The sequence below is a fragment of the Mobula birostris genome, chromosome 12, assembly GCF_030028105.1.
Source record: "Mobula birostris isolate sMobBir1 chromosome 12, sMobBir1.hap1, whole genome shotgun sequence".
In the NCBI taxonomy this organism is placed as follows: domain Eukaryota; kingdom Metazoa; phylum Chordata; class Chondrichthyes; order Myliobatiformes; family Myliobatidae; genus Mobula; species Mobula birostris.
This window is the reverse complement of record NC_092381.1, coordinates 111,130,258-111,236,778: the sequence shown is the minus strand read 5'-3', so window position 1 is coordinate 111,236,778 and position 106,521 is coordinate 111,130,258. Positions and strand designations below refer to the sequence as shown.

The 106,521-nt window shown below is 45.9% G+C and overlaps 1 protein-coding gene across 1 annotated transcript; it reads right to left on the bottom strand.

The window, feature by feature from the left end:
* Window positions 1-32,564: 32,564 nt before the first annotated feature.
* ttc9b (tetratricopeptide repeat domain 9B) lies at window positions 32,565-101,540 on the bottom strand. The gene is made up of 3 exons (XM_072274563.1): window positions 101,111-101,540; window positions 36,840-37,022; window positions 32,565-32,659 (listed from the first exon to the last, which is right to left on the bottom strand). Exons 1-3 carry the CDS (start codon window positions 101,538-101,540, stop codon window positions 32,565-32,567), a joined length of 708 nt encoding a protein of 235 aa, XP_072130664.1.
* Window positions 101,541-106,521: the final 4,981 nt, after the last annotated feature.

Below are 106,521 nucleotides of genomic sequence, written 5' to 3'. Positions count from 1 at the left end.
ACAGACTGAAATAAAGGCCAACGACCTTTATTCAACTCCCCCCAGGAGTTTGTTCGTTCGACCTGTAACTGCATGGGTTTCCACTGGGTGCTCCAGTTTCCTCCCACAGTTCAAAGACATAGCAGTCGGTAGATTAATAGGTCACCGTTATCATAATGTGCCGTGTTGTGACATGGGCGATCATTGTCTTCCAATAAGCATGATTGTACTTAGGAAACTTTGTCACATGGTGTGAGCAGAATTATCTGCAGCTTAATGTGAAAAAGACTAAGGAGCTGGTGGTGGACCTGAGGAGAGCTAAGGCACCGGTGACCCCTGTTTCCATCCAGGGGGTCAGTGTGGACATGGTGGAGGATTACAAATACCTGGGGATACGAATTGACAATAAACTGGACTGGTCAAAGAACACTGAGGCTGTCTACAAGAAGGGTCAGAGCCGTCTCTATTTCCTGAGGAGACTGAGGTCCTTTAACATCTGCCGGACGATGCTGAGGATGTTCTACGAGTCTGTGGTGGCCAGTGCTATCATATTTGCTGTTGTGTGCTGGGGCAGCAGGCTGAGGGTAGCAGACACCAACAGAATCAACAAACTCATTCGTAAGGCCACTGATGTTGTGGGGATGGAACTGGACTCTCTGACGGTGGTGTCTGAAAAGAGGATGCTGTCCAATTTGCATGCCATCTTGGTCAATGTCTTCCATCCACTACATAATGTACTGGTTGGGCACAGGAGTACATTCAGCCAGAGACTCATTCCACCGAGATGCAGCACAGAGCGTCATAGGAAGTCATTCCTGCCTGTGGCCATCAAACTTTACAACTCCTGCCTTGGAGGGTCAGAGACCCTGAGCCAATAGGCTGGTCCTGGACTTATTTCCTGGCATAATTTACATATTATTTTTTAATTATTATGGTTTTATTACTATTTAATTATTTATGGTGCAACTGTAATGAAAACCAATTTCCCCCGGGATCAATAAATTATGACTATGACTATGACTATAAACTTTTCTACAGACATTGCCTTGTTCTGGGCAGTGTTTTTACCACAGGTGACCACAGCCATTATCCATACTTTCCAAAAATTGTCTGCCTGTCATTAGTGGTCACATAACCAGGACTTGTGATCTGCACCGGCTGCTCATACGACCATCCACCACCTGCTCAAATGGCTTCACATGACCCTGATCAGGGAGGGGGGCTAAGCAGGTGCTATGCCTTGCCCGAGGGTGACCTGCAGGACAGCAGAGAGAAGGAGCGCCTTACACCTCCTTTGGTAGAGACGTATCTCCACCCCAGCAACCCGCTAATTGATCAATGGGTGTAATTTTGCAGCATGTTGGACCAGAAGGCCCTGTTCCCATGCTGGAGAGACACAAGAGACAGCGGATTCTGAAATCTGGAGTGGTTGGAAGAATTTGGCGGATCGAGCAGATTTTTGTTCAGATTCCAACATCTACATCCTCCTATGTCCCTTCTCGGCCTGCTGAGTTCCTCCAGCAGAGTGTTTCTGGCTGAAATAAAAGCAAGAGTCCGATCCTTGTTTGGACCAAAGTGGGTGACAGCATTATTGATTTATTGAGATACAATAAATAGATATGGCCGTCGAGCCTCGCTGCCCAGCAATCCCCTGATTTAACCCTAGCCTAATCACAGGACAATTTACAATGCCAATTCACCTACTAACTGGTACGTCTTTGGACTGTGGGAGGAAACCAGGGCACCCGGAGAGAACCCACGTGGGAGAACGTAAAACTCCTTACAGGCAGCGGTGGGAATTGAACCTCGGTCGCCTGTACTGTAAAGGGTTGTGCCAACCACTACGCTACCGAGCCGCATATGGAGGGCCTACACCCGGTCCACAGGAGAGAGCTGGTGTTTCTCCTCTCTCCTTCTCCTCTCTTTTCCCATTCCCCATTCTGACTCCATTCATACTCCTTTCCTTCTCCTCAAATGCCCTTCACCTCCCTCTGGTGCCCTTCCTCTTTCTCCCACAGTTCACTCTCTTCTCCTATCAGCTTCCTTCTTCAGCCCATTACCTTTTCTCCCAGTTTCCTACTTCATTCCCCCTCTCCATCCACCTACCTGGTCTCACCTGAAACCTGCCAGCTTGCGGCTCCTTCCCCTGCCCCCACGTTTTATTCCGGTGCCTTCCCCCTCCCTTTCCAGTCCTGATGGAGGGTTCCAGCCCAAAATGTCGACTGTCCATTCATTTCCATAAACGTGGCCTGACCTGCTGAGTTCCTCCAGTAACTTGTGTGTGTGGCTCAAGATTTTGATTTATTTACCCGAGACTGTACCCAAATTGGTATTGAGAGTCAAAAGCCTTGTTTTCTTAAACAAAGTTTTAGTCCAGCTCTGCGTCCCCTCTTGAAGGGGAAGCACACTAACGCCAGCAACCAGATTGATCTGTTCAATTGCTTTAAGTAGCGATCAATTTTTTAGTCACACTTGAAACGTCGTTACTAACTGTACAGACCTTAGCTGCAGTTGTGGTTCTTAGCTGTAGCAGGCTGAAACAGGAGTGATGGTGTATGATGGTACCTTTCAGACCTGCTCACTGGAGTCACCTTTATCGATGCATTAGTGCCTCGAAAATGCAGCATCCGTCATTAAGGACCCCCTGCCATTTTAGTTCACCATCGCAGTCCCATTGTGACCTCTCTCCGATCTCTTACACTGTTGCAACCATGACCAACACAAGCTCAAGGAACAAGAGAAAGATTAAAGATTAGCTTCATTTGTTCAATGTACATTGATATACTTGGGTGGCGGGGTGGAGATACGTCTCTACCAAAGGCGGTGTAAGGTGCTCCCTCCCTCCACTAGTCTTCAGGTCACCCTTGGGCAAGGTGTAGCACCTGCTTAGCTCCACCCCCCCGATTTTTTCTGCATAGCCTTTTTTTATTGCAGACGAATCTCAAGGTTGTATATGGCATACATACTTTGATAATAAATGTACTTTGAACTTTGAACTTTGAACTTTTGCATGTTAGTTGTCCACCCTGTCGGGTGCGGTCTTTCATTGATTCTGTTGTTTTTTTGGATTTACTGTGTATGCCCACAAGAAAATGAATCTCAGGGTTGTATATGGTCATATATATGGTATGTACTTTGAATATTTCAGGTTGTTCAGCAGTTTTTCAAAGAGAGGGACGTTCCGCTTGCCAACAATCTTGCTAGGACACCGTTGACGACAGGACACCACTGTGTGGTTATTACTTTCTGTACTTAATATAATTACTGTTCACTGTGCAATTCACAGACACCATCCTGTTGCAAAAACCCAAGCCGGTTGAGAATTCGTCTTTAGCGTACAAGTCCATTCAAGAGTCGGATGACAGCAAATGAAAGCAGTCCTTGTGCTTGATGGCACGTGCTCTCAGGCAGATGTTTGTATTTGTGCTTGGAGAGCGAGGGAAGGCCAAGAGACGGATATGATCAGCTGATTTATTGATTTAATTATTGAGCTACACAGTGGAACAGACCCTTCCAGCCCACTGAGCCCTGCTGCCCAGCAACCACGCCCCCCCCCCCGAATTAACCCTAGCCTAATCACCAATGACCAATGACCAATGACCAATTAACTTACCGACTGGGAGGAAACCAGAGCACCCGGAGGAAACCCACACAGTCACAAGGAGAACATACAAACTCCTTATGAGGTGGGAATTGAACCCAGGTCACTGGTTCTAACCACCGTGCTACCGTGCTGCCTGGGATGGGAAAGAGCATTCTGAGCATTCTGAGAACCCTAAGGTTATCATGCCAATAAAAATTTTCTGCTTGAACAGAACCATAAAAGGCCCAAAATCCTCAGCACATCGGGTGGCCTGTGGTAGCAGTCAGCAGAATGCTATTGCAGTGTGGGCACGCTATGTTGGCGCTGGAAGTGTGGCATCACTTGTGGGCTGCCCCCAGCACATCCTTGGACTGTGTTGGTTGTTGTAACAAACAGCACATTTCACTCTGTATTTCGATGTACACTTGACAAATAAGGCTCATCTATCTTTTTAAAAATCAGGTTTTTGTACTTCTGTTCAAAGATTCTTCACCGCTTATCAGGAATCTTCTGATAAAAGACCATTATTTCATTCTGTGCCACGTCGTATGACATCATTCATTCTCTGCCGTGTCATAGAACATAGAACATAGAATAGTACAACACAGTACAGGCCCTTCGGCCCACAATGTTGTGCCAACCCTCAAACCCTGCCTCCCATATAAGCCCCCCACCTTAAATTCCTCCATATACCTGTCTAGTAGTCTCTTAAACTTCACTAGGGTATCTGCCTCCACCACTGACTCAGGCAGTGCATTCCACACACCAACCACTCTCTGAGTAAAAAACTTTCCTCTAATATCCCTCTTGAACTTCCCACCCCTTACCTTAAAGCCATGTCCTCTCATATTGAGCAGTGGCGCCCTGGGGAAGAGGCGCTGGCTGTCCACTCTATCTATTCCTCTTATTATCTTGTACACCTCTATCATGTCTCCTCTCATCCTCCTTCTCTCCAAAGAGTAAAGCCCTAGCTCCCTTAATCTCTGATCATAATGCATACTTTCTAAACCAGGCAGCATCCTGGTAAATCTCCTCTGTACCCTTTCCAATGCTTCCACATCCTTCCTATAGTGAGGCGACCAGAACTGGACACAGTACTCCAAGTGTGGCCTAACCAGAGTTTTATAGAGCTGCATCATTACCTCACGACTCTTAAACTCTATCCTTCGACTTATGAAAGCTAACACCCCATAAGCTTTCTTAACTACCCTATCCACCTGTGAGGCAACTTTCAGGGATCTGTGGACATGTACCCCCAGATCCCTCTGCTCCTCCACACTACCAAGTATCCTGCCATTTACTTTGTACTCTGCCTTGGAGTTTGTCCTCCCAAAGTGTACCACCTCACACTTTGTGTTGTTTGACATCATTCATTCTGTGCCATGTTGTAAGACATGGGTGATCATAGTTTCTGACCATGATAGTTCTTGGCAAGTTTTTCTACAGAAGTGGTTTGCCATTGCCTTCTTCTGGGCAGTGTCTTCACAAGACGGGTGACCCGGCCATTATCAATACTCTTCAGAGATTGTCTGCCTGGTGTCAGTGGTCACATAACCAGGATGTGATATGCACTGGCTGCTCATACAACCATCCACCACCTGATCCCATGGGTTCACGTGACCCTGATTGGTGGGGGGGGGGGCGGTGGGGGCTAAGTAGGTGCTACACCTTGCCTAAAGGTGACGCGCAGGCCAGTGAGTAGAGGGAAGAAGCACCTTGTACCTCTTTTGGTAGAGATGTATCTCCACTCCGCCACCCATTGACCTCAACTGTGAGCCCTCATTCTCTCTCCACAGATGCTGCCTGACCCATCTGAGTAATTCTGTTACCAGCCGCTTTCTGCTTTGATGTCAGACTTGCGGCATCTGCAGGTTTTGCAGTGTGTACCTGAAACTGGAGCTGCCTTGGGAGGTCCCGAGATCTACACGTACACCTGGGAGACACCATTTCCACCCAGAAGGTCATGTTTTAGCAGTGAGGATCTGTGCAACCCCGGATATTTCAGAAATATTCACTCTCAGGTTTTCTTCCAAGTTGACAGCATTTTGTAACTATCCAAAAATAGCATCGTTGCTAGGTAACTGACTGCCTGAGGAGCTTGCTTGATTGGTTGGTGTCAGGGCATGCTATTTTCCCAGCTGGTGGCACAACACAGCCAACAACTGTTTAACGGTCCTTAGCCTGTCTGCCGGTATCCATGTCTGACGCTCCTGGGAATCCTGAAAGGTTTCAACTCCACGCAGATGTCTTTAATTTTTATTTATATTACTCAGGGAAGCAGCTGGGAACAGGCCCTACAGGCCTGGTGAGCCGTCCCAACCAGCATCCCACCTGTGTGACCCTAGCCTAATCACGGGACAACTTATAATGACCAATTAACTTACTAACCGGCACTTCCTTGGGATGTGGGAGGAAAGGGGTAGCTGTGGAGGCCAAATCATCGGGTATATTTAAGGCAGAGATTGATAGACTCTTTATTGGTCAGGGCAAGAAGGGATATGGGGCAAAGGCAGGAGATTGGGGCTGAGAGGGAAAATGGATCAGCCATGATGAAATGGCGGAGCAGACTCGATGGGCCAAATGGCCCATTTCTGCTCCTATATCTTATGGAAACCCATGTGTTCACAGGGAGGACGTATAAACTCCTCCAGATTGTGCCGGGACTGAACTCCGGTGCCCTGAGATGGAATAGTGTTGCCGCGCAGTAACTGAAGTGCTCCCGTATGGCCTTGCGGTAACTGGCATGCTCCCGCAGGGCCGCGCAGTGACCGGCTCGTTCCCGCACGGCCACGCAGTAGCTGAAATGCTCCCACGCACGTAGCCCTTGTTGCCATGCTGCTGGAATTGGATGCAGCTAGAAAAAATTTACAAAACATGGAAGGTTTTCTTTGTCGTACTGTATTTCATTACACCCTTCAGTAAATAAATAAAATCCAATGTATGTGAATTTTCAGTTCTCATTCTAAATATTTATAATATGCATATTACAAAATAAAAAAATCTAAAATGCTGCAACACCCACAAAAATGCCGGAGGATCTCAGCAGGTCAGGTAGCATCTGTGGAAAAGCTGTTTACTCTTTTCCATAGATGCTGCCTGACCTGTTGAGATCCTCTGGCATTTTGTGTGTGTGTTGCTTTGGAATTCCAGGATCTGTAGATTTTCTTGTGTCTGTGATCTCAAGTGCTATGCAGTTTTCGGGCCGTGTAAAAATTTCCTGCTCAGAGCAATGGTTGCTCTGCGCAGTTGGGGAAAAAAATAGAGGGAGATTTTCCCATGGTTTTCATGAGAGCTCAGCTTAAGACCTAACTACCTGTGGTTTGAGCTGTTCAAAGCTGAGCTCCACTGGGGGAGAGAAGTCAGAACCCTTGGCGTTCTCATCACATTTGGCGTCCCGGAGCGTTTTACAGTCAACTCTTTCTTGAAGTGTGTACGCAGCTATAACGGTGGCTCATTTCGGATAGATGCCTCCTGCATTGTGATAGTCAGCAAATAATTGATGGTGTTGGCTGGACGTTAATCACTAGCCCCAAGGAAGCATGAGACACTCCCCACCTCTCCTTGACCTCCGCGTCCTGGGGGGGTTTGCGTTGCAAGGAAATGGGCTGAAGGCAGCACAGAGCACAGAGCTGTGTCACCTGTATGCCAGGGCAGGTCAGGATGCACCAGTTCATCAACAAATCAGAACTCACACTCAGTGGCCATTTTATTAGGTACACCGGTGTACCTGTTAATGCAAATATCTCATCAGCCAATCATGTGGCAGCAACTCACTGCATAAAAGCATGCAGACACAGACAAGAGGCTCAATTGTTGTTCAGACCAAACATCAGAATGGGAAAGAGTGTGACCTAAGCGACTTTGACCAAGGAATGTTTGTTGGTGCCAGATGGGGTGGTTTGAATATCACAGAAACTGCTGATCTCCTGGGATTTTCACACACAACGGTCTCAAGAGTTTACAGATAATGGTGTGAAAAACAAAAAAAAAAAATACAGCTAGTAGCTGTTCTGTGGGTGAAAACACCTTGTTAATGAGAGAGGTCAGAGGAGAATGGCCAGACTGCTTCCAGCTGACAGGAAGGCGACAGTAACTCAAATAACCACACGTTACAACAGTGGTGTGCAGAAGAGCATCTCTGAACACACAACACACTAAACCTTGAAGTGGACGGGCTACAGCAGCAGACGATCACACCGGGATGCACTCCTGTACCTAATAAAGTGACCAGTGAGTGTAGAATAGTGCAGCTCAGGAACTGGCCCTTCAGCCCATCTAGTCCGTGCCAAACTGTTACTCTGCCTATCCCATCGACCCACGTCTGTACCACAGCTCTCCATACCCCTGCCATCCATGTACCTCTCCAAACTTCTCAAATGCTGTAATCAAACCCTATCTTCCATGTTATATGTTCTGCATTATTGCAAAAAGACAGAATGTATGGTGATATCCAGAAAGAAGGAGAATCCTATCTGCAGGCTGAAAATAAATGGGGAAGACATAAAACAAGTACAGAACTTTTGCTGCTTAGGAAGCTGGGTGACATCAGATGGCAGGTGTGACATGGACATCAAAAGAAGAATAGGGATGGCAATAGGTACCTTTATGAGAATGAAGAGTATACTGACCAACACTAAACTAGGCATGACAACCCACCTCAGAGTACTGAAATGATATGTTTATCCAGTTATGTTATATGGCTCAGAATGTTGGACAATATCTAGTAAAATGAGGAAACGAATTGAAGCAGCAGAGATGTGGTTTTTGAGGAGGATGCAAAGAATATCATGGATGAAACAAATATCTAAGGAGGACGTCATGAACAGAGCAAGCACAAAAAGAGAAATAATGTATGAGATCATGAAAAGGCAACGTAACTTCATTGGACGTGTGATTAGGAAAGAGGAGTTAGAATGCACAGTAATTATGGGAAAGATTGAAGGGAGAAAGCAGAAGGAAAGCAAAGACAAATAATGATGGAGACAGCAGCCAGAGAACTGGAAATGAATACCAATGAATTGACCCACTTGACCCGAAACAGGAGTGTGTGGGCCATGGCAGTCAAAGCTCAAACTGGGCACAGCACCTGATGATGATGATGATGATTGTTTCTGAGCATTCGAGGACCAGGGGTGTATGGAGTGTCCAGGGAGGGATAGCATCTCTGGTGAAGGGGCAGGTCACTCACCTTTGGTCCTCTCCAGACACACAGCTCTCACCTGTGGCTCCAGGTAGCTGTTTGCTTGTCACGGTGGCCACACCTCAGGTACACCGCTTCATCCCCTGGTGAGTTAGAGACATGCCTGTCTTAGTCAGCTCTGGTGGACTGGACAGGTGAGATCCAACGGCAGGAAGACAGTTCTGCAACACTTCGTAGAGAGCAAAGTGCATGACAAGGCATCATAAACACAAGATATTCTGCAGATTTTGGAAATCCAGAGCAACACACACAAAATGCTGGAGGACACAGCAGGCCAGGCAGCATCTATGGAGATGAATAAACTGCCGACCCTTCTTCGTGACTCTCAGCCCAAAACATCGACTGTTTATTCATTTCCATAGATACTGCCTGACCTGCTGAGTTCCTCCAGCATTTTGTGTGTGTGATGATGAGGTACGGATGTCACAGTCATCCACTGTAACCAAGGAAGACCCCAGTTTGTGACGCTTGTTCGTATCACTCGACCTGGACTTCTGAGGTTCGAGAGAGTGGAACTGCCCCAGTGCCACACATTTCCCACTTTAAAAACTCTCCTGTACAGGTTTCCTGTCATGGTCAGACTTGATGGTCAAACCACCACTCAACTACCTCTTGGCAATTGAGAGTAATTATTTGAAAGCTTCCACCACGGTGGTGCAGATCTCTAGTTGGGTAGCCAGTCCAGAGTTTAACATCCCTCCTTGATATCGTTCTGCCAGAAAAATATGCAGCAGGCAACACTTAACCTAACACAGAGCCTACATATAAACTAGTACAGGATCCGGCTGCAGAGAAATTAAATCCTGCTGCGTGTCTCTAGCTCTGACCTCAGAAGGGATTCGCACGGGGGAATCAACCGCGGAGGGAGTCTGCAGTTTTAAATTCCTGGCCACTGTTGCCTGTAAGGAGTTTGTACGTTCTCCCCGTGACTGCGTGGGTTTCCTCCGGGTGCTCCAGTTTCCTCCCACAGTCCAAAGGCGCACTGGTTGGTCATTGTAAATTGTCCTGTGATCAGGCTAGGGTTAAATCAGTGATTGCTGGGTGGTGTGACTTGAAGGGCCAGAAGGGCCAATTCTGTGCTGTATCTCAATAAATAAATAAATATTTGATTACCTGTTCTTGTGCAATCACAAGAAAGGCATGCTGGCATCTTAAACGCAAACAGCAGGAATTCTGTAGATGCTGGAAATTCAAGCAACACATCAAAGTTGCTGGTGAATGCAGCAGGCCAGGCAGCATCTGTAGGAAGAGGTGCAGTCGACGTTTCAGGCCAAGACCCTTCGTCAGGACTCAAGGGTCTCGGCCTGATACGTCGACTGCACCTCTTCCTACAGGTGCTGCCTGGCCTGCTGCGTTCACCAGCAACTTTGATGTGTGTTGCTTGCATTTTAATTTTCTTCGGAGGCTGAGGAGGTTGAATTTGTCACCGAACCCTCTAACAAAAATTTCTCCAACCCTTAACCTTTCCCACCCACCTGACTCCACCCATCACCTTCTCGCTGTCCTCCTACCCCCACCCCCCACCTTTTTATTCTGGTGTCTTCCCCCTTCCTTCTCAGTCCTGAGGAAGTCTCGGCCCAAAATGTCAGCTGTTTATTCATTTCCATAGATGCTGCCGGACCTGCTGAGCTCCCCCAGCATTTTGTGTGTGAAAGGACGTGCGGGGGATGTTTTAGAAATTCTGAGACGTATGTGATTATCAGTGTGGACTGCAGATTATATCGTCTCCTTCAGTTTTCTGTGTTTTCTTTTGGTGGGTGGGTGACATGTTACTTTTTGGGGAAGGGAGGGATTGGGGATTTGGGGTCCGATGTTCTTGTTTTTCTGAATGGGCAAACTGTTAATTTTTCGTGTTCGAGAGAGGGGGTTAGGGTTTGATGTTTTAGCTGCCATTTTCTGGGTGGGCATCTGTTAATTTTTGTGCAACGGAGGGGTCGAGGGTTTGGGGTTTGCAAATGTTAGGTTTTTTTTTCTTTTTCATGCGGGGAGGGGGTAGTGGCGATGTCTTTTCTTTCAACAATTTCCATGGTTTTTCTATATTTCATGGCTATTCGGAGAAGATGGATCTCAGATTTGTATTCTATGTACTTTGATAAAAAAATGGACCGTTGAACCTTTGAAAATCCCACAGATGTGCTGTTGAAGCTCTCCTGACTGTTTGCATCATGGTCTGGTATGGCAATTCGAATGCCCAGGGATGTGAGAAGCTGCAAAGCTTCGTGAACTCTGATCAATACCACCATTGGCGGTATCTACCACAGGCACTGCCTGAAGAAGGAAACATCCACCATCAGAGATCTCTGCCATCCGAACCATTCCCCGTTCTCTCAGCTACCATTGGGCAGGAGGTACAGAAGCCCGAAGTCTCACACCAGCAGGTTCAAGAACCAACCATTCTGTTCTCAAACCGACCGGTTCAACGGTGGATACTATAGAGAGTGTGCAGAGGAGATTAAGGCATACCTTATAGGTTGAGTGTATTTGGCCTTTTCTCTCTGGAGTGTCAGAGGATGAGAGGTGACCTGATAGAGTTGTTTAAGATGCAGAGAGTCATTGATTGTGTGGATAGTCAGAGGTTTTTCCCCAGGGCTGAAATGGCTAACATGAGGGGGCATAGTTTGAAGGTGCTTGGAAATAGGTACAAGGGGGATGTCAAGGGTAAGTTTTTCACACAGAGAGTGAGAGCGGTGGGCGTGTGGAATGCACTGCAGGCGATGATGGTGGAGATGGATATAACAGGGTCCTTTAAGAGCCTCTTAGATAGGTACATGGAGCTTAGAAGAGTAGAGGGCTATGCACTAAGGAAATTCTAGGCTGTCTCTAGAGTAGGTTACATGGTCAGCACAACATTGTGGGCTAAAGGGCCTGTAATGGGCTGTATATTTCTATGTTCTAACTCTAATCTGGGCCTGCACTCACTGGAATTCAGGAGAATGGGGTGTGGGGGAGGGGGGAATCTCACTGAAACCTATCACATGTTGAAAGGTCTTGATAGAGTGGATATGGAGAGGGTATTTCCTGTGGTGGGAGAGTCTAAGACCAGAGGACATAGGCTCAGAATAGAGGGATGTCCTTTTAGAACAGAGATGAGGAGGAATTTCTTTAGCCAGAGAGTGGTGAGTCTGTGGAAATCGTTGAGTCAGTAGTGAGGAAGGCAAATGCAAAGTTAGCATTCATTTCCAGAGGACTAGAATATAAAAGCAGGGATGTAATGCTGAGGCTTTTTAATACTTTGCTCAGACTGCACTTGGAGTATTGTGGGCAGTTTTGGACCCCTCATCGAAAAAACGATGTGCTGACATTGGAGAGGGTGCAGGAGGGGATTCACGAGAATGTTCTGGCAATGAACAGATTAATGTATGGGGAGACGGTAAACACCCCTAGAGTAAGTACTGGAACCGTACATATTTCACAGCCACCGACATTGAGTTGGGGTTCACTTTGAGAGGCTGGTCTGACGTGATGATGTAATTACCTGAAGTATTTTTACCGTGTTTGGTGTTCCGTGTTTGGAGTACAATAAATAAGTTGTTGGGGTTTTTCTTAAACATAAAACGCCTCATGCTGTTTTTATTTGCGATAACCCAATGTGCCGAGAAAAAAAACAAATTGTGCAAACAATGAACACAAGCAGCTAGCGTTCTGAACTGAAGTCCACAAAGCCAGTCAGTGTGGAACAGGAAGCTGAACCGGCCCAAACTTCACCTCAGGCCCCGAGACCCCGACCTTTTCAATCTGGCCCAGCGCCTAAATCGTCGTCCAAGCATCAGGCCCAGTCACCTCAGGACACTCTGGCTGCCTTGATTCCCGTACCTGAGTGTAGGGTTCTGTCGCTGACTGGAGTTGTTGTCATGTGTGTGGGAGAGAGTCACTGAAAGGGCAGTGACGGGTGAGCGAGCGGGAGTGGGAAGGGCGACCTCTGGCCAGACTCACTGACACAGCGACTGAGAAAAGTGAGCCATCTAGCTCCCGATAGTTGTGCTTTGTGGGCGTGAAATGTTGGCTTCAGAATGTGACACCTGCGGGCTGCCCCCAGCACAAAAGACCATAAGAGCATAAAATATAGGAGCAGAATTAGGCCATTTGGCCCAACAAGTCTGTCCGCCATTTCATCATGGCTGATCCATTTCCCTCTCAGCACCAAATCTCCTACCTTCTCCCCGCATCCCTTCATGCCCTGATTAATCAAGAATCTATCAGCCTCCACCTTCAACATAGCCAATGACTCGACCTCCACAGCTATCTGTGGCAACAAATTCCACAGATTCACCACTCTCTGGCTAAAGAAATTCCTCCTCATCCCCTTTCTAAAAGGACACCCCTCTATTCTGAGGCTGTGTCCTCTGGTCTTAGAATCCCCACCATAGGAAATGCCCTCTTCACATTCACTCTATCGAGACCTTCAATATTTGATAGGTTCCAATGAGGTCACCCCTCATTCTTCTGACCAGTGAGTACAGACCCAGAGCCATCAAACACTCCTATATAACCATATAACATATATCAATTACAGCACGGAAACACCTCAGCCCTTCTGGTCCGTGCCGAACTCTTACTCTCACCTAGTCCCACCAACCTGCACTCAGCCCATAACCTTCCATTCCTTTCCTGTCCATATAGCTATCCAATTTTACTTTAAATGACAATATCGAACCTGCCTCAACCACTTCTGCTGGAAGCTCATTCCACACAGCTACCACTCTCTGAGTAAAGAAGTTCCCCCTCATGTTACCCCAAAACTTTTGCCCCCTAACTCTCAACTCATGTCCTCTTGTTTGAATCTCCCCTACTCTCAATGGAAAAAGCCTATCCATGTCAACTCTATCTATCCCCCTCATAATTTTAAATACCTCTATTAAGTCCACCCTCAACGTTCTACACTCCAAAGAATAAAGACCCAACTTGTTCAACCTTTCCCTGTAACTTAGGTGCTGAAACCCAGGTAACATTCTAGTAAATCTTATCTGTACTCTCTCTATTTTGTTGACATCTTTCCTATAATTCAGTGACCAGAACTGTACACAATACTCCAAATTACATCCCAATTCCTATACTCAATGCACCGATTTATAAAGTCCAGCATACCAAAAGCTTTCTTCACCACCCTATCCAAATGAGATTCCACCTTCAGGGAACTATGCACCATTATTCCTAGATCCCTCTGTTCTACTGCATTCTTCAATGCCCTATCATTTACCATGTATGTCCTGTTTTGATTAGTCCTACCAAAATGTAGCACCTCACACTTATCAGCATTAAACTCCATCTGCCATCTTTCAGCCCACTCTTCTAATTGGCCTAAATCTCCCTGCAAGCTTTGTAAACCTACTTCATTATTCACAACCCCACCTATCTTAGTATCATCTGCATACTTACTAATCCAATTTACAACCCCATCATCCAGATCATTAATGTATATGACAAGCAACATTGGACCCAGTACAGATCCCTGAGGCACACCACTAGTCATTGGCCTCCAATCTGACAAACAGTTATCCACCACTACTCTCTGGCATCTCCCATCCAGCCACTGTTGAATCCATTTTACTACTTCAATATTAATACCTAACGATTGAACCTTCCTAACTAACCTTCCAGGTGGAATCTTGTCAAAGGCCTTACTGAAGTCCATATAGACAACATCCACCAATTTACCCTCGTCAACTTTCCTAGTAACCTCTTCAAAAAATTCAATAAGATTTGTCAAACATGACCTGCCACGCACAAATCCATGTTGACTGCTCCTAATCAAACCCTGTCTATCCAGGTGATTATATATACCATCTCTAAGAATACTTTCCAGCAATTTACCCACCACTGATGTCAAACTCACAGGCCGATAATTGCTAGGTTTACTCTTAGAACCCTTTTTAAACAATGGAACAACGTGAGCAATACGCCAATCCTCCGGCACCATCCCCATTTCTAATGACATTTGAAATATTTCTGTCAGAGCCCCTGCTATTTCCACACTAACTTCCCTCAAGGTCCTAGAGAATATTCTGTCAGGACCCAGAGACTTATCCACTTTTATATTCCTTAAAAGCGCCAGTATTTCCTCTTCTTTAATCATCATAGTTTCCATAACTACCCTACTTGTTTCCCTTACCTTACACAATTCAATATCCTTCTCCTTAGTGAATACCGAAGAAAAGAAATTGTTCAAAATCTCCCCCATCACTTTTGGCTCCACACATAGCCATCCACTCTGATTCTCTAAGGAACAATTTTATCCCTCACTATCCCTTTTCTATTAATATAACTGTAGAAACCCTTTGGATTTATTTTCACCTTACTTGCCAAAGCAACCTCATATCTTGTTTTAGCTTTTCTAATTTCTTTCTTAAGATTCTTTTTACATTCTTTATATTCCTCGAGCACCTCATTTACTCCATACTGCCTGTATTTATTGTAGATATCTCTCTTTTTCCAAACCAAGTTTCCAATATCCCTTGAAAACTATGGCTCTCTCAAACTTTTCACCTTTCCCTTCAACCTAACAGGATCATAAAGATTCTGTACCCTCAACATTTCACCTTTAAATGACCTCCATTTCTCTATTACATCCTTCCCATAAAACAAATTATCCCAATTCACTCCTACTAGAACCTTTCACATCTCCTCAAAGTTAGCCTTTCTCTAATCAAAAATCTCAACCCTGGAACCTATCCTTCTCCATAATTATATTGAAACTAATGGCATTGTGATCACTGGACCCAAAGTTCTTCCCATCACAAACCTCCATCACCTAACCTATCTCATTCACTAACAGGAGATCCAACACTGTCCCTGCTCTAGTTGGTATCTCTATGTATTGCTGCAAAAAACTATCCTGCACACATTTGACAAACTCCAAACCATCCAGCCCTTTTACAGGCTTCCCAGTCTATGTGTGGAAAATTAAAATCTCCCACAATCACAACCTTGTGCTTACTACAAATATCTGCTATCTCCTTACAAATTTGCTCCTCCACTTCTCACTCTCCATTTGGTGGTCTATAATACACCCCTATAAGTGTTACTACACCTTTCCCATTCCTCAATTCCACCCAAATAGCCTCCCTAGATGAGCCCTTGAATCTACCCTGCCAGAGCACCGCTGTAGTATTTTCTCTGACAAGCAATGCAACACCTCCCCCTCTTGTCCCTCCGATCTATCACACCTGAAGCAACGAAATCCAGGAATATTTAATTGCCAATCACACCTCTCTTGCAACCATGTTTCACTAATAGCTACAACATCATACTTCCAGGTGTCAATCCATGCTTTAAGCTCATCCACCTTTCTTATAATGCCCCTAGCATTAAAATAGATGTAGGTTGTGTTGCTTGTTATTGCAAACGAGGCATTTCACTGTATGTTTCGATGTACATGCGATAGATAAGTGTATCTAAATCTTAACCTGGATATGAGCGCGGCCCCAGTCAGCTGGAAAGAGGATGTGGGAAGTCCGCTCAAGACTGAGCATCTGTCTGGAATTTTCACAGGGAGCTTTTCCTGCATAAAAGGGAAGGAAGCTGTGAGGTCATTTTGTTTCTGTAGGCCTGGTGACACCCTATCTTTGGAGTGAGAGCTTTTCTCAAACCCACAGAACATTCCAGAAAGTAGACTGGCGACCCATCATGCAGTCACAACATTAACACCTCCACCTTTTTTCTAAACTGATTTATGGATTTTAAAATCTTTCATAGCTCAAAAGCTCTAAAGGCTCGCTTACTGGGAGCAGATGCACAGTCATCGTGGCAACATCTCTATGGTTACCAATAAACAACATCGCTTACACCTCCCCTGTGGATTGGTGTTTGTTTTCCTCTTTACATTAAAACATTTCCTGCAGTAAATGTGGTCCTCACCCAACTACTGCAGTTGAACAACGTGAGGCAGATCAGGGCATGGAGGGTCACCACAGGTCTTCCTGGGGGCAAATGCACCAAGAATTGTCCCAGACAGCTGTGGAGGCCACGTCATTTAAGCCAGAGGCCGATAGGTTCTTGGTTGGTCAGGGCAGCAAAGGTCACGGGGAGAAGGCAAGAGAATGGGGTTGAGTGATAATAAATCAGCCATGATGGAATGGCAGAGCAGACTTGATGGGTTGAGTGGCCTAATTTTTCTCCTATGTCTTATGTTCTGGGTGTAGATTGAAGCCGAAGCAATATAATCTTCACAACATCATCCCATCACACAACTGGAACCAACAGAGTTATAGAGTCATAGAAAAGTACAACACAAAAATCAGGCCCTTCGGCCCATCTAGTCCATGCTAAAACCATTTAAACTGCTATTAATCTGCACCTAGACCATAGCCCTCCATAACCCTACTATCCATGTACCTATCTAAACTTTTCTTCAATGTTGAAATCGAGCTCGCATGCACCACTCATTCCACACTCTCACCACCCTTTGAGTGAAGGTGTTCCCCCTCATGTTCCCCTTAAACTTCTCACTAGTACAATGCATAATATACGTTGCAATAAGAAATATATATCACGTGTTGGCGCGTGGCCAAGTGGTTAAGGCGTTCGTCTAGTGATTTGAAGGTCGCTAGTTCGAGCCTTGCCTGAGGCAGTGTGTTGTGTCCTTGAGCAAGGCACTTAACCACACAATGCTCTGCGACGACACTGGTGCCAAGCTGTATGGGTCCTAATGCCCTTCCCTTGGACAACATCGGTGGCGTGGAGAGGGGAGACTTGCAGCATAGGCAACTGCTGGTCTTCCATACAACCTTGCCCAGGCCTGTGCTCTGGAAACCTCCTAAGGTCCAAATCCATGGTCTCATGAGACTAACTGATGCCTAAAAAAAATCTAAAATTAAATTAATTAGGTAGTGGAAAATGAGAGCAAAACAAAAGCAGTGAGGTAGTGTTGATGGGTTCAATGTGCATTCAGAAATCGGATGGCAGAGGGGAAGAAGCTGTTCCCAAATCGTTGAGTGTGTGTCTTCAGGCTCCTGTACCTCCTTGATGATGGTAGGGATGAGAAGAGGGCATGTCCTGGGTGATGGAGGTCCTTAGCGATGGGTGCTGTCTTTTGAAGGTGTCCTCAGTGCCGGGGAGGCCAGTGCCCACGACTGAGCTGGTTGAGTTTACAACCCTCTGCAGCTTTTTTCTGATCCTGTGCAGTGGCCTCTCCACACTGGGTGGTGATGCAGCCAGTTAGAAAACCTGCTCTGTTCCCCACAGTCGATGTCTCATGATCTTATTTGGTTGAATAAGCATCGCACCCGTTTTGCACAGGCCACAATACAATGTTATTTTCGTGCTGCTCCTTCCACTCCGTTTCCACCTGACCTTGAAACCGTGTCAGATGTTAAATTACACCCAAATTGGTCTCAGATTGTCAGGAGCTCCCAACCTTTATCATTTTCACCCCGGTCTTAGAACATAGAACCTTATAGCACAGTACAGGAGTACAGGCCCTTGGGCCCAAGATGTTGTGTCCCAACATCAATCTAAAACAACACGCACAAAATGCAGGTCAGGAAATGAATAACCAGTCGATATTTTGTGCCGAGACCCTTCTTCATGATCGGAAAGGAAGTGGGAAAGAGGTCAGAATGAAATGGTTGGGGGAGGGAGGGGGAGGAGGATAGTTAGAAGGTGATAGGTGAAGCCAGGTGGGTGGGAAAGGTCAAGGGCTGGAGAGGAAGGAATCTGATAGGAGAGGCAGGTGGACCATAGGAGAAAGGGAAGGAGAAGGGGACCCAGGGGGAAGAAATAGACAGGTGAGAAGAGGTAAATGGTAAGAATGGGGAACAGAGGAGGGGTGGGGGTGGGGGATAATTTGTTTACCTAAGGGAGGAATTGATATTCGTGCCATCAGTTTGGAGGCTGCCCAGACAGAATACAAGGTGTTTTTCCTCCACCCTGAGGAGCACCTTGACACAAGAGGAGGCCATGGACCGACACGTCAGACTCAGATTTTAAACATTTGGCCACTGGGAAGTCCCGCTTGTGGCAGATGGAACAAGGTGCTCAGTGAAGCAGTTCCCTCAATTTACCAGGGGTCTCAGCATTGGGAGTCCGGACACAGCAGACAATCTAAATTGATCTAAAACTCCACCCTAGGTGGTCCTAAACCCAACTGTGAAAGAAGGAGGATTAGGCATGGGGCTAGCAGCCCCAACCTGGAAAAATCCAGAGCTCTGGGAATGCCGGATGAAGCTCCAAAGAGCTCATCCCTGGGAGAGAAGTGACCTTCTCCTTTCAGACATACAAAGTCGTGTGGTGAAAGTGGAAGCCACAAGGCTGATCAGCTTCTGGCCCAGGACAGAGTACTCCAGCTCTTGGTGGCCTATGAGACAGTAGGGGCGATGGGATTTGGAGAAGAGGAAGACCAACCTAACTCTTCCCTCCTACACAGCCTCCAATTTTCAATCATTCATGTGCCTAAGAATTTTTTAAATTTCCCTAATGTACCTGACTCTACCATCATCCCTGGCAGGGTCTTCCACACACCCATCACACTCTGTGTAATAAACATACCTCTGGCATCCCCCCCTACGCTTCCCTCCAATCACCTTAAAATTATGCCCCTCACATTAGCCATTTCCACCCTGGGAAAAAGTCTCTGGCTGTCCACTCGATCTGTGGCTCCTATCATCTTGTACACCTGTATCAAGTCACCAAATTAAACTAAATCTCTCCTGCTTGCCTATGATCTATATTCTCCCATTCCCTATATGTTGATGTGTTTGTCTAAAAGCTTCTTAAATACCACTATCACATCAGGTTCCAGCAGGCACCCACCACCCTCTCTCTATGTCATCTTGTACACCTCTCTCAAGTCACCTCTCATCTTCCTTTGCTCCAAAGAGAAAAGCCCGCCCTCACTCAACTTATACCCATAAGACATGCTCTCTAATCCTGGCAGCATCCTGGTAGCTCTCCTCTGCACCCTCTCTAAAGCTTCCACATCCTTCCTATAATGAGGCGATCAGAACTGAGCACAATACTCCAAGTGTGGTCTAACCAGGGTTTTACAGAGCTGCAACATTTCCTCGGGTCTTGATCCAAGAAGTACATAAAAGCCAAAGTCATATTTATTATCAAAGTACGTATATGTCACCATGTTCTATATCAAGCTTATTTTTCTTGTAAGCATTTACAGGAAAATAAAAAATACAATAGAATTTACGAAAAACTATGCATAAATAAAGACTGACAAGTAATCAATGTGCAAAAGACAAACTGTGCAAATACAATAATACTGAGAGCACGAGTTGCAGAGTATTGAAAGTGAGTCTGTAGGTTGTGGGATCAGTTCAGAGTTGAGTTGAGTGAAGTTATCCACACTGGTTCAGGAGCCTGATGGTTGTGGGGTAATAACTGTTCCTGAACCTGGTGGTGTGGGACCTGAGGCTCATTGTGGTGAGTGAAGTTATCCACACTGGTTCAGGAGCCTGATGGTTGTCGGGTAATAACTGTTCCTGAACCTGGTGGTGTGGGACCTGAGGGTCCTGTACCTCCTGCCTGATGGCAGCAGCAAGAAGAGAGCATGGCCTGGATGAAGGATACTGGAATCCCATCATAAATGAGGTGCTCGAGGGGGAGATTCAAACAAGAGGACATGAGTTGAGAGTTAAAGGGCAAAAGTTTAGGGGTAACATGAGGGGGAACTTTACTCAGAGAGTGGTAGCTGTGTGGAACAAGCTTCCAGTAGAAGTGGTTGAGGCAGGTTCGATGTTGTTTACAGTTAAATTGGTCAGCTCTATGGACAGGAAAGGAATGGAGGGTTATGGACTGAGTGCAGGCCGGTGGGACTAGGTGAAAGTAAGAGTTCGGCACGGACTAGAAGGGCCGAGATGGTCTGTTTCCGTGCTGTAATTGTTATATGGTTAAAAACAGGACTGTTTCCTTGCCATTTCATCTTCTTTGCCATATCCTTGCCATTTCACCTTTGACCACCAGTGCCAGATCTTACAGCTAAACCTAGGCAGGTGAGAAAATAACCAGCCAATGAGAACTTTCTTGCAATGATCACTGATGTGGGCTTGGTCCCCAGTCTCTGCAACAAGCACCAGTAATATGTGGCACGCAGTGTAAGGGTTAGTGCAATCTCTTTAAAGCCCCAGCAATCTCTTTTGGAGTTTCAATTCCCGCTGCTGACGGTAAGGATTTTGTATGTGTTCCCCGTGACTGCATGGGTTCCTCTGGGTGCTCTGGTTTCCTCCTGCATCTCAAAGAGGTACTGTACGGGTGAAAGCTAGTGAATTGTGGGCATGCTATGTTGGTACCAGAAGCGTGGTGACACTAGCTGCCCCCAGCACATCCTTGGACTATGTTGGTCACTAACACAAATGACACATTTCACTGTCTGGTTTGATGTAGATGTGATACATCTTTTTTTTTCTTTATGCTTCAAGTCAAGATTGTTCATCAGTCCTCAGGACTCTTCTAATGAAAGACCACTGGCCTCAAATGGGAGCCCTGTTTTTTTTCTCTCGTTCCACAGCTGTTGCCTGGCCCTCTGAGTATTTCCCACCAGATTCTGTTTTAATGTCAGATTTACACACACGACCTGGGAGACAATTTAAAGTTCAAAGTAAATTTTATTTTCAAAGTGCATACATGTCACCATACACAACCCTGAGATTCGTTTTTTTGTGGGCATACTCAATAAGACGATAGAATAATAACCATAACACAATCCATGAAAGTCTGCCCAGCTTGGGCGTTCAACCAGAGCGCAGGAGACAAGAAACTGTGCAAATACAAAAAGAAAGAAATAATAATAATGATAAAAAGATAAGCAATAAATATCAAGAACTTGAGATGAAGAGTCCTTGAAAATGAGTCCATTGATTGTGGGAACATTTCAACGATGGGGCAAGTGAAGTTGAGTGAAGTTATCCCCATTGTGGGCTGCCCCAGCCCTTTCTCGGATTGTGTTTGGTTGTTGATGCAAATATGATGCAGTACATTTCAATGTTTTGATGCGCATGTGAACATATAAAGCTGATCTTTAATGAGCTGAGCGACTGTGTTTGAAGAAATGTACCTGGTTGGCCCCACACATCTAGGAGAAATTCCCTGTTCTTTCTTCTAGTCGGTTCACCATCGATGGAGGAGCAGACGAAAATGGAAGTTGAGAGGGAGGAAGCGTTAGGGAGGGAATCCTGGAGCCAGACGGCAGAGGGCTCAATCCTAATGGTGGAGTGATTAAACATAGGGAGGGTAAGTTGCTGGAATTGGAGGTGGATCATCTCCTGAGCATTGAGCTGTAGTGGCCATCTTGGTCACCATGGACCACCAGTTGGCCTGAAGGTCCCGTTTCTGTGCTGTACTACACTACAGAGTCACGAACTGTCAGCTCCCGATGCAGGGTGCTACTGAACCTTAGCAAAACCAAGCTATCCATTTTTACTCCCTTAAGACCTGTCCCTATTGAAACAGGAGATGGGATATGGTGTTCGGTGTTTGCTGAGCCTGGCAACCAGCTTGCAGGCGTTTCATCACCAGTCCAGGTAAATCCTCAGTGTGCAGTTGTTGGTGTTTCTCTCCGCAAGTGCCCATGTTTATACATGCCCCATTTGCTTGCCTTGGTTCTGCTTTTCTACCCCTTCAGATGAAGTTTGAATTCTATTGGCTTGCGTTTCTTTGGCTTTTAAGGGTTCATAGATGGTGTCTATTTCAATATGTTTGCTTACAGAGTTACCAGAAGGTCAACTGAACACTCCCAGAGAGAAACACCACGACCTGCACACTGAGGATGTCTCCTCGACTGGTGATGAAACGTCTGCAAACCAGTTGCCAAGCTTGGCGAACACTGAACATCAAACACCTCAGCCCGAGCTACCAACTTTCACCAGCATCTGAAGGAGCTAGGAGGTTTTCTACATACAAGCGATTCTGCAGATGCTGGAAATCCAAAGTAACACACACAAGGTGCTGGAGGAAATCAGCAGGTCAGGCTCCATCCACGCAGAGGAATAAAGAGTTGACGTTTCAGGCCAAGACCCTTCATCTGATCTGCTAAGTTCCTCTGGCATTCTGTGGGACATTTTCTTATCCATCCTGATAGAAAAACACTGACTCCTCAAATAAATTTTGTACTGACATGTTCCTAATGACTTGGATTTCAGATTTGTTTCTCACATGAACATTGAAAATTGTGGTAAAATGCATCACTTGCATTAACAACTAACACAACCAAGGAATGTCGTAAAGTGTATGACCATGCACTTTGGTAGAAGAAACAAAAGTGTACACTGTTTTCTAAATGGAGAGAAAATTCAAAAATCGGAGGTGTATAGAGACTTGAGCATCCTCATGCAGGATCCCCTAAAGGTTAACTTTAGCTTTTGGTGAGGAAGGCAAATGCAACGTTAGCATTCACTTCGAGAGGTCTAGAATATAAAAGTCAAAGATGTTGAGGCACTGGTGAGGCCTCATTTGGAGTATTGTGAGCAGTTTTGGGCCCCTTATCTAAGAAAGGATGTGCTGACGTTGGAGAGGGTTCAGAGGAGGTTCATGAGAATTATTCTGGGATTGAAAGGCTTGTCATATGAGGAGTGTTTGATAGCTATGGGCCTGTACTTAATGGAATTCAGAAAAATTGGGGGCGGGCAGATTTCATTGAAACCTATTTAGTGTTGAAAGACTTTGATGGAGTGGATGTGGAGAGAATGTTTCCTGTGGAGAGGGGGATCTAAGACCAGAGGACACAGCCTCAGAATAGAGAGGCGTCCTTTTGGAACAGAGTTGAGGAGGAATTTCTTTAACGAGAGAGTGCTGAATCTCTGGAATTTGTTACCACAGGCGGCTGTGGAGACCAAGTCATTGGGTATATTTAAGGCAGAGGTTGATAGATTCTTGATTAGTCAGGCCATGAAGGGATGCAGAGAGAAGGCAGAAGATTGGACCTGAGAGGGATAATGGATCAGTCATGATGAAATGATGTAGGAGGCTTGATGGGCCAAATGGCCTACTTCTGCTCCTATATCTTATGGTCGTACGTGCTGTGAGCAGTCTGCAAGTATCACCACAGATTCTGGCACCAACAGTGCATGCCCACAATGCCTGGCAGAACAACACAGAACACAACAAGCAACACAATAACAACAGCTAAAATAAACAAGATCTGCAGATGCTGGAAATTCAAAGTGACACGCACGAAATGCTGGAGCAACTCAGCAGCTCAGGCAGCATCTATGGAAAAGAGTAACCAGTTGATGCTAAAACCAGCCCATTTCCTCCTTCAGCTTATTTACAGACGGTGTGATGTTTGCTTCCGGAATTTGTTGGTATTTAATTAAATTCATTCTTTCCTCTACCAGTGAAATGTTCCCCGTGTCACTGGCTGCAACACAAGCCCAAAGCATGATCGATCCACCCCTGTGCTTAACAGTTGGAGAGGGGTTCTTTTCATGAAATTCTGCACCCTTACCTTTGCTCATTGCAGCCAAAAAGTTCTATTTTATCTTCATCAGTTCACAGGACTTGTTTCCAAAATGCACCAGACTTGTTTAGATGTTCCTTTGCAAACTTCTGATGCTGAATTTTGTGGTGAGGACGCAGGAAAGGTTTTCTTCTGATGACTCTTCCATGACGGTCACATTTGTGCAGGTGTCGCTGCACAGTAGAACAGTGCACCACCACTTCAGAGTCTGCTAAATCTTCCTGAAGGTCTTTTGCAGTCAAATGGGGGTTTTCATTTGCCTTTCTAGCAATCCTACGAGCAGTTCTCTCGGAAAGTTTTCTTGGTCTTCCAGACCTCAACTTGACCTCCACCGTTCCTGTTAACTGCCGTTTCTTAATTACATTACGAACTGAGGAAACAACTACCTGAAAATGCTTTGCTATCTTCTTATAGCCTTCTCCTGCTTTGTGGGCATCAATTATTTTAATTTTCAGAGTGCTAGGCAGCTGCTTTGAGGAGTCCATGGCTGCTGATTGTTGGGACAAGGTTTGGGGAGTCAGAGTATTTATAAAGCTTTGAAGTTTGCATCACCTGACCTTTCCTAATGATGACTGTGAACACGCCATAGCCCTAACAAGCTAATTAAGGATCTGAGACCTTGGTAAAAGTTATCTGAGAGCTCAAATCTCTTGGGGAGCCCAAACTTTTGCATGGTGCTCCTTTCCTTTTTTTCACTCTAAAATTGTACAAAACAAAAATAATACACTAATCTTGCTTAAAATGTTGAAAAGAATGTTTCATCTTTAACTTTATGACTTTTGGAGATCAGTTCATCTTCTACTCACTTAACTATTCACAGTAACAGAAATTTTGACTGGGGTGCCCAAACCTTTGCATACCACTGTATATATTTATCATTCAGCTGATTGGTCGTCATTTCAGAAACTCAATTGTGATATGGGGAGGAAATCTCGTCACTGATTGGCCACAATGCACATAGTTCACCATGCAGCCAATCAGCGATGAGACCCCCTCCCCTCATCACAATTGAGTATCTGAAATGCTAACTAATCAGCTGATTGATAAGTATATAAAGGCCGAGCATTCAGAGGACACACCACAGTGCTCCACTGAGCTGGGTGCCAACCGCCGTAAAACAAGAAGAAGAAGAAGGACACATCACAATCAACAGTGCACTGATGAACTCTCCTGATATGGTGATGAAACGTTTGCAAGTAAATCGCCAAACTCGGGGAATAATTGGTCATTGTAAATTGTCCCATGATTAGGCTAGGGTTAAATTGGGGGTTGCTGGGTGACGTGGCTCGAAAGACCTGAAACATGCCGTATCCCAATAAATAAATTAATTAAATAAAACAAGTAAAAATAAATAGATAAAGTCCTTCAGCCCAACAAGTCCATCCCAGCTGCATTGTCCATCCAACTACTCTCAAATTCCTGAGCACCATCCCACCATGTTATTCCTTTCCACGCCTTCTGACACACCAGGCGACAACCTTGCAGTTTCTTTAGCATTTCTATCTGCTTTTTTCGAGGCTGAGTGCTCGCTCGACACTCAACCCAGCATGGATAAAAAGCGTGCAAGGAGCCGGCCCAATGCCAACCCAGGACCACTCTCCTCGAAGTCCGGTGCAGATACCACCACACCAGCAGCTGGCTACGTCTCTCTGAACCTCTAACTTTATTTTTAATTCAACTCCTTATTCACATTGAATTAGGAGTTGTGATTTTGCCCACACTGGCTGTGCCACACATTTATCATTGACTAGTTTAAGATAACAAGCTACTACAAGAAGCAAGCTGCTTCTCACTGCCTCAGTAAAGCAGCCAGCATAATCAAAGACCTCACCAACCCCCGACATTCTCTCTTCTCTCCTGTCCCATCGGGCAGAAGGTACAAAAGCCTGAAAGCACGTCCCACCAGGCTCAGGGACAGCCTCTATCCCACTGTTATCAGACTATTGAATGGACCTCCTGTATGATGAGAAGGATCCTTGGCCTCATAATGGCCTTGCAGCTTATTGTCTGCCTGGAGACCTATGGACTCACTTTCAAGGACTCTACAACTTATGTTCTAAATATAGTCATAGAACCATAGAAAAGTACACCACAGAAACAGGCCATTTGGCCAATCAAGTCCGTGCTGAACCATTTAAACCGCCTACTCCTAATAACCATAGACCTCCATACCCCTACCATCCTTGTACCTATCCAAACTTCTCTTAAACATTGAAATCGAGCTCGCATGCACCACCTGCTCTGTCAGCTCGTTCCACACTCTCACTACCCTCTGAGTGAAGAAGTTTCCCCTCATGTTCCCCATAATCTTTTCACCTTTCACCCTTAACCCATGATTTCCAGTTGTAGTCCCACCCAAACTCAGTGGAAAAAAAAACTATTTTAATTTACCCTATCTATACTGCTCATAATTTTGTAGACCTCTCAAACTTCTAATTTCAAAATCCTAATGTATTCAACCTTTCTGTATAAATCAGATTTTCTAGTTCCAGCAATATCCTTGTAAATTTTCTCTGTATTCTTTCAACCTTATTTACATCTTTCCTGTAGGTAGGTGACCAAATATGCACACAATGCTCCAAATTAGTTCTCACCAACATCTTGTACAACTTCAACATAACATCCCATCTCCTGTACTCAATATTATCTGTCTACCTGTCTATTTGTCTGTCTACCTGTCTATCTGTCTGTCTGTCTATCCATCTATCTGTCTACCTGTCTGTCTATCTGTTTGTCTACCTGTCTGTCTGTCCGTCTACCTATCTGTCTACCTGTCTGACTGTCTGTCTGTCTGCCTGTCTGTCTGTCCGTCTACCTATCTATCTACCTGTCTGACTGTCTGTCTGTCTGCCTGTCTGTCTGTCCGTCTACCTATCTATCTACCTGTCTGACTGTCTGTCTGTCTGTCTGCCTGTCTGTCTGTCCGTCTACCTATCTGTCTACCTGTCTGACTGTCTGTCTGTCTATCCATCTATCTGTCTACCTGTCTGTCTATCTGTTTGTCTACCTGTCTGTCTGTCTGTCTACCTATCTGTCTACCTGTCTGTCTGCCTGTCTGTCTGTCTGTCCGTCTACCTATCTATCTACCTGTCTGACTGTCTGTCTGTCTGCCTGTCTGTCTGTCCGTCTACCTATCTATCTACCTGTCTGACTGTCTGTCTGTCTGTCTGCCTGTCTGTCTGCCTGTCTGTCTGTCCGTCTACCTATCTGTCTACCTGTCTGACTATCTGTCTGTCTGTCTGTCTATCCATCTATCTGTCTACCTGTCTGTCTATCTGTTTGTCTACCTGTCTGTCTGTCCGTCTACCTATCTATCTACCTATCTATCTACCTGTCTGTCTGTCTGTCTGTCTGTCTGCCTGTCTGTCTGCCTGTCTGTCTGTCTGACTATCTGTCTGCCTGTCTGTCTGTCCGTCTACCTATCTATCTACCTATCTATCTACCTGTCTGTCTGTCTGTCTGTCTGTCTGCCTGTCTGTCTGCCTAGCTATTTATGTATGTATCTATTATGTATTTTCGTATTCATACAGTTTGTCTTCTTTTGCACATTGGTCGTTTGTCCATCTTTGTGTGCAGTTTTTCTTTGTTCTATTGTGAATGCCTGAAAGAAAATGAATCTCAGGGATATGGTGACATGTAGATTCTTTGATAGTAAACTTACTTTGAACTTTACACTGTACTTTCTTGGTAACTGTAACACTTCATTCTGCGTTCTGTTTTTGTTTCCTCAATGCGCTGATGTGAGGAAATGATCTGTATCGCTGGCATGCAAAACAAAGATTTTCATTGTACCTCAGTAACCCAATTTTACCAATTAAAAGAGATGTAGTCTACGTCAACCAGTTCCTCTGGGAACTGATTCCTTCCTCTCACCACCCTCTTGGTGAAGGAGCTGCCCTCAGGTGCCATGCTGCTCAACTCTGTGGCCACTTTTCTAGGTTCACCTGTACACCTGCTCATTAATCAGCCAATCGCGTGGCAGCAACTCAATGCAGAGAAACACGAAGACGTGGTCAGGAGGTTCAGTTGTTGTTCAGACCAAACATCAGGATAGGGAAAGATTCTGACCCCGGAATGATCGTTGGTGCCGGACAGGGTGGTTTGAGTATCTCAGAAACTGCTGATCTCCTGGGATTTTCACGCACAACAGACTCTAGAGGTTACAGAAGTTGATGCAAAACACACAAAAGGACTAGAACTTCTAGACTGGGTAATACTAGGACTAGGACACAGGTGATTAAGACAGCAAGCTGTTAACTGTTTACCAACCTGTTTATTATTTATTGTTCACCCATGCTATTCACTACACACTTTTTGAACTATGTTTTATTCACTTATTTATGGTAATATTTTGTTTTGTGTGTGATTTATGGTTTGTGGGTGCATAGTGGTCCGGAGGAACATTGTTCTATTTCATTGACAATAAACTTGAACTCAGACTACAACGGCGTGTGCAGAAGAGCATCTCTAAAGGCACAACACATCGAACTTTGAAGTGGATGGGCTACAGCAGCAGAAGATCATGCAAGTACACACAGAGGCCACTGTGTTAGGTACAGGAGGTACCTGATACTGTGGCCACTGGCTGATCTTCAACTATGATCTTACCCCTTCCAATGGCATCATTCCTGCTAAAGCAGACAGCTGTGAAAACAAATCAAACTTAAATTATCACGGCAAAATATTTGACTTTGATCATTTTAGATGCTTTATTGAAACCATAACATTCTGGGATATCATGTCCTGAATAAAAACTTACACAATCAGATTTATATTGCTCACCCACCTTTCTGATTGAATAGGCCAGGGATGATGTCATGAATTGGCAATCACCATTTTCCTCCAATCAGCATTGAGTGGGGCAGCTCATTCCGAGTCAAGGGGTCGGGGCGGGGAAGAGTTGTCTCAGGAGCTAGCTCTCATTGGCCAGGGTTCAGTGACAACATTCAACCATTTGAACTTTTAGGAAGAAGTTGATATTTCAAATTTCCATGATTGTTATCAGCAGAAGCAACTTTGCAATCGGAAAGGAAATAGTTTCAATGCAGGGTCTAGGGGGACATGGCGTGTGAAGTTGCCGGAGGCTCTGGGATTAAGGGGGGTGTAGCATCTGCAGATTATTTTCTGTTTAAGGGGGGTGCTGGCAGTGTGTTGGAGGAACTTTACATCTGCTTAACGTATGTGGCATGTTACATCTCTGCAATCAACGGCTCACTGTCTCTTGGGTCCACACACCACCTCAGTCCGAATGAGGGCAAATTTGGGGTTTCAATTCAGATAAAGTTTCACGGTTTTGTTCCTGACGTTTACTCTCTGTGTTACTGGAGGACAGGCAGTAATTTAAACTCTTTCATTTATAGAAGGACCTCCACTGTGCAAAGCACCATTTCTTGCAGTGATTACTGTGAGGAGGCAGGCAGAGAGGCTCTGGGAGTCTCCAGACTGAAACAGTTCTAGAAGGGATAGGCGCCCACTATTACATACATCACCTATGTGAGAGTAGGCATATGGGAATGAGTGTATCGGTGTTTGTGTGTTACAATTCTGGAAGGAGTCGGTTTGGCCGTGTTGTGGAGTTAGTGTATATAGCAAATATTAACTTCACCAGCAAGCAATCTTCAGACATGAATGTGGATTGCAGATTGAATTGAAAACACAGCTCGGAACAATGGGCTTCCTGGAGCTTCAGGTTGGGCTGAATCACAAATGAAGAATGAATGTGGCCTAGTGTCCGTGGAGATTAACATTCATTTTGGGTGTCTGGAGTATGGGTGCAAAGAAGGAGGTGTTTGGAAAGTGTATGGTTATACACCTTGGCAGAAGAAATAAACGGGCAGACTATTACTTAAATGGGGAAAGAATTCAAAGTTCTGAGATGCAACGGGACTTGGGAGTCCTCGTACAGGATACCCTCCAGGTTGAGTCGGTGGTAAAGAAGGCGAATGCAATGTTGGCTTTCATTTCTAGAGGAATAGAGTATAGGAACAGGGATGTGATATTGAGGCTCTATAAGGCGCTGGTGAGACCTCACTTGGAGTACTGTGGGTAGTTTTGGTCTCCTTATTTAAGAAAGGTTGTGCTGACGTTGGAGAGGGTACAGAGAAGATTCACTAGAATGATTCCGGGAATGAGAGGGTTAACATAAGGAACGTTTGTCCACTCTTGGACTGTATTCCTTGGAGTTTAGAAGAATGAGGGGAGACCTCATAGAAACATTTCGAATGTTGAAAGGCATGGACAGAGTGGATGTGGCAAAGTTGTTTCCCATGGTGGGGGAGTCTAGTACAAGCGGACATGACTTAAGGATTGAAGGGCGCCCATTCAGAACAGAGATGCGAAGAAATTTTTTTAGTCAGAGGCTGGTGAATATGGAATTTGTTGCCACGGGCAGCAGTGGAGGCCAAGTCATTGGGTGTATTTAAGGCAGAAATTGATAGGTATCTGAGTAGCCAGGGCATCAAAGGTTATGGTGAGAAGGCGGGGCACTGGGACTAAATGGGAGAATAGATCAGCTCATGATAAAATGGCGGAGCAGACTCGATGGGCCGAATGGCTGACTTCTGCTCCTTTGTCCTATGGTCTTATGGAACTATGGTTTGAAAACTGTATGTAATTCAAAGGAAGCATTGTAGATACATAGTAACAATAGAATTACCCTGTTGTTACCTTTGATCTTGGCAATATATGAATGTCATGTAATACTGGGTCGGGCAGGACTCTTCTTCCAAGAGTGTCTCAATATGATGCCTGTATACAACTATTCTGCAATAAAGGGTTCCATAGCCACTCGCTTCAGAGTCTCTCCAGTGACTTTGTTCACAGTTACAACAGATTAGATAACTACTATGACATTAGCCACTTTTTAATGTTTGTGTGTTATATTTCTTCAAAGAATAGATAACTAGATTAGCCGCGTAATAAGCCGCTTAAAGGGCAGTGTGGTAGCGTAACGGTTAGCACAATGGTTTACAGTACAGGCGACCCGGGTTCAATTCCCGCCACTGTCTGGAAAGAGTTTGTACACTCTCCCCGTGATGTGTGGGTTTCCTCCAGGTGCCCCTGTTTCCTCCCACAGTCCCGTGATTCAATCAGGGCGGCTGGGCAACTGCATCTCAATAAATATATAATAAAAGTTACTCTGCGTGTGAGTGTGTCTGTAGGTGTATGTGAATGAGTGTGTGTGTATGTGTGTGTGTTTGTGTGTGTGTGCGCGCGCATGCGTTTGTCCCCCTGCGTATGAGTGTACTTGTGTGTGTGTGTGTGTGTGTGTGTGTGTGTCTGCGTGTGGCACTTCAAACTTTCTTTACTTGGGACGGGGTGGAGTAAAAGTTCATGTTGGTCAGATCTGAGGTCAGTTCACTGACTTGATGGTCCTTCAAGCAGCTTGGGGACCTTGGACAAAGTTGTTGGGACCGCGGTCGTGGCACGCACCGGGAACCCCACACTCCACAGCCGCTCACCCCAGCAGCAACGCCTCTGCCTGAGCTCTCCATCAGCTAGGGGGGACTGACTTGCACTGCCTTTCACACAGGGCACTCTCCATTGGCATTCTTATGATGGGCAGTCACTTTGGTGGTGGTGTGGGAGAAATAGCAGCCAAAATGTGGAGAGCAAGATCCCACGGACAGTAATATGATCAGAACCAGATCCCATGTTCTCTGCGTAAGAGAACATACTGTGTTTTCTAAAATACGCCCTGGAATTTTTCACATCTGTCCAAGAGAACAGGGAGGCCCTTGGGACTTTGCCCAGGAGGCAACATCAGATGGGGTGAGTAGCACTCCCTCAGTACCAGCCGATACAGCTGTGCTCCAGTTCCAAGCGGGGCATGAACCCACAACGTGCAGTGGCTGTTTTCCAGGCTCCCATGGTCATGAATAAATGAGATACCCCAACCTGCAGAAACAGGTTATGGACTGTGGCAGGCTGTTGGATGGGCCAAAGACCCTAAGTGATTCTTGCTTTCTAGACATTAAGTATCCTTCCTTCTTCCTCATGACTAAATGCTCTACCTCTCTTGTCAGCCATGGTCCCTTCACCCTACCATCCTCGCCCTGTCTCAGTGGGGCAAACCTATCCAGACCCCCCTGAACAACCTCCACATTTCTGCAAGGCAGATCGCAGGTCCAACCCAGAGGTGAACACTGAAATCCCCCGTTAGATACAAGTTATTATCAAGGGTCCAATCCAGAGGTGAACACCAAAATCCCCTGTTAGATACAAGTTATTAACGTCCATATGGATGCAGCACCCTCCCCAGCCTCCAGACGTCACCCACCACCCCAAAGACACCAGTCAGATTTCTTGTTTTGAAACCAATGGCCCGAAGTTTGACGTTTCTTTTTGTCGAAGTTAGATCCATGCAGTGCTGGCGGAGAGAATGTTTGCGACGGTGTCACGTTCCATTAGCCAACCATCTCCTTATAGCCCTCCTGCTCCCGCTGGTTGGACCGGTTCATCTTGATCTCCGTCAGCTGAATATATCGGAACACGTTTGTATCTGTGGAGAGAACACAACGGACGAGGCGCACTGCAGAACCAGACTCATCACTGGGGAACAAGGCAATGAACCTGGCCAGGCGAGGGACCTCTCAGTACATGAGCACTTTGGAGACAGTGACCACAACTCCCTGACCTTTACCATAGCCAAGGATGAGAACAGGAGTGTCTTGTATGGGAAAGTACTTAATTGTGGAGTGGCTTATCACAATGGTATTGAGCAGGGATGTAATGTTGAGGCTTTATAAGGCACTGGTTAGGCCACACTTGCAGTTTTGGCCCCCTTGTCTTTGGAAGGATGTACTGGCATTGGAGAAGGTCCAGAGGTTCATCAGAATGATCCCAGGAATGAAAGAGTTAGTATACAAGGAGTGTTTGATGGCTCTGGGTCTGGACTCTCTGACGTTCAGAAGAACGAGGTGATGCGGGGGAGGGGGGGGCGGGATCTCACTGACACCTATTGAATATTGAAGGGCCTCGATAGAGTGGATGTGGAGAAGATGTTTCCTATGGAGGGGGAGTCTAGAACCAGAGGGAACAGCCTCAGAAGAGAATGGCTGAGCAGAGCATTTTGCCCAGGCTGCATCACTGTCTGGAATGGGGTGGGGACTACTGCACCAGACCGAAAGAAGCTGCAGAGGGTTATAAATCTAGTCAGCTCCATCTTGGGTACTAGCCTACAAAGTACCCAGGACATCTTTAGGGAGCGGTGTCTCAGAAAGGCAGCATCCATTATTAAGGACCTCCAACACCCAGGGTATGCCCTTTTCTCACTGTTACCATCAGGGAGGAGGTACAGAAGCCTGAAGGCACACACTCAGTGATTCAGGAACAGCTTCTTCCCCTCTGCCATCCGATTCCTAAATGGACATTGAACCCTTGAACACTACCTCACTTTTTAAATATATATTATTTCTGTTTTTGCATGATTTTTAACCTATTCAATATATGTAATTGATTTACTTAGTTATTTATTATTATACTTTTCTTCTATATTATGCGTTGCATTTAACTGTTGCTGCTAAGTTAACAAATTTCACATCGCATGCCGGTGATAATAAACCTGATTCTGATTCTGATTCTGAATAGAGAGGGGTCGTTTTAGAATAGAGATGAGGAGGAGTTTCTTTAGCCAGAGAGTGGCGAATCTGTGGAATTTATTTCCACTGACGGCTGTGGAGGTTAAGTCATTGGGGCAGAGTTTGATAGGTTCTCGATTAGTCAGGGCGTCAAAGGTTATGGAGAGAAGGCAGGAGAATGGGGTTGAGAAATAATAACGGAATGATGGAGCAGACTCAATGGGCTGAATGGCCTAATTCTGCTCCTATGTTTTATGGTCTTATGGCAGGAATTGGGAGCATAAATTGGGAACGGATGTTCTCAGGAAATATGGAGGTTGTTTAAGGAGCATTTGCATGGGGTTCTGAATAGGCTGGTCCCACTGAGACCAGGAGATGAAAGATGGGTAAAGGAACCATGGTTGACAAGAGGGATGGAACAGGGAAAAAAAAAGAAAGCATACTTACAGTTTAGGAAGCAAAGATCAAACAGGGCACTTGAGAATGATCAGTTTGCCAGGAAGGAGCTTAGGAAGGACATAAGAGAGCTGGAAGGAATCATGAGAATTCCTTGGCAAGCAGGATTACGGAAAGTTCCAAGTCGTTCCACATGTGCATGTAGCCATGAGGGTAAGACCAACCAGGGATAAAAAAGGGAGATGTGCCTGGGGCTGGAGGAGATAGGGGAGCTCCTTAATGAATGCTTTATTTCAGTGAGAGGGGCCTTGATCAAAGTGAGGTCTGCATGGAGCAGGCTAACGTGCCGGAACATGTTGAGATTAAGGAAGAGGCAATGTTGGAACTTTGAAGAACATTAAGATAAATAATGCAGACAGACATACCCCTGGGATATGGGAAGGGAGGGAAGAGATTTCTGCACCATTGGCAGTGATCTTTGCATCCTCACTGGCCGCGGGGGCAGTACCGGAAGATCGGAGCGTGGCAAATGTTACTCCTTTGTTCCAGAAAAGGTATAGGGATAATCCTGTAAACTGAGTCTTAGGTCAGTGGTGGACAAACTATTGGAGAGGTTTCCTAGGGACAGATTTACAAGCATTTGCAGAAGCAAAGCAATACACACAGAATGCTGAAGAAACTCGGCAGGTCAGGCAGCGTCTACAGAAATAGATAAACAGTTAAAGTTTCAGGCCGGAACCCTTCTTCAGGACTGGAAGGGAAGGGGGAAGATGTCAGGATAAAAAGGTGGGGGGGAGGGGAAAGAGGCTAGCTGGAAGGTGGGTAAGCCAGGTGGGTGGGAACAGTTAAGGGCTGGAGAAGAAGGAATCTGAGGGGAGAGAGAGTGAACCATAGGAGAACAGGGAAGGAGGAGGGGACCCGGGGGAAGTGGGGGGGGGGCATTTTTTACCAGGAGAAGCATAATTTGATTGGGGATAGTCAGCGTGGCTTTGTGAGGGGTAGATCATGCCTCACAAACCTGACCGACTTTTTTCGAGGTGTTTACAAAACAAATTGATGAAGGTAAAGTGATGGGATGTGGTGTATATGCATTTCAGTAAGATGTCCGACAACCTTCCCCATGGAACACTCATCCAGAAAGTCACAGGTATGGGATTGAAGGAAACTTGGCTTTATGGATTGCGGAGGATTGGCAGAGGGTGGCAGTAGATGGAACGTATCCTGCCTGGAGGCCCGTGATCAGTAGGGTTCCACAGGGGTCTGTCCTTGGACCCCTGTGATTTTTGTGATCTTTATAACTAACTGGGATCAGGAAGTGGAAGGATGGGTTAGTAAGTTTGCAGATGACACTGAGGGTGGAGCAGTTGTGGATAATGTAGGTTGCTATAGGTTCCACAGGATATGGGACAGGACATCTGCAGAGATATTGGCAAATGGAGTTTGATGCAGAGAAGTGTGAAGCGATACAGTTTGGAAGCTCACTTGAAGGTGGAGTACAAGGATAATCACGGGATTCTTAGCAGTCTTAGAGTCCCAGCGCATCTCATACAAGCGAGCCTGGTTTTCTGCCTGGTCCCACCTACCTGCATCCGGACCATGGCCCTTCATTACCCTCACATCTTTGTAACTACCCAAACTGCTCTTAAATGCTGCAGTTGACCCACAACTACCACTTCCTCTGGCAGCTGGAAGTGTGGAGGAACAGAGGGACCTTGAAGTCTACCAAAAACCTTCAATCCCCTCAAAACTGCTGTGCAAGCTGAGAGGGTGGTCAAGAAGGCGTGTGGTGTGTTGGCCTTCATTAGTCAGGAGATTCCATTCAAGAGCCACAAAAATAGTATTGCAGCTCTATAAAACTCTGGTTAGACCGCACTTGGAGTATTGTGTGCATTTCTGATGGCCTCATCATAGAAAGGATGTGGAAGCTTTAGAGAGGGTGCAGAGGAGATTGTCTGGATTAAAGGGCATGTCTTATGAGGAGAGGTCGAGCGAGCCGGGGCTTTTCCCTTTTGGAGTGAAGGAAATGAGAGGTGACTTGATAGAAGGGTACAAGATGATACGAGGCATAGAGGCACTGTACTACTGCCGCATAACAATAAATTTCATGACATATGTCAGTGATATTAATTCTGATTCTGATTCTGATCGAGTGCACGGCCAGAGAGTTTTCTCCCAGGGTGGAAATGGCTAATTCCTGTGGACATGATGTTAAGGTGATGGGAGGAAAGTATAGTGGGGGATATCAGATATAAACTTTTTACACAGAGAGTGGTGGGTGTGTGGAACACCCTCCCAGGGGGCAGTGGTAGAGGCAGATACATTAGGGACATTTCAGAAACTCTTAGATGGGCAGACGAATGATAGAAAAATGGAGGGTTATGTGGGAGGGAAGGGTTAGATTGAACTTAGAGTGGGTTTAAAGGTCATCACAACATTGTGGGCCGAAGGGCCTGTACTCTGCTGTAATGTCCTGTGATCTACATACAGGACAAAGTTTTTAACAGAGAGAGAGAGAGAGGTGGGTGCCTGGTATGTACTGCCACAGTTGGTGGCGTTGAAGAAACTTTGAGTCAGACACATCAGTATGTTGGGAGTGGAAGAATAAAGTCTAGGGGCAGGCAGAAGAGATCTAGTTTAATTAGGCACTGCATTCAGCACAGACCTTGTGGGCCGGGTGGCCTGAGCCATTCTGTGTTCTATGCTTACCTGTCGGCTCCCGGTCTTTGGCTCCCTTCAGGTACTGCAGTGCGTTCTCACAGTCACCCAGGTGGTAGAAGGCGATCCCTGCTCTGTACATGGCTTTGAAATTGTCCTTGTGCTTCCCGAGAATTTTCAGACAATACTCCTTCACCCGTTCGTAGTTCACCAGTTCCGACTGGAGGAGGCAGGCTGCCGGAAGAATGAGGGAAACAGAGTCAGATTCTGGGACTTTAAAGTTTGGAGGAGGGAGGTCCCTCCACAGTCCCTCACCAGCCACCCTCTGTTTCATCAGCTGGGGCTCAGAGGGCAACCCTCTCGTCGGAGGCAGGGTAAGGTCCAAATTCCGGTAAAGAAACCCCAGACAAATAGTTCAAGGAAAGAACATAGAACATGGAAGAGTACAGCACAAGAACAGGCCATTCGGCCCACAATGTTGTGCTGAACCAGCTATAAAGTAAATCAAAAACACACAAACACTAATCCCTCCTCCCTACACCATGTGCATATCCCTCCATCTTCCTCACATCCATGTGTCTCTCCAAATGTCTCTTAAAAACCTTTAATTTATTTCCCTCTACCACCAGACCATGCAGCACATTCCAGACATCCACCACTCTCTGAGTAAAAAACTTGCCCCTCACATCCCCCTTGAACCTACCCCCACCTCCCTCACCTTCAACGCATGCCCTCTGGTATTAGACATTTCTACCCTGGGAAACAGATAATCTCTGTCCACTCGATCTATGTCTCTCATAGTCTTGTAAACCTCTATCAGATCTCCCCTCAACCTCTGACACTCCAGAGAAAACAACCCAAGTTTATCCTGCCTCTCATGATAGCACATGCCCTCTAAACCAGACAGCATCCTGGTAAACCTCTTCTGCACCCTCTCCAAGGCCTCAACATCCTTCCTCTAGTGGGACGACCAGAACTGTAAGCATTACTCCAGATGTGGGCACATGGCCAAGTGGTTAAGGCATTGGACTAGCGACCTGAAGGTCGTGAGTTTGAGCCCCAGCCGAGGAAACGTGTTGTGTCCTTGAGCAAGGCACTTGATCACACATTGCTCTGCGACGACACTGGTGCCAAGCTGTATGGGTCCTAACGCCCTTCCCTTGGACAACATCAGTGTCGTGGAGAGGGGAGACTTGCAGCATGGGCAACTGCTGGTCTTCCATACAACCTTGCCCAAGCCTGCAACCTGGAGAGTGAAGATTTTCCAAGCACAGATCCATGGTCTCGCAAGACTAATGGCCTAACCAGAGCTCTATAAAGTTGCAACATTATCTCCTGACTTTTGAACTCAATGTCTTGACTATTAAAAACAAGCATTCCTTCCATAAGCTTTCCATGAGGCTTTTTAACCACCTCATTGACCTGTGTAGCCACTTTCAAGGAGCAATGAGCTTGGATCCCAAGATCTCTCTGCTCGGCAACACTGACAAAGACCTTGCCTTTAACGGTGTACCGTCTGCTTACATTTGCCCCCCCCCCAAGGTGCAGCACCTCACATTTATCTGAACTTACCATCACATCCACGAGAACACGGGTGGCACGGCAACGTAAAACGTTACAGCATCTGCGACCCAGGTTCAATTCCCACCACTGTGCTGGGGGGGGGGGCGGCACGTGGAATAATCCTTTGTGTGGTGGGGTCGAGATACTAAAGTCCCTACCAAAGGAGATGTGAGGTGCTCCTTCCCTCTGCTAGGCTGCAGGTCACCCTGTAGCGCCTGCCCACCCCTCCCACCCGGACACTCTCTCCCACGGGGCAGAAGATACAAGAGTCTGAAAGCGACACCACCAGGCTCTAGAGCGGCTCCTGTAATCAGAGTCCTGAACGGACCTCTCCTATGATAAGGTGGACTCCTGGTTTACCTTATTCGAGCTCAATGCACCCCGCAATGATTTATCTGTATGAGCAGCTTTTCACTCTATCTCAGTACACGTGACAATATTTAACCGGTGCAGTACAAGGCATGGACATAGAGTTCTGCCGAGGTTAGAAATTTGGGCAACACACACAAAATGGAGGAACTGAGAAAATCAGGTAGTACCTATGGAGGGGAGTAAACGGTTGACGTCTCGGGCCGAAACCCTTCATCAGCACTGCGACATAGAAGCAAGGATGTAATGCTGAGGCTTTATAAAGCACTGGCAAGGCCTCACTTGGAGTACTGTGCGCAGTTTTGGGCCCCTTATCTAAGAAAAGATGTGTTCGGGGTTCAGTTCCGATGTTGTCTGTGCGGAATCTGCATCCCCGTGGAATGCAAGGATTTTCTCAGTGTGCTCCGGTTTCCTCCCACAGTCCAGAGACAAACCGGTTAATCAGTTAATTGGTCATTGTAAATTGCCCTGTGATTAGACCAGGGTTAAATAGGTGGTTACCCGGGAGCTCGGCTCCAGGGGCCAGAAGGGACTGTTCCACGCTGTATCTCAATCAGTCAATAAACAAACAAACAAGCACAAAGGAGAAAGAAGCAAACAATTCATCTTTAGCATATATGTGGTCCATTCGAGAGTGTGATAGAAGCCCAGTGGCACGTGCTTTCAGGTTTGCCCGAGGGGAGAGGGGAGAATGCCCACGATGAGCGAGGCTGCTTTCCTGAAGAAGCTGGAAGTGTAGACGGAGTCAATGGAAGGAAGGCTCTCTCGGCAGTTCTTTGCGGTCACAGACAGAGCAGTTACCATATCAAGCCATGATGCATCGGATAACATAGTCATAGTCATACTTCATCGTTCCCGAGGGAAATTGGTTTTCGTTACGGTTGCGCCAACCAAGAATAGAGTATAGATATAGCAATATAAAACCATAAATAATTAAATAGTAATATGTAAATTATGCCAGGAAATAAGTCCAGGACCAGCCTATTGGCTCAGGGTGTCTGACCCTCCAAGGGAGGAGTTGTAAAGTTTGATGGCCACAGGTAGGAATGACTTCCTATGACGCTCTGTGTTGCATCTCGGTGGAATGAGTCTCCGGCTGAATGTACTCCTGTGCCCACCCAGTACATTATGTAGTGGATGGGAGACATTGTCCAAGATGGCATGCAACTTAGACAGCATCCTCTTTTCAGACACCACCGTCAGAGAGTCCAGTTCCATCCCCAAAACATCACTGACCTTATGAATGCGTTTGTTGATTCTGTTGGTGTCTGCTACCCTCAGCCTGCTGCCCCAGCACACAACAGCAAACATGATCACACAAGGTGCTTTCTGTGGTGCAACTGTAAAAACTGGGATATGCAAATTTCCTTAGCCTTTGCTGAAGTAGAAGCATGGTGTGATTTCTTGGCCATAGTGTCTGAGCTATGTAACAGAGCAATCTGATGGTGGCAGTTACACTCAAGGGTTTGAAGCTAACTTGTTTATTCGTAGGACTGACAATCGCTGGTGATAACTCTCTGTCCTGAACTGCCACTGAACTCAGCAGGCAACTAAAAGTCAACGGATTGTTGGGTCTGGGCCCAGGACAGATCCTCTGAAATACTAATTTAAGGTTACTGGCACTCCCCACCGCAAGTGTGGGGAGAGCCAGCCTTGGATAACTAAGGAAATAAAAGATAGTATCAAATTAAAAGCTCGTGTACAAAGTCGCAAAGATTAGTGGGAGATTGGAGGATTGGGAAAACTTTAAAAAGCAACAGAGAACAACTAAACTATGGAAAGTATTCTTAGAGATGGTATATATAATTATCTGGATAGACTGGGTCTGATTAGGAACAGTCAACATGGATTTGTGCGTGGAAGGTCATGTTTGACAAATCTTATTGAATTTTTTGAAGAGCTTACTAGAAAAGTTGACAAGGGTAAAGTGGTGGATGTTGTCTATGTGGACTTCAGTAAGGCCTTTGACAAGGTTCCACACGGAAGGTTGGTTAGGAAGGTTCAGTCATTAGGTATTAGTATTGAAGTAGTAAAATGGATTCAGCAGTGGCTGGATGGGAGACGCCAGAGAGTAGTGGTGAATAACTGTTCGTCAGATTGGAGGCCGTTGACTAGTGGCGTGCCTCAGGGATCTGTACTGGGTCCAATGTTATTTGTCATATATATTAATGATCTGGATGATGGAGTGGTAAATTGGATGAGTAAATATGCAGATGATACTAAGATAGGTGGAGTTGTGGATAATGAAGTAGGTTTTCAAAGCTTGCAGAGAGATTTAGGCCAGTTAGAAGAGTGGGCTGAAAGATGGCAGATGGAGTTTAATGCTACATTTTGGTAGGACTAATCAAAATAGGACATACATGGTAAATGGTAGGGCATTGAAGAATGCAGTAGAACAGAGGGATCTAGGAATAATGGTGCATAGTTCCCTGAAGGTGGAATCTCATGTGGATAGGGTGGTGAAGAAAGCTTTTGGTATGCTGGCCTTTATAAATCAGAGCATTGAGTATAGGAGTTAGGATGTAATGTTGAAATTGTACAAGGCATTGGTGAGGCCAAATTTGGAGTATTGTGTACAGTTTTGGTCACCGAATTATAGGAAAGATGTCAACAAGTTAGAGAGAGTACAGAGAAGATTTACTAGAATGTTACCTGGGTTTCATCACCTAATGTTACAGAGAAAGGTTGAACAAGTTGGGTCTTTATTCTTTGGAGCGTAGAAGGTTGAGGGGCGACTTGATAGAGGTATTTAAAATTATGAGGGAGATAGATAGAGTTGACGTAGATAGGCTTTTTCCATTGCGAGTAGGGGAGATTCAAACAAGAGGACATGAGTTGAGAGTTAAAGGTCAAAAGTTTAGAGGTAACATGAGGGGGAACTTCTTTACTCAGAGAGTGGTGGCTGTGTGGAATGAGCTTCCAACAGAAGTGGTTGAGGCAGGTTCTATGTTGTCGTTTAAAGTTAAATTGGATAGATATATGGACAGGAAAAGAATGGAGGGTTATGGGCTGAGTGCAGGTCGGTGGGACTAAGTGAGAGTAAGAGTTCGGCACGGACTAGAAGGGCCGAGATGGATTGTTTCCGTGCTGTAATTGTTATATGGTTACATGGTTAAACAAGAAATAAGGAAAGGGAAGATAGAGTATGAAAGTAAATTAGCACAAAATATAAAAACAGATAGCAAAAGTTTTTATAAATATATAAAGTGGAAGAGGGTCACTAAAGTGGAAGACCAGAAGGGGAAATTGATATTGGGTGATAAGGAAATGGCTGAGGCATTGAACAACTATTTTGTGTCGGTCTTCACGGTGGAGCACACATCTAATATGCCAAAGAAAGATGGTATGGACGAAATGGGAGGTGAGGACCTTGATAAAATCACTGTCACTAAAGAGATAGTGATGAGCTAACTAGAGGGCCTGAAGGTAGATAAGTCCCCTGGTCCTGATGGGATGTATCCCAGGGTGCTGAGGGAACTGGCAGAGGTTATAGTAGACATGTTGGTAATCATTTATCAAAACTCTCTAGACTCTGGGCAGGTCCTGGCAGATAGGAAGACAGCAAATGTCATGCCACTTTTTAAAAACGGATGTAGGCAAAAGATGGGCAACTATAGGCCAGTTAGCTTAACATCTGTAGTCGGGAAAATGCTTGAAGCTGTCGTTAAGGAAGAAATAGTGAAACATTTAGAAAGGAGTGGTTCTATTAGACAGACGCAGCATGGATTCAGAAAGGGTAGGTCCTGTTTGACAAACTTACTGGATTTCTTTGAGGACATAATGAGTGCAGTGGATAGAGGGGAACAGGTGGATGTCGTATACTTGGATTTCCAGAAGGTGTTCGATTAGGTCCCGCACAAGAGACTTATAAATAATATACGGATGCATGGAATCGGAGGAAGTATATTGGCATGGATAGTGGATTGGTTAACCAATAGAAGACAGAGAGTTGGTATAAATGGGTGTTTCTCCGGTTGGCAGTCTGTGGTGAGTGGGGTGCCGCAGGGGTCGGTGCTGGGCCCGCAGCTGTTTACCATTTACATTGATGATTTGGAAGAGGGGGCTGAGTGTAGCGTAGCAAAATTTGCTGATGACACTAAACTGAGTGGAAAAGCAAATTGTACAGAGGATGGGGAGAGTCTGCAGAGGGATATAGATAGGTTAAGTGAGTGGGCCAAGGTCTGGCAGATGGAATACAATGTTGGTAAATGTAAGATTATCCACTTTGCTGTTGTGCAGAGGGACTTGGGAGTGCTTGTGCATGAATCGCAAAAAGTTGGCTTGCAGGTACAACAGGTTATTAAGAAGGCAAACAGAATGTTGGCCTTCATTGCTAGAGGGATTGAATTCAAGAGCAGGGAGGTCATGCTGCAGCTATACAGGGTACTGGTAGTACCTGGAGTACTGTGTGCAGTTCTGGTCTCCATACTTGAGGAAGGATATACTGGCTTTGGAGGCAGTGCAGAGGAGGTTCACCAGGTTGATTCCAGAGATGAAAGGGTTAATAGACAATAGACAATAGGTGCAGAAGTAGGCCATTCAGCCCTTCGAGCTAGCACCGCCATTTACTGTGATCATGGCTGATCATCCACTATCAGTATCCAGTTCCTGCCTTATCCCCATAACCTTTGATTCCACTATCTTTAAGAGCTCTATCCATCTCTTTTTTGAAAGCATCCAGAGACTTGGCCTCCACAGCCTTCTGGGTCAGAGCATTCCACATATCCACCACTCTCTGAGTGAAAAAATTTCTCCTCAACTCTGTCCTAAATGGCCTACCACCAATTCTTAAACTGTGAGGAAAAACATTCTTAACCTATGAGGAGCCATTGAGTAGCCTGGGACTATACTCGCTGGAGTTCAGAAGAATAAGAGGGGATCTTATAGAAACATACAAAATTTTGAAAGGGATAGATAAGATAGAAGTAGGAAAGTTGTTTCCATTGGTAGGTGAGACTAGAACTAGGGGACATTGCCTCAAGATTCAGGGGAGAAGATTTAGGACGGAGATGAGGAGAAACTATTTTTCCCAGAGAGTGGTGAATCTGTGGAATTCTCTGCCCTGGGAAACAGTTGAGGCTTCTTCACTAAATATATTTAAGATATAGTTAGATAGATTTTTACATAGTAGGGGAATTAAGGGTTATGGGGAAAAGGCAGGTAGATGGAGCTGAGTTTACGGACATGAGTTTATGATCTTATTGAATGGCGGGGCAGGGTCGATGGGCAGAATGGCCGACTCCTGCTCCTATTTCTTATGATCTTATGTAAATCCCATAATGAGGACTGGCTCATGGGCCTCTGGCTTCCTCCTCCTCTAGTCAACAGTCAGCTCTTTGGTGTTACTGACACTGAGTGAGAGGTTGTTGTGGCTCCAGACCCAGCTTTTCATTTTCCTACTTGCTCAGTTTGCCAACTTTTGCACTTCGGTTGTTTGTCCGTCTTTGTCTGTTGTAGTTTTTCATTGATATTATTGTATTTCTTGGTATTTACTGTGATTGCCCACAAGAGATGAATCTCGGGGTAATACAGGGTGACATATATGGACTGTGATTGTAAACGTACTTTGAACTTTTTGAATCTATAATCAGACCACCTAAGAAGGTTAGCCCCCCAAGCATGGCAGTGAACCAGAGAGATTTGGACAACAGCCTGTAGTTATTTTTGATCATTACTAAAGTATTGTATCATCTCATGTCCTTGATATCTATTGTTTATTTATTTATTATCATTGTTTATTCTTTTTGTATTTGCAGTTTGTTGTCTTCTGCACTCTGGTTGAACGCCCAAGTTGGGCGGTCTTTAGTGGTTTCTGTTATGGTCATTATTCTATAGACTTACTGAGAATCCCCACAAGAAGGTGAACGTCAGGGTAGTATATAGTGACATTTATGTACTATGATAATACGTTTACTTTGGACTTCGAATAAACTATTTTACAATTCTGTACTGGCAGCACAGTGGCAGTACCAGTGACCCGGTTTCAATTCCCGCCTCCGCCCGTAAGGAGTTTGTATGTTCTCCCCCTGACCGTGTGGGTTTCCTCTCACAGTCCTACTGCTTGGTAGATTAATTAGTCATTGTAAATTGTCCCATGATTAGGCTAGGATTAAGTCAGGAATTGCTGGCCAGTGAGGCTGGAACGGCTGGAAAGGCCTGTTCCACACTGTATCTCAATTAAAACAAGTTTAATTCTGGATACATGCAATTACTTGACAACAAATTTGAATATAAAATTTCCACCAGTTTACATGTAATTTCCGCCCCAGGCGGCATCTCACCCCAGACACTCAGTTTCAGATCTACCTTCTTGAAATAGAGGGTAGAATGGTTCAGTAGCCTAGCGGTCATCGTGACGCTATTACAGCTCGGGGCATCGGAGCTCGGAGTTCACTTCCCGTGTCCTCTTTAGGGAGTGTGTACGTTCCTCTTCACCACATCGGGCAGCAACCTTGTCGTTACTTTAGTACTTTTGCCTGTTTTTTACGAGGCCGAGTTTCTAGCTCGACGCTCAGCCCAGCACGGATGGAAAGCGCGCAAGGAGCCGGCCGTATTCGAACCTGGGACTTCTTGTTCCAAAGTCCAGATGCAGATACCTGGCCCCACCACACCACCACTACAGACAGAGCTATGATTAGGCTTGGGTTAAATAGCTGGGTGGCTGGGTGGTGCAGCTCATTGGGCTGGAAGGGCTTTGTATCTCTAAATTTAAGGATTTAGAGAAGCACACCCTTCCCTTCCCTTCCCTTTCTCCCATGGTTCATTCTTCTCTCCTATCAGGTTCCTCCTTCTTCAGCCCTTTACCTTTCCCACCTATCATCCTCCAGCTTCTTACCTCATTCTGCTTTCCCACCCACCCACCTGCTCCCTCACCTGGTCTCACCTGTCACCTGTCGGCTTATACTCCCCTACTCCCCCCCCCCCACCCCGCTTGTCTTATTCTGGCTTCTGCCCCCTTTCTTTCCAATTGTGATGCAGGCTGTCAGCCCGAAACATTCGAGTCCTTATTCCACTCCGCAGATCAAAGTTCAAAATTAATTTATTACGCACATGTATAGGTCACCATTTGCCATGACTAAAGAGATGACTGTGGACTGTAGGAAGTGCAAGCTGAACGCTCCTCATTGCACATACACGGCTCCTCTGAGGAGTTAGGAGAACCAGGTTTCTGGGAATTCACCTAATGGACGATCTCCTAATGGAGGAGAGGAGAAGATGGCGGCGTGGCACAGCGCACGCGGCCGTTCCAAATGAGTATCATATGTGTAACTAGGGGAGCCGTGCACAATCCAGATTTGAGGCAGACAGCCGTGAGAGTACGGAGGAACATCTGGAGTAACTTCCAAAATGCCTGCTTTGCTGACGCTGCTACTGTGTGGTCGAGAATCTCCGGAGACGAAGGCCCCAAATCCTTGGCTTTGCCTATTGCTTGTTGCCGGGGCCGGGGTTGAAGTGCTCGGCAGAGATGGCGCTCGGTGCTCAGTGTCGGAGAGCTGGTCGGAGGCTCGGAGTTTTTCGGACGGACTCGGAGTCGGACTGTGGTCGGATGCTTCCGGGATGCTGCATCGGCAAGTTGGCGGCGCTGGGGGTTCACCGTCTGCGTGAGATGATGGGACTTTCGAGAGACTTTGAGACTTTTACTGTGCCATGGTCTGTTCTTATCAAATTACGGTATTGCTTTGCACTGTTGTAACTATATGCTATAATTATGTGGCTTTTGTTAGTTTTTAAGTCGGTTTGTCATGTGTTTTCGTGATATCATTCTGGAAAAATATTGTATCATTTCTTAATGCATGCATTACTAACTGACAATAAAAGAGAACTGCGTGTCCTCATAATCTAATCTAATCTAATTTAATCTCACCTGGTCCCTCAGCACCACCTCTTCAGCCAAGAAAGCACCCTGGGATTAATTTTCTTGTGCGCATTCACAGTAGGCCAAAGAAGTATGATAGTATTAATGAAAGACTAGGCCAAAGCAAAGACTGACAAACAATTAGGCAAAGTAGACGCTACCTAGCCTGCTGAGTTCCTCCACCATTTTGTGTGTGTGCGTTACTCTGAATTTCCAGAATCTCTTGTGTTCTTGAACACAGAATAGTTTTTATCAGAGAAATAGCTTCGAATTTCTTGGGTTTAGAGTGTGTTTGAGGCTGAGGAATTAAACGCTGCAGTTTGGAGCCAACTATTGTGTCTGCCTCACCGAGTGATCCAACCCCGTGCCTCTCTTCTTGCTAACTTACTCTCCTTGTCTCCACAGCAACGAGCAGACTTGATGCCACCTCTCCCACCCCTCGGTTCCTGTTTGCAATTTTTTTTCTCTGCATCCTAATAGACAACAGATTGAATCTTTAGTAGCAGAGAGAAATGTGATGCTAATGGCTTCAGGCTAAAGAAAGTAATATTGGCTGAGTTACAAATATAATTGCTGAATATACAATTAAAATTTTCGAAGATCAAAGTAAATTTATTATCGAAGTATGTATACGTCACCATACACTACCCTGAAATACATTGTCTTGCAGGCATTCACAGTAGAACAAAGAAATACAATAAAGTCACAGAGAAGTACAGGACAGAAACAGGCCATTTGGCCCATCTTGTCCATGCCAGACCATTGAAACTGCCTACTCCCATTGACCTGGTCCAGGACCACAGTCCCCGTGCTCCGGCCATCCATGTACCTGTCCAAGTTTCTCTTAAACGTTGAAATCGAGCCCCTTGCGCTGGCAGCTCATTCCACACTCAGAGAGAAGAAGTTTCCCCTCATGTTCCCCTTAAACTTTTCACCTTTCACCCTTAACCCATGGCCTCTAGTTTTGTCACACCAAACCTCAGTGGAAAAAGCCTGCTTGCATTTACCCTATCTATACCCCTCATAATTTTGTATACCTCTATCAAATCTCCCGTCATTCTCCTACACTTCAAGGAATTCAGACCTTATAACTCAGGACCTCCCATCTCAGCAATATCACTGTAAATTCCTCTGTACTCCTTCAACCTTATTTACACCTTTCCTGTAGGTAGATGCCGGAACTGCACACAATACTCCAAATTAGGCCTCACCAGCATACTATACAACTTCAACATGACATCCCATCTCCTGTACTCAATACTTTGATTTATGAAGGCCAATGTGCCAAGAACTTTCTCCATGACTCTATCTCCCTGTGAGACCACTTTCAATAAATTGTGGACCTGTGTTCCCAGATCTATGACTCGACGACCCTATCCCTTTGTTCTACCACACCTCTCAATGCTCCACTCTTCACTGTATAAGACCTACCCCAGGCTGATCCTACCAAAGTACAAAGCCTCACACTTGTCTGCATTAAGTTCCATCTACCATTTTTCTGTCCAGATCCCTCTGCAAGCTCTGAAAGCCTTCCTCACTATCCACTACACCCTTAACCTTGGTGTCATCCACAAATTTGCTGATCCAGTTAACCACATTATTATCTATGTCGTTGATATAGATGACAAACAACAATGGACCCAGCACCGATCCCTGCGGCACTCCACTCACCGCAAACCTCCCATCAGAGAGACAACCATCTACTGGTGGTATAACCAAGACTTGTGAAATGCACCAGCTGCTCATACGACCATCCACCACTTGCTCACATGAGGTCACATGACCTTGATCGGGGGACTAAGCAGGTGCTACACCTTGCCCAAGGGTGACCTGCAGGCTAGCGGAGGGAAAAAGCACCTTACAGCTCCCATGGCAGAGACGTAACTCCGCCCTATGAGGGATATAGATACAGTAAATGGAAGCAGACTTTTTCCACAGGGGTTGGGTGGAAGGTGAAATATTTCAGGGAAACCTGAGGGAGAACTGTTCTGTTCAGTTCTGGTCGCCTCACTACAGGAAGGATGTGGAAACTATAGAAAGCGTGCAGAGGAGATTTACAAGGATGTTGCCTGGATTAGGGAGCATGCCTTATGAGAATAGGTTGCGTGAACTCGGCCTTTTCTCCTTGGAGTGATGGAGGATGAGAGGTGACCTGATAGAGGTGGATAAGATGATTATGATTATGAGGACACGCAGTCCCCTTTTATTGTCATTTAGTAATACATGCATTAAGAAATGATACAATGTTTTTCCAGAATGATATCACGAAAGCACATGACAAACCAACTTAAAAACTAACAAAAACCACATAATTATAACATATAGTTACAATAGTGCAAAGCAATACCGTAATTTGATAAGAACAGACCATGGCACGGTAAAAGTCTCAGGGTCTCTCGAAAGTCCCATCATCTCACACAGACGGTAAACCCCCAGCGCCGCCAACTTGACGATGCAGCATCCCGGAAGCATCCGACCACAGTCCGACTCCAAGTCCGTCTGAAAACTCCGAGCCTCCGACCAGCTCTCCGACACCGAGCACCATCTCTGCCGAGCGTCTCGACCCTGGCCCCAACAACAGGCGATAGGCAAAGCTGAGGATTTGAGGCCTTCGTCTCCGGAGATTCTCGATCGCACAGTAGCAGCGGCAGCGAAGCGGCGTTTCAGAAGTTACTCCAGATGTTCCTCCACGCTTCTCACGTCTGTCTCCATCAAATCCGGATTGTGCACGGCATCCTACTTCACATATACGATATTCATTCGGAACGGCCATGCACGCTGCGTTGCACCGCCATCTTCTCCTCCCTCCTCTCCTGACGAGAAGCATGTGGATAGTCAGAGGCTTTTTCCCAGGACTTTTTATGCAGAGAGTGGTGGGTGCGTGGAATGGGCTGCCAACGGCGGTGGTGGAGGCGGATACGATAGGGTCTATTAAGAGACTCCTGGACAGTACATGGAGCTCAGAAAAATAGAGAGCTATTTCTCAGGTAAGGAAATGTTCAGCAGAGCTTTGTGGGCCGAAGGACCTGTATTGTGCTGTAGGTTTTCTATGTTTCTATGAACTTCTTTGTTCAGAGTGTGGATCAGCAGAAGTGGTAGATGTGGGTTCAGTTGTAACATTTAAGAGAAGTTTGGATAAGTACATGGATGGGGGATGTGTATCTGTCTGTCTACAGCTGATGTGAGGAAGACCCTAGCCAGAGTCAACAAACGTAAAGCAGTGAGGCCCACTAGCATACCTGGTCACATGCAGCCCAGCTAACAGACATCTTCAACATCTCTCCGGAAATGTCTACTGTCTCCACAGGCTTCAAGGTGGCCTCCATCATCCCAGTGCCCAAGAGGATGGCAATAACCTACTTCAATGACACTGATCTCAGCAATAATGAATTACTTTGAGCGGCTGGTTATGGATGGTATTAAATTCCATCTTCCTGCCATAGTGGACCCTTTCCAGTTCAGCTTTAATCAGTCCACTTCTGATGCCGTAGCCTCTGCCCTCCACTCCATCCTGTCCCACCTGGAAAATGGTGCCTCGTAAGCCAGGATATGTTTATCGACTTCAACTCGGTGAATAATACAATCTTCCCTCAGAGGCTGGTGGGTGCACTGTCCCTGTTGGACCTCAGCACCTCTCTCAGTAACGGGATCCTAGACTTCTTGACAGAAGACCACAGGCAGTCCGTGTGGGTAGAAGCTCCATCACATTGTGCACTGGCACCCCCAGGGCTGCATGCTCACCCCACAGCTGGTGCATGACCGCGATGCTCAATCCAGCTCAAACAGGATCATCAAGTTTGCTGAAGACACAACCAAGGCTGGCCTCATCAGCAACAACAATGAGATGGCATACAAAGCAGAGGCAGAGCAGAGCAAGAACAGTAACTTGAGTCTCAACGTGGACAAGACTAAAGAGATGACTGTGGACTTTAGGAAGGTGCGGGCTGCACACTCCTCACTGCACAGAAATGGCTCCTCTACAGAGAGAGTTAGGAACACCAAGTTTCTGGGAGAGCCCATAACGGACATTCTCACCTGATCCCTCAACACAAGCTCTTTGGCCAAGAAAGCACCGCAGCACCTCCACTTCCTGAGGAGACCGGGTGAGGCTGCACCAACCCCTCTCCATTCTAACCGATTTTTACCAGAGCTCCACCGGGAGTGTCCTGACCAGCTGCATCACTGTCTGGTGTGGGAATTGCAAGGCAGCTGACCACAAGTCCCTACAAACGATTGTGAGGACAGCTGGGAGGATCATCAGGGTCTCTCTTCCACCCATTAGAGATATTTATCAGGAGCAGTGTGTACACAGGGCCCTCGTCAATAATCCTCCCCATCCGTCCAACAATCTCTTTGACCCCCTACCTCAGGCAGAAGGTACCGTATCATCAGGACAAGGACTGTTAGGATGGGAAACAGTTTCTTCCCCCAGGCTGTGAGACTGAACTCCCTGCCATCACCCAGGTCTCAGCACACATGAAACACCAGCAGCGTTATACTCTTTACTTTTTAACGTGTCGTAAATGTGCCTTATTATGGGTTAATTTATTTGTGGTGATATTACTGTATGTGAGTTATATGTACTGCGTTGTGCACCTAATTATTTGTTACTTTATTTGTGGTGATATGTGTTGTGTGTGTGAGTTATATTCAAAGTACAATTATTATCGAAGTATGTATAAATCACACAACCTTGAGATTTGTCTGCTTACAGGCAGCCGCAAAGCAAGAAACCTGAAAGAACCTAATTTTAAAAATAAAGGCCAACACCCAATGTGCAGAGAAAGAGAAAATGCAAATCATGCAAACAATAGAAGCAAGCAACGACATTTCTGTTGTAATGTGAGTATTATTAAAAGTAAGTTAATACTAATTAGGATAATGTGGGGGGGGGGGGGTTCACTTCTGTTCTTTTAACTCCCGGTGTGTTCTGTACATAGTGTTCCTGCCATGCCGTACGGGTTGTGAAGGCCTCTGTATATAAATAACGGTTTTGACGTTTGAGATAAACAGGTTTCGTGGACCTGTCAGACCGTCTCGAACGGGAACAACAGCGCCAATAAGGAGCCTTACGTTCAGATGGCTACGTTTGGGACTATCGTTGAATTTGTGGAGGTTACGGAGGACTGGCCAGAGTATGAGGAAAGGTTGGGACACTTTTTCTGTGCTAATGGAATTACTGAGGAAGCTAAGAAGTGCTCTATTCTCCAGAGTGTGTGTGGGGCAAATATTTACAAGCTAATAAGCAATTTAGCCACACCGCGGAAACCAGGGGACATTCCATATGACAAACTGCTCAAGCTTGTGGGGAGCCACTACAATCAGAAACCTTCTGTGATAGTCGAACGGTGTAAGTTTCACAACCGTTTCAGGAAGCCAGGTCAGTCTGTGGCCGAGCTTCGGCAGCTGTTGGAGCACTGTGATTTCGGAGCGGTGTTGGAAGACATGCTCCGTGATCGATTGGTACGCAGCATTAATAATGACGGCATACAACGCCGCCTGTTAGGGGAAACCCAGCCGTTGACTTTCAAGAAAGCCTTAGAGATTGCCCAAGGCATGGAGATGACTGCTAATAATGTCAAGGATATCCAGAAAGGACATGGGGGTCGCAGTCGGTGTCAGTGCACCAAGTCAGGAGGGAGACTGGTAAACAGGCAAAGCGGGTGGAATATTTCCGGTGTGGAGGGACACACTACGCAAATGATTGCAAATTCAAAGACACTGTCTGCCATGCTTGTAGCAAAAAGGGACATTTCGCTAAAAAGTGCAGAAGTTCGAAGGGTAAGATTAAGCCTGGGCAGGGGAAAGCTCAGCAGGCTCAGGCAGCCACACACCATCTAGAAAAAGCAGATGAAGAGACCGCGTGTGCCTATAACATGTTTGCAGTGGAAACAGATGAGGAACCACCTGAACCATATTATGCCACAGTCACTGTCAGAGGAAAGGACATTAAGTTTGAGATTCATTCATGAGACTCATCCAGGGTGTCTCGGATGAAAAGCCTTGCAAGATCCTACGTTTGGTGGCCAAGAGTGGATCAGGATCTGGAGAGCAAGGTAAAATCATGCACGCAATGTCAGACTAATCAGAATATGCCACCACCAGCTCCTTTGCACCCATGGGAGTGGCCAGACCACCCCTGGTCTAGGCTACATTTGGACTTTGCTGCCCCTTTTATGGGGCAGATGTTTCTTGTAATGGTAGATGCGCATTCTAAATGGATCGAAGCTCAGATCATGAGCAACATCACAGCCCCCTCAACCACAGACAAACTCAGGCAAGTGTTTGCAGTCCACAGGTTGCCTGACACTCTGGTCACTGATAATGGCCCAACGTTCACCAGTGAGCTGTTCAGTGAATTCATGCAGCAGAATGGCATTCATCACATTTGGACGGCCCCTTTCCACCCAGCCTCAAATGGTTTGGCTGAGCAGGCTGTTTAGACAGTGAAGGCAGGCCTGAAGCGGATGACAGGGGACTCTCTTAGCATTCGGCTTTCACGTTTCCTGTTTAAGTACCGCCTCACGCCACAGACTATGACTGCCGCACTCCAGCAGAGATGCTGATGGGGCGTAGGCCCAAGTCAAGATTGGACTTGCTGCGCCCAGACATGAAGGCAAAACTGGAGAGAAAGCAAGAAAAGCAGAAGGAGGGACATGATCAACATGCACGAGAGAGACAGTTAAAACCGGATGACAATGTCTATATGAGAAACAATCAGCAATGGCTGCCTGGGGTTATTCTTAAACAGAGTGGTCCCGTCTCCTATGTTGTTAAGCTGACTGATGGGCGTGTTTTCCGCAGACATCAGGACCATGTGCGTCTGCATCATGATACCGGCTCAGCGGCAGACACTTCCATGGAGTTTCCATTTGTGAGACAGACTATGGTGGAAGCATGTCCACCAGTGACTTTGCCAGAGGGCGAGACGCTGGCAGAGGGGTCGGGGTCCCCTGAGGAGGGTGGACAATCTCACGCGGACACACAGACCCCTCTCATTCCCCAACACCAGACCCACTCAAAACACCCTCACCAGCGGTGCCTGCTGGGTCACCGGGGGTAGTGCGCGGATCACAGCGTGCTCGTAAACCTCCTGACAGACTGAGTCTTCGATGGGACAGGTTCTTTTTGTTGTTGTTAGATTGAATGTTGAATCTGTCATGTTTTCCGGGTGTTTTGTATTGGTAAACTGTTGCTGAGATACTAGTATAAGTTTTCAGGGGTACACAAGTTAATAACACCACTGTTTTTATTTCCTAGGTTTTACATTTGGGGAATATAGGATTTTAAAGCGGGAGAAGTGTTGTAATGTGAGCATTATTAAAAGTAAGTAAGTTAATACTAATTAGGATAATGGTGGGGGAGGGGGTTCACTTCTGTTCTTTTTACTTCCGGTGTGCTCTGTGTATAGTGTTCCTGCCATGCCATACGGGTTGTAAAAGCCTCTGTATATAAATGACGGTTTTGACGTTCGAGATAAAGTGGCTTCTTTGGGCGTGAAGTTGTCGAGTGTGCCTTTTTCAAAGTAGAAGTTACCACAATTCCGAATCAAACCGAGTCCTCAGATAAGAATCCCGAGAGTAGCCCGTAGTAGGCCAAAGCCTCGGTCTCAGTTCATCACATTAGAGGGGCAAATTGCCACAATGAGCCTCAGGTCCCACACCACCAGGTTCAGGAACAGTTATTACCCCACAACCATCAGGCTCCTGAACCAGTGTGGATAACTTCACTCACCACAATGAGCCTCAGGTCCCACACCACCAGGTTCAGGAACAGTTATTACCCCACAACCATCAGGCTCCTGAACCAGTGTGGATAACTTCACTCACCACAATGAGCCTCAGGTCCCACACCACCAGGTTCAGGAACAGTTATTAACCCACAACCATCAGGCTCCTGAACCAGTGTGGATAACTTCACTCACCACAATGAGCCTCAGGTCCCACACCACCAGGTTCAGGAACAGTTATTACCCCACAACCATCAGGCTCCTGAACCAGTGTGGATAACTTCACTCACCACAATGAGCCTCAGGTCCCACACCACCAGGTTCAGGAACAGTTATTACCCCACAACCATCAGGCTCCTGAACCAGTGTGGATAACTTCACTCACCACAATGAGCCTCAGGTCCCACACCACCAGGTTCAGGAACAGTTATTACCCCACAATCATCAGGCTCCTGAACCAGTGTGGATAAATTCAGAACTGATTCTACAACCTACAGACTCACTTTCAAGGACTCTACAATTCATGTTCTCAGTAATATTTGTTTGTTTATTATTATTATTTGTATTTTTTTATTTGCACAGTTTGTCTTCTTGGACATATTGGCTGTTTGTCAGTCTTTGTGTATAGTTTTTCATTGATCCTATTGCATTTCTTGCTTCTACTATGAATGCCTGCAAGAAAATGAATCCCAACACAGCATTTGACTGGCAACTGAAAGCTGAAATTGGGAAGCAATTAAAGTTCCCTGACTGCATCGCATCGTCATCCCTGAGGCCTGACCTCAAAGCAGGTGGTCATGGAAGAACTGTCTGTTCCTTGGGAAGACCGTACTGCAGAGGCATTTGAGCACAAGAAGGCCAAATTCCAGGAGCTGGTAGAGCAGTGCCCCAGACCGGGGTGGAGGGTATGGTACGAGTCTATAGAAATGGGGTGTAGAGGTTTTTGCTGGCTGCTCATTGTTCAGAACCTACTCTCTCCTTGGCATTACTGGGACTCCAAAGAAAAGACCCATCCGGACCGTCACAGAGGCTGTTGAACAAGCCTCCAGGTAGCGACGGATCAAGAGGTTGGACCTGTGGAGCCGGGGCCTGATCAACCCTGGACAGGTCGCCTGAGTGAGAGTGTCTGATGTTGAAGGACCCGAAACCCTCGATGACCCTGGGTTACATCACTGACGATGTGTCCCAGCACATCCTACGATGTATCTCAGCATCCCGTGTTATACAGTTATATGGATAATGGAGTGAAAAACAAAATCCAGTGAGCGACAGCTTTGTGGGTGAAAATGCCTTGTTAATGAGGGAGGTCGGAGGAGAATGGTCAGACTGATTCAAGCTGACAGGAAGGTGACAGTAACTCAAATAACCACACGTTACAACAGTGGTGTGCAGAAGAGTATCTCTGAATGTACAACACGTCAAACCTTGAAGCAGATGGTCTCCAGCAGCAGAAGATCACACCAGGATCTACTCCTGTACCTAACAAAGTGGCCACTGAGTGCACATGCACTGGTGCAATGAAAGATTTACTTATAGCAGGCGCAGAGCGTCAGATAAGCAGCATTCACAAGGAAACGTCAGGTATAAGTTCAAAGGTCAAAGTACATCTATGCTACCATAGACTATCCTGAGATTCATGGCTCTCCGATCTTGGCAATTTGCTTGCAAACATTTCCTCACCATAGGGGAGACATTGTCAGTGTGCTAGGAGGTAACGTTTGCCGGTCAATTGCCAAGATCGGAAAACAACCCAACCCAACCCCAGCTACACATTTCCCGAATTATTCCTGAGGTTCATTTTTCCTGCGGGCATACTCAATAAATCCATAATATAATCAATGAAGGTCCGCACCAACTTGGGCATTGTTATTACAATTTTTACAAGAAAGAACAAAAAATAACGAAGACCATTGTAGTGCAAAGTGTTGCTGTACCGAGGCAGTGATTAGGGTTGTGCCGGTTGGTTCAGGAACCAAATGGTTGAAAGGAATTAGCTGTTTCTGAACCTGGTGGTGCGACTTGAGGCTTCTGTACCTCCTGCCCAAAAGGGAGCTGTGAGAGGACGGGATGGACTCGATGGTGAAGATCTTTGATGATGGATGTTGCCTTCTTAGGAAATCTTGACCTAGATCAGGGTTTTGCAACCTTTCCTATGCCATGGAGCCGTACCATTTACCGAGGGGTCCGTGGATCTCAGGTTGGACAAGCCCTCTTCTACAGAGTGGAAGTAGGCAGAGGCCAGGGATTGATCAGTCAGGGCCACAGGAGCTGGGAATAGGGAATAGGCAGCTTGGTAGTGTACCGGTTAGCACAACCGCTTTGCAGCATCGGCCTTCACCTATGAGAGTTCAGTTCCCATCACTGACTGTAAGGAGTTTGCATGTTCTAGTCACGGGTTTCCTCTGGGTGCTATGGTTTTCTCCCACATTCCAAAGATGCCTGGGTTAGGGTTGGGTTAGGAAGTTATGGGAATGCTACGTTTGCATTAGAAGCGTGGCGACAGCTGTCCCCAGCACAATCCTTGGACTGCATTGGTCATTGACACAAAACCAGGTATTTAGATTAGATTAGTTTAGATTCAACTTTATTGTCATTGTGCCGAGTACAGATACAAAGCCAATGAAATGCAGTTAGCATCTAACTAGAAATGCAAAGAATAATGTTATTTACAAAATAACTGCAAATAAAAAGTAAGTGCTACAGCACACAAATATAAAAGTACTGAGACAGTACAATATGGATGCAATACTGCTTAGCGCTGTGATGTGAGGTTCAGCATTTCACTGTATGTTTTGATATTTATCGCTTATTTATTTATTATTATTATTTCTTCCTTTTTATATTTGCACAGTTTGTTATCTTTTGCACGCTAGTCGAACACCCATGTTGGTATGGTCTATCACTAATCCTGTTATGGTTATTATTCTATTATGGAGTTATTGAGGCTGCCTGGAAGAAAATGAATCTCAGGGTTGTAGATAGTGATATGTTCGTACTTTGAGAACATAGAGCACAGCACAGGAACAGGCCATTCAGCCCACACTGTTATGGACATATGTGGTGACATATACATATTTCGATAATACAATTATTTTGACTTTGACTTTGAAATGAGGGGTTCCCCTTTTTCATTAGCAGAATGATCTGTGGAATTGAGATACGAGTATACCCTGTACTGTTTTTAGACCTGTGCACTGATCTCCCCCCTCACTCTAGGGACTGTAACCATTTATCAGTTTCACCCTCGTTCTCCACTTTGCCCTAAGGAGAGAGAGAGGTTAGCTTTGTCATCAAAGTACAAAACATTAAAGTAAATTTATTATCAAAGTGGCTACACAGGTCGATAAGGTGGTTGAGAAGGCTTATGGAATGCTTGCTCTAGTTAGTCGAGGCATTGAGTTCAGAAGAGGTTATATTGCAACTTTATAAAACTGGTTAGGCCGCACCTGGAGTATTGCGTACATTTCTGGTTGCCCCATGATGGGAAGGACTTTGAGGCTTTGGAGAGGGTGCAGAAGAGGTTTACCAGGATGCTGCCTGGTTTACAGGGCATGTGCCATCACGAGAGGCTGGATAAACTTTGTTTGTTTTCCCTGGAGTGCCGGAGGCTATGGGGAGATCTGATAGAGGTTATAAAAAGACTATGAGAGGCAGAGATCGAGTGGACAGGGAGTGTCTGCTTTCCTAGGGTTGAAATGTCTAATAACAGAGGGCATGCATTGAAGGTGAGAGGGGGTAGGTTCAAAGGGGATTTGAGGGGTAAGTATTTTACTCAGAGTGGTGGATGCCTGGAATGTGCTGCCTGGTCTGGCGGTAGAGGCAAATACATTAGAGGCTTTTAAGAGAAGTTTAGATAGGCACATGGATGTGAGGAAGATGGAGGTATATGGACATGGTGTAGGCGAGAGGGATTGGCGTTTGGGTGTTTTTGATTTGCTTTTCAGCTGGTTCAGCTGTGCTCTATGTTCTCGAAGTACATACATGTTACCATCTACAACCCTGAGATTCATTTTCTTGCAGGCAGGCTCAATAACTCCATAATAGAAATGTAACCATAACAGAGTCAATAAAACACTGCACCAACTCGGGCATTCAACCAGTGTGCAAAAGGCAGCAATCACCTTGAGATTCATTTTCTTGCAGGCATTTAATAAAGAAATACAATAGAATTTATGGAAAACTATACATGAACAAGTGCTGGCCTGTGGTGCAGTGGCATCCACACCAGACTTCGAGGCGAGTGGTCCCAGGTTCGAATCTGGCCGGCTCCTTGCACCCTTTCCATCCGTGCTGACTTGAGCGCAGAGACGGCAAATCAGCCTCATAGAAAAACAGACAGGACTGCTAAAGGAATGGCAAGGTTTCCGCCCCTGCGTCACAAGGCGCAGAGAGGAGGAACAACAACAACAACACGTAAAGAAAGACTGACAGAGAACCAATGTGCAAAAGAAGACAAATAGTGCAACTTAGAGTTTTTAAAAGCGTGTTCTGTTTTGTTGTGGGAATGCTATGTTGGTGCCAGGATGCGTTGGCAACACTTGTGGGAGCCCCCAGCACATCCTTTGGTTGTTGAAGCAAACGATGCATTTCATTGGACATTCTGCTGTACATGTGACAAAGAAATTGATAAATAAATAAATACTGAGAAACTGAGTTGTAGAGTCCTTGAAAGTAGGAAAATTGGTTGTGAAATCGGTTCAGAGTTGTGGAGAGTGAAATTATCCATGCCTTTGTTTGAAACAAGGTGCTTCCTTGTCGGTCGAAAGCCGCTTCCATCGTGCCGGTCATCGACTGGCCCGTTTGAAGGAAGCGGCAGCTCTTTCCCATTGGTCACCTTGTGTGCCGCGGCTCCAGTGTCCGGTGTCCGGTTTCCGGCACCTCAGGGTATGAGAATAGCAGGTGGGGGAGGCTCGGTCTCTCTGCTTTTGTCTACAGGCCACTCCTCACAGTGAGGTCGTGACCGGTGCTGAAGGGCCACTGGGAAGGTACACTCAGACACAGAAGGCCCGTGAGCACTCTTAGCGAAGTATCTGATTGTTGAACATTTAGTTTTGTAGTCTGCGTGGCTTTGGGGAGACTTGAATGTTTGGTCGAATCTTTTACTGTTGGTAAATAAATGATTAATATGCTTATTCGTAGTCAGTGTTTTCTGTCTCAGTCACCAACCCGTGATCCTGCTTCCATGGTACACTGGTTCAGGAGCCTGATGGTTGAAGGGTAATAACTGTTCCTGAACCTGGTGGTGTGGGACCTGAGGCTCATTGTGGTGAGTGAAGTTATCCACACTGGTTCAGGAGCCTGATGGTTGAGGGGTAATAACTGTTCCTGAACCTGGTGGTGTGGGACCTGAGGCTCGTTGTGGTGAGTGAAGTTATCCACACTGGTTCAGGAGCCTGATGGTTGAGGGGTAATAACTGTTCCTGAACCTGGTGGTGTGGGACCTGAGGCTCGTTGTGGTGAGTGAAGTTATCCACACTGGTTCAGGAGCCTGATGGTTGAGGGGTAATAACTGTTCCTGAACCTGGTGGTGTGGGACCTGAGGCTCGTTGTGGTGAGTGAAGTTATCCACACTGGTTCAGGAGCCTGATGGTTGTGGGGTAATAACCGTTCCTGAACCTGGTGGTGTGGGACCTGAGGCTCGTTGTGGTGAGTGAAGTTATCCACACTGGTTCAGGAGCCTGATGGTTGTGGGGTAATAACTGTTCCTGAACCTGGTGGTGTGGGACCTGAGGCTCATTGTGGTGAGTGAAGTTATCCACACTGGTTCAGGAGCCTGATGGTTGTGGGGTAATAACTGTTCCTGAACCTGGTGGTGTGGGACCTGAGGCTCATTGTGGTGAGTGAAGTTATCCACACTGGTTCAGGAGCCTGATGGTTGTGGGGTGATAACTGTTCCTGAACCTGGTGGTGTGGGACCTGAGGCTCATTGTGGCGAGTGAAGTTATCCACACTGGTTCAGGAGCCTGATGGTTGTGGGGTAATAACCGTTCCTGAACCTGGTGGTGTGGGACCTGAGGCTCATTGTGGTGAGTGAAGTTATCCACACTGGTTCAGGAGCCTGATGGTTGTGGGGTGATAACTGTTCCTGAACCTGGTGGTGTGGGACCTGAGGCTCATTGTGGGGAGTGAAGTTATCCACACTGGTTCAGGAGCCTGATGGTTGAAGGGTAATAACTGTTCCTGAACCTGGTGGTGTGGGACCTGAGGCTCATTGTGGTGAGTGAAGTTATCCACACTGGTTCAGGAGCCTGATGGTTGTGGGGTAATAACTGTTCCTGAACCTGGTGATGTGGGACCTGAGGCTCATTGTGGTGAGTGAAGTTATCCACACTGGTTCAGGAGCCTGATGGTTGTGGGGTGATAACTGTTCCTGAACCTGGTGGTGTGGGACCTGAGGCTCATTGTGGTGAGTGAAGTTATCCACACTGGTTCAGGAGCCTGATGGTTGTGGGGTAATAACCGTTCCTGAACCTGGTGGTGTGGGACCTGAGGCTCATTGTGGTGAGTGAAGTTATCCACACTGGTTCAGGAGCCTGATGGTTGTGGGGTGATAACCGTTCCTGAACCTGGTGGTGTGGGACCTGAGGCTCATTGTGGGGAGTGAAGTTATCCACACTGGTTCAGGAGCCTGATGGTTGAAGGGTAATAACTGTTCCTGAACCTGGTGGTGTGGGACCTGAGGCTCATTGTGGTGAGTGAAGTTATCCACACTGGTTCAGGAGCCTGATGGTTGTGGGGTAATAACTGTTCCTGAACCTGGTGATGTGGGACCTGAGGCTCATTGTGGTGAGTGAAGTTATCCACACTGGTTCAGGAGCCTGATGGTTGTGGGGTGATAACTGTTCCTGAACCTGGTGGTGTGGGACCTGAGGCTCGTTGTGGTGAGTGAAGTTATCCACACTGGTTCAGGAGCCTGATGGTTGTGGGGTAATAACTGTTCCTGAACCTGGTGGTGTGGGACCTGAGGCTCGTTGTGGTGAGTGAAGTTATCCACACTGGTTCAGGAGCCTGATGGTTGTGGGGTAATAACCGTTCCTGAACCTGGTGGTGTGGGACCTGAGGCTCGTTGTGGTGAGTGAAGTTATCCACACTGGTTCAGGAGCCTGATGGTTGTGGGGTAATAACCGTTCCTGAACCTGGTGGTGTGGGACCTGAGGCTCGTTGTGGTGAGTGAAGTTATCCACACTGGTTCAGGAGCCTGATGGTTGTGGGGTAATAACTGTTCCTGAACCTGGTGGTGTGGGACCTGAGGCTCGTTGTGGTGAGTGAAGTTATCCACACTGGTTCAGGAGCCTGATGGTTGTGGGGTAATAACCGTTCCTGAACCTGGTGGTGTGGGACCTGAGGCTCGTTGTGGTGAGTGAAGTTATCCACACTGGTTCAGGAGCCTGATGGTTGTGGGGTAATAACCGTTCCTGAACCTGGTGGTGTGGGACCTGAGGCTCATTGTGGTGAGTGAAGTTATCCACACTGGTTCAGGAGCCTGATGGTTGTGGGGTGATAACCGTTCCTGAACCTGGTGGTGTGGGACCTGAGGCTCATTGTGGGGAGTGAAGTTATCCACACTGGTTCAGGAGCCTGATGGTTGAAGGGTAATAACCGTTCCTGAACTTGGTGGTGTGGGACCTGAGGCTCATTGTGGTGAGTGAAGTTATCCACACTGGTTCAGGAGCCTGATGGTTGTGGGGTAATAACTGTTCCTGAACCTGGTGATGTGGGACCTGAGGCTCATTGTGGTGAGTGAAGTTATCCACACTGGTTCAGGAGCCTGATGGTTGTGGGGTAATAACTGTTCCTGAACCTGGTGGTGTGGGACCTGAGGCTCATTGTGGTAGTAGTGAAAAGAGAACATGGTCTGGATGGTGGGAGTGGGGGTCCTTGATGATGGATGCTGCTTTTCTGTGGCAGTGCTCCACGTAGATGTGCTCAATGGTGGGGAGGGCTGTATCCACCACTTTCTGGAGATCTTTTGACAGAATATTTAAGTGCCCATACACAGACCTACATGCCTATATCTCCTTTTCCATCTTGACCTGTACTCTTTGTGTTTCATGTCAACCACCAGATAGTCATAGCATAGAAACAGGCCCTTCAGCCCATCTAGAAAATGCTGAAATATTATTGTGCCTAGTGTTATTTACCTGCACCTTAACCTTATCCATCCATGTACTTACCCAACTTTCTCTTAAAGGTTGAAATCAAACAGTATAAATGTTTGATTATACACGCACCCACCTAGCTTCGCCTATCACCTTCCAGCTATCTTCCTTCCTCTCCTCCCATCTTTCTATTCTGGCATCTTCTCCCTTCCTTTCCAGTCCTGAAGAAGGGCCTCGGCCCGAGACGTTGACTGTTTACTCATTTCCATCGGTGCTGCCTCACCTGCCGAGTTCCCTCAGCATTCTGTGCATAATTTGAATATGGCTCGTTGTTGATCTGAGTGCAGTGGGGGATATTCCCATCTCTTTATGTACATCTTGGACCTGGTAAGTAAGAATGAAATTGCTGATACAGTTGGAAAATAATAACTTGTGGCTTTAATTACAATCCAGCTGACACAATAACCACTGGAAATGTTAGTGAGTTGCCACCCATTTCAAGCCCATGTGAGCTGTAATTGCAGTGTTCTCTACCGCCACGGTCTCATTAAGCCATTAATCTATCGATAAATATTGTGTTCCTTTGTCAGTCAGAGCTCTGTATACACAGATACACGTCTCCACCACGGGTGTAGAGCAGTGCAGAGACACCGACGCATCCTCCACACCCCTAGACATAAACACCAGCACTGTCAATCTGCCTTCTCCCATCCTTTATCAGTATTATTTTGTCTTGTTTTCTCTTTTCCGTACTTGCATGGTTTGTTCTACTTTGTACACTGTTTGTTCGTCTTTGATGTGTCTGGTTTTTCACTGACGCTATTTTCTTTCTTTGTACTTACTGTGAATGCCCACAAGAAAATAAATCTCAGCATTCTATATGGTGATATATTTTAGTTACTGCCTGTTATGCTGCTGGTGTTTTGGGCAGCAATGAAGGTCCCCTATCTCCATCTAAAATCTTTGTCTTGGTGGTGTTCAGGACTCCCTTCATCGTGTCGGTAGCTTCCTCTCAGTTTTCACTACTGTCGGCCATGCAAGTCCCTGGTGAAGACTCGGGAATACTGTCGCACTCAGATGTAGAAGAATTCTTCGTTACTGTTTCTGTAAGTTTGTTTGACCAGTCAGGGTTGTTAGTCCTGAGCTGAACCTCCGAACCTGGAGGACCAGTGGACCGCTCTGAGTCTGGCCTCTACCCTTTGACCTGTTTGGCATGGATGACCCTACCAAGAGCCAAAGGATAAAGCCCTGACTCCAGCCAACTTAGCTCTCCAAGTCGTTGAGGCACGCAAACCTCCAAACCCTATGACGAGGTTGTGGTCCTCTTCAAAGGGTGACATATGTAGTTTGATAGTAAATTTACTTGGAATTTTTAACCACTGCCATTCAGTACCTCTTCAAGTCATGCAACATCCTAAGTTGGAAATACCTCACTGTTCTTCCATTGTGGTTCATTCATTCACTACGTGCTGTGTCATATGACGTGGGCGATCATGGTCTTGACTGATTGTTCTTGGCAAATCTTTCTGCAGAAGTGGTTTTCCATTGCCTTCTTCTGGGCAGTGTCCTTACAAGACAGGTGACCCCAGCCATTATCAATACTCTTCAGAGATTGTCTGCCTGACGTCAGTGGTCACATAACCAGGACTTGTGATCTGCATCAGCTGCTCATTCGGCCATCCACCACCTGCTCCCGTGGCTTCACGTGACCTTGATCGGTGGGGGGTGGAGGAGAGGCTAAGCAGGTGCTACACCTTGACCAAGGATGACCTGCAGGCTAGCAGAGAGACGAAGCGCCTTGGACCTCCTTCGGCAGAGATGTATCTCCTCACCAGTACCAGCATTCATAAGCAGACATACAGATAGTATTCCCACTGTCCAGGCACACACAGATATGCTGTCCAGTCTTTGATTGGACAATGGCGTGGATGCAGTAGAAACATTCCTGTGCAGGTCCAGGGCAGAGCTTGAAAAACCCAGTCTCCATAGGAGAGGGGTACCATCGAACAGAGCTGTCATCATGGGAGTGGTCTGAGTCAGAGTGATAAGGCTGTGACTCAACAGGCTTTGGCGAGAACAGGCGGAGGCAAGGTAAGTGGGTAAGTTGCTCTCTTATTTAGCTCTTGAGAGAACAGGGGGTATGTCTGCAGAGCCAGTGTTCGGTTTTGCGTGTCAGATCTGACGTGGAATTTTCAGGAGACTTCTAGCCTCCGCATCTGCGTCAGGTACATCGAGCTATAGTTCCTTAGAGACCGTGTTAGGGAGCTGGAGCTGCAGCTCGATGACCTTCGGCTTGTTTGGGAATGTGAAGAGCTAATAGACAGGAGCTACAGGCAGGTAGTCACCACAGGGCTACAGGAGACAGATAAATCGGTGACTGCCTGAAGAGGGAAGGGAGAACGTCAGATAGAGGGGAGCAGCTCTGTGGCCGTCCCCCTCAATAATAAGTACTCCATTTCGAGTACTGTTGGGTGGGGTGACCTACCTGGGGGAAGCAACAGTGGCCGTGCCTCTGGCACTGTGTCTGGCCCTGTGGCTCAGAAGGGTAGGGAACTGAAGACGATGGCAGCAGTAATAGGGTACTTTATAGTCAGGGAGCAGGCAGGAGATTCTGTGGATGCAAAAAGGAAACGCAGATGGTAGTTTGCCTCCCAGGTGGCAGGGTCTGTGATGTTTCTGGACGCGTCCACAATATCCTGAAAAGGGAGGGTGAGCAGCCAGAAGTCATGGTAAATATTGGTACCAATGACACAGAAAGGAAAAGGGAGGAGGTCCTGAAAAAGAATACAGGGGATTAGAAAGGAAGCTGAGAAGCAGGACCTCAGAGGTAGTAATCTCGGATTGCTGCCTGTACCATGCGACAATGAGGAGGAATAGAATGAGGTGGCAGACAAATGAGTGGCTGAAGAATTGGAGCAGGGAGCAGGGATTCAGATTTCTGGATCATTGGGACCCCTTCTGGGGAAGGTGTGACCTGTACAAAAGGGAATCTGAGGGAGACCAATATTCTTGCAGACAGGTTTGCTAAAGCTGTTGGGAGTGGTTTAAACAAATATGGCAGGGGGTTGGGAACCAGGATGATAGAGCTGAGGATGAGCCAGCAGGTTTTCAAGTAGATGTTGGATGTAACATGAATGTAAGGAAGGACAAGCCAATGATTGGGTACAAATGCAGACAGAGCAAAGAGTTAAATTGTACCACAGAGACAAAAAAGGGCGAAGAATGCAGAACTGAAGGTTCTATATTTAAATGCACGCAGTGTTCGGAATAATGTGGGCAGACTCGTGGTGCAATTAGAGATTGGTCGATTTGACATAGTAGGCATCACCAAGCTGTGGCTGAGAGAAGGTCATAGTTGGGAGCTTAATGACTACTTTGTCCCAAAAAAAGGCAGGGAAGCATAGGCAGTGGTGTGGCTCTGTTGGTAAGAGATGGAATTACATTTTTAGAAAGAGGTGACATAGGGTCAGAAAACGTTGAATTTTTGTGGGTGGAGTTTACTGCAAGGGTAAAAGAACCACTATGGGAATCATATGTACATTCCAAATAGTAGCCAAGATGTGGGGTCCAGATTGTAAAGGGAGCTGGAAAGGGCATGTAATAAGGATAATATGACGATAGTAATGGGGGACTTCAATATGCAAGGGGATTGGGGAAATCAGGTTGGTGTCAGATTACAAGAGAGGGAATTTGTTGAATGCCTACGAGATGGCTTTTTAGAGCAGCTTGTGCTTGAGCCTGCTCGGGGAAAGGCTATCTTAGATTGGGTGTTGTGTAATAACTCAGATCTTATTAGGGAGCTTAATGTAAAGGAACCCTTAGGAGACAGTGATGATAATATGATTGAATTCACACTGCAATTTGAGAGGGTGCAGCATACATCAGACGTATCAGTATCGCAATGGAATAAAGGGAATTACAGAGGCATGAGAGAGGAGCTTGCCTAGGTGGATTGGAGGAAGATACTGGTGGGGACGGTGGCACAGCAGAAGTGGCTGAAGTTTCTGGGAACAGTTCACAAGGCGCAGGATAAGTCTCACCGAAGAAGTTGTTCTCAAATTTCAGAGGCAGGTGACCATGGCTGAAAAGGGAAGTTAAGGACTGCATAAAAGCCAAGGAAAGGGCATATAAGGTAGCACAAGTGAGTGAGAAGTTGGATGATTGGGAAGCTTTTAAAATCCAACAAAAGGCAACTAAAAAAAGCCAGAAGACGGGAAAAGATGAAATATGAGGGCAGACTAGCCAATAGTATAAAGTAGGATACTACAAGTTTTTTCAGTTATATAAAGATTAAAAGGGAGGTGAGAGTTGATATTCGACCACTGGAAAATGATGCTGGTCAGGTAGTAATGGGGGACAAAGAAATGGCAGGTGAACTTAATGGGTACTTAATGGAAGACATTAGCAGTGTGCCAGAGGTCCGTGAGTGTCAGGGAGCAGGAGTGAGTGCCATTGCTCTTACAAAGGAAAAAGTGCTCAGCAAACTGAGAGGTCTTAAGGTGGATAAGTCACCTGGACCAGATGGTCGACATCCCAGAGTCCTGGGAGAGGTTGCTGAAGAGATAACAGATTCATTGGTCATGATCATTCAAGAATCACTTGATTCTGGCATGGTCCCGGAAGACTGGAAGATCACAAATGTCACTCCACTCTAAGACGGGAGGAAGGCAAAAGAAAGGAAATTATAGGCCAATTAGCCTATAAGTGTTGGCATCTATTATTAAGGATGAGGTTTCAGGTACTTGGAGATTAATGATAAAATTAGTCAAAATCAGCATAGTTTCTGTAAAAGGAAATCTTGCCTGAAAAATCTGTTAGAGTTCTTAAAGGAAGTAACCACCAGGGTGGACAAAGGAGAGGCAGTGGGTGTCATTTACTTGGATTTTCAGAAGGCTTTTGTTAATGTGCAACACATGAGGCTGCTTAACAAGATAAAATCCCATGGTGTTACAGGAAAGATACTGGCACGGATAGAGGAATGCCTGACAGGCAGGAGGCAGCGAGTGGGAATAAAAGGGGCTTTTCTGGTTGGCTGCCAGTGACTAGTGGTGTTCCTCAGGGGTCAGTATTGGGACCGCTACTTTTCACATTGTTCGTCAGTGATTTAGGTAATGAAACTGATGGCTTTGTGGCAAAGTTTGCAAATGATACGAAGATAGGTGGAGGGGTAGGTAGTGCTGAGGAAGAAATGCAATTGCAGAAGGACTTCGACACATTGGAAGAACGGGCAAAAAAGTGGCAGATGGAATACCGTGTTGGGAAATGTACGATAATGCATTTTGGTAAAAGGAACAATAGTGTAGATTATTATCTGAATGGGGAGAAGGTTCAAACATTAGAGGTGCAGAGGGACTTGGGAGTCCTCATGCAAGACTCCCAGAAGGTTAACTTACAGTTGAGTCTGTGGTAAAGAAGGCAAACGCAGTGTTGGCATTTATTTCAAGGGGAATAGAACATAAAGGCAGGGAGATAAGGCTGAGGCTTTATAAGACATTAGTCAGTCCGCACTTGGAGTATTGCCAACAGTTTTAGGCCCCATATCTCAGAAAGGATGTGTTGTCATTGGAGAGAGTCCAGAGGAGGTTCACGAGGATGATTCTGGGAAAGAAGTGGTTAACCTATGAGGAGCATTTGGCAGCTTTGGGCCTGTACTCACTAGAATTTAGTGGGGTGTAGGGTGGGGGTTTGTCATTGAAACCTGCTAAATGAAGAGTAGTGAATCTGTGGGATGCTCTGCCACAGACTGCGGTGGAGGCTACGACCGGGGGTACGGTTAAAGCAGAAGTTGATGGTTTCCTGATATGGTGAGAAGGCAGGTGTGTGGGGTTGAGTGGGATCCGGGATCAGCCATGATGGAATGCAGAGGGGACTCGATGGGCTGAATGGCCTAATTCTGCTCCTATATCTTATGGTCTTATACATACTTGCACACAGCCAGACATACACAGATGCATGGGTAACCAAACGTATGCACACACAGGGGCAAAGAGACAGGCAAAAAGACACACAAGACATGAATTATGAGAGGTGACGATAAGAGGTGTACAAGTTAATTCTGACACCTCTGTCAGACAGGGTCGACCATGGATGTTGTGTCCTAGCTGTCTAGATACGCAGGTCAGGGCAGTACAACATGGAGAGCAGGCTGCCTCTCTCCACGTATCTGGTGAACCCGAAGGAACGGCAGAGACCAATACAGTTTGGCAACAGCGGCATCGTAGGAATTTCCAGTCGGCATTGAACTCAACGTGGGACTGCCTTAGGGACTCCAGCTCCAGATTTTTCCCTCGGGGTTCACTCCCGAAGCCTCCCCTATGAGTGGGTACAGCCGCAAGGCAGCGGAGGTTTGAGATTAGAGGTTTTCTTCTCCTAGATGAGCTGCCAACCACGGCTGACGAGCCCCGTCTGTCCGTACAAGTTGATAAGAGACATAGATCGAGTGCAATGAGACCTCTCCCCAGAACGGAAATGGCCAACACAACGTCACTGAGGAAAGTATAGAGGCAGATCAGATGTAAGTTCTTTCCACTGAGAGTGGTGTGTGTGTGAAGCACCCAGCCAGGGCTGGTGGAAGAGGCAGATACATTAGACCATTTAAGAGACTCTTAGATAGGCACATGATGATGGAAACATGCAGGCTATGCAGGAGGGAAGGGTTAGATTGATCTCGGAGATGGTTAAAAGGTTAGCACAACATTGTGGACCAAAATGCCTATACTGCTCTGTGTAATCTTGAAAACTTTGAGCCCTGCCCAATTCTCCATTACTTCTGTATGCCTTTATCTCTTCTGAGTCCATATTCAATCACTACCTTGTTTATTAACTTTACTGAAAAAAATAACAAAATACTGCTGGTGATCCAAATCCAAACAGAGAATGCAGGAAATACTTGATAGGTCACGCTGCATCTCCGTTCAAAGTTCAAAATAAGTTTATTATCACACCCACGCACCCACACCCACACACACAGACACACACATATATACAGACACACACACGCACACACACACACACACACGCACACACACACGCACCCACACAGCTGCAGTCTCTCCACCCGCTGTGGTCGCAATGTGGAAAATGTACTTCAGGGCCTGTAATAACAGTGCACCCCAGGGATTGTTCAATTGACTCCTGAAATATTAATCCATGCCTGTACATAGTTTCCATCTCAGGGTGAGCAGAAATGGAGAGCAGCAGATCGAACTGTACATTACGGGTATTTGTGGCATAAAGAGGCATCAGAGATTGTGAAAATGGTTCCAGAGATTTAGCTGAAGCCTGAACTTAAATATTGTGATGGCAGGAACAGGTCAGTGACTGGGTATTCAGTAGACACAAACATTCTACAGATGCTGGAAATCCAGAGCAACACACACAAAATGCTGGAGGAGCTCAGCAGGTCAAACAGCATTTACAGAGGGGAATAAACAGTCGACATTTCGGGCCGAGATCCTTCTTTGGGACTGAGAAGGAAGGGGAAGATGCCAGAATAAAAAGATGGGGGTAGGGAAGGAGGCTAGCTGGAAGGTGATGGGCGAAGCCAGGTGGGTGGGAAAGGTCAAGGGCTGGAGAGGAAGGAATCTGACAAGAGAGGCCACTCTCTGAGGGTGGCCTGATCTTGGAAAAAGAGGACTGACATGTCTGAAAGGGAAATGGGAACCTCCCTAGATCAGTTGCTAATGGATACTCAGACACACATACTGAATAGTTCTCTGTCTGTTGTCCTATGGACTGGTAGGACTTCTGTTGATTCTCTCCATCTCTTCTCAGTCACAGGGCTTGTGATGCCACTAACCTGCCATTTTAGAGCACATCTCGTTAGACTGCATCTGCAGTATTGCATACAGTTCTGGTCGCCCCACTGTAGGAAGGACGTTGAGGCTCTGGAGAGGGTGCAGAAGAGGTTTACCAGGATGCTGCCTGGTTTGGAGGGCGTGTGCTATCATGAGAGGCTGGATAAACTTGGGTTGTTTTCCCTGGCGCATCAGAGGCTGAGGGGAGATCTGATAGAGGTTTACAAGGTTATGAGAGGCACAGATAGAGTGCCAGTCTTCCATACAATCTTGCCCAGGCCTGCGCCCTGGAACCTTTCCAAGGCGCAAATCCATAGTCTCGTGAGACTAACGGATGCCTAAAAACATAGAGTGGACAGAAAGTATCTGTTTCCCAGCGTCGAAGTGGCTAGTACCAAAGGGCATGCATTGAAGATGGGGGTGGGGTAGGTTGAAGGGGGATGTGAGGGGTAATTTTTTCACTCAGAGAGTGGTGGATGCCTGGAATGTGCTGCCTGGTGGTAGAGGCAAATACATTAGAGGCTTTTAAGAGACATTTGGATAGACACATGGATGTGAGGAAGATGGAGGGATACGGACATGGTGTAGGGAGGAAGGATTAGTGTTTGGGTGTTTTTGATTTGTGATCTGGCTGGTTCAGCACAACACTGTGGGCCGAGTGGCCTGTTTCTGTGCTGTACTCTTCTATGTTCTGCGAGTCTCACACTGGCAAGCAACAACAGGGCAGACCATGGAAAACAAACACAATGCTGATGGTGCTAACAATTCCGTGCACCCGGTGACTCAATCAGTCACACACAGAATAGACGCGTCCAGCCAGGCCTGTACTTGAACTGACACTCACAGATCTATGTTGCACTGATACCACTTTCCATATCAAGCAATCTGCACCTAACGGCAGGGGGAACAGACACACACAGTGGCCACTTTATTAGGTCCAATGACGTGGGCAGGACAAGTGACGAGGTTCTGTCTGGGGAATTCAGGGAGTTAGGTGCTAAATTAAAGGGCAGGACCTGCAGGGTTGTGATCTCAAGATTGCTAACCGTGCCCCATGTTAGTGAGGCCAGGACTAGGAAGATTGTACAGTTTAATACGTGGCTCAGGAGTTAATGTGGGAGGGAGGGAATAAGATTTTTGAATCATTGGGCTCTCTTCCAGGGAAGGTGGGACCCGTACAGAAAGGATGGTTTGCACCTGAACTGGAGGGGGGACTAATATCCCAGAGGGAGTGTTTGTTAATGCTGCACCGTGGGGTTTAAACTAGAAATGCAAGACCTCAGACAAAGGTTGGAATCAAAAGGTTGAGCATCGTATGACTAGTGCCCTGAGACACCTACATTTCAATGCAAGAAGTATTGTAGGAGAGGCAGATAATAGTGCTAAAGATGAGGTAGCTGGTTTACAAACGGAGGCAATGTGTAGTGAGGAGAGGCTGTTGATAGGGCAAAATTGCAGTCAGCAGGATGAAAAGGACAAAAAGGGTAAATACAGGACTGACGGTGTTGTATCTGAATGTGCACTGTATACAGAATAAGGTTGATGAGCTTGCAGCACAGTTGCAGATTGGCAGGTATGATGTTGTAGGCATCACTGAATCATGGCTGTAAGATTATGGCTGGGAGCTTAATGGCTGGGGGTACACATTGTATTGAAAGGACAGGCAGGAAGGCAGAGGGGGTGGCATTGCTCTGATGGTAAAAAATGAAATTAAATCATTAGAAAGAGGTGACATAGGGTTGGAAGGTGTTGGATCATTGTGGATAGAGCTAAGGAACAGTGAGGGTGAAAAGACCCTGATGAGAGGTGTATACAACCCCCCCCCCCCAGACAGCAGTAAGGATATGGCCTACAAATTACAATGGGAATTAGAAAATTCATGCCAAAGGGTAATGTTACAATAGTCATGGGGGACATCAAATATGCAGGTAGATTGGGACAATTCGGATTGGTGCTGGATTATAAAAGGGGCAATTTCTAGAGTGTCTATGAGATGGTTTTTTAGAGCAGCTCATGGTTGAGCCCACTAGTGGATCAGCTGATCTGGACTGGGTGTTGTGCAATGAACCAGAATTGATTAGAGAGCTTAAGGTAAAAGAACCCTTAGAGGTAAGTGACCATAATACAATCGAATTCATCCTGAAGTTTGAGAAGGAGAAACTAAAGTCAGATGGATCAGTATTACAGTAGAGTAAAGGGAATTACAGAGACATGAGAGTGGAGTTGGCCAGAATTGATTGGAAAAGAACACTGGCAGGGAAGACAGCAGACCAGCAACGGCTGGAATTTCTGGAAGCAATTCAGAAGGCACAGGATGTATACATCCCAGGAAGAAGGAACTATTCTAAAGGAAAGGTGACACAACTGTAGTTAACAAGAGAAGTTAAAGCCTACATAAAAGCCAAAGAGAGGGTATATAATTCAGTAAAAATTAATAGGGAGTTAGAGGATTGGGAAGCTTTCAAATACTAACAAAAGGTAACTACAGAAGTCATTAAGAAGGTAAAAATGGAATACAAAAGTAAGCTAGCCAATAATATTAAAGAGGATACCAAAAGTTTCTTCAGATACATAAAGAGAGGCACGAGTGGATATTGACGGCTGGAAAACAATGCTGGAGAGTTAATAATGGGGGACAAGAAATGGTGGATTGACTGAGTAAGTATTTTGCATCAGTCTTCACTGTGGAAGACACTAGCAGTATGATAGAAGTTCTAGGGGCCAGGGGGCATGAAGTGTGTGAAGTTACCATAACTAGAGAGAAGGTTCTTGGAAAACTGAAAGGTTTGAAGATTGGTAAGTCACCTGGACCAGATGGTGTACACTCCAGAATTCTGAAGAAAGTGACTGAAGAGATTGTGGAGGCATTAGTAATAATCTTTCAAGGATGGAATGGTTCTAGAAGACTGGAAGATTGCAAATGTCACTCCACTCTTCCAGAAAGGAGAGAGGCAGAAGAAAGGAAACTATAGGCCAGTTAGTCTGACCTCAGTGGTTGGGAAGAAGTTGCAGTCGATTATTAAGGATGAGATCTCAGGGGACTTGGAGGCACATGACAAAATAGGCCATAGACAGCATAGTTTCCTCGAGGGAAAAACCTTGCCTGATGAATCTGTTGGAATTGTTGAAGAAATAACAAGCAGGATGGACAAAGGAGAGTCAGGTGATGTTGTGTACTTGGATTTTCAGAAGGCATTTGACAAGGTTCCACACATGAGGCTGCTTAGCAAGATATGAGCCCATGGTATCACAGGAAAGATTCTAGCCTGGATAAAGCAGTGGCTGATTGGCAGGAAGCAAAGAGCGGGAATAAAGGGAGCCTTTTCTGGCTGGCTGTCAGTGACCAGTGATGTTCCACAGGGGTCCGTGTTGGAACCAATTCTTTTCACGTTATTTCTCAATGATTTGGATGATGGAATTGATGGCTTTGTTGAAAAGGCTCCCTTTATTCCCACACTTTGCCTCCTGCCAATCAGCCGCTGCTTTATCCATGCTGGAATCTTTCCTGTAATACCATGGGCTCGTAGCTTGTTAAGCAGCCTCATGTGTAGCACCTTGTCAAAGGTGGAGGTGCAGGTAGTTTTGAGGAAAAAGAGAGGCTGCAGAAAGATTCAGACAGATTAGGAAGGTGAGCAAAGAAGTGGCAGATGGAATACAGTGTCGGGAAGTGTATGGTCATGAACTTTGGTAGAAGAAGTGAAAGGGTTGACTACTTTCTAAGTGGAGAGTTAATACAAAAAACTGTGGTGCAAAGGGATTTAGGAGTCCTTGGGCAGGATTCCCTCAAGGTCAACTTGCAGGTGGATTGTGCTGAGGAAGGCAAATGCAATGTTGGCATTCAGTTCAAAAGGACTGGAATATAAAAGCAAGGATGTAATGTTGAGACTTTATAAAATATTGGTGAGGCCTCACTTGGAGTACTGTGATCAGTTTTGGGCCCCTTATCTCAGAAAGGATGTGTTGAAACTGGAGAGGGTTCAAAGGAGGTTCATGAAAATAATTCCAGGATTGAATGGCTTGTCACATGAAGAGTGTTTGATGGCTCTGGGCCTGTAATGACTAGAATTCAGAAGAATGAGGGGTAACATAGAACATAGAATAATACAGCACAGTACAGGCCCTTCGGCCCACAATGTTGTGCCGACCCTCAAACCCTGCCTCCCATATAAGCCCCCACCTTAAATTCCTCCATATACCTGTCTAGTAGTCTCTTAAACTTCACTCGTGTATCTGCCTCCACCACTGACTCAGGCAGTGCATTCCACGCACCAACCACTCTCTGAGTAAAAAACCTTCCTCTAATATCCCCCTTGAACTTCCCACCCCTTACCTTAAAGCCATGTCCTCTTGTATTGAGCAGTGGTGCCCTGGGGAAGAGGCGCTGGCTATCCATTCTATCTATTCCTCTTATTATCTTGTACACCTCTATCATGTCTCCTCTCATCCTCCTTCTCTCCAAAGAGTAAAGCCCTAGCTCCCTTAATCTCTGATCATAATGCATACTTTCTAAACCAGGCAGCATCCTGGTAAATCTCCTCTATACCCTTTCCAATGCTTCCACATCCTTCCTATAGTGAGGCGACCAGAACTGGACACAGTACTCCAAGTGTGGCCTAACCAGAGTTTTATAGAGCTGCATCATTACATCACAACTCTTAAACTCTATCCCTCGACTTATGAAAGCTAACACCCCATAAGCTTTCTTAACTACCCTATCCACCTGTGAGGCAACTTTCAGGGATCTGTGGACATGTACCCCGAGATCCCTCTGCTCCTCCACACTACCAAGTATCCTGCCATTTACTTTGTACTCTGCCTTGGAGTTTATCCTTCCAAAGTGTACCACCTCACACTTCTCCGGGTTGAACTCCATCTGCCACTTCTCAGCCCACTCCTGCATCCTATCAATGCCTCTCTGCAATCTTTGACAATCTTCTACACTATCTACAACACCACCAACCTTTGTGTCATCTGCAAACTTGCCAACCCAGCCTTCTACCCCCACATCCAGGTCGTTAATAAAAATCACGAAAAGTAGAGGACCCAGAACAGATCCTTGTGGGACACCACTAGTCACAATCCTCCAATCTGAATGTACTCCCTTCACCTCTGCCTTCTGCAGGCAAGCCAATTCTGAATCCACCTGACCAAACTTCCCTGGATCCCATGCCTTCTGACTTTCTGAATAAGCCTACCATGTGGAACCTTGTCAAATGCCTTACTAAAATCCATATAGATCATATCCACTGCACTACCCTTATCTATATGCCTGGTCACCTCCTCAAAGAACTCTATCAGGCTTGTTAGACACAATCTGCCCTTCACAAAGCCATGCTGACTGACCCTGATCAGACCATGATTCTCTAAATGCCTATAGATCCCATCTCTAAGAATCTTTTCCAACAGCTTTCCCACCACAGATGTAAGGCTCACTGGTCTATAATTACCCGGACTATCCCTACTACCTTTTTTGAACAAGGGGACAACATTCGCCTCCCTCTAATCCTCCGGTACCATTCCCGTGGACAACGAGGATATAAAGATCCTAGCCAGAGGCTCAGCAATCTCTTCTCTCGCCTCATGGAGCAGCCTGGGGAATATTCGGTTCACAACTCCAACACCTCCTCTCCCTTAATATCAGCATGCTCCAGAACATCAACCTCACTCATATTGTCCTCACCATCATCAAGTTCCCTCTCATTGGTGAATACCAAAGAGAAGTATTCATTGAGGACCTCGCTCACTTCCACAGCCTGCAGGCACATCTTCCCACCTTTATCTCTAATCGGTCCTACCTTCACTCCTGTCATCCTTTTTTTCTTCACATAATTGAAGAATGCCTTGGGGTTTTCCTTTACCCTACTCGCCAAGGCCTTCTCATGCCCCCTTCTTGCTCTTCTCAGCCCCCTCTTAAGCTCCTTTCTTGCTTCCCTATATTCCTCAATAGACCCATCTGATCCTTGCTTCCTAAACCTCATGTATGCTGCCTTCTTCCTCCTGACTAGATTTTCCACCTCACTTGTCACCCATGGTTCCTTCACCCTACCATTCTTTATCTTCCTCACCGGGACAAAATTATCCCTAACATCCCGCAAGAGATCTCTAAACATCGACCACATGTCCATAGTACATTTCCCTGCAAAAACATCATCCCAATTCACACCTGCAAGTTCTAGCCTTATAGCCTCATAATTTGCCTTTCCCCAATTAAAAATTTTCCTGTCCTCTCTGATTCTATCCTTTTCCATGATAATATTAAAAGCCAGGGAGCAGTGGTCACTGTCCCCCAGATGCTCACCCACTGAGAGTAACCTCATTGAAAACTATCAAATGGTGAAAGGCAAACACGAGGAAGTCTGCAGATGCTGGAATTTCAAGCAACACACATCAAAGTTGCTGGTGAATGCAGCAGGCCAGGCAGCATCTCTAGGAAGAGGTACAGTCGATGTTTTGGGCTGGGACCCTTCGTCAGGACTAACTGAAAGAAGGGATAGTAAGAGATTTGAAAGTGGGAGGAGGAGGGGGAGATCCAAAATGATAGGAGAAGACAGGAGGGGGAGGGATGGAGCCAAGAGCTGGACAGGTGATTGGCAAAAGGGATATGAGAGGATCATGGGACAGGAGGCCCAGGGAGAAAGAAGGGGGGAGAGGAGAGAAATGGTGAAAGGATTTGATATAGTATATGTGGAGAAAATGTTTCTAATGGTGGGAAAGTCTAGGACCAGAGGACACAGCCTCAGAATAGAGGGGTGTCCTTTTAGAACAGAGATGAGGAGGAATTTCATTTAGCCAGTGAGTGATGAATCACAGCTGGCTAATGACAGGCAGCTGTGGAGGCCACGTCTTTTTGTATATTTAAGTCCGAGGTTGATAGATTCTTTATTGATCAGTGTAAAAAACGGATATGGGGAGAAAGCAGGAGATTGGGGCTGAGAGGAAAATTGGATCAGATATGTTGAAATGGTGGAGCAGACTCAATGGGCCAAATGGCCTAATTCTGCTCCTACATCTTCTGTTCTTATGGTCTTATTAAGATATCTAATCGGCCAATCATATGGCAGCAATTCAAGTGCATAAAAGCATGCAGACATGGACAAAAGGTTCAGTTGTTGTTGAGACCAAACATCTAAAATGGGGAGAAATGTGATCTAAGTGACTTTGACAGTGGAATGATTGTTGGTGTCAGATGGAGTAGTTTGTGTGTCTCAGAAAGCTCTGGTGTCCCGGGATTTTCATCCACAACAGCCTTTATAGTTTACAGAGAATGGTGTGAAAAACAAACAAGAAAACATCCAGTGAGTGGCAGTTCTGTGGGTGAAAATGGCTTGTTAATGAGAGGTGAGAGGAGAATGGCCAGACTGGTTCAAGCTGACAGGAAGGCGACAGTAACTCAAATAACCACACGTTACAACAGTGGTGTGCTAAAGAGCAAATCTGAATGCACAATATGCATGTCAGACGGTGAAGTGGATGGGCTATAGCAACAGGTGACCAATAACGTACACGCCATGGGGGTGTCTAATAACGTACACGCCATGGGGGTGATCAATAACGTACACGCCATGGGGGTGTCTAATAACGTACACGCCATGGGGGTGATCAATAACGTACACGCCATGGGGGTATCTAATAACGTACACGCCATGGGGGTGATCAATAACGTACACGCCATGGGGGTGTCTAATAACGTACACGCCATGGGGGTGATCAATAACGTACACGCCATGGGGGTGTCTAATAACGTACACGCCATGGGGGTGATCAATAACGTACACGCCATGGGGGTGTCTAAAAACATACACGCCATGGGGGTGTCTAATAACATACACGCCATGGGGGTGATCAATAACGTACACGCCATGGGGGTGTCTAATAACGTACACGCCATGGGGGTGACCAATAACGTACACACCATGGGGGTGTCTAATAACGTACACGCCATGGGGGTGATCAATAACGTACACGCCATGGGGGTGTCTAATAAAGTGGCTCTGAGTGTTGAACATAGAACGTAGACCAGTACAGTACAGCTCAGTACAGACCCTTCCGCCTGCAATGTTGTGCCGATCTTTTAACCTGCTCCAAGATCAATCTAACTCTTCCCTCCTTCATAGCTTTTCATTTCCTATCATCCATGTGCCTCTCTAAGAGTTTCTGTAATGTCCCTGACGTATCTTCCCTTACCACCACCCCGGCATGGCGTTCCACAAACCCACCACTTCCTGTGTAAAAAACCTGTTCCTTTTCATCCACTCTATACCTTCCTTCAATTCCTGTAAAACTCTACCCTCTAGTATCAGCTATGTCTGTACTGGGGGAAAGGTCTCAGGCTGTCCACTCTGTCTATGCCTCTTATCATCTTCTGCACCTCTATTAAGTCACCGCTCATCCTCCTTCGCTCCGAAGAAAAAAGCCTTCGCTCGTTCAACCTATCCTCAGAAGACATGCCCTTTAATCTAGGCAACACCCTGGTGAATCTCCTCTGCACCCTCTCTAGAGCCTGTGACTGGGGAGAAAAATGATGTGAGGCAACTCATGAGAAGCAGTCGACAGTACATCTACTTCCTCACAGTTCCAGGGGCTCAGCCTCAATCCCATCTCCCATGCCAACTGTTCCGAGTTTGCATGCTCAACTTCAAGTTTATTGTACATACACAGCGCCTATAAAAAGTACTATTTTATTTTATATTCGTCATTAATTTAGAGATCTGTTTGCAATTTGACACAAAAGAGTCTTTTTCTGTTGATCAGTGACAAAAAAATCCAAATTAAATCCACAGTGATTCAATGTTGTAAAACAATTAAACATGAAAACTTCCAAAAGTGGAGTGAATATTTCTTATGGGAACTGTATACAACCAAACGACAGTGAACAACAATTCCTCAGGTGACATCTTCCACCCAGTCAATTATTTCTACCCATCAGGTTCAAGTTTATGATCATCTGACTGTACATGTTTGCAACCAAGTGAAACAATTTCCCTCCAGACCAATGGAGCACCCACACAACATACATCACAGAAAACAAAATATTACCATAAATAAGCTAATAAAATATCATTCAAAATGCACGTAGTGCGCAGTGCAGGTAAACAGTAAGCAGCTCGCTGTCCTCGCGGCAAGACCCCGGGGGGAGCGGTGTGTTCATTACTCTCACAGCCTGAGGGAAGGAGCTGTCCCTAGTCTGGCAGTCCTAGACCTGATGCTCCTGTATCTTCTTCGTGATGGTCGTGGGTCAAAGAGGTTGTGGGATGAGTGGTAGGAGTCCTCAACAATGATCCCAGTAAATTGTAGCTCTTCGTCTACAATGCTCCCAGTAAATGTCACAAGTAGGGAGAGGGAGACCTCTCGGTGGATTTTACTGTCCTCGGGAGGGTCTTGCGGTCCGATACCTTGCAGCTTCCACACCAGCTTCGGTCCTCCGTGACTGTGCAGGGGGGAAGCTCTGGTTTCCTCCCTCAGCCAAGGGCAAGTGGGTTGGCGGGGTAAGTGTCGGCTGTAAATTGCCCCTGGAAAAGAGATGATGGGTAGAATCTGGAGAGTGTGTGGAAGGAATGAAGTGTGTTTGCAGAAGCTTTGTGTAAAGGGTGGTGGATGTTCTGTACAGACCAGATGGGCTGAAGGGCCTGTTCTCATTTCAACTTCGTTAGATTAGGATGTAGAAGAGTTATTTATCTGGTAGTTTATCTGAAACTGAATATGCCTGAACTCTTTTGATGACTTTTATGGGCTGGTGTTTTATTTTCACTTGTTTTTTTTCTGCTGTTTGCAGAAAAAAATATTGCTCGCTGGGAGCGGTGGAGCGTGTCTGATGTTTTATTTTGAACTGGTTCCATGGTTTTCTTTGTTTCATAGCTGTCTGTGAGGAAAACAAATCTCAGGGTTGTATACTGAATATATAGTTTAATAATAAATGTACTTTGAAATTTGAACTTGTATTTTTATAAAATCACCTATTACTCAGTTCATTTTCCTGTAATTACAGAACAGTTACTTCTGTATTTTTCTAGAAACTTCTCAGTTTTCTGTAGCTCGTGTCGCGCCATTTGAATCTGGTGATTTCATAGGTGAATTGTTACCAATGAATTTTGTTCTCTCTAGCCTGAGCTTAATGCCTCTGGGCCCGAACTCTCTGGAGTTTAGAAGGGTGAATGGGGATCTCAGTGAATGTTGCGAGGCCTAGATGGAATGGGTGTTGGGAGGATGGTTCCTATGGTGGGAGGTCGGGGGGGTCTAGGACCAGAGGGCACAGCCTCAGAATAAAGATACATGCCTTTAGAATGGAGATGAGGAGGAATTTCTTTAGCCAGAGAGTGGTGAATCTGTGGAATTCGTTGCCACAGATGGCTATGGGTGCCAGGTCATTGGGTATATTTAAAGCAGAGGTCGATAGGTTCTTGATTAGTCAGGGCGTCAAAGGTTAGGGGGAGAAGGTAGAGGGATAATGAATCAGCCTAATCATGCGACGGTTTACACTGACCAAATAACGTACCAGCCAGTACGTCTTCGGACTGTGGGAGGAAGCACGAGCATCCAAAGGAAACCCACGCGGTTGGGGGGGAACGCACAATCTCCTTACAGTCAGTGGTGGGCATTGAACCTGGGTCGCCAGTGCTGTAAACCGTTGTGCTAACCACTATGCTACCATACCACCCCAACATACAAACATACAGACCCCTTACATCGGCAGCAGCATATGTGAATCAGATCATTACTGCAGTGCCACTTCTATACGGATCACTGGATTCAAAGTCCAGAGTGCTGATCCATTACTATGTTGAAGATTAAAACACAAACCAGTGCTGTAATAAGTTGCACTTTACAGTCTTGTGTCAACGCACACAAAATGCAGGAGGACCTCAGCTGGGCAGGCAACATCTATGGAGGGCTGCGATCCTTCACTCAACATGAAATGTCAACTGTTCAGTCATCTCCACCGATGCTGCCTGGCCTGCTGAGTTCTTCCAGCAACTTGTGTGTGTGGCTCTGGATTCCCAGCACCTCTTTAATCACATGTAAAAAATGAACTTCTGGCTTCTGCCCCTTTCAAAAGTATTTCACTGGCTGTGAGGCTCCTCGGCTGTGAAATGTGTCCGAGATAGTCAAATCTTCTGTTTGAAAGGATGGTGGCCCATCTCGTGCGGAAGTGTCGCGCACAAGATAAACCGGAGTGCAGAGGACAACAAACTGTGCAGGTGGAAGTGTAAATAAACAGCAATAAATACTGAGAACATGAGATAATGAGATAAAGGGTCCTTAAAGTGAGATCATTGGTTGTGGGGACATTTCAATGATGGGGCAAGTGAGTGTAGTTATCCACTTTGGTTCAAGAGCCTGAAAGTTGAGAGGCAATAACTGTTCTTGAACCTGGTGGTGTGAGTACTGAGGTTCTTGTACCTTCTACCTGACGGCAGCAGCGAAAAGAGATCATGTCCTGGGTGGTGGATGGAAGCTGCTTTCCTGCGACAGTGTTTCATGTAGATGTGCTCGATGGTTGGGAGGGTTTTAACCCGCGATGGACTGAGCTGAATCCACTACCTTCTGTAGGATTTTCTGTTCAAAGGTATTAGTTTCCGTACCAGGCTGTGTTGCAGTCGGTCAATACACTCTCCATCACACATCTATATCCTCGGGTCACAAGTAAGCAGTTTTGTAAAATATTGCTGTAAGTCGGCAGAGAATGTCTGGTGCTGCCGCAGCCACTGGATGTGCAATTACATCAATAGAACAGTGCACACTTCAAAACGGTGAAATTACTGTCATGAAATTGCAGAGCATTGATTTCTGAATGGCTAATCAATCTGTGTCCTACTGTGTAAATGGTGGTTGTAATCCCCTTTCCCCTTCCAAATATCTCCTTGTGAACCGTGGGTCTGTATTGTCTCCTCCTTCCCAGTATCTTTTTTTTCTCTCTTTTTAAATATACTTCACACTGCTTAAGATAAAGTGATCATATCAATAGATTCACAACGAGTTATTATTCCCCTTACTTAACATAGGACATTTCAGCACAGTACAGACCCTTTGGCCCACAATGTTGTGCTGACTTTATAACCACTCCAAGATCAATCTAACTCCCACATAGCCTCCATTTTTCTATCATCCATGAGCCTACCTGAAAGTCTCTTAAATATCACTCATGTATCTGCCTCTACCCCCCCCCCCGGCAGCACTTTCCTCACTCCCTACCACACTCTGTGTCAAAAAACTTACCTCTGAGATCACCCCCTATACTTTCCTCCAATCACCTTCAAATTATGCTCCCTCATGTTAGTCATTTCTGCCTTGTTTAAAGTCTTTAGCTTTCCACTCGGTCAATGCCCCTTATCATCTTGTACATGATCTGGCTGTTTCATAAAGTTTGTTACGTGCCAGGTCGTATGACGTGGGCGATTATGCTCTGTCCATGACCTCTAGGCAACTTTTTCCTGCTGTGCTGCAGGGATCAGTGCTGGGTCCCTTGTTCTTTGCCATTTATATCAATAATCTGGATGATAATGTGGTTAAATGGATCAGCACATTTGAGGATGATACCAAGATTGGGGCTGTAGTGGACAGCGAGGAAGGCTATCATTACTTGCAGAGGGATCTGTATCAGCTGGAAAAATGGGCTGAAAAATGGAAGATGGAATTTAATGCAAACAAGGTTATTTCTTCAGCACTTTGAACAGGGCATGACTGCGCAAGCGTGTGGAGGTCGGCCAGTGAGAACAGCAGGAAGAATTTTAAAAAGAAGACAGATTACAGAACAGGCGTTAGAGGAGCGGGCGACGGAGTAGTCGGAGACAGAATAGGAAGGCTTTGGCTTAACGGGGCTTCGGCGATAAAGGGTCGAGGTGAGGAAGGTTATCTTTTGAGAATACAGACAGAATGTATGTGTGTGAGTCTGGTTTTCTGTGCTCGGTGTCAGATGTGGGAGGTCCTGGAGACTCCCAGCCTCCCGGAAGGCCACATCTGCACCAGGTACGTCGAACTGGATATGCAGCTCGATGACCTTCGTCTGATCAGGGAGAATGAGGAGGGGATAGAGAGGAGTTATAGGCAAGTAGTCATACCGGGGCATGGGGAGACCGATAAGTAGGTAACTGTCAGGAGAGGGAAAGGCAAGAAGCAGGTACTAGAGAGTACCCCAGTGGATGTCCCCCTTAACAATAAGTACTCCTGTTTGAGTACTGTTGGGGGGGAACAGCCTACCTGGGGGAAGCAACAGTGGCTGTGCCTCTGGCGCAGAGTCTGGCCCTGTGTCTCAGAAGGGGAGGGAAAGGAAGAGGATGGCAGCAGTGATAGGGGACTCTATAGTTAGGGGGGGCAGACAGGAGATTCTGTGCACGCATGAAAAAAACACAGATGGTAGTTTGCCTCCCAGGTGCCAGAGTCTGGGATGTTCCTGATCGTGTTCCACAATGTCTTGAAGTGGGAAGAGAACAGCCAGAGGTTGTGGTATGTATTGGTACCAACGACATAGGCAGGAAAAGGGAGGAGGTCCTGAAAACAGACTATAGAGAGTTAGGAAGGAAGTTGAGAAGCAGGACCTCAAAGGTAGTCATCTCGGGATTACTGCCTGTGCCACGTGACAGTGAGTATAGGAATAGAATGAGGTGGAGGATAAATGCGTGGCTGAGGGATTGGAGCAGGGGGCAGGGATTCAGATTTCTTGATCATTGGGACCTCTTTTGGGGCAGGTGTGACCTCTATAAAAAGGACAGATTGCACTTGAATCCCAGGGGGACCAATATCCTGGTGGAGAGGTTTGCAAGGGCTGTTGGGGAGAGTTTAAACTAGGATTGCTGAGGGGTGGGAACTGAACTGAAGTGTCGGAGGAAAGGGAGGTTGGCTCACAAATAGAGAAAGCTTGAAGACAGTGTGAAAGGGAGGATAGGCAGGTGATAGAGAAGGGACGCGCTCAGACCGATGGTTCGAGATGTGTCTATTTTAGTGCAAGGAGTATTATGAATAAAGCGAATGAGCTTAGAGCGCGGGTCAGCACTTGGAGCTATGATGTGGTGGCCATCACAGAGACTTGGATGGTGCAGGGGCAGGAATGGTTACTTCAAGTGCCAGGTTTTAGATGTTTCAGAAAGGACAGGGAGGGAGGCAAAAGAGGTGGGGGCGTGGCACTGCTGATCAGAGATAGTGTCACAGCTGCAGAAAAGGAGGAAGTCATGGAGGGATTGTCTACGGAGTCTCTATGGCTGGAAGTTAGAAATAGGAAAGGCTCAATAACTCTACTGGGCATTTTTTAATAGAGCACCCAATAGTAACAGGGACATTGAGGAGCAGATAGGGAGACAGATTCTGGAAAAGAGTAATAATAACAGGGTTGTTGTGGTGAGACATTTTAATTTCCCAAATATTGATTGGCATCTCCCAAGAGTAAGGGGTTTAGATGGGCTGGAGTTTGTTAGGTGTGTTCAGGAAGGTTTCTTGACACAATATGTAGATAAGCCTAAAAGAGGAGAGGCTGTACTTGATCTGGTATTGGGAAATGAACCTGGTCAGGTGTCAGGTCTCTCAGTGGGAGAGCATTTTGGAGATAGTGATCATAATTCTATCTCCCTTATCATAGTATTGGAGAGAGACAGGAACAGACAAGTTAAGGAAACGTTTAATTGGAGTAAGGGGAAATATGAGCCTATCAGGCAGGGACTTGGACGCATCAATTGGGAACAGAAGTTCTCAGGGAAACGTACGGAAGAAATATGGCAAATATTCAGGGGATACTTGCATGGGGTTCTGAGTAGGTATGTTCCAAAGAGACATGGAAAGGATGGCAGAGTACAAGATCCATGGTGTACAAAGGCTGTTGTAAATGAAAAGCTTCAAAAAACTAGGTATTGATAGGAATCTAGAAGATTATAAGGCTCGCAGGAAGGAGCTTTAGATTGAAATTAGGAGAGCCAGAAGGGGCCAGAGAAGGCCGTGGCGGACAGGATTAAGGAAAACCCCAAGGCATTCTACAAGTATGTGAAGAGCAAGAGGATAAGACGTGAGAGAATAGGACCAATCAAGCGTGACAGTGGAAAAGTGTGTATGGAACCGGAGGAGATAGCAGAGGTACTTAATGAATGCTTCAGTATTCACTATGGAAAAGGATCTTGGTGATTGTAGGGATGACTTGCAGTAGTATGAAAAGCTTGAGCATGTAGATATTAAGGAAGAGGATGTGCTGGAGCTTTTGGAAAGCATCAAGTTGGATAAGTCACCAGGACTGTACGGGACGGATACTGTGGGAAGCGAGGGAGGAGATTGCTGAGCCTCTGGTGATGATCTTTGCATCATCAATGAGGACGGGAGAGGTTCCGGAGGATTGGAGGGTTGCAGATGTTGTTCCCTTATTCAAGAAAGGGAGTAGAGATAGCCCAGGAAATTATAGACCAGTGAGTCTTACTTCAGTGGTTGGTAAGTTGATGGAGAAGCTCCTGAGAGGCAGGATTTATGAACATTTGGAGAGGCATAATATGATTAGGAATAGTCAGCATGGCTTTGTCAAAGGCAGGTTGTGCCTTACGAGCCTGAGTGAATTTTCTGAGGATGTGACTAAACACATTGATGAAGGTAGAGCCGTAGATGTAGTGTATATAGATTTCAGCAAGGCATTTGATAAGGTACCCCATGCAAGGCTTATTGAGAAAGTAAGAAGGCATGGGATCCAAGGGGACATTGCTTTGTGGATCCAGAAATGGCTTGCCCACAGAAGGCAAAGAGTGGTTGTAGACAGGTCAAATTCCGCATGGAGGCCGGTGACCAGTGGTATGTCTCAGGAATCTGTTCTGGGACTCCTACTCTTTGTGATTTTTATAAATGACCTGGATGAGGAAGTGAAGGGATGGGTCAGTAAATTTGCTGATGACACAAAGGTTGGGGGTGTTGTGGATAGTGTGGAGGGATGTTAGAGGTTACAATGGGACATTGATAGGATGCAAAACTGGGCTAAGAAGTGGCAGATGGAAGTTCAACCCAGATCAGTGTGAGGTGGATCATTTTGGTAGATCAGATATGATGGTAGAATATAGTATTAATGGTAAGATCCTTGGCAGTGTGGAGGATCAGAGGGATCTTGGGGTCTGAGTCCATAGGACACTCAAAGCTGCTACACAGGTTGACTCTGTGGTTAAGAAGGTGTACGGCGTATTGGCCTTCATCAATCATGGGATTGAGTTTAGGAGCTGAGAGGTAATGTCACAGCTATATAGGACCCTGGTCAGACCCCACTTGGAGTACTGTGCTCAGTTCTGGTCGCCTCACTACAGCCAGGATATGGAAACCATAGAAAGGGTGCAGAGGAGATTTACAAGGATGTTGCCTGGACTGGGGAGCATGCCTTATGAAAGCAGGTTGAGTGTAAACAGCCTTTTCTCCTTGGAGCGACAGAGGATGAGAGGTGACCGGGTAGAGGTGTATAAGATGGTGAGAGGGAAGGAGCACCTTACATTTCCATTGGTAGAAACTTATCTCCACCCTGCCAGCCATCCCTCCTACATAGCTCCTATTTTCCTATCATCCAGTGGCTGTATAAGAAACTCTTATATGTCACTAATGTATCAGCTTCTACCACTAACCCCGGGTGGGGATTCCATGCATCCACCACTCTCTGTGTAAAAAACCTACCTCTGATATCGCCCCTATACTTTCCTTCACTCACTTAAAATTATGCCCCCTCATATTAGTCATGCCCACCCTGGGAAAACGTATCTGGCTGTCCATTCAATCTTGTACACCCCTATCAATTCACCTCTCATCCTGCTTCACTCCAAAGAGAAAACCCTTAGCTCACTCAACCTATCCTCATAAGACACACTCTCCAATCCAGGCAGCTTCTTGGTAAAGCTCCTCCGCACCCTCTCTAAAGCTTCCACATCCTTCCTAAAATGAGGCGACCAGAACTGAACACAATACTCCAGGTGTGGGTTAACCAGAGTTTTATGGATCTGTAACATTACTGTGCAGTTCTTGAACTGAGTCCCCAACAAATGAAGGCCAACATCCCATACATCTTCTTAACAGCCCTATCATCCAGACTAACCCTATATCATTAGCACGTGCTGAATTATCATTCCCTCACAGGCCTAAAACAAGTGGTTTATGATTGTTTTTGAACACAGACTTGAGTGTGTAGGAGGTTCCATTCTCAGGAACAGAGAAGTCTACAGAAAGTGGAGGACACAGCCCAGTCCATCACAGGAAAATCCCTCCCCACCATTGAGCACATTTATGAGGAGCACTGCCCCAAGGAAGCAGCATCCATCATCAAGGACCCCCACCACCCAGGCCATGCTCTCTTCTCACTGCTGCCATCGGGCAGGAGGTACAGGGGCCTCAGGTCCCACACCACCAGGTTCAGGAACAGTTATTACCCCACAACCATCAGGCTCCTGAACCAGTGTGGATAACTTCACTCACCACAACGAGCCTCAGGTCCCACACCACCAGGTTCAGGAACAGTTATCACCCCACAACCATCAGGCTCCTGAACCAGTGTGGATAACTTCACTCACCACAATGAGCCTCAGGTCCCACACCACCAGGTTCAGGAACAGTTATTACCCCACAACCATCAGGCTCCTGAACCAGTGTGGATAACTTCACTCACCACAATGAGCCTCAGGTCCCACACCACCAGGTTCAGGAACAGTTATTACCCCACAACCATCAGGCTCCTGAACCAGTGTCGATAACTTCACTCACCACAATGAGCCTCAGGTCCCACACCACCAGGTTCAGGAACAGTTATTACCCCACAACCATCAGGCTCCCGAACCAGTGTGGATAACTTCACTCACCACAACTCTGAACTGATTCCACAAACTACAGACTCACTTTCAAGGACTCGATAACTCACGTTCTCAGCATTTTTTAAAAATCTGCACAGTTTGTCTTTTTTTCACACATTGGCTGTTTGTCAGTCTTTGCTTGTGTATAGTTTTTCATAAATGCTGTTGTATTTCTTTATTTTCCTGTAAATGCCTGCAGGAAAATGAATCTCCAGGTGACACGTACGCAGTGTAATAACAAGTTTACTTTGACTTTGTCTCAGACAGTGGATTTCCCCATGGGCCTCCTGCAGAAGTGGCAGCTGTTTCTGTCTGTCTCCCAGCGCATGGTGGTGGAACCCTAAGTGTGCCAGTTTGTGGGACTCGTCGGTGGACAATACTCGTGAGATTTGGGCAGATCAAAGGACATTATTGACACAAAGGTAAGCAGAGGGGCAGGTAGTGCTGAGGAAGCAGGGAGGCTGTAGAAAGACATGGACAGATTAGGAGAATGGGCAAAGAAATGGCGGATGGAATACAGTGTCGGGAAGTGTGTGGTCACGCACTTTGGTAGAAGGAACAAAAGCATTGACTATTTTCTGAATGGACAGAAAATTCAAAAATCTGAGTTGAGAGTCCTCGTGCAGGATTCCCCGGAGGTTAACTCAAAGGTTGAGTTGGTGGTGAGGAAGGCAAATACAATGGTAGTATTCATTTCGAGAGGACTAGAATGTAAAAGCAAGGATATAATGCTGAGGCTTTATAAAGCATTGGTTAGACTGCACTTGGGAGTATTGTGAGCAGTTTGGAGCTCTAAGAAAGGATGCACTGAGGGTTCAGAGCAAGTTCACGAAAAATATTCCAGGAATGAAAGTTTTATGAGGGGTGTCTGATGTCTCTGAGCCTGTACTCACTGGAATTTAGAAGAATGGGGGAAGCAGGGGTATCTGATTAGAACCAATGGATTATTGAAAGGCCTAGCTAGAGTGGATGTGGAGAGGATGTTTCCCATGGTTGGAGAGTATAGGACTAGAGGACACAGCCTCAGAATAGAGGGGCGTCCTCTTAGAATGGCGATGGAGAGGAATTTCTTTAGCCAGAGAGTGGTGAATCTGTGGAATTTGTTGCCACAGGCGACTGTGAAGGCCTGGCCATTGGGTGTATTTAAGTTAGAGGTTGATAAATTCTTGAGTAGGAGTTGATAGGGTCTTGAGGAGATTTGGTATGTCACCAAAGATACTAGCAAATTTCTAAGGCTGTACCATGCAGAGCATTCTAACTGGCTGCGTCACCTTCTGGTATGGGGGGGCGGGGTGCGGTGTTTGCTACTACACAGGAACAAAATAAGCAGCAGAGAGTTGCAAACTTTGTCAGCTCCGGCATGTGCACCAGCCCCTGTGTTATCCATGACATCTTCAAGGATCAATGCCTCAAAAAGGCAGCATCCATCATTAAGGACTCCCATCACCCAGGTCATGCCCTCTTCTCGTTGCTACCATCAGGGAGGAGGTACAGGAGCCTGATCAATGATTCAGGAACAGCTTCTTCCCCTCTGCCATCTAATTTCTGAATGGACATTGAAGCCTTTTCGACTACTTTTTCACTACTTTTTTATTTCTATTTTTGTACTGCTTATTTAATTTAAATATTTAATACACTTACTGTAATTCACAGTTTTTCCTCCATTATTATAAATTGCATTGTACTGCTGTCGCAAAGTCAACAAATTTCACGACATATGCCAGCCAGTGATACTAAACCGGATTCTGATCAGTCAGGGCATGAAGGGTTACAGGGAAAAGGCAGGAGACTGAGTTTGAGAGGGAAGTGGATCAATTATGATGAAATGGCCGAATTCTGCTCCAACATCTAAGGTTCTTATGAGTTAGAATCTGTCTTTTTCTCTTTGAAATGGCCAAAAGGAATTCATGATAAATAGACACATTCATTTATTGTTGCTACTGGGTAGAATGCAATGCATGGTTAGTTTGTGCCTGAACCCCACAATTAGAACACAAACATAAAATGAAGTAAACGCAGCCAACACTTATGAAATTGAAACAGGAGTGGCTTTCAATTGCGGTCAAAGGTTTATCATACATCATTTATTATTCAATTATATAAACACCTTTTATGAAATTTTCCGGATAAATCAGCTTGCTTGCTCTTCTGTTAATAACACTGGCCAACAAATTGTTTCGTCAGAAATTTCTTTCATTTATGATAGATTGCTTGAAGCTGAACACAAATATAATTTCAGACTACCTGTATCATGTAGGAATTTGGAGAAACAAGAAATTAACTTCTATTGAATATAATGTGTTTTATTTGCTTAATGGTGCTGATGCTTTGCAATAGTTCAACTAAGCTAAAAATGTTTTGTTGATGATTTTCATTTGTACTCAGTGTCTGAGGCTTCTTGCTTAAGTGTCCGACAATAATCAGCCAGCACTGATGGATTTCAATTGCCCTGATACCATTTCTTCATGACCACAATGTCCTCGTGAAACCTTTCACCATGCTCGTCACTGACAGCGCCAAGATTTGCAGGGAAGAAGTCTAAATGGGAATGCAGAAAATGAATCTTTAGTGACATGTTGCACTTCATGGTTTTGCATGCTTGAAGCATGCTTTCAACCAGCTGCACATAGTTTGGTGCTCTATAGTTGCCAAGAAAATTTTCAACCACTTCCTTGAATGCCTTCCATGTAATCTTCTCTGGTCTCACTAGTAGTTCTTTGAATTACCTGTCATTGATGGCCTGTTAGATTTGTGTATCAACAAAAATGCCTTCCTTAATCTTGGTCTTAAACTATGAATTGAAGTAACAAACAGAGGTGATTTCCTAAAATGGTGTGTACTGGGGAAATTTCATGATGATTCTCATGTTCAGCAGCCCAAAATCTATAAATTACACCCAAAGTCTTTGTTCTCCAGTGTAATCTATTGATATGGAGCTGTAAAAGGTCAGGAAGATCTATGAAGCAACATTTCATCTATCTCAGTCAACGCTTCTGGCCTAGATCTTTCATTAAGACCCTTCGACAGTCTTGATGAATGGTCTCAGTCCAAAGCGTCAACTGTTTATTCCTCTCTACAGATGCTGCCTGGCCCGCTGAGTTCCTCCAGCATTTTGTGTGTGTTGCTCTGGATTCCCAGCATCTGCAGGCTCTCTCATTCACCTGAAGTATTTTTTCTTGTTTGAGGTGGCAGTAGGAGTACACCCGTTGGACTCCTTTTCCCTGAGGTAGGGACAGTGAGGAGGAGGTTTGGGTGAAATCAACAGAACTGCCACTCAATAACTTCCCCTTGTTTGCAGTGTTCCTCATATGTACACTCAGTTGTCACTTCGTTAGGTACATCCTGTACCTTATAAAGAGGCTACGGAGTGTATGTTCGTCATCTTCTGCTGCTGTAGTCTCTCCACTGCAAGGTTCAACATGTTGTATGTTCAGAGATGCTTTTCTGCACACCACTGGTGTAACGTGTGGTTATTTGAGTTACTGTCGCCTTCCTGTCAGCTTGAACCAGTCTGGCCATTCTCCTCTCACCTCTCTCATTGACAAGGTGTTTTTGCCCACAGAACTGCTTCTCACTGGATTTTTTGTTTGTTTTTCACACCATTCTCTGTAAATTGTGGAGATTTCTGCGTGTGAAAATCCCAGGAGATCAAAGTTCAAGGATCAAAGCAAAAATTATTATTGAAGTACATGTATGTCACCATATACAACCCTGAGAGTCATTTCCCTGTGGACACACTCAGTAAATTAATAAATAGTAACTACAACAGTTTTAATGAAACTTGGCAGATTCTGGGATGCTAAAACCATCCTAGCTGGCACCAACAATCATTCCACAGTCAAAGGCACTTAGGTGACCAATCTTCCCCATTCTAATCTTTGGTCTGAACAACAACTGAACCTCTTGACCATGTCTGCATGCTTTTATGCACTGAGTTGCTGCCACGTGATTGGCTGATTAGATTTTTGCATAAATGAGCATTAGATAATGTGGACAATGTGGACAAGTGGACAATGATTGTAAATTTTCACGATAATCCCTATTGCTCAATCCCACACCATTTTCTGATGTCACTTGGAGGCACCCCCAATGTGTCACCCTTTCCCTTTTATCCAAAAAGAGTTTAATCAAGCTGTGCTTACTCTCCCAGCACTGGCCCACTATGTCCCTCTGTTTCTGTGAGGCAGCTCATCGGGACTTTGGGATCATAGAGTCATGGAGCATTACTTTCAGCCCAGCTAATCAGTGCTGAACTATTATCCTACCTATCTCATCAGTATGGGGCTGTACCACAGTGGTATGGAGGCCGGCTGAAGATACGGCACATCTCACCCAAAGGAAAGGTAAGGAGCTCCTTCCCACTGCTAGCCTTCCGTTCACCCTTGTTGCATCTGCTTAGCCCAAGTGAAGCCACGGCAGCAGGTGGTGGATAGTCGTATGAGCAGCCGGTGCAGATCACAAGTCCTGGTTGTGCGACCACTGACCCCAGGCAGACAGTCTCTGAAGAGTATTGATAATGGCTGGGGTCACCCGTCTTGTAAAGGCACAGCCCAGAAGAAGGCAATGGCAAGCACGAGGAATTCTGCAGATGCTGGAAATTCAAGCAACACACATCAAAGTTGCTGGTGAACACAGCAGGCCAGGCAGCATCTCTAGGAAGAGGTACAGTCGACGTTTCAGGCCGAGACCCTTTACCAAGGGTTTTGGCCTGAAACGTCGACTGTACCTCTTCGTAGAGATGCTGCCTGGCCTGCTGTGTTCAGAAGGCAATGGCAAATCATTTCTGCAGGAAAATTTACCAAAAACAACCATGGTAATGGGACGACCATGATTTCCTACAAATAAGACATGATGATGATGATGATGACCATAGCCCCCTATACCCCTCCCATCCATGTACACAAACTTCTCTTAAATGTTGCCTTTGAACCCGCTTCCATCACTCACCACCCTCTGTGTGGTTCTTCCTCATGTTCCCCTTAAATATTTCACTCTTAACCTATGACCTCTAGGACTAGTCTCACCCGACCTCAATGGACTAAGCCTTCTTGCATTTACCCTATCTATACTCCTCATAATTTTGCATATCTCTATCCAATCTCCCCTCATTCTCCTACGGTCCAGAGAATAAAGTCCGAATCTATTCAGCGTTTCTCTATAACTCAGATCCTCAAAGTCCCAGCAACATCATTGTAATTTATTTTTCTGTATTCTTTGAATCTTATTGATATTCTTCCTGAAAGTAGATGACCAGAACAAGGTAAATCATCAAAATTTCCAAGTATATTTAATCTCTTCTCAGGAATAAAGAAAACCCATAGAATGATAGAGACATCAAAGCCCAGAAGCCACCTCTCCCACCACTCCTCCCTTTCACACAAGCAGTAGCAAAAGCCTCCATCATAGCCAAGCCTGATATTGGTCAAACCTCAAGTCTGCAAACTGAATGGATGAATCATCTAAATAGGACATTTCAGTAAGGAAAGTCACAATCGGTCTATGTAATGAAAACCCACATCGTGGGGGAAATTACAGGAGAGGGAAGTAGTACTTAATGAATTTTACAGGAAGGGAGATTATTGTAGGCCACATTAGATAAGAACATTACAGTGAGAGGCTTTACTGTGAGACACATTACATCTAGGCCATGGTCTTTTCTCACTGCTGCCATCAGGAAGGAGGTACGGCAGCCTCAGGTCCCACGCCACCAGGTTCAGGAACAGTTATTACCCCTCAACCATCAGGCTCCTGAACCAGTGTGGATAACTTCACTCACCACAATGAGCCTCAGGTCCCACACCACCAGGTTCAGGAACAGTTATTACCCCACAACCATCAGGCTCCTGAACCAGCGTGGATAACCTCACTCACCACAATGAGCCTCAGGTCCCACACCACCAGGTTCAGGAACAGTTATTACCCCACAACCATCAGGCTCCTGAACCAGTGTGGATAACTTCACTCACCACAATGAGCCTCAGGTCCCACATCACCAGGTTCAGGAACAGTTATTACCCCTCAACCATCAGGCTCCTGAACCAGTGTGGATAACTTCACTCACCACAATGAGCCTCAGGTCCCACACCACCAGGTTCAGGAACAGTTATTACCCCACAACCATCAGGCTCCTGAACCAGTGTGGATAACTTCACTCACCACAATGAGCCTCAGGTCCCACACCACCAGGTTCAGGAACAGTTATTACCCCACAACCATCAGGCTCCTGAACCAGTGTGGATAACTTCACTCACCACAATGAGCCTCAGGTCCCACACCACCAGGTTCAGGAACAGTTATTACCCCACAACCATCAGGCTCCTGAACCAGTGTGGATAACTTCACTCACCACAATGAGCCTCAGGTCCCACACCACCAGGTTCAGAAACAGTTATTACCCCTCAACCATCAGGCTCCTGAACCAGTGTGGATAACTTCACTCACCACAAACCTATACCCTCTAGTTTTTGGTTCCCTTTCAGTTTAATAACTGTCCCTGAACCTGGTGGTGTGGGACCTGAGGCTGCTGTATCTTGATCCTGATGGCAGCAGTGAGACGAGAGCATGTCCTGGGTGATGGAGGTCATTGATGAAGGAAGCACAATTTACACATTGGTCTTTTGTCCATCCTTGTTGTGTGCAGTTTTCATTGATTTTATTATGTTTCTTCATATCTACTGTGAACCCCAGAAAGAAAATTAATCTCAGGGTAGTAATGGTGACATATTTGTTCTTTGGGGGTGGGGGGGTGCAGTGTATTTACACAAAGACAATAAAATTGCTGTGGTAATTGAATATTTATTTTAACTGTAATACAAATCATATTTAATGATTCATGAAAAGACTATGTCATCACTAAATATGCAAACTTACAAGTGTTCAAAATCACTAGTTTATTTCTAAACAAATCACTGCACCTATGTCGTCTAATGAAATTAGTCCCATCTGTATAGGGCCATATTACATCATTAAAACATTGAAATATATTGTTATTAAATGAATTATATTAGGCATAAAATGTCTGTAAGTTTAGTTTTCCCAGGGAAAGGGAACCAAAAACTAGAGGGTATAGGTTTAAGGTCCAAGTTCAAGTTTATTGTCATACAACCATATATATGTATACTGCCAAATGAAACAATGTTCCTCTGGACCAAGGTGTGCAATGCAGTCCATATAACTCACACATAACACAAAGGTAATACAGATAAATTAACAAAGAATAAGGTGCATTTATGACACAAGTCACCTATGACAACACAAACACTATGTCAGGATGCTGTTCATTGACTATAGCTCAGTATTTAATACCATCATTCCCACAATCCTGATTGAGAAGTTGCAGAACCTGGGCCTCTGTACCTCCCTCTGCAATTGGACCTTCGACTTCCTAACTGGAAGTCCCCAGTCTGTGCGGATTGGTGATAACATATCCTCCTCGCTGACAATCAACACTGGTGCACCTCAGGGGTGTGTGCTTAGCCCACCGCTCTACTCTCTCTATACCCATGTCTGTGTGTCTAGGCATAGCTCAAATACCAGCTATAAATTTGCTGATGATGCAGTCATTGTTGGTAGGTTCTCAGGTGGTGATGAGAGGGTGTACAGGAGTGAGATATGCCAACTAGTGGAGTGGTACCACAGCAACAACCTGGCACTCAACGTCAGTAAGACAAAAGAGCTGATTGTGGACTTCAGGAAGGGCAAGACGAAGGAAAACATACCAATCCTCATAGAGGGATCAGGAGTGGAGAGAGTGAGCAGTTTCAAGTGCTTGGGTGTCAAGATCTCTGAGGAACTAACCTGATCCCAACATATCGAAGGCAAGATGATGATTATACTTCATTAGCAGTTTGAAGAGATTTGGTATGTCAACAAATACACTCAAAAACTTCTATAGTTGTACTGTGGAGAGCATTCTGACAGGCTGCATCACTGTCTGGTATGGGGGGGGAGCTACTGCATAGGACTGAAAGAAGCTGCAGAAGGTTGTAAATCTAGTCAGCTCCATCTTGGGTACTAGCCTACAAAGAACCCAGGACTTCTTCAAGGAGCAGTGTCTCAGAAAGGCAGCACCCATTATTAAAGACCTCCAGCACCCAGGACATGCCCTTTTCTCACTGTTACCATCAGGTAGGAGATACAAAAGCCTGAAGGCACACACTCAGCGATTCAGGAACAGCTTCTTCCCCTCTGCCATCCGATTCCTAAATGGACATTGAACCCTTGGAGACTACCTCACTTTTTAAATATATATTATTTCTGTTTTGGGTAGTGGGTAATGGCTCCATATGTCACTACTACAGGGCGTAATGACCCTGCCTTACACGAGTCCCGGGCTCAGCTGGCTCCGGCTGACAGTACCCGGTATGGGCCCCTATCCAGGGTTACGGATCCCACTGCCTTGTGGGTATCTTCGGGAGAAGAGAAGGCTGAGGAGGAAACCCCACACAAATCCGGAGTGGAGCCCCTAAGGTGGTTGGATGATGTATCACGTCACCTCCCGGCAGCTCCTGCAGCCAAGCTGATGCCAAATGTACTGCTTCACATTCCTTTGGACCACACCCGCGAGGCCGAGAGGGGGATCTTGATGTCTGGGCAGCCCAGGATCTCCATATTCATCGCCCAGGTCTGCGTCCCGGAATGGGCGCATCCGTTGTCTACTTAGACAGACGGAGTCATTAACATTAACATTACAGTATTTCTGTTTTTGCTATTCCTTCTTCACCTTTCCTGCCTATCCCCTCCCTGCTTCCCCTCCCCCACCCCTTTATCTTTCCCCTTACTGGTTTTTCACCTGGAACCTACCAGCCTTCTCCTTCCCACCCTCCCCACGCCTTCTTTATAGGGCCTCTGCCCCCTCCCTCTTCAGTCCTGACGAAGGGTTCCAGCCTGAAACATCGACCAATCTTTTCCACGGATGCTGCCCGACCTGCTGAGTTCCTCCAGCATGTTGTGCGTTTTACTGTAATTGATTTACTTATTTATTTATTATTATTATTATTATTATTATTATTATTTATTTGTTTTCTTCTATATTATGTATTGCATTGAACTGCTGCTGCTCACAACAGATGCTGGTGATAATAAACCTGATTCTGAAGTCAAAAAGTAAACGATACTGTATGTGCTATTGGCACTTCATGGGCGAAGAGATCTGATGGTGGCAGGGAGTTCAGTAGTTTCACAGCCTGGGGGAAGAAGCTGTTTTTCATCCTAACAGTCCTTGTCCCAGCACTAACCCTAGCCTTCTTGCCTGATGGCAGGGGGTTAAAGAGGTTGTTTAATGGATGGGAAGTTGTCATGATGAATATCTCAGATGGGTAAAAGAGAGACCCCAGATGATCCTCTCAGCAGATGAGAAAGATCTAAGGGGGACCTGGCACAACTTTTTCCTGCAACATGCAGAGGGTGGTGTGGAAATGGAACAGCCTCCCTGGGGAAGTGGTTGAAATTAGGAAATTAGAAATGTGTGCAATAAAGGAACAGCAGTTATAATGGGTGACTTCAATCTACATGTAGTTTGGGTGAACCAAATTGGTAAGGGTGCTGAGGAAGAGGATTTCTTGGAATGTATGCGGGATGGTTTTTTGAACCAACATGTCGAGGAACCAACTAGCGAGCAGGCTATTCCGGACTGGGTTTTGAGCAATGAGGAAGGGTTAATTAGCAATCTTGTCGTGAGAGGCCCCTTGGGTAAGAGTGACCATAATATGGTGGAATTCTTCATTAAGATGGAGAGTGACATAGTTAATTCAGAAACAAAGGTTCTGAACTTAAAGAGGGGTAACTTTGAAGGTATGAGACGTGAATTAGCTAAGACAGACTAGCAAATGACACTTAAAGGATTGACGGTGGATATGCAATGGCAAGCATTTAAGGATTGCATGGATGAACTACAACAATTGTTCATCCCAGTTTGGCAAAAGAATAAATCAAGGAAGGTAGTGCACCCGTGGCTGACAAGAGAAATTAGGGATAGTATCAATTCCAAAGAAGAAGCATACAAATTAGCCAGAGAAAGTGGCTCACCTGAGGACTGGGAGAAATTCAGAGTTCAGCAGAGGAGGGCAAAGGGCTTAATTAGGAAGGGGAAAAAAGATTATGAGAGAAAACCGGCAGGGAACATAAAAACTGACTGTAAAAGCTTTTATAGATATGTAAAAAGGAAAAGACTGGTAAAGACAAATGTAGGTCCCCTACAGACAGAAACAGGTGAATTGATTATGGGGAGCAAGGAAATGGCAGGCCAATTGAATAATTACTTTGGTTCTGTCTTCACTAAGGAGGACATAAATAATCTTCTAGAAATAGTAGGGGACAGAGGGTCCAGTGAGATGGAGGAACTGAGTGAAATACATGTTAGTAGGGAAGTGGTGTTGGGTAAATTGAAGGGATTAAAGGCAGATAAATCCCCAGGGCCAGATGGTCTGCATCCCAGAGTGCTTAGGGAAGTAGCCCAAGAAATAGTGGATGCATTAGTGATAATTTTTCAAAACTTGTTAGATTCTGGACTAGTTCCTGAGGATTGGAGGGTGGCTAATGTAACCCCACTTTTTAAAAAAAGAGGGAGAGAGAAACCGGGGAATTATAGACCGGTTAGCCTAACGTCGGTGGTGGGGAAACTGCTGGAGTCAGTTGTCAAAGATGTGATAACAGCACATTTGGAACGCGGTGAAATCATCGGACAAAGTCAGCATGGATTTGTGAAAGGAAAATCATGTCTGACGAATCTCATAGAATTTTTTGAGGATGTAACTAGTAGAGTGGATAGGGGAGAACCAGTGGATGTGGTATATTTGGATTTTCAGAAGGCTTTTGACAAGGTCCCACACAGGAGATTAGTGTGCAAACTTAAAGCACACGGTATTGGGGGTAAGGTATTGATGTGGATAGAGAAATGGTTAGCAGACAGGAAGCAAAGAGTGGGAATAAATGGGACCTTTTCAGAATGGCAGGCAGTGACTAGTGGGGTACCGCAAGGCTCAGTGCTGGGACCCCAGTTGTTTACAATATATATTAATGACTTGGATGAGGGAATTAAATGCAGCATCTCCAAGTTTGCGGATGACACGAAGCTGGGCGGCAGTGTTAGCTGTGAGGAGGATGCTCAGAGGATTCAGGGTGACTTGGATAGGTTGGGTGAGTGGGCAAATTCATGGCAGATGCAATTTAATGTGGATAAATGTGAAGTTATCCACTTTGGTGGCAAAAATAGGAAAACAGATTATTATCTGAATGGTGGCCGATTAGGAAAAGGGGAGGTGCAACGAGACCTGGGTGTCATTATACACCAGTCATTGAAAGTGGGCATGCAGGTACAGCAGGCGGTGAAAAAGGCGAATGGTATGCTGGCATTTATAGTGAGAGGATTCAAGTACAGGAGTAGGGAGGTACTACTGCAGTTGTACAAGCCCTTGGTGAGACCACACCTGGAGTATTGTGTGCAGTTTTGGTCCCCTAATCTGAGGAAAGACATCCTTGCCATAGAGGGAGTACAAAGAAGGTTCACCAGATTGATTCCTGGGATGGCAGGACTTTCATATGAAGAAAGACTGGATGAACTGGGCTTGTACTCGTTGGAATTTAGAAGATTGAGGGGGGATCTGATTGAAATCCTAAAGGGATTGGACAGGCTAGATGCAGGAAGATCGTTCCTGATGTTGGGAAAGTCCAGAACGAGGGGTCACAGTTTGAGGATAAAGGGGAAGCCTTTTAGGACCGAGATTAGGAAAAACTTCTTCATACAGAGAGTGGTGAATCTGTGGAATTCTCTGCCACAGGAAACAGTTGAGGCCAGTTCATTGGCTATATTTAAGAGGGAGTTAGATATGGCCCTTGTGGCTACGGGGATCAGGGGGTATGGAGGGAAGGCTGGGGTGGGGTTCTGAGTTGGATGATCAGCCATGATCATAATAAATGGCGGTGCAGGTTCGATGGGCCGAATGGCCTACTCCTGCACCTATTTTCTATGTTTCTATGTTTCTATCCTACATAATGTTGAACACAACATTTACAAGACGGTTGGATAGATACGGGGGTGGAAAAGGTTTAGTAGGCAAATGAACTGTCTTAGATGGGGATCTCAGTCTGTATGGGCTTGTTGGACTGAAAGGCTTGTTTCATTGCTATCTGTCTCGACGACTCTGTAAGTGTTACAGGGAAGGGCATTACAGTGAGAGACCAGGCGGTGAGGATGATGACTGCGGGTTTAGCAGCAATTGGAAAATACAACGGATTCCACACATCCTATAAGATTAGAACAGGAAAACATATAGTCATGAATTAGGAGACCAACCCGCTGGGAGTTCTGGATGATAGTAATCTGATACTTGTAGTTCACAGCCGGGAAGCAGCCCTAACCCAGATTATCCGATACCATTGGCATGGGTCGAGATTGTGGTGTGCACCATCGCCTGTACCTTGCTGAGTGTCATAATGAACAACAGCGGATATTAGCGTGTAGTAATGGGTCGGCTGACTGCAAGCTCACGATCTGGACCGCAGCCGTCTCCAGTTACTTTCTACATATGTTATTTCATTTTGTAGGGCAACACGCGTAGGAGCGGAACTAACGTGTTGCCGCGGCTTGGCCCTCGAATCGGTAAAGTTCTTTCTGCATGCAAGTGGTTTATTTACAGGCATCCTGCGGCGTTCCCGACTGTGGTGTACGATTAAGATCGCAGCTCTTTTCTCCCAGAGGCCTTGCAATGGGCGATGTACCGGGTGGTCTAGGGTGCGTGGGGATGCAGAACACACCTTTACACCGTGGCATCCCCAAAGCCCAATATTCTCGAGATGTCATTCCACATATCCCCGGTGCAGGGATGCTTGTGGAATCTTCGTAGATTTTCACGAGTTCTCCAAGAACCCGTCCGCAATATCGCGTTGAAATTCCTTTTCGAAGACGAGGTCTAACCCGGTTATCGGATCAATCGTAATATAAATATTGAGAGCGCTGCTGGGAGGTACACTGTACACCACCCAGCTTTAACGGGTAAACTGTGAGATGATAGTTTTGCAATGGTCGCCTCCAAAATAAAGCTGACCTCAGGGGTATTTTAAGGGCTTGATGGATTCGTAGAGGACGTGCTAAAGGGGTGTTTACAACCGGCAAACTCGGGTGAATGAGATGACAGCACTCACCCGCCAAACTATCGTAGCAGTCGATTTCGGTGCTCTCGATAAGTCGGTTCTGCTCCTCTGTCAATCTACCGCGTCCTTTGCGCAGATCGCTCACGTCTTCGCCCCGAGCTTCACCGATCCGGATCCCCTTGAGTTGCAGCAACGCCCGGTGGTACTTGCCAATCGCCTCGCGGAATTTCTTCTCCCGGTAACATTGATTCCCCTCGATCTTGAAGCACACGGCTCTCTGGATCTTGCAACCGTTGTCGCTCTCGCTCTCTCCTTGGTGGGCTGCCGGGTTCCTGGGATCTGGCAGCCCCGCCGGACCCCGGAAAGGGTCCCGGGAGCTGGCCGGTGACTGACTCCCTCCCCTCGCTCCTATCCGTGACTGTCGCTGACCAATGCTCCCCCCGCCTATGCCTTGAGCTTTTAGGGAATATCTGTTTTCCATCCCGCCTACAGGCGCACCATTCTTTGCAAGATCGGAAACCTGTCGCCTTTTGATGGTCTGTAACAGTTTGCTGTGCATATATTTGAGCGATCGCTCCGGCGGGTTGAAACCCTGTAACTGGCGAGCTGTTTGCGAAGCGAGCTGCCCTTCAGCACCGTGGACAGCGCAAGCTCACACCGGGCTCGCGTGCTGCAGCGGCGCCCGTTTCTCCCGCTTAACCCTTAAAGGCGTTTCTATTTAACCCGCCCACTCTCTTTAAACCACACACACACACACACACACACACACACACACACACACACACACACACACACACGCGTGCGCTGGGGCTCGGGCAATCACGAAATAATCAGGAAAATAATTGGAGGACGAGTAGTATGCGCCAGATAAACCTCCACCCAAATATCAACAACCACTGCAAGGCTGCGTGTTTTCCCGAAATCCCTCTTCTACATCTGCAGCAGTTAGAGCGGTGTGGTGATTTGTATTTTAACTCTGCGTGCGCCCACAAGGCGCCGCACCGGGGAAAGAAACTCTGTGCAATACGTTTGTGGAATTCATTGCCACAGACGGCCGTGGAGGCTAAGTCAGTGGATATATTTAAAGAGGTTCTTGATTAGTGTGGGGTGTCAAAGATTCCGAGGAGAAGGCGAGAGAATGGGGATGAGGGGGCATAATAAATCAGCCACGATGGAATGGTGGAACACACTCGATGGGGCGAACGGTAATACCAAGCGGATTAGGCAACATCTGTGGAGCCGTCACAGTCAGTGGTTCCGGTGTCTGACCCCATCGTCAGCTGCTGCCTGGCAGTTTCATTCAATTTTCTGATTCATAGATTTCAAATGACCTCATAGAGGTGTATAAGATCGTGAGAGCCATAGAAAACAAGAATACAATATCGGGGGCGGAGGTGGGGGGGGGGGGTGCTTGGGTTTAAGGTGACAGGAGTTGATACTTAACACCAGAAAAAAAAGTTGGGAGAGAATTAGGCCATTCAGCCCATCGAGTCACCTCCACCATTCAATCATGGCTGATTTATCATTCTCCTGCCTTCTCCCTGTAACCTTTGACACCCTTACTAACCAAGAACCTATCAACCTCCGCCTGTACAATCAATCTATGTATATAAGCTCTCTTATGTATTTATATTTATTGTGTTTTTATCATTGTCGTCTTTATCTTACTGTGTATTTTTTTTGTGCTGAATTAGAGCCAGTGTAACAATTATTTCGTTTTCCTTTACAGTCGTGTACTGCAAATGACATTAAACAGTCTTGAGTCTGATCAAGGAGAATTCAACGCTCATGCCACTGGGGCTGTAAACTATTCAGGCAGACTATGAGGTTCTGATCTTCTAGTCTACAAACCCAATGACATGAGTGTGTTTATCCCTCTACCAACTTCACTGAGAGCTCACCATCCATCGAATCAGATTTAATATCACTGGCAGTTGTTGTATAATTTATTGTTTCACACCAGTGGTACATGGCAAAACATCATAATAATACTATAAATGACAATAAGAAATATTTATAAAAATCAAGTGATTTTTCTGCTCTCTTAAGTGAGAGCACAAAATAGAGCAAGGTATGAGTTCATCGTCCACTCATAAATCTGATGGCAGAGGAGAAGAAGCTGTTCCTGAAATGTTGCGGGTGTTTTCAGGCCCTTGTACCACCTCCTTCATAGTGACAATGAGAAGAGGGCATGTCCTGGGTGACGATGGTCCGTAAATGATGGATGCCAACTACTTGAGGCATCGCCTTTTGAAGGTGTCCTCAGTTTTGGGGAGGCCAGTGCCCATGATGGAGCTGGCTGTGTATGCAACTTTCTGCGGCTTATTCTGATCCTGTGCAGTGCCTTCCCGCATACCAAACAGTGATGCAACCAGTTGGAATGCTCTGCTCAGTGTATCTGCAGAAATTTGTGGGAGTCTTAGATGACAGTCTTAGAGTGGTGGCTGTGTGGAATGAGCTTCCAGAAGAAGTGGTTAAGGCAGGTTCGATGTTGTCATTTAAAGTTAACTTGGATAGGTATATGGACAGGAAAGGAATGGAGGGTTATGGGCTGAGTGCAGGTCGGTGGAACTAGGTGAGAGTAAGAGTTCGGCACGGACTAGAAGGGCCGAGATGGCCTGTTTCAGTGCTGTAATTGTTATATGGTTATATACCAAATCTCCTCAAACTCCTAATGAAACGTAGCCACTGCTGTGCCTTCCTTACAATTGCGTCGATATGCTGCACCCAGTTTGCTGCAGATCCTCAGAGACGTTGACCCCCAGGAACTCGAAACTGCTCACTCTTTCCACTACTAATCCCTCGACGATGGTTGGTGTGTGCTCCCTCAGCTTCCCCTTCCTGAAGTCCGTATTGTGGGATCTGGCTACCACGTGTCATTACAATGGAGACCATACTCCAGAAGTACTAATGGTATGAACATTGACTTCTTTAACTTCTGTTAACCACTTCTTTCTAATTACACATCCCTTACCTTTTCCCCTACTTTGGTGGCCCTCTTGTCACTTCTCTTCTTCTATCTCACAGTCGTGACCTGCCCATCACTCCCTTCCGGTTTTATTTCAATGGCTCCATTCTCCAGGTGGCCCCAGAAACCAGTGGCACAGCACAATAGTTTTGTGCCATCTAAGTAATCCTAAGGCCAATGTTCTGCTACTGCTGATTTCCACGGGTAACCCGAAAGGATGAAAATCCTGTGCTCCTTGAGACTAGAATTTTAACAAAGACCAAGGTCTCGCTTGAAGTAAGAACTGGAATTCGATTGTAAACGGGTTGGAGCAGTGCACACCTGATTGGATGAGGACTAATCAATCAGGAGGGACGGGGGTATCTGTACCCCCGGACTAGACATGCCTAGGCATCAGCCCTGATGAAGATGGCAGGGTTTGTCATTGGAACATCGGTTCAAGTGACAATAGACACAGGAATGTCTGTACATAAGGTAGCTGAGAGGAAATGAGAAAGTAGTGGTAGTTTTTAATGGGTGGAGGTGTTGATCAACCTTACTGCTTGGGAAAAGTAACTGTTCCTGAGTCTGGTGGTGGATGTTACGTACCTCCTCCCTGATGGAAGTGTGACAAACAGTCCGTGAGTAGGGTGGGTGCAATCCGTTATGATGTCGCTGGCCCCTTTCTGTATACATGTACTTGATAGGCGTGTATTCTGGTGCTGGTGATGCGTTGCACAGTTCTGACTACCTATTGCAGTGTCTTATTGTCTGTTGCAGTGCAGGTAACCTGCTCTCCCCTCCCCCCCCCACCACGTCCCTTTCTCTCTCCCTCTGATGCACCCAGCCCCTCTCACACATACACCTTTTCCTATTGTCCTCCCCAGCCACCGTCAACCGGTTTCTTCCCCCCCCCCCCCCCCCGCCTCTGCCCAATGACCAAGTACCTTGGCGAGGGCTTTGAAGTTTTCTGAGCAGCTGGGGTGGATTTAGGAGCATCTTGCTCTGACTGCCTAACCGGCTGTGACATCAGCTGCATTTGCTCCTGTCCGCATGTTGTAGGGAAAGGATAGCCACCGAGTCACAGGCACGGTGGTATTTCAGAAAATGTCGACACCCCTGGAAGGATTGCAAGGCAGTCAAGTTGACATTTTACACTTGAATCTCAAGACATCTCTCACAGCATTGGTCCCAATTCCATCGGGGGGGGGGGGGGGGGGGGGGGGGGGAGGCTACATAGCATCCATGCCAGGACCACCAGAATCAAAAACAGTAACTTTCCCCAGGCAGTGAGACTGATCAACACCTCCACCTACTAACCGACCCCACCACACCCCCCAAACCACTACTTTATCATTTCCTGTCACAGCCACTTTATATACACTCATTTGCATAGTGTCACTTTACAGACATACAATCAGTCTGTGTACATAAGCTATCTTATGTATTTATATTTTTTTGTGTTTTTTTATAATTCGGGTTTTTTTTATCTTATCTTCTTTGTGGTGCATCAGATCTAGAGTAAAGTCAAATCAACGTCAAAGCAAATTTTATTATCAGAGTACCATATACAACCCTGAGATTCATTTTCCTGCGGGCATACTCAGCAAATCTATAGAATAGTAACTATAACAGGCTCAATGAAAGATCAAGCAGAGCATAGAGCACTGTGCAAATGCAAATATAAATAAATAGCAAGAAACAATAAGAACATGAAATAACAAGACAAATAGCCCTTAAAGTGAGATTATTGGTGTTGGAACATCTCAATAGATGGGCAGGTGAACATAGTTAACCCCTTTTATTCAAGAGCCTGATGGTTCAGGAATAGGAATTGTTCTTGAACCTGGTGATGTGAGTCCTGAGGCTCTTGTACCTTCTACCTGGTGGCAGCATGGCCTGGGTGGTGAGGATATCTGAGGATGGATGCTGCTCTCCTACAACAGTGTTTCATGCGAATGTGCTCAATAGTCAGAGGAGAGCAAGATTGCACCAGCGATCATTGGTGATTTTCTGAGTAATAATTGTTTTGTCTTCCTTTACACTTGTGTACTGGAAATGACTATAAACACTTGAATCTTGTTCTTGTTAAAAACATCAGTTACTTGTTTACTATTTTTGGGCATATCACGTGTTCATTTTGGGATCTCTACTTATTAAATAAGACATACTTCTCTTCCTATATCATAGATTTGTGGAGCCATTAGTGTAACATGCTTCATTTTGGAATGGTTAGCACAGGTCTTAACTCAATTACTGCTTCAGCTTGATTTCAAAAATATGGTATAAAATATTAAGTCTGTGCCTGGTCACATGACGTAGCACAGTGGTCGCCACTTTTGCTTTGAAGTCAACGTTTAAGCTGCAACCTGACTCATGACAAAAATCCAGGCTGTGATCTCAGCACGGAACAGCGTTTAGGGCAGCAATGAAGGTCCTCCATCTCTGTACAGAAGGATTCTTCATTGCTGTTTCTGTAATAATTGTTTTTTTGACCAGTCAGGGTTGCTAGCCC

Bases quoted from the DNA above. Each gene is read 5' to 3' on its own strand.
- ttc9b (XM_072274563.1), bottom strand. From the start codon at position 101,540: ATGGAAAACAGATATTCCCTAAAAGCTCAAGGCATAGGCGGGGGGAGC. The intron at 37,023-101,110 runs GTGAGTGCTGTC...TTCTTCCGGCAG, and splicing joins CTGCTACGATAGTTTGGCGG to CCTGCCTCCTCCAGTCGGAA. The intron at 32,660-36,839 runs GTAAGCATAGAA...TTCTCTCCACAG, and splicing joins CAAAGACCGGGAGCCGACAG to ATACAAACGTGTTCCGATAT.